Here is a 111,695-nt window from a genome sequence, read left to right as displayed (position 1 = left end):
ATATCAGGATTTGTCAGAAAATAAAATGTTTGTTGAAAGGGTTAGTCAGTCCAATCCATCATTTTCTGAAACATTTAAATATTCATTTTAACTGTATTCTTCACTTTTAATACCTTACTTAAAAGTGTGTTACTTTGTTCAGTTTGTTTCCAGTGTTGTATTTTGTTCAATAATGGTTTTCCAAGTGCCCCAATACATACACTAAATGATCTGTATCCATGAATGAAGCACTTGTTTTCCAGCGGACCCCCACCCATGTAGACCAAATCAGTAACTTGACATTGAACCCTCTTCCCTCAGCAGACGGGTTAACAAGTCAGCCGAAGTTCAGCCATAACGTTCATGTTGCAGGTGGTAAATGTGGGGCTGATTTTAATGTATTTATGTGCTGCAGAATAATTTGTGATCAGTAAAACCATATCTTAACCTATGATAATGCATCATAATTTAAATAATAATTTGTTGATTAAATTTGTATTATTAATCTGAATCTACAAACTAGTAAAAGAAATTTAGTGGATTAGAATTACGACGTAGTGAAGTACAAGTACCTCAAACTTGTATTTAAGTAGTTTAACTAGTCCAGTTGGTTGGCTCTCCACCACTGCACTACATGTACTAAAGTTTGCAGCTCCATAAGTCTGATGGGCTTAATTCTCAGTCATTACGGCAAATATGAAATCAAACATTTACAATGGGACCGTAGGGGCACTGTGAAGGACCATTAAAGGTCCACGGACCATAGTTTGGGAAGTTTGGCTGGTGCTCAGACTTCACTGGGAGAGAGAGGGAGAGTTTTCAAAGCGGAGAAACTCTAGCCTTCCTCCTCTGTTTCGACATTAAACCAGCTCACAGCACGGTGTCCACATCGACTCTCATAACAAACCAGCTGAATGGAAACGCTGCTATTGATCACACTGTGAACACTGAGCTCAGTCAGCGCTGCGTGATTGGCTCTTTTGTGGGACCCGAGACTTTGATGTCGCGCAGGGGCTGATCACAGATCAGATACACGCGCTTCAGATCCATAAAGCCGCCCGCCCCCTCCTCCTCCTCCTCTCTCTCTCTCTCTCTCTCTCTCTCTCTCTCTCTCTCTCTCTCTCTCTCTCTCTCTCTCTCCGCCTTTGATCTGGGCGCTGAGTTTGTCCTCGAGCTGCCGCCGCTCTCTGTTGAGCTCGAGCTGTGTGGGACAGCAGCGCTGACATGGTGAGCAGACCGGTGCGGGAAACACACCACCACACCTCTCACCGGTCTGCTGTCGACTTTTAACAAGCAACACTTTGGTCAACAGGCTCCTCTTTTTTTTTAGCAGGTAAGAAGAGCTTTTTAAAATTAGTTTTGGGGTATTCATAATTAATGCGCATATAAGACACATTTAGGGACTAAAGCTGTGTTGTTATGTCTTGTATTTTGAAATTAACCAACAGCTTGTTCCATTTTGTAAGTATTATTATAGCCACGCAATACAGTCAACTGACATATATTGCGTATTGTACGCATATTGGAGATTTTAAGTTAGTTATGTTGTTTACATGGTGACAATATTATGAGACATTTCTATGTAATGGTCCTCAGTCTTCCTCATGTAAAGCTACGGAAGCTGTCTGACCGTCGCAGCTGCTGATGGGACTGTAATCAAAACAGCATCAATTAACTCTGCCACACTTTGCACGTGTGTGTGGTGTGTTTGTGATTTGTGCCTCTCAGCCTATACCTGCGTCTTTATTATAGATTATTGCCCCTTTATTACCTTCTAACTGGTAGTTTAAGTAGTATTAGTAGCTTTAAGGTTCATGTATATTGTATTTTGTATTGTATATGATTCATCATTGGAGTTTTTTTTGATCTTCTGATTATACATTTAAAAATATATATATATATTTTTACCTCAGAGAATTGAACCCAGCCAAATATGTTTTTCTTCTTGACATATATTTAAATGTGTATTATATAGGGAAACAGTATAATAACAATAATAAGCATCGTCATCATCATAATAATAGCACTATAATTAAGCTCAGTCTATTATTGTTGTCTCTTTTTTCAGCTGCAGGCAACAAGTGGCTCATCAAAATGGTGTGGTTGCTTCAGCACACCTTCTCACTTCTGGCTGTGCATGTCATATATTCAACTCTGGTAAGCGTTAAATTAAATATTTCATTTTGAAAACACAAGCATGCAAAAGAATGCAGTGTTTATGATTTGTTAGCACTCTTTTTCTTAACATAAAATCGGTTGTTATTATTGCGTGTATAGTTTGTGTGCTGAAGTCTTGTAAATATTTACAGGGATAGATAGAAGATACGCGCAGTGAATGAGTACATTTTCTGCTCCATTTCTTTTAATACTATTCCGCTCTGTTTTATTTGAGTTTGAAAGTTTATTCTTGACCTATTAAATAGTCTTAACTTCAGCTTTCGACGACATTTCGCAAGCTCTCTATGGCAACAGAGCAAACCCAAATTTAAGCAAAAGTGAACTGCAGAGGCTACAAACTCTTTAAGTTATTAAACAAACTGCAGACATGAACTTGAACTACACTGCAAGCCAGTGATAAGGCACACTGTGGGATCTGTAAAACCCTTACTGCTACCACTGACAATGCTGAGTATCATTTTACCTTTATACACTGCACCGCCCTGATTGTGTTTGCTATCTGTGTTCTAGTCTGTTTTTTTTGGTAAGCCCTGCATTGTTGCTTTTGATTCTGCTACTGCAACTATGCAGTTTTCCCACAGGGCTCATTAAAGTTTCATCTTATCTCATCCCAGTAACAGTATGAGACTTGTTTCCGAGAAGGGTTCAAGGAAGGGGCTGATCCCCCTCAAACAGTTCTGAGAGATTACGATAGCTGTGGATTCAGTCTGCTTTCTCTGTTATGGATGAAAGTGGTGATGAAATGCAGGTATCTCTAACTTTCACCAAAACCACTGTCCCCCCCTGTCTCAGATTCCTGTGAGGGCAGAGGAGGAGACCAGAGAATGCAGAGAACAGGAGTACAAGGACCGGTTTGGAAACTGTAAACCCTGCAAGCAGTGTGATGCAGGACAGGAGCTATCAAAGGTTGGAACAAACTCATTTTATATATACATATATATATACAGTTTTAATATAGAAGATCTGTCTGAAGTTCTGTGTTAGCTGAGGAGCATTTTCCACAGAGCTGCTCAAAGGAAAAAGTATTGTCACTTGTTTATTTAGGAAAAGGAAAGTGTAGTAACACAGGGGTTTCATAACAGGTCAGCTGAACTTCCTTAAACTGAAAACAAAAACCTGGATTAGACTATTTCTGTGGTGAAAAAAAACCTCTCCAAAAAGTGTTCATGAAAAACATTGACACTGCTATTTAGAAAACCGTGATACAGATCCAAGGAACTAACATTATTTATTACTTCCTCTCTTTCATGCAGAGAACAGCCAAGCCACTATTAGCTTTTGTAGAACACCGACCCTTCTTTAATCAGTCACACCCATACTTTTGACCTTTTGCAGCTGAATGGCTTCCATTGTTTTTCCCCATTGCACCCCGTCCAACTTATTGTCTTCACTGTTTGAAGCAAGCCATGCCTAAGCTTGCTGCTCTCTAAACTGGGAATACAGTTTTTTCCACCACCTTAGCCACAGGTTTTTTTGTGTGCTTTGTACAAACAGGCCTCTATAGTGTCAGCAAAGACTTTCCTCTCTGGCAGCAGCCATGCACCTACGTTTTGCAAGTGTAGGCAGTGATGTAAAGGTGATATAGTTAAACATCAAACTTATTCAGGAATGTTTTTTATTCATTTAAAAGTAGATAGTTGTAAAACCTCTCAGTATTAACAAGTATTTTGGCATCATATGTAGATTTACAAAATAATATTACATAAAATAATGAGACATTTCTACCTGTGCAGTTTCCCTTGCTGTAAAACACAAAACAGCACGAAGCCACGTTTCTGCAGTAGTAACAGACATCTAGGTGTATAAAGTTAAGCTCAGTGAAAACAGTTGACAGATATTTTTCAATTTTGTTTTAATCTGTGAAATAAATAAATAATAATGAACCACACATCATAAATTTAACACACACGCAAAAAAAAACTCCCAAAGTGATGGACAGGACTACCAAACACTATAACAATCCATTTATATCGACTGTGGTCATATTATATCAATATTAGGAACTAGTCTGAGTATAATACAATACAGTGCAACAGGCCCCAGAACAACAGACAAAAACTGAGCGTTATAACCTTCATAGATTTATTGCAGGGTTGTTGTATTAGACAAGCTAGGTGTACCTAATAAACTGCCACCTGAGTACATATGAGAAAGTACCTGTTATTTATATAGCATAGATATTGATGGGCCTAAAAAATAAGATAAGACTCTAAGCTAAATGGTTTCAGGAGGTTTTTTGCCATGCAACTTTTATAATAAATTTTCAGTTTATTGTATGTTTACATCATTAAAATTGATGGCAGTCTTAAGTAAACAGTATTGTGCAATAAAAAAGACTGATAAACTGACTTTAGGTGGGTTTACACTCCACTACATCTGTGAGTGCTGCTGAAAAAACTCTACCACCCTTGACATCTGTTGCACACATGCATTTAAACCCAGTTGCCTTTAATCTCAGTGCACACAGACATGCACTCTGTGGTTGGTAATACGCTTCAGTAGTCCTCGTGTTCCTCTGCCAGCTCAACAGGCATGAATGCTGCTAGCCACCCTGGGGTCCTGGTTAATAATTGGCTGCCTCATTCTTTCTCTGAAGGTAGCGGGACGTCGGCTCACAGTGGAGACCTAGGCCTGCACTCAGAGAAAGTTTCCCAGAGACACAACTTCTGATCTGAGCTCTGTGTAACTCTCAAGACAATCTGTCCATACTCTGCAAGACAGAGAGGCAGGACTGACTGTTGGGTGGGAAGCAGACCTTTGGAGTCACTCTGTGCAGCTGCCATAGAGATCCCAGAGGAATGTGCCCCAGTTTGCTCTGGAAGTTTGCCTCTGGAAGCTGCTCTTAGGCGGGCTGACAAACATCAATTAGCCCCTTCACGCTAACTGTAGCTAAAAGAACCACCCACACAGAGGGAACGTCCATTAAAAGCAGTTATTCTTTTTCAGACATATTTCATTCTAGGTTTCATTCACTGTAAGCTGCTTAGTCTCTCATGTTGTGTCAAGCATGAAGGAGAAGGGGTGAATTGCTTTCCAGTGCATGCTGGAAAACTGCCAGTGGCAAAAAAAAAAAAGAGGCAGGAACACAACTTTGATGTGTCAACATCTTGTAGTATGTAGCAAGAGTGTGACATTTCCTTCAGCCACACTCCCAGGGCAAAGGACTTTTAGATGGCATTGGCTAAAAAGAGAGACAGAGGTTGCAAGGAGTGTATAAACAGCAGAAGGGTCAGACATTAGCTGCATTGTGTCTAAAAAAAACAGTGAAAAAATCTTCAAAGGAGTAAGAGTGTGTTTGACCCGGACAGAACACTGCTTTGCATGTATTATGTTCAGCGTTGTTTCATTACCAGATCATCTGACTGGCTGCCCCCCGTGTGATTCCCTCCTAATCTCAGAAATATCTCTGCGTCTGAACATGCTTCAGGTCCCAGCCAGCTCTCCTCTCTCTTGCCGCTCCTTCCCCTCCACACTGCTGTTATGTTTGGCAGTCTCACCCAAACTAGATCAGGAGATAGGACAGGGAAATGTGATGTTAAGCATCTGCCCCCCCCCCCCCCCCCCCCCCCTTTTTTTGGATGACTTTGACGTCAAATCACCTTGAAGTACAATATGGAAATGAAGAGACTTGCAGCTTTTTTCTTGACTACACCCGTTGTAGTTTTCTCCCCAAATGCTTTGTTTTGCACTTGAATGGGATACACATAATCTAAGTTGTACCTGCAGAGCAACATAAAAATATTGTCCCTCCACTGCTAGCAGATGTCTGTAATAGAGAGTAAACCTGCCTGTGTTTTGTGTTATTGTATCCTCTACACACCCTCAAAATATGGTCTTTTCAGGGGGGTTTAACAGACTGAATATGTATTGTTTTGTTGATATTGGAGGCTGTTTTATAGTAGTTATTAGTTGGGAAAGGCTTATACATTGTGTGCACACCTTTTCATATAATAACAACTTCAACATCACAGATTACCTCTGAATACAGTCTTTCTTTAAGCTGCTAAACTAGTCTCAGTGAGTGCAGGGTGTCAGCTCTGTTGAGCTTTGTTAGCAAGGATAAAAGAAGAAAGAGATCGGTCCTTGATTATCTGTGCTGCCTGGATCAGAGGGGCAGAAGTTGGCTGCATTCTCCCTTTGTTTCAGTGCTCTGACCTGCTCGTGTCTACGTGGCATCAGCCCCCATCATGCCATATGGTGCCCCACAGGCAGAGCTTGTGCCAGTGTTGGGCTTAGGACGGATCGGTGCAGGGCCCCTTCTTTCGTGTGCAAATGGGTCACAGAACCACTGTGAGGTACCCTGCAATGGCCTACAGTGCTTTTTTAAGGACCAGTTTTAGGGTATAGTCCTGTGGTAGTTTTCCAGCCTACCCTGACTTAGTCTGAGCTTCAGTCACCTCAGACAGTCAAAACCATGGCTTGTAACAGCGAGCTGCCTAGTCTTTTTTATTCTGCCTTTCCCCTCTTTATCACTCATCAGCCACCCCCTCTCTGTTTCTCACTCTTTCTCTGTCTCTTCCCTTCCCTCCCTCTGCCCCCCCCCTCCCATCTCCACCGTTCACTGCCCTGCCCTGCTGAAGAGCAAGGCCTTATATGGAGAGTTCATAAGAACAGCTGCAACAGTCCAGCCCTCGCTGGTCCACCTCGGGCCAGGCCTGGCCCAAGGGTTCAATGTCAGGCTCACGTGTTTGGCTGGAAGGACTGAAATCCTCATCTTCTGCTCCGACTCCGTGGTGCCATCACATGTTCATCACATCCTTGCCCCTAACCTTCCTTTTTAAATCTCGCCAGCCTGCTTCCCCAAACCCAGCCCCCATGTCAGACTCTTGTGCCCACATTCCTGCAGGACTGCATGCCCGGGCAGTGAAATGGGACACGGGCGAAGAGAGAAGAGAAGAGAGAAGTCCTGTTTGAAGCTGGCCTTCACTTTAATGATATATGAGCACCCCTCGCCCATCCCCTTGTATATCCCTCTGGCTTTGGATTGCAGTGTAGCAACACTGGACAACAGTAGGGCAGCTGCTATGTAGCTGATAATGAATGATCAATGTATGATGTCATCCCTGCAGGGACTCTTCACTCAGCTTACAGTAATATCAGCTGTCACGTAAATGTCAGTTTGTCATTGAGGTCAGCAGTCTTTCAACATCATTTTAAGGGACGTGACAGAGAACCAATTCAGAAAGAGACAAAACAAGATGAACATTGACAGACGAGCATAATTTGTGCATTTGTTGGTAATTCTGTGTCGAAATGGGGTTTGTCCCACCAGAAATATTAAATATTGCCTCTTAACTATGTCAGACTTCTACATTGCAAACTGCTCTATAGAGTTTATCTGCCTTTGAAATATAACTCATACAACCAAAGACACATATTTGATCTCCTGCCTATACATTTAGTCACACAAAACTGTATATTTCATCATCTTCTTAAAAATCTTCTTAAATATTTAGCTTTTGCTTGGTCCAGGTGAACACACCCTCAAAATGTGGTTCAGCATTAGATCAGTCACACAGTAGTAGGAAGCTGTGCTTTTTAAGTGCACTTTCAATTGTTGAACACAAAAAGAGTATTCATCTTATTTTCTCCATATACCTCTCCATAATCCGTGCCCCCTTCCTCAAGCGTTTCCTTTGCTTGCTAGCCTCTCAATCAACGGGACACTCACTGAGTCTGCTTGGAGAGGGAGTCATACAAAAACGCAGCAATAAACTTGCAATAATACAACAGTGGGTGTCCCCCAGGGCCTTTATTATTCAAATGCCTGGCCTTTCTAGGTCTTGCAGCGGAAGGCCGCTCATTCATACTGAGAGAGTCAGGGAGATTATTGCCAGTGTAAGATGGACTCTCAAAAGAGGCAGGCCATTGTTCTCCTCTGATCCCGCGAGCCAAGATCATTCTTTAATTCCAGACCCCCGGTAGTCCACATTCAAGCCCTCTTTTCACCAGCTGCACATCTCCCCAAACCACCAACCCCACCCCTTACTCGGTGTATTTCTCCGATTAATCCCCCCAGGAATGTGGCTTTGGTTATGGAGAGGATGCCCGGTGCGTGCCCTGCCGGAGCAGTCGCTTCAAAGAAGACCGGAGCCTGCAGAAGTGCAAACCCTGCCTGGACTGTGGACTCATCAACCGCTTCCAGAAGGGCAACTGTTCCACCACCAGCAACGCCGTGTGTGGCGACTGTCTGCCCGGGTGAGAGGACGGACACAGCAGACAGTTGTGTTATTGACAAAAATGATATGTATTTTTCACAATAATAAGCTGACAAAGATGAGAAACATGTTACAACACGTCAGTATCTTTAATGTGTAACAATATAAACTGAGTTTGTGCGTGTTTACTGCTCCTGTGTTCACGAAAGCTTTGAAGTTAAAAGCTGTAATTTTGTGTCTTCAACAGATATTACAGGAAGACAAAATTAAGTGGTTTCCAAGACATGGAGTGTATACCCTGTGGGGACCCTCCGCCTCCTTATGAGCCTCACTGTAAGCACCTTTCCTTTCTTTCACCTCTTCTAACAGTTGGCCAAACATCAGTGGGACATTTTGTTAAATGTTCCCATGAATACAGGCTATTCATCCCAGCCCACACTAGGTGATGTTTTAAGATGAAACAACAGGGATACAATAGTCTATAAGCAAACATCACCGGTTACAGCACACTATTGAACTCCCGGCCAAATCTTAGTAGAACCAAAACTCAGGCTGCAGTGCCACAACAAAGCCTGTACACACACAACATGCCAGCACACGGTCCTTGGAGTAACCAGAACCACTGCCTTTAAAGGGTGGAGCGAGCCATAGTTCATTCACTAAGTCTCACTGAGCCAAGCAGCTATGCTATATGTGCAAATAAATGCTTGGATTTAAAAGGCGAGCAGTTGAAAAGCTGAATTGGATATCACTAACATAATACTGGATTTGCCAACACTGGATTATATTAGCTCAGAACATGTCACTCATTTTTAGTACTCAATTTGGATTAAATGAGCAAACTTCCTTGAACAAAACCTCCATTGATATTTCGAGACAAAACGTGTCTCCATAGCATTACGAAAAACGACGCGCCGGAGTGCGCCGGTTCAAGCAGCACAATTTATTACCTTTTGTAGAGATCCATTATGCAAAAAAGGATACAGGAGGTGTATTACAGTATGTTCACAAAGCAGGGCTCACATTCCAGTGGGCTACAGATCCAATTAACTTCTGTCTTCCGGCCATTATAAGTAGTTAAGTACAACCTTATGATTTCAGGTTTCCACATAAAACCAACAGGCGAGTGAACTTATACCTTTGGTAATTGAGTGTGACTTCCTGATGGCAGTAGAGGCTGCAGCTGTTTCGGAGGAGACTTTTGGCAGCATGAGCATCGGAGCAGTCCCAGCCAGGGTTAGCACCCCCGTGTTAAATAAATGGAGACAGCTCTGGGATAACGGACAACTCCCCAAAAAAACTTGTTTGCTCTCGCAAAGCCCCAGATGTAAAGAATCATGATTTCATCAGACTGCTTGTTTGGTTTTTAATTTAGTGTCTTTCTTTAAATCTAGACATATATATATATATATATATATATATATATATATATTGTTGCAAACAGTGTTACTGTTTATGTAGTGAACACTGGCCTTGGGACAACTGGCCTCCCTCTGTCTGCTCATTTGTCCATCTGCGCAGCTTCCCGTTTTGATACTGGAGGAGGCCTGCGAAACAAAATGGCCATTGTGTTTGAGAACATAGCTGGTAGTTTGCTTCCACAGGGACTCTCAGCGGAGCATTTCCAAATGTTTGAAAGTCTTGCTCCCTCCCTCCAGTGTTATCTTGAGGAGGGTGGTGAAAACTTAAAGGGCAGATCATTCTAATAGGCCACACTGGCCCGGAGCAATGGTGCAGCTGTGCAGGGGAGGCAGTCGCTGTCTGGGGTGGACTGTAAATCTTAAACCACCCCTCCTTTCTTCTCCTCTCTTTCCCCCAGTGGCTTTTTGGAGCCGAGTAAAAACGAGATTGTGTTTTATGGATTCCTTCAGCCTCTTTAATGTATTTCATCTGCTGGAGTTTTTCACTGTCACGGTAGATCTGAGAGCTGAGCAGACTATGCTGATCCTATGTGCATACATAAACTCACACGCGTAGAAAGTAGAAAGAATCTTACCAGTCAGATGGGAATCTTGTATTCCACAGACATCATGTCTTTCTCAAATAAAATATATTCAACAAACATTTCTTACACGCTATTGACCTCATGATGAGAACTAACCAAAAGGAAACATGATCCAACAAATCCCCGTCCATCCTGATAACCTGTACGCTCCATCTTGTAACACCGACTTCAAAGGTTCATGCAGTCAGTTCTCACCCCAGATGGCACAACACATACCAGGCTGGCAAGGTACAGGAAACATTCCTGCTTATTATTGCCTGCCAGCAATTCAAACCAGAGCCCTCCAACAGTCAAAAAGCGGTCCATAAAAGCCACTCAGATGTCAGCAGCTGGAATGATTAGCCTATCCTCACTGCTGTCTTAATCAAGTTATCGTGCAATTATCAAACCACAACTTCACAGCATAGCCGTGTTTGGTGATGCCACATTACAAGATGTGATGATTGTAAAATGTTTTACCACAAACACCTTGGGTGTTACGCTTTTAGATGTCTATATATATATATCTGTTCAATCATTCTAGCAGACATATCCAGTTTCAGTTTCAAAGAAGACGTTTGTGTCTGTTGTACCTCCTTTTATAATACTTCCTGACATACACGAGGTCGTAGGCGCCAAAAATTCAAAAAGAGCTGCTGTAACAGTGTGAAGCCTTTCTAGAGGACACACTTTAGAACTAAAAACTTAGAAAAAAAATTTAAAGTGAATAACATGCTACACATCTTGAATGAAACTCATACATTTCATATTGTTTAAAATGGTATCAAATCAAAATGGCATCAAAGCTGTTACATTTCCAAATCTCTGAAATCCACATTTTACGTTACGTTTAATGTGCCCAGAATTCACGATTTTAGTCAAATTAAAGTTACTGTAGCACTCAGTAGAAACTCTTAAGAGCTACTTTAAGCTGCTCACCATGTATGGACAAAACATATCTTAATATATACTTACTGGTCGTGCTAATCAAACTAAATAGTTTCTCACTGAGTCAGTCAAGGTTCTGGGTATAAATTCATAAATTCAGAGTTGGACCATTATGAATAAGTACATCTAAATCTTTACATGAAATATAAAATACTGTTTCCACAACTACAACAACAACTACACCAAAGAGGACTACAGCGGATTTTTATTTCTCTTTGTTGTTATTCAGTGTTCTCTCAGTCCTCCTAAAGAGCCTCTTTAAAGAGTTTGCACTAACAAAAGCCAAAGATCCTTCAGAGGTGTAAAGAAGTGCGTCTTTTATTTGAAGTATGTGGCTTTCCATAAAGTCAACAGGCAGAGAGTCCATAAAAGGCTGTGGTTTATTGGTCTGGTTTGTGTGGAGATAATATCAGCAGGTGAGGTCTCTTCAATGGACCAGTGTTTATCTGTGTGTGCTGCAGCTGCTGGGCCTCCGATAACAGGCTGCCTTTGTGTTGTGGGCCAGATGATGCTCACCTTGGATGAGTTGAATTCGACCTTGACAATGAAGACTAAGTGTAAACACGATGGATTACCAATACAATACAGTTTTTGTATAGGAAGATTATTTTGGTGATCCCTGCTAAATAAGTTTTCAGACTTAAAAACAAAATAAAACATATGTCATTCTGACAAATATTATACTGTTTAGAGTAATAAATCATTCACATTTTTAAATAGTTTCATGTTCATTTAACGTGTTTTAAGATCTGGCACTGGAATGTGGAAATATTTTTTTAATAATAACATTTTTTACATTATGTACTTTTCAGTGCTTACATCAGGCCACTCCTTTATTGTGCCCTCTGGGTCAAACTAAGTTTTGAAGCGTTGCTTTGAGATTTTCTCTCTCTTTTTTTTTTTTTTTTCTTAGAAGGAATGTTAAAATACCCTTATCCCCTATCTGACTGAATAAAAAAACTGCCCAAAGCTAAAGTAATGTTTACATTGCATAACAAAGAGCTCTTGAATGTGAAAAGGTTGAAACCAGTTCCCTTTATGATGAATGTACTGAAAGGCAAACAGAAAGGCTAGCTGAAAAAGATTTTCTCAAACAAAAAGCCATTCAGTATATTTGCCATATTCATCAACAATCTCTTACAATTTAGTTTTTTCCCTCCACATGTTGTTAACTGGTCTGTGTCACAGTCATACCAGTATACTTTCAGTGTTTGCTCTGTAATAACCCACACCCTCTCTATCATATATACATTGATCAAGGAAATTATATTTAATTAGTGATAATGATCAGAGACAATTATGTTAAGCTACATGTACTTAGCCTCAGAGAAGTGTCAGTCATTTTGAGAATCTAGGCATGCTACTGTTTCTCCTCCAACTCCTGCTTGGAGCTACAAACAAGAGAGCTGAGGTTGTGTTTCACAAAACATCTTTGAGTTATCACACGGGATTTCTGGGAATTCACTGTTTCTTTGTACACAACCTCCGTGTGATGAACAGCTGCAGATGCTCAGCAATGTGCCGCTGCAGATACTGCTGGATGTTCATAACGCAATAGCTCCAAGTAAATCCAAATGATTTGTTAATGTCATGGTTCAGTCTCAACCTCTAGACAGAAAATTATCTGTACAATCCCAGAGAAATGTAGTTGTTTTAATTTGACATTACACATCACCGATCTTCAGTAAAGAGTGAGTGATTCCTCTCTAACAAAGAAATAGTTTTAAATAACATTAATTCACTTCCCGTGAATAAAACAAAACTAAAAGTATTTGATGATTTGGTGACGTCTCCCCGACAGTGAATATGAATATTGTGTGTGATATTTTTCCCCTCAGACTGTGTATCACCAGGTTATTGTGATTTTATTATTGATGTGTTAAAGGCTTATCTTTTTTTTACCGTGTAAATTCACACTCATAAACCTAAGAGAATAAGAAAGAATATTAACCATCCATTAATATTTAACATATGCATCAACACAGGCCTTTTCCCTACTTTGTTTACAAATATTACCAATGAACCTTTAAAGCTGCACTATTTAACGATGCATTGAATGCCTTTGTGTAATGTAAAAGAAAAGACTTACAGTGAACATAGTGGAGCATTTAGTGACCACATACTTCCCTCAGGAGTTGGTGGAGACCAAAAACAGAGGTAGAAGAGAAAATATTGGACTTAGATTTTCTAGCAGATACAAACACAGCTCCAAATGTTACTCCATGTCTGCTAGATGTGTCTGTCTCAGAACGTGGATAACTCATAATGTAATTTAAATTTTGCTACTCTTGCATTTACATTTGGATCACATATTATGCCTTTATCTCTGATGAGTGCTTGAAAGGATAATTACATGTAGCTGAAGCCAATTTTCTCAAACGAGACTGCCAGCACATTACGTTGTGATATCTAGCGCTAAGCCTTATTAAACCCTGATGTTCTGTATTTGTGGGAACTTGTATAATGAGCAGCATTCTTGAGGCCAAAAGTGTTTATATGAGAGTGTGTGAAGGGTCCTACAGGCAGGGCAAACGGTGACATCACCCGTGGGGAGGAGATGAACTGTTTAACTGCAGCTTAATCATGAAATCACAGTGCATGTGCACACAAATCACCAGCGCGCACACAGAAGCGTAAATCGTTTACACCCATATCCGACCTGTTTCAAGAGCCTGACCAGCATGTCTGCTTCTAGATTTCAGGTCTCTGTGACTAACGTGACGGTGCCTGGGGGCAGGAGGGGGGAGAACTGTCTGTAAATCATCTTCTGTGGGGAACGAGACAGAGGCAGATAAAGAGAGAATCCACCACAGGCATTTTTTTCTTTGAACTCCTCTGCTTATTTCATTAGCAACGAGATGACTGGCTCAAGGCGAAAAGGGATAATTTGTCTCACATTACCCGATTCGGATTGGCTGAGGAGTGTCCGATAATATGAAGTAACTACATGTGTTATCCCCAGCCTTTTTCACAACTTATGTTGTGTAACAAAAGTTGTTGTGTCTTAAACGCTCACTCTCTACATTCATGCAACTCATCACCTTGAAAATTCGCTGAAATCAAAGAATCAGTCAATGTTTCACGCCCTGCTGTTCAGCTCTACTCACATTCACCTCCCTCTGTCTTCTTCACAGGCAGTGGCCGTGTCAACCTGGTGCCGCTGCCCCCGGTGGTAACCAGCCCGCGGGACATGGCCCTGGCCGCAGTTATCTGCAGCGCTCTGGCCACCGTCCTGCTGGCCCTGCTGGTCCTCTGTGTCATCTACTGCAAGAGACAGCTGCTGGAGAAGAAGCCCAGTGGTGAGTCACAACATCTGCACACACTTCTGTTCATGTGTATCTCTAAAACTCAGGACACTAATGAGTGTTGTGCAATGTATACAGTCTTCTGAGACATGCAGAAGCCTAAAGTTAGGTCCACATTTTTTCACATTTCCACACACTCCTGGAAGTGTTTTCTATGAAGGAAGTGTATTTTTCACAATCCGTGGTTCTATGCAGCAAGCATTGAACTTCAAACCTCACTCCTCAGGCGCTGCCATTTCACTGCACAGCCAATGAATCTATCTTCACTCGTCAAGATTTCCAGAATGGAGGAAAAACAGATACCTCACCGTGTTTTCAGTTATTAGAAAGGCCAAACAAAGATATATTTGGTGACAAGTTATCCAGAATGTGGTACTTGCTTGCGTGCAGTCTTTATTGTTTCTTTATTTCCTAGTGCACTGCAGAGGCTACAATACTTCAAACTAATGTTGTGCAAGAGCTAAATATAAAGTACGTATGCGAAAATATGAGTGGCACCTAAAGAGCCCTTAATAGGGTAAATAAAGAATATATCCATTTTGATGAGCATGATTTCATCACTCTTTTGTTAACTACACAAACAGAGTCTGTCAGTTGTGATCTCCACTGTTAAGCCTTATTAAACCCCGATGTTGCATATTTGTGGGGACTTGTATAATGAGCACAATATGATTGAGGCCAAAAGTGTTTGAGTATGTGAAATGTCCCGAGGCAAAGAATTAATGACATCACATTTCCCCAGTAAATTTGCCTGAAACAAAGAGTGTGGTACAAGTTACCAAGGCGTTACCAGATCTGTGTTTTTCTCACTGTAATGGTTTAAAGTGAACACTTGAGTCTGAATATTTTGGCAGTAGTTTTACTGAGCACAAACATGCACCCCACCCTTCAATCGAGCTGCTACAAAACACTAACACAGTTGTTTTTTAAATTATACAAAGGAATTTTAATCGTCGTCATGGACCTGAGGGTTGTGAGGCGTTTCCCAACACATAAGAGAGCATGTAGGTTTTAGTCAGTTAAGCACCTCGACTGGAGCTGCAAGGATTTCACCTGACAGCAGCAATTACACAAAAAATGACCAACTGGTCTTTGTTATTATTCTTAATAGGAAAGAAATGACTTTCCATAAGGCGTTATTTTATAAAGGGCTTCATAGATGGTGAATAAATCTTTCATTAATGCTTAATCCAAAGTGGTACCAGTAGAAGACCATTACTGTGCCCGGTTGTTGTGTATCTGTCATTGACCATCTCCGACTTGTGTCCTCAGCGGCCTCTCTGAGGTCCCAGGATTGTCCCTACAGTGGAGCAGAGCTGTCCTGTCTGGACCCACGCTGGCTCCATGACTTTCCCCAAAGACCCTGCTGCCAGTGTCACCTGGGCCCCGGACACACCTGTGGTAGGTTGTGCTTCAGAATAAAGAGATTTCATCACTGTTTTTGGCATCAAACCACTGCTGACTGTAAGGACAGTTTTGTAAAGTTGTACATGTGTATGTGTGTGTGTGATGTTTAGGTCCAGTCCACCTGATCCCATCTCTGTGCTGCGATGAGAGCTGCAGTCTTGGTCGCAGCCAGGACAACAGTCCCTTCCAGTCCCAGATGAGCCTCAGTGACGGGTGAGGAAAGTGTGGATGTGGTGAGGATGAACAGGCACAAAAGTGTGACTGAAACTTTTCAACTTGTCATGGATGACACAGAACATAATTAAGATCTCAGGTTGAACAGCTGCTGTTAATAATCTCCTTTATTACTGAACATAACATGGTGTTTGGTGAACACCTCTCTCTAAACTGTCTGGCAACACCATGATTACAAACACTTCAGCCCAGAGGGGAAATGACTTTAAAACCTTGCAATGTTTGCACCATGCTCTGCTGACTGTGCTGAACCTTTACAGCTGGCTAATAGCTAAACTCAACATCAACCGCTCAACAAGCAAAATAAAAATTATGAATTATGTACACAACAGCACGCCTTTGAAATATAAATAGATCACTGTATATATATGGATCATCATACAGAAGATGATTACTGTAGTTCAACTTGTCCTGGCTGTATTATACTGTTCATAATAAAACAAGTCACAAGGCACATCCCCGTGTTCTTCACATAATAACCTGGGAACAGCTTAACACTAAACAGCTCTGTTGTAGTTTAATGTGCTGTAGACATAATTTCATGTGATTAATAAGACTCTTTGAAGTACGGAGAACAAACAGAGGCACACATGAAAGCGAAGCGCCACAGGGTGTGGCTGCGAGCAGAGATTCACAGTGATAATAAGTTTCTTTATTCCACTCCACAGAAATACAAACCAGGATGAGGAGTGCACCGCGATGCAGGCGGGAGGTCGTCCAGAGTCTGTCTGCGAAGACGCTGGTGGGATGAGAGGGAGTTTAGAGCCTGCAGAGTGTTCAGGGCCGCCTCAGTGCAACACTAAGCCTGCAGGGAGACTGGAGGTGGAGGGAGAAGAGGTGGATGAAGAGGAAAAGGAAGGGTGCAGGTCGAGGGAGAATTCACCTGAAAGGACCAGGCAGAGCTACAGTGACGCTGTGACAGATGCACTTCTTCCCAAACAGCACTCGTCAAGTCAGGAAGGTGAGGTGGAACACCATAAACCGGATCAGTTTTTCCATTTTATCGACATAGAAAAGTGCACAAACGTCTACTGAGCACCATCTGGCTTGCTTATCCCCGGGATATGAATGTTTCTGTAGGTGTGTGAAGACACCCCTTTGGCATTTGTCTCAAAGTAAACTACTAATCAATCATCTGATGTGTGTACGTGAGATATTAACTGCAAAGAACAAAATATAAGCTCTCTCCCAAGCGGCTGAGAAATGAAACAAACTTGGATAGGCTAAAACCTGCAGTTCTTCAAATGGCCACTTGAGGCTGGCTCCAAAAGCGAGTCAGTCATATACTAAAATGCCCAGCTTAACAGCAGAAATAAACATTTACAAACCGGTACAAAATAAAGCTTTGGTCTGTTTGGTGAGAGCCGAACACTAAGCTTCACAACAGCTCATCAGAAACCTACATCCACATTTAATCCCACAGTCTGCGGGCCTCTCCAACACACACATAACAACAGACTCTTTCACTGTATTTTATTAATTCCTTTCGACATTGACAAACTAAACCAGACAACGTTCAAACTGCTGAGTAACTGTCCTGCAGCCATTGTTTTAAAACACTTAGGCTCCTCTTTGAACATAGCTGTGTGTGTGTGTTCATGAAGAACAGCTGGTAAAAGAAACAAGAGATACCACAAGTTCTTTGATGTAGACAAGACTATCCTGTTTTAAGTCGGCCCCTGGCTGGCTCTGGGTAGATACGTTACTAATCACTGCATGTCTGTGTTCCTCTTCCTGCTCTCTTTCCAGGATGACATGGATTTCTTTGGCTCGTGTTCCACCCTTGAACCACCCCGAACTCAACAACAGCCGCGTCCAGATCCCCTATCAGATTACTCACTAGCCCCCCCCCTCACACACACACACACACACAGATGAGCAGCAGCCACTCTCAAGTGTGGTCGCGCCGCCTCTTTCAAATGCCTGCCGCTGACCTCAGAGCCCCTTGTCAAAGGGTCCAAACAGAATATGTACATACATGCAAGCAAAAGCACTGCTGAGGAAAAGCAAAGCACGAGGGCAAAGGCATAGACACACCTACACTCACACACACACACACACATCCACAAACTAATGTGAACTCGCTGGCCCAGCAGTTGAAATCGAATGAAGTTCAAACGTCGAGGAGTATTGACTTGATACCGTGGAGTAAAGTGAATCCAAGTGAGCCTCTGCTCTGCCTTGAGAATGTCTTGCATCTTCACATGTAGAAGAACATAAACTGTACCTAGCAGCTGGTGTTATGAAGCTTTTGTGTGTAAAAAGGTAACAGTTGTAAAATTTGAGGCGTGAAGAAAAGTGTCGAAAGTGATTATGTTGCACATTGAAGACAATCTTGATGATATGGAACAAGTTAAGACGAGGAATGTTTAAGTGATAAATGTCTTGTAGATACTGTAAAATATTAAATAGGTCAATATTTTTGTAACATAGACATGACTGACAACATGTTTGCTTTTCTTCCCCAACTTATAGTGTTGATGGTTGTGAATGATCACATCCACGTGTTGTTTTTGTAAATAAACCACTTGAACAAGTTTTCATACTTACTGCATGTTACATATTCTTTCAGTTCATTAAATCAAGCTGATTCCACCAAGTTGTGAGGACTCATGTGAGACAACAGCACTACAAAAACGCCAAATCCTACACTTCCCATAATGCAATGATTGGTTGAGCAACAGAAAATTAAATGAATACATTTTGATAACTTTTTAATCTCTCAGTTTTGGACTGCAGGTCAGACAGAACAAACATTTTGTAGACGGCAGACCTACCTGATGAACAGAGATGTTTCTGTTCTTTAGCCTACTCTATTAGATATAAATAGGGTGGACAGAATAATGGAAATACCTGTCAGCATGTGTTGTTTGTCAGACTGAGTCATTCTCATGACAAATAACCTTATTTTGAAATTGATGGAGTGCCTCTTTAAGTATAATAAATACTTTTACGAACATCGTTTCCAAATTTAACTGAAGTGCAGCCACAGCGTCTCTGCTGAAATAATTTGCCTCAGGTTCAACTGGAATAAGATCACAGAAGTAAAAAAAAATAAACATGAAATTACATTATAGTCATGTTGGAGACTTTTCATGTTCACACAATCAGTCAAACTGCTGTGTTGCAGCCTCCATGCGGTTAGAGCCACCCAGCTCGCTCTGATGTCGTGTTCACACCTTCGATAACCATGAAAAGCTGCTCCTATCTGAGCAATGCAAGCAAGAACATTATTAAAAAGGGAACAGCTTCTTGCATCTGCTGAAACATACAGTCTGTGGAGACGTTATATGCTCTGGAGCGTCTGAGTAAATGTGAAAAAATGTACAAGAAGCTCTGCTTTAAGATGATGTGTGAACAGCTTGTATTGGAAAAAAATAAACATAACAAAATAAATAATAACTCTCCATAATAACACAGCTGACTGAAACAGCTAAGACAACCCAGATCAGACAACTTTCCATTTTTTTCCTAAATTTCTCTCTCTGGCTTCTGCCGCACCCAACACTCCTCCTCCTCCATCTCCTCCTCCTCCTTCCCCCCTCAAAGCTCCTGACAGACAAAACAGATGGAGCGGTATTAATTTAAAGCCTAAACAATGACCACATGACAGGAAGAGCAGATTAAGTATTCTTCCTCATGCTGATTTGATCAGGAAAAAACAAAGTTTCTGCTAGTATGTGAGCTGAAAATGGATATTTGATGGCGGGGTACTAGTTGTGGCATGAATGAAATGCAGATTAAATGATGAAAAACAAACAAAATTTAAGTATTTAAGTATTTTTTTCTGTTTGTTCAGTGCTGACAAAAGGTGAAAAAATGTATAAAATATACAAACTCAAAACTGTTTTATTATATTAAACAGACAGCATGAGGGTCTGGCACAAGCTACTGTTGAAATACCATTAGTGAAGATGTAAGGGATGTAAGGGAGTCCAGAGCATTACGAGAAAAGTTACCATAATGTGCAACAATCAATATTTAGACTTAAACTTTAGTTAAATTATCAACATATAACCTTATATTGAGAGCAGAATTATATCAAATAAGTCAATGTGACTTTAATACAGACCAGCAATATATAAAATTCTAACAATTCATTTACAGACATGTACGTGAACATGCTTTGTAGCCATGTCTTTCGTCTCTTGGCTCAGCATCATTAGTGCTCTCGTTTGTTGCCTTGTAAAGGTTCGTCGGTTTCCGTGCCCCCAGTGGCACCTTTCAGCTTTCGGAGTCCATGATGAAAGTCTCAAAGTTCGGGTTGAGCTCAGACACCAGCGCGTCCACAAAGTCCTCAGTGGTAGGTCGTCTCTGCAGCATCCCTGGCACAGGAAAACACAAAGCAGCGGGTTTTTAGGGTGTGTGTCCAATGCACATCTGTCTCTGGGAAAGGAAAAAGCTCTGGCAGGACACTGGGATGAACTGGTTTTCTATTTTTCCATCATTTCATCTTGCCTCATTCTGACGGGAAAAGTGCAGCTTTTTGGACAATTTTAGATGAAGTCACAGCAGTGGTTTTAAAAAGCGGCACTTGGTGGAAACAAAGGGACATTTTTAACAAATCCTTTGAAGAGAGTGCTTTTTTTAAATCCCAAATTAAGCAAAAATCCAATTAAGTTCATGGACACAGACTGCTGCTCCTGAGACTTTTGCTCTAATTCATCACGAGTATAATATATTTTAAGGGTGGTTTTAGTTTTAACCTTTAGTTCTCGCAATTTTAAAGTTAAAAGTATAAGCACATTTCCAAATTTTGGATAACAAAACTTTATTATATCCGATCATTAAAGAAAGCAGCACTTTCCAGTACACTCCACCCTTGCACATTCTCTCTCTATATAAAAAGGTGTCACAGAAAGTCAGACACAAGTTTGTGGATATCTTTAACAGGCCTCAGATGGTGATATGATCCAACAGACATGCATGTAGTAAAACACAGCTATGAAGTTCTCAACATCTTCTATTTCTACCTTTAACAAAAGGTACACTGTACATTTTATAGTGCTTTATAGGACTCGTATGGAGCTTCCACACTCATACACACACTTGTTAAACCAGAATGTGAGTAGTGCCATAGAGCAAATATGACTGTGCAGCCGGGCGAGCAAGCCCTGGGAATGTTTGTCTGTGTTTTGAGAGCCTGTCTGCCAGCTCATGCGTGGAGGACTCCCTTGCTCTCTTTACAATTCAGCTGCACGCCCGCTTTGAAGTCAGTTCATTTCCCCTTGTGTAGCTGCCAATGTAAATAGCCGCCCTCCCCCTCCCCCTCTTTCCTGCATGGGTCACCTCCACACACACACACACACACACACACACACACACACACACTCAAACACACACACACACACACACGCTCAAACACAAGCATGTCTGCACAGGCATGCATGAACGGAGACGCAAAGAGTTTCACACATCGATCCCGAACACACGGACACACAGCGAGATATGGACAGTCAAACACACACACACGCACACGGAGTTGCTGCCATCCTGAAACTGGCTCAGCAGGTAGAAACTGAGTGCAGGTTTGCATGAGAGCACCAGAGAGGGGATTATCATCTCCTCTTACCCACCGGTTGCACCCTGCCCCTCGGCTACAAGATGATACCAACATACAGGGGGTCCACAACACGCAACCACAAGGCCCCCCCTTTATCCCTGGGAATAAAGCAGCCACATGAAAGTGATGATTTCCAATCATAAATGATAGCCCTAATTAAAAGAGCTGCAGGATGTGACCGCCGTTGACGTCTGTGGCAGCTGATGGCCCCTTTAAAGTGGAGACCAAGATGCCATGAACAGCTCAAGCTGCATTAATAGGCGTTAATAGAGAGGATATTGAGGCCAGCTTATCAAGTTGCACTTAAATCCATCTTCAAGGAGCTGGCATTGTAATGAAATACAATTTACAGAACTGTAATAGAAAAGTGCTGTAATTTCAGTCCAAGGTAACGTCATGGTGTCGAAGGTGAAAGGTGATACGTTCAGCCCAATATTCCTGCACATGACAGCTTAGTGTATTCATTTTTTATTCATTATTATTGATTTAATGATGGAAAAAAATCTACAGCCACGCTAAGATGCTGATAACTAGCCAATGTGGTGATAAAATGTCACTGAAAAGTTACGATAAAATGTAATAATGAATTAACTAGAATGCAACAAAACATGACGCCATGACTAGCTTCGAAACACGCATGCTTAGTTATGGTGTTCTTAAAACTTGGAACAGATCTTGGGTATCACAAGTGCTTCGTTTCACAACTTCAAAAATACACGGCCTCAACCTCCGGGTCCACAACTTAGCGAGTAGTGAACTGGTGAACTTAGTAAGTACATGAGTATTTAAAAAAGGTCCAGTGTTTAGGATTTAGTGGCACCCGACCAAATGCATTGCAACCAAATGAATACTCTCCCACACGTCACCCTCTACTTCTATGCATGTAGGAAAAACTCAGGCTGTGAAATTCACATAAAAAAACAACAGGCCATATCTGAATCAGTGTTTGGTTTGTCTGCTTTGGGCTACTGTAGAAAAATGAAAGACACTAAAATGCTTTTAGTGAGAGCTGAGTCTGGTGATAATTCTCTGTGATTTTGTCATTAACAGTGACCCCGTTCACATTTATACAGTCATTTGACACTTTGCTTACATATAAATATTGATCTGTGCAGCTTTAATTAAAGAAAGGTTTCATGATCAAGTAACTCTTGCTTAGAAATAAAAAAAAGTATGGTTGGTCATGGTTGAAAGAACAGCTACATGTTGATATTTTGATCTTTTCAGTTGCCAGAGGTCAAAGGTCAGTCACAGAACAAGGCAAGAGTTGAAAGGCAGTCACGTCTTTAGTTTGAGTGTAAGAAACAAGCTCAGAGGTACACACATGTACTGACATGACACTTGTTTACTTGGTTGATTTTTACAGTGTGTGAGCAAGACAGAGCTGTGAGCTGAACTCCGTACACCGTTTGCGGCGTCACAAGCACTTTCTCTAATAGATATAATTTCCCGACTGTGTATCCACGGGGGGAACTGATGCCGGTGGCCTCGCCTGCCGCAGGTTAATGTGTTAAACAAGCAAAGTTAACATGACAAGAGTGATGAGAGAGGCAGAGTGGATGAGGAGGAGGAGGAGGAGAGAAAGAGTAAGAGAGATGGGTAAGGGTGAAGTCGGGTAAACAATGGCGCCCTCGCCGGCTTCTCATCACCAACAGCTCAGGGTGTCAGCACCTGGGACTCACACGCCGACTATAACGGTAGATGAAGGGAGCTACAACAATAAGCAGCGAGGAGTGAGTCTTTTCTCAACCCGGATCCCTGGGAGAGTTTGTGAGGAATGCACAGATAACCTCAAAGTCATAACAACACTGCAGAGGAGTATCTGATCGGAGACGCTGCTTTTATAGATGCACACAAGGAGGTGGAGCCGAGTCAGACAAAACAGGCCGGCTGGGTACAATCAGCAAAATGTTAGATGGTAAGCACTGAAGCTAAATAAAATGGATGCTTTTAGTAAATTATGGAGCAGTCCGCAGTACTACAACCATAAATAGATAGTGATTTTTTTTAATTTATGGAGCATATTACACATGTTTCATTTAAGGGCTTGGCTCACCCAAATTCTTTGATACCGCTGGCGGTATTCATCCATGGAAATATTTAGATTTTTATTTGTTCAGGTTTAGAGATTCATGCCTCCACAAAAACACATGGAGGTGATTAGGATTTTATTTGTGGGGCTCACACACACACACAGAAAAATCCATAGATACTGTACGAGTTCCTTTGCATGCTTGACAGCGTTACAGTGGGCAGCAGTATACACTCACTCTTGGCAACGCACCGAGGAAAACCAGAGCCAAACTAAACATAGGCTGTGCTTTGTGTCCATTGTTAGGAAAGCCTTAGGACAGAGGCTTTGCCATGTGAGTCATCTCGGATTTAAGAGTTTCCATTTCCATTCATAATGCCACTGACACAGCCAGTGAGGAACAAGGCTTCTACCTATTACAGTCAACTCGGAGCCTGGAGCGTTAGCAAACTTGGTCAACAAAGTTTTGGTAAAACGGCAGGTGTTCAAAGACACATGACGAACAAAGTATTTTAAAATTCTTCTTAACAACGGCATCTAAAATGCACCTTTAAACCATGCAGCACAGAACAGCCCGAATTAAGCTATAGCAGGCAAGTACTGTTGCTCAAGGGTACTTCAAGAGTACTTGTTGGTAAGGAGAGTGCACTACCCATTCTCTATGCCTGCCCAGTTTTTCTAAGCTGGTGTGGGAATGTTCAAAATGATCAGGAGGAGTTCTTTCTATTGAAGGATGGGAACTCATTTAATACTGATAGTACGTAAACAGCTCTTGGCTTTTCAACTAACGCCACCTATTCTGTTACCGTCTCCACCATCTCATCGCCAAAAAGATGCTGCAACATCCCGATATTTTTCTACTTTGCACTCAAAGTAAAGTTAAACTCTTCAAGTAAACAGAGCTTTATCTCTAACGGGAGAACATACTTGTACAGAATAATTTATTTAGTTAAAGGGTGGTGAGAGATGAGTATCGGTCAAATGAAGACCTATGTGGCTGGCTAACAGCTCTGAGCTTTGCTAATGACAGCTCTGGGGACGAGAACTCTGTAGAAATGTTTCGAAACTGCTGCCCAGCCTGCAGCTACTTTTGACTAAATTTATCAAACATCTGAGTGGCCGCCTAGAAAGAGTTTCAGACAGAGATAAAGTAAACTTTTACATTCTTCTAAGAACAGTTAAATAAAATTGGATTCCCTTTTTTTTGTTGATAATTTGGAACATGGGTCCTTTTCTAGTTTCCTGAAAGTGTAGCAAGGACCTTTATTTGTACTTGTTTTCTGCTATTACAGCACTAAGCAGCACTGCTCCAACCGCTCTGAGAGCTTAGATGAAACTGGTTGTTTTAGCAGAGCTATTGATCCCAGTCCCATGGGCTTGGCTGTGTTCTGTTCTTGCATGATTTAATTGGTTTTTATAGGACAATTACACCCACTTGCAACTTGGAAGGAGCAGCGGTATGCCACATTTGTGCATTTTAAAAATGCAAACAAACTGCAGCGTGCAGCAACTTGAGCCTTTGACGTCACGTTGCCTCTCTAGTGTCATATTCCCTACGTGTACGTGTTTTGGAACAATATTCATACACCTTTGTCACTTAAGAGTTTATGATCAAAACACATTTCTGGCTGCCTCAGTAGTCATTCAGCTGCTGCTCATAACCGTTTGAAACATGTCAAGGTGTGAAAAGCTGTTACCTCTGTCAAACCTGGAGGCAAACCTTCAGCTCGCTGCCTCTGTAATTACACCTTTGAAGTTCAGGAAGCTTTTTCTACAAACATCACTTAAGACAGGCCCAGAAAGCAAGCAAGACAAGGGCGATGACAAACATTGCACTGGGAAGCGCTTTGTTGAGTAAGTGCCTTCAGAAAAATCTTTGAAAAAACTCAGTAAACCAACCTGCAGAAAATGTATTTGTATTAAAATGCTAAAACGAATGAACATACTCCGGCTCAAACAGTATTTTAGAAATGTGTATGCATGTGTCTAGCCATGCAAGATGTATCACTTTAGTCCAGAGTGAAATATTTCAACAACAGCTGTATAGCTTCCCATGAAATGCTCATTTGTGGTCCCCAGAGGATAAACCACATTGACTTTGATCCGCTGACTTTCCTCTAGCACCACCATGAAGGTCACAAGTAGTAGTTGGTAGTGAAATATTTTGACCTCTGGATAGGTTGTCATCTCCATCTATCGCCATCATCAGGTCAAAAGTTTAGTTTAGCACGTGTTTAGTCATAAACCAAAGACACTACTTACTAGGCTCTACTAATATGATAAACTAACTGAACATAGAAAACATTATTTCTGCTAAACATCAGCATGTTATTATGCACGTGTTAGCATTTACGATAATGCAGCGGTTCCCAACCACCGGGCTGTGGACTGGTACTGGTCTGTAGATCATTTGCTATTGGGTCGCACAAAAAGAATGAATAAAATATGTTTTGAAAAATGACTGGATACATCCATCTGTGGGTGCCTCTTGACACATGTCAAGACATGTCAAGACGCTGGAGTCTGTCATGTGATACATTACCCCAAAAAATGAAGCAAAAATGAGTAAAAACATCTTTGGAAAAACCAATACGAAATTGGACGTATGCACAATTTCACACCTGTAGTGTGTTCCTTATGTGCATTGCACATAAAGAACACACTACAGGTGTCATTGTCTCCCACTTAGAGATGGGACCGGCTCGTTGCAGAGAAACTAGCTAAGGGGTCCCATTAATTCCGCATAATGGGGAGTTGGATTTTTTAAATTCACATTATATTTGGTTTTATGCCGGTTGTATCATTTTATTTCGTGATATTTATCCCACACACCTCAAAGGCAGATCCGTAAAAATATTCTCTTACATGAAATCGGTCCATGGCTCGAAAACAGTTGGGGCCCGCTGGCTTAAAGGGCTCAAAGAGCTGCTAGCTTTTCTGTAGACTTCGGTTTTGATGTATTTCCTTATTAAAACTGAAGAGACACACCTGAAACTGTCAGCGTTTTTGAGCGTTAACTGTCACATTCATTTAAAATTCATCCATCCATCCAAGTATTTCTTCAAATGTATCAGGACGTTTACTACTTTTTCTCCACAGCACATCAAAAGGCAAATTACTACCAGTAAATCAAATCACTTCCCTCTGTACCTGCGCTCTATAGAGCACTAAAAAAAAAAAAAATCATTTTCATCACAAATCATGTCTGTTTTTAAGTAAGAGCTATAAATCATGGATTTTTGCAGCTTTACATCTTAGCTGTGAAGTCTATCCAAACCTCTCCCCCTGTTCAGACAGAACTATACATCATTGTCACAAAAGTGCTGTGGGACTGTACAGACCACCATGCTCTTGGGGTTTATTAGCGACTATGCTAGCAGTCATAAGAACTATGCAGTCAAGCTGCCTCAAGACAAAGAACTAACAGGGTCCTGGGACCCGGCTACCGAGCCCAAGTAGATCCATTTTCTGTGCTCGGCAGTCGGGGCTATGGGAACAGTCTGGGCCATGAAAGCCCTCTCTGTGGCAGCAGTCGAGGTTCAGTTCAGTCAGTCGATCACCTTTCACTCTGCTTCCCTTTCTCTTCAATCTCCTACTCTCACTTTTTCTCTGACTCTGGCTTGCTCAGTCTTGATGCTGCTGCCCTGGATTTAATGCCCGGGTTTACATTTCACACCGTCTTTCCTGGGAAACATCCAGTAGCAGGCATGGAGCCATGCAGATAAAGACTGGCCTCTGATCAGCCTTGCTGGGCCTGCTCCGGTTCCCTGTGTGCCCTTGCGCCCCCTCTACCACCTCGCCAAAGGAGGTAGAAGGGAAATGTTACACACCTTCATTTACAAGGGTCTTTGTTTGAAAGGATTATGTGCAATGGGCTGGATCTGGATTCCTGGTGTCCTTCCTCCTGTCTTCTGCTCTCGTCTGGCCTAAACACTGCTTTAGACATAAAAGGGCCCTTCTTATTCGCTTCAAAATCCTTTTCCATTCCCCAATAGGAATTCAAGATGGTTGCTATGAACCTCTCAACCCCATAGTGGTGAAAAGCTAAATGTTTCAGCACATGCACTGATGCAGTTTTATAACTCTTGACTATGGCTTTCATGAGGCAAAGGCAAATTATGAGGACACGTGTAGCCATCAAAATGGCGAGGCAGCTGGATGAGTCTGCTTTTAAAAATATGGGGAGGCTCTGCCTTGGTTTGAGCATTTCTCCAGACACTGAATAGATTTTATTATGACAAAAAAACTGAAAGAAACAGTTTTCAAACAATCATCATAAATACAGAGTGAAACTGGACTGAAAACTGAATTACAGAAAACTGCCAAAAATGTGAGACTTGGAACGAACATCTAGCAATTTCAAGGCCCTTTTAATTTGATCTGTATTTTCTCTTAGAAAATAAAAATATTTTGGCTATATATTATCCCCAAAGCAGACATTTTTACAATCTTGACGCTTAAACAATGACTTACGGCTGCGAAAGACAGCCAGAGGGATCAATATGACCCTGATAACTACCCTTGCACACAGGGGCCTTGGCCTATAATTAGAGTAGCATTCACTTCAAAGCGAGCCATAAAAGCAAATATTGTCAGTTCAACAACAGTTAATTGGTCAGTAGATTTAATAAGAACAGATCTGATCTGGTGGTGGCTGTAATTTCAGAGGCTGGGCGGAGCACTGGTTGGAGCTGTCAGAAGGACAATCCGATGGAGGAGGGAGGAGGTGACCCTGAGGGAGAGATTTACAGTACACTCCCAAATGTCACCTGATATTACTACTCTCTCTTCCAGTCTCTCTCCCTCCTCTCACCTTCTCCTCTGTTGTCCTGTCTAGACATGCCACAGCCACTGCTCGACGAGGAGAGGAGGAAGTGATGGGAGGATGAAGGGAAGAGGGCAACAGGAGGAAGTAGTTTTTTTTTCTGCCTGTCAAGCCTATATTAAGGCAAACTACAGCCTGCTAAAAATGACATTATCTGATTAACTACAGTTTGATGGTTACAGCTACGCTTAGAGACTCTGAGGCTGGATTTAGTACGGCATAGCTTTGAGTACAGCTGAGGATGATGGGAATGTCTTTAGTTTGGCAGTCATAACAGTGTTGGACAAATAGACCCGATGATGCTGCTTAAGGAAAAGTCAGAGGATCACCAAAATGAATACAATGTACCCTGAGGGGTACATGAATATCTGTAACAGATGTCATCCACAGGTTTCTGAAGAGCCGTTTTGAAGCTCATAATCTCTGGCCAGATACCATCTTGGTAGTCCTGCCTCTTCCACCTACCAGCTAATCTATAAATTGGCAAAGACGTGGATCATTGGCTGACCTGGGGCAGGCTGAATGACGCCTGGGTGATCAAACATGCTGTTAATTATGCAAAACTTTTAGCCTTCATGTATAATTTAAATGAAATTTAAATTCAGAAATTCACCCTCAGTAGAGTTGTCATGAGCTGAAATTAGCTATAATGATCGAAACTGTTTTTTGTACCAGGCTGTAAACATGTTTATTTGTGCTGTGAAGTTGGACATTTTAACATGGGGGCTTATAGAGATTGACTTGTTCTGTAACCAGCCTCAAGTGGACGTTTCAGGAACTGCAGTTTTTGGCACTTCTGCATCAGCTTTACTTCATAGCCACGGATGTTGTCACTAGCAGAAAATTCAGTGGCTCACGAAAATCAGTAGGATCCATCCTCTGGGGACCATCAATGTCACAATCTTAATCCATCCAATAGACATTGAGAGAGCATGGATGGAAAAAGCAGCTGATCTGAAGTGGTTAAACCCACACTGGAATGTACCACTTTGTGTTTTCAGTCCTGCAGACTCAGCAGTTTCAAAACTCAAACCCATAATCATCTACGTCTGTCTTTGCCTCCTCCTGCATTTTGTCTGTACTCAAAAAAAGCAGGATAATGCATAATGTAATTTAGTTGAGTTTTTTTTTAAGCAGCTCAAATAACTGACCTCAGAAAAGGGTTGGACCAGCATGAATAGTGTACAGCTGCCAGAGGGAGCTGACTCGACAATTTATACTTCAGCAGCCTAGCACAGCGGGACAGACTATGACTCTGGGTTCACAAAGCTCTTGTAAACAAAGATAAGAAACCTTGGGAGGTGTGTTAAACTGATAAATATGTGCCGTTGTGGGACGTGAAGCACAGAGCGGGCCAAACCACAACAGCAGCTGTGAACACTCAAAAAAATGACTGACTAATGGACTCACAGCTGCTTCTGTCTGATGACAAACCTGCAGGTTAAAGCTCAATTTCCCGTGGGGGTTGTTTAGCTCAGTTAGTAGAGCAGCCGCCCCATGCGCAAAGGCTCGGTCCTTGACGCCGCGGCCCAGGATTCGAATCCGACCTGTGGCTTTTTCCCTGCATGTCATTCCCTGTCTCTCTCTCCCAACATTCCTGTCACTCTTCAGCTGCCTCTGTCAAATAAAGCATGAAAAGGCCCAAAAAAAAATTGCCCTCAGGTGACCTTAAATACATCCTTGACTGGTGAGGTGAAAGGACTGTAACACCGTGACATCAAGAAACCTTGTCAAGCTTACTTCATAGATAAATACCCAGTTGCCCCAAATTATGGCTGTTGAGTGATGGATCCTATAATAAACTTACTTTCTTGTTTGACTGTTGTATAATGGAAAATCCCATCAGTCTATTAACCATGCCCAATAAGCAGAATACATGTGACTTCATAATAAGAAATTTATACGATCAACGTGTGAATTTATGTAGTCAGTAAGGTGAAATCTCTTCTGCAAAATACTTTTTTTCTATCAATATTATCAATCTATCAGTCTATCGTCACAAATAAGAAACCCCGTCATAAAAACATGTGGTATGTGTGGACACTTCAAGGATGTTTTTCTGTCTCCTGAGAGCTGACTGCGGGGAGACAGTTGACCCTCCAGGCTGTCCCGCGTGTTGAAACAAACTCAACAGCACTACATTTTGGACAAACAAATCTATTTGCAGGAAACCTGCAGATGAACTCTGAGGAATCATAAAGCTGTTAAACTGCAGTAGTAAACACCTAAATCTGCTGAGGGTTGCTGCTCTGTACGAGGTGGGACGGCTGCTGTCCAGAGGAGGCCTAAAAAGCCAAACATGTTGAGATAAACTGCTAATAAAATAAAGTGCTTTACTGACTTTTATATATCTGTATATATCTTTATTATATCTGTATGCACTAAGAAAGCAAGTGTAACCGGAGTCAGATTCCTCATGTGTGTACACATACCTGGCCAATTAAAGTGATTCTGATTCTGGGAAAATATAAAAATCGTCATTTTGGGGGAAAAAAGTTACCTTCCACCATCAGCATGGGCTCCTTGGCTCCTCCATGTCCCAGCATCTCCCGCCGGTAACGCTCACCCATGTCCCTGACAATGAGAAAGAGAGCAAAGCAAAAGACAAACACAGAAAGAGAAAGAGATAAGGTTACAGACACCTGTGTTCTCCCCTGTCAGCTCCTCATACTCGGTCAACCCCTCCACCACTGCCGCTCGGAGCCCAGGGCCAAGTCTCCTAAGCTGCTTGTTCACAACAGACAGGTGAGGGGAAACAGAGATCTGACGGCTGCAGGTGGAACTAAAACAATCTCAAAGGGAAAGGGAAGACACGAGGACAGGGGCAGAGGGAAAAGGCTGCGGGGGTCGACTAGATGGAGATACGGTAGGGACTTTGTTTTTCAAAACAAAGCCTTTGTGCTCTGTCCAGGGGCAAACGCTTGTGATAAGAGGGTCGGGTCATTTGGACACTGGTGGGTGTCTGTGAATTACAGCAGACACCTGCCAAGTGAGCACAAGTTTTATATTCATGTCATGTTCAATGTCAGGCAGCAGAGACCGGGGCGGTGGGCTGTCAGGAGGCATCTGTCTCAGCGCTCTAAACGCAAAACAGGTTTACACCACGCCTCTACATCAGTTTACACTCTGACCATCAACACAAGGTTACAACTGATTAAAGAGAGTCAGGACTGTGGGGTAATCAAAATATATCTGAAACAGAAATACATGAGCTGAATCAAGTACGTCCATCTGAAAATATGCAGCATCAAGACCTCCTTGAACTCTGACTAAAAACATGAACTCATGCCTTCAGACTTTACACAAAGGTGCAGTACACATATGATGATTGTGTGAACTCTTACAGGTTAAGTTCCAGAATAGGTTCCTCTTATCCTTTTTTGATTTTAATGTAAGTAGTAAGTAGAAATATGGATCTTAACCCTCCCTGCAGTGTCCTTGTTTCCTGTTGCTTAATTCCTGTTTTGTTTTGTGTTCATAAAACAGAAGTGATCACATATTTAAACTTTAAAATGTATTGCAGATCTCACCTGTTTAAAGGATCCTGAACGAAGCACTGCTTCCACACCATGGAGGCCACGGCACGGGACATGAGGTAGGAGTAGTACTTGGCCCCATAGCCAATCAGGTGGCTGAATCTCAGCTGCCATGCCTATGGAGGAAATTAAAAATGGGGGGAAAAAAATAATAATAATTAGACATAATTACCACCTGAGTGAAAAGATGGGACATCTTTAAAATATCAAGATCTAGCACAGAAAAGATACAGAAAGTTTACGCAAAGACTGTGCAATTATTGGCGATATTCCTCGGTTACTATTGCAGTGGTTAACACTGTCACCTCATGGTAGACCCGACAGGTCCCAGTCTAGTTTATGACTGGGGCCTTTCTGTGTGGAGTTTGCATCGGTTCTCTCTGGATACTCTGACTTCCTCCCACAGTCCAAAGACATGCAGGTTAATTGGTGACTCTAAAATCATCCGTAGGTGTAAATGTGAGCGTGAATGGTTGTTTGTCTCTATGTGTCCTGTGATGAACTGGCAACCTGTCCAGGTCCTGATAAGGACAAGCAATTATGAAAATGAATGAATGAGCTTGTGATTATCCCCGGACACTATGTATTAGTTGAAAATAAAAATGTTTGTTGGAATGTTGCTGCTAAGAAGCTCTTCTATGCTATGGAGGTTAACTACAACTAAAACTTAAACAAGTCATAGAAACAAAACTTTAACAAAGTGTCACCAGTCTGACAGTTTTAGTTTGTGCAACTAAACTGAAGTGGATATTAATAAGAAAACAAAACAAAAACATAAAACTATTTCCCCCCCCCCACCTTTACAGCTGCTTCTATTGATGTCATTATATTGGTGGAATAAATAAACCATTCCTCCACCAAACATCTATAACAAAACATTAAATCACAACCTGCCAGCTCCTTCTTTAAAGGACAACACATGGAAATTCCTAAATGGTAGAAAGCCCCTTTCTCCTCTCTTCTGTTCTCCCTGCAGTTGCCTGAGGGGGCCCCTCTCCATATCTATAAAGACGCTCTTTTATGATGTCTGCAAACGGGGACTCTCGGGGAATTCAGCTGGCAAACATTCAAACATTCAGCCATTTAGAAAAGACAGCAGCTGCCATAGTTAACAAAACCATAACAGCCTGCAGACGCCCCCCTCCACCTACGCAAAAAAATATAATTTTGATGTTAATGATTTATACCCAAACTGCAAATTAAAGAATTGTCTGACTCAAAAGGTGGTCTAATCTTAGCAGCCCAAAACTGCAGAATGATAATGCCTCACACAGCAGTACACTGTATTTAAGTTCAGGCAGCAGTAGAAACAAGATGTAAATTTAATACAGACAGATAATCACCTTTAAAAGTTGATATGGCAAACAGTTGCTTGCTTGCAAATCCAGTAGAAATGAAGTAATATTAACATTAAATCCAAGTATTGTTTGTGGCCACTCGATAAATTCAAGTCCAGTATTCACTCTGCATTTATAACCTCTCTGGTTGAACTGCTACATGATGCACTGTGTCTAATGTCGTCTGTTTACCGTCTGCACATGAAGAGAAACAACACCGATGGGAGTGTTGGGAGTGAATCAAAACAGTAAATTTAAGGGCCACACAACAGAAATGTTAAAACGTTCTACAGACTTGAGGAAAACAGCAGACTTGGGTGATAAAGGTCATGTGATCTATTGTTTAAATAAAAATACTGACTATAGCAGCTTTAATCTAGTCTAAGTGCGATGGATGGTTGGTTTAATTAGAATAAAAATGTATTGTTAGGTTATAAAATCACTAAATTACAATACAGAAAAGTGGACGATGAATCCAAAATCATATCACATACACTTACATGATGAACAAATACTCAAAAAATGATGTCACTGGGCGTAATAAACAGCTGTTTGAGAGCTTAAAATGAGGGCTGCTCATCTTCAGTGTGGTGGGAGAGAGGTCTGTGGTCTGATCCGGTCCAGGTGATTAAACATTATTAAAAAATGTTAAACTCTAAAGTGTCGACTTGACAAGACTCTTCTGGGCTGCAGTGACTTTAATATGAGTAAATAGCACTCCTGAGAGGAATTCTGGCTCAGAAAAGCACGACCGAGCTGAAGTTGACCGAGTTTGCTCGGTCAGCTGAAAGCAGCAGTGATACAGTGTCTTCGGTCATGTTCGGTCAGGTTAGAAGTCTGTTTGGAGTTCATTGACATTCAAATAAAAAGAGAAAAGATCAGGACAAAAGATTATTCTGATGCTTAAAAACTTTGAAATATAGAATATTAGAAAAAAGAAAGAAAGAAAACAGGTGTTTGTGCTTTTTTTTTTGCTGTTTAATTCAAGTTTTTAAGCCACGGGAAAGCTGGCCTTTCATTTGAGAGCTCTTTGATTTCAGTGTATTTATTATGTGGTCGCTAATATTCTGGAAACAAACAGGCAGCCATTGAAGAGCTGTCTGGTGTACTGTCTCGTCATAACGTGCCACGAAAATGATTTTCAGACTTCCAAGCTTCCTCTTTGTCTCCAATCTCTCTGCCACGCATCAAATGATTAATGTCGACTTTTGTGAGAGAGAGCACGTGGGTGACGTGTCAGCGAGATATGCTTTTGAACCTTACATACAAAAGGAGACAAAGTCAGCACAGGCTTTTTACTCTGTTCCTCTTGTAAGTGAGATAAAAGACTTTTTTGTTCTTTCTAAACTAAACTAATGGGTGTTTTGTACATGGTGCTAATGTGGATTGCAAATGCATTAAAAACACCACTCAGTAACAAGAGGCGCAACCACTCGGCCCCGAAATATTGAGGCCCGGATTAAATACATGTCAACAGAGCGAGCAGAGCGTCTTGCTTTCTGCCATTTATTTCCAAATATTATCTTCGGCTCAAGGGTGAGCATGTGGTTTGTGTTACTCACAGCTGATCCTCTCTCTCAGCACACAGTGGGAAGTGATAGCCCTGCTCTATAAACTATACACATGTCAGTATCACCCTAATGTTTATAATCTGCGGCTCTCCGTAACCTATTAGCCACTCAAATGTTCACTTTACTGTGGAAACTTTTCCTGGGCCGTGTTTCCATGAGGACGAGTGAAGAGAGAGGGGGAGAGACCGAGAGAGAATTTAAAAAAGAAAACAAGTTTAAGTTTGTCATTGAAGGACCTAAACAAATCTGTTTTCACTTGCTCTGATCCAATGATGATCCAATTCAAGAAACCTAAGCGCTGCAATCATCCTCCGTTTCTGCGGAGTTCAAACGAGGAAAACGATCCCGCTGTGGTTAGCCATGCACGCGGAGGCGAAAGTGTCTGTTAGAGCTTTCAGTGTGGTTTGAAATGTTGAAGGGGAACGAGTGCGACAGTGGGAAACTATATCACATAAACCACAATCTCTGGAGAGAGAGCTACAAAGCAGGGCAGAAGAGTGGGAGGACTGCAGTGAGCAGAAACGCTGGCCTGGACACTGACGTTTCGGGAGGATATACAGCAGTTCTGTAATCTCTATTCCTGATGGTACCCCTACATAATTATAGCCCAGAGTAAATGCTCTATGAAGGCCATTCCTGGCTAAATTATGACTGTGTTTTTGATTCCCTTCTCCCTCTTGGCCTCATCCCCTCGCCCACAGCTGCAAAAGTTGAGGAAATAGAGAGCTTTTTTCATTAAAGGACCAGGAGGAAGAGTTTCAAATATTTCCCCCAGGGAGAGCTAATTCAAAGTATACCTCTGCTTTGTTATTTTAGCAGGGCTTCAAAAAAAAAGCTTTAATCCTTTAAATGCGGCTGTGCCTGGGTAAGAGATATAAAACGGAGGAAGGAAAAAGAAGGTGAAAGCTAAAGGACGCCTCGGTCAAGTTTGTGATCAACTGAGGAGTGACAACAGAACTTTCCCCCAAATTATCATTAACCTCAAAAACAATAATAATCAATATAAAACATAATTTTAAGGAGATGAGCTAAAAGACAGTGGATTAAATAGCACAATGACATTCAGGGATGTACCGTATTGGGCGTATAAGGCAAGCCGTAGAATTTCTGCTGCATCTCCTTCAGGATGTCTGTGGTGGAGCGGTTCTGAGGTTTGCCATGGTAGATCTGGTCCAAGACAGCATAGAAGATCTGCCCAGGAAAAACAAAAAAACACACTGAACAAGTCCTGCAAGTACAAACTTAATACTGCAAGAAAATAAATACAGTCTAGGCATATCTACAGGAAAATGGCAAGAAAATGTCTATATTTACCATCAATAACCCAAAGAGGTTTAGATTTGGATCTATAGATTGTGAATTTGTTTAATAATTTGATGATACCAATGTTTTTTAACCGCCAGATATTGTAAAATGTTTGTACATTTGTTAACCCTCATCCTGGCTGAAGAATTCAAGTTTTCTGCAGTTGTGAGTTCTTGTAAAAAAAAAAAAAGAAACTTCTAGATATAGATTTAAGAGAGATTATGTGTGAGGTTGGTGATTGTACCTGCAGCTGGGTGTCTGCAGCTCCGCACACCTTCTTCGATTCACACAGGCGAGCCACCATACTCTCAGGCAGAGGCTAAGTAGAAAAATGAAACCGTGCTCAACTTTTGAATTATGTCTGTTCACTCACATCAAACTGATGTGACACATTCTTACAACAAAGTATTAATATCTCTCTAATGTTTCTTCATATTGCTCTTTATCCTCAAGGTTTGGGTCTACCTGTCCAGTTTCATAATGCCGTGCAAACTGGCTGAGGACTCTGTAGTCGGTGGCAAAGTACTCCATGAGGATGGACGGGACTTCAGCAAAGTCGGTCGCACATCTGGTTCCTAGAGAAGAGATGTTACAGCTTAGATGTAAGAACAAAAAATGTGAACACACGATGGCGTGGCTTTGTTCTTTCTTCCTGTGTGGGTCGACGCACATGAACCGCAGACGTATTGTAGCTTAGCATTCGCGCTAATGGTGTGAGAACAGAGCAACGATTAAAAACTCAAGCGATGTGTGCCCCAGAAAAAAAGAAAGTAACCAGATCAGAACTGGCCACTGATCTGGAACACAACTCCTATGTGCTCATTCCTTTAGGCTACAAATACTCTTTGTCATTTTAACCATCCACATATGTTTAAATATAATAAAAGTACAACATCTGATGTGAAAAGTGAAAAATATAGCATTACATTTCTGGTAATGGAACTGTTGTGAGCTTTAGCGCTTCTAAACAGGTGTAAACATGGTGTCCACTAAAGAAACAGCCTCAAGTTGAGTTAATGGATACTGCCATTAGTGTAAAATAAATACTTTGGTGATCTTAAATTACTAGATAAGATATCCATCAACCCTATCTGACAAGTGAAACAGTATCAAATGGCAGCTCTTGTAGCCAAGAATAATCTAAAGCTCTCCTCGGGGCTTACACTTAATCGGATTTACTCTCCATTTTCAATTCGTCACACTGTAATGAATAACCTACAGCTCTGTATATAACGACATAATTCTAGCCTGTGACATTTGGGGGCTGCACAGCCATCATTTTAAGATACAGAGCGCATAAAATGTCAAACATCGATCTCTCCACACCACGTTTGTGGATTATTACTTTGCTGGTGCGACATCTATCATTATACACAAGTACAATCGGCTTCGCTATGCCCTGCTTTTTTAGGGTATATGTAACACCTCACCTGTTACGTGCTGGTAGCGTGTGCGTCCCAGCATGGAGTGCATGGCGTGCCCCATCTCGTGGAAGAGGTTCTCCATCATGCCCGGAGTGAGCAGGGTGGGGGCGCTCTTGGTAGGGTGGGGCAGACTCAGCATGAGCACCACGACTGGAAGCTGGTACTGACCGGTTTCCCTGCACCAGCGGCCGCCACGGATGGTAAAGTGGCAATCCTGGGAGAACAAGTTGTAAAAAATTATACTCTACTTTAATTTAAACAACTTACTGATGTATTCAATTGGTACTTTTTAACTGAACTTTTGAATGAATGTGCAGAGCCTTATTTACAGAGGAGGGACCAACATGGACATGTAAAAATGTATGCACACCTGATGAGGTTTATCTGGCCGGTGGAAAAAGTCACAGTAGATGTATCCCAATAATCCCTCTGTTTCATGTACCACAGCCTGGGAACACACACAGAGGTAATGAAGCCTTGTTAGCACAAAGGACGTACACAATCCCAGACATTTTGCTCTGTTCGTATGTATTTACCACTTTGCGGACATCCTCACTCCAAACCTCTCCAGCACTGGTGTGTTCGGACATGAGGGACACTCCGTACAGCTGAGTGAAAAGGTTGTTCAAACCCTCCATACAGGCGCCCAGAGATAAGTACGGACTGTACAGACTGGGCTCGATGTTGTATCTGCCATAACCAAAACATAAACGAGAACAAAGGACTGAAATACTGCTACAGATCATCCCTCAGAGGAAGTTCTACAATCTCCACGCTAAATGAAATTATTACTAAAAACCTTATAGGAGCCAAGATTTACCCCTTATCTGAGGAGAGTGTCAACCTTTTTAAACACAACTTAATAGAGACTAAAGGTCCCAAAAGGCCACTCATACTGCAGACTTAAATTTGGTTGTTTTGAGGCATGATGATGACCCCGGTTAGCACTTTAATTCTGTAAATGTTATGTTGCACGCTAGTGAGTCTGGTGGGTCTGGCTAAAAATCCCCTGACCATTGCACATACGTGACATGACCTGGTAGAACAAAGACCACAAGACCGCCACGGCTGTTCCTGTCCCGGGCCCACCCATGCTTAAAATGGATGCATTCATGCTGCTATAAGGCACTTTAGATAAAGACCACCAAACCAAAATGCTTGTTTAGCTCGAACACCACATCTAGTGTATTATCAGTGATGAATAACAGACTGCTGCTGAGAGCTATGTTTACCACACACACACAGAAACACACACACACACACAGTCTGTACCTCATTTCAATATGGTTTGAACACTTTCCAGTTCAAACAGTTACTGATGGAGAGGCAGAGATAAAGAGAAAATGATTGAGTGAGTGATTGAGAGGAAAAGCATGACATAGTGACACAGTGTGTTTGTGAGAGAGATTACCGGTAACAGCTTTGGGGTCTATACGTGTGTGTGTGTGTGTGTATGTGTGTGTGTGTGTGTGTGTGTGTGTGTGTGTGTGTGTGTGCATATATAAACTTGTGGAGTAGAAAACAGAAGCAGCTCTGGGAAAACCGCTTTTTAATGCAATCAGACTAAATCCTGAATTTCTTCAGCGCTCTCCTGCCAACTAGCAGAGCCTAAAACCACAAACAGGAGAAGACTAGAAATTTGTGGCAGCACGAGAAATACAAGGAAAAGCCAACAGATCCACTCCTCTTCTAAAGCTTCAGGAACATTCACCAGCACATTGTAATGCTCACACACGCACATAATATAGTGGCTGCTTAAATCTCAAGGACACATGAGGGATCTATAATGTCTGCAATAAAGATTATCTGAAAAGATCTCAAGAACGTTTGGCCTGTCACGTTATTAGTCTCTGGCGAGTGCCGGGAAGGAAAAAGCACAGTTCATTAAGAACAGACATCTGTAAAAAAAAAAAAAAAGTTGGAGACACGCATCGAGACTAATACCAGCTAAAGAAAGAGCTGATTATGTTTAAATTAGTTTAAATTGAGAAACGAGTGGGGCGGCGTTTAGCTCCATGCGCGAAGGCTTTCATTCCCCATCTCTCTCTCCCCCCACATTTCCTGTCACTCTTCAGCTGTCTAATAATCTTCATTTACAAAGTGATATAACAGAGAAGAGCAGCAACTACTCTAACTTGAGAAGCTGTAGACAGCGAGTGTTTGACATTTCTGATGACATTAACAACTTTAATTGTTAATCAAAGTCTTTCAGCCCACCACAGTTGTGAATATTCATGATGAGCAAACTTATAAACTCCCCCAGCTCAACATTTTCGTTTGTGTTGATGAAGAACATCATGTGCTCCGAGCAAACCTAATAACAATCATAGGGAGCATTGGCCAAATCAAATCAAATTAGACAGAGCCAGCGACATAGTGTGTGACATATCAGGATGTTGGATAAAGAGCGTGATTATTGCACATTATTGCACATATATAATTGCTCAACTCACTCTCACAATTTAAGTCTGCACTTAAAACCCACCTGTTTAAAATAGCCTTTTCCATCTGATTCAATTGCACTGTCCTATTTTAACCTATTTTTAATGTTGTATTCTTGTAATTTGGTATACTTTTATGGTTCTTTTTATTTGTTTCTGTTATTTGCTGTCTACTCTCATTTATTGTAAGGTGTCCTTGGGTGACAGAAAGGCACCTATGAAATAAAATGTATTATTATTATTATTATTATTATTATTATTATTATATTACAGAATATGTTGATGATTTCCCAGAGGGGCAAAGTCCTGACAGGGTTTCTGTGATATTCCAAGAAAGGTAACAAGAGCTAGACAATCAGAGACAGTAGGGTAGGATGGGTCATGACTTCTAAAAAACAAATAGCTGTGTGGGACTATGTGATATAACTACAGTCTTTTTTCAAGATTTTAGACTGGCCAAGCCCAAGATCTGTGTCATGCCAAAATTTGTCTTTTGTATTCAGAGCCAAACATAAAAAGCCACAGTTACAAAGGCTTAAAAAAACAAAAAAACAAAACAAAAAAAAACAACCCGCTGAATCAGGACAGGTTGATTATACCAGATCAGATCGTCCTGAATTAGAAAGGACAACTCCCAGGCTTCTCCCTTAACACCTTTTGTGACACCTGACACCTGAGGATGAGCTGAGACCCAACAACAACTTACGCCTTGGTGGAATATGACATTACACGCATCTAAACCACCATGAAGATACTGATCAAGATGACTTTATCAAATAACAACAGGCTGAAAAATCTGTTTCATAGGATACCAACTACTCACCTTTCAGCACGCAAGACGCCGCTGAGGTACGGATGATCCCATGGCATGAGCTCCTGTGAAATCACACCGGGAGTATTTCATTTACAAGTGATATGAAACAAAGCACACTCAAACAAACACAACTTTTAAGCAATTCATATTGATTGTATGCAAGCAAATATCCTTGTACATGAAGAAAATGTTGTGAACTCACAGAGTTACGAGGGTTGAGTTTTTTCTTCATGTCTCCCATCATTTTGAAATCTTTGGCTGTTCTGAGATAAAACACACACACAAACATGTTAGGAACTAATTATCTTGAGGCATTCATTACTGTCTTTACACACCTATTGCTACTCAGTATTAAGGGGGGTGGCAGAGCCTCTCCGAGCATGCATCTGGTTGAAAGTGGGGGAAACACCCTGGACAGGCTGCCAGGCTGCCCGGCTCACATTCATACCTGCGGGGAATTCAGTCTGGAGTCTGGAGTCCTCCTGACATATATTTTTGTACCGACAGAGGAACCCCGAGCACACACAAAAAAACAAGAAGAAAATGCAAACAGCACAAAAAGCCTGTGATCATATTGGTTTGAATCAACAGTGGAAACATTACAAGAAATCAAATAATCAGCTGTAAGTCAATAAGTCTGTGTGCTACACACATTTCAGATTTAAGGAAATATGGACTCTTGGGCATTGTAACTGTAACAGATGTTTATTTTATACGTTTTGCTAATAAATTATTTGAATTCATACAGCCATTAAAATGATTTAAATTGTAATAAATAAGATATTGAACGAGTAACATGCATACAAATTTACATAATATGGCAGAATATAGTACATAATATACATGTCTTCAACAACTATGATTTTCTTAATGTATTATCACCTGAAAATAAGAATCATTATGTTTTTGCTCCCTTAGGATGAGCCTTTTTAATCTACAGACATTTTTGTGGCCACTGTAGTTTCTCTTTAATGCTAGGATGGAGAGTGAGGCGACAGGGATGCAATCAGCACTCCCATGCCACTAAATCCTACACACCGGACCTGAATAATAATGTTTGGTTAAAAATCATTTAGAGCTTTTCTTTTTTTTTTTATGTAGGGTAGTTTTTAAAATGTCAATTGTAATCGGTCACATGATAAATTGTCTTACATTTGTTTTATTTTGTTGTCATATAATGATATGTTTTCGGTTATTTTATGACTTTCTGTGCTGACATGTTGGAGCTGTTAGCTTGAGAGGTTAGATTTGAAACTTTTATGAGAGAGAGATAAAATAAATCTTCGAAAGACATCTGTATCACGCACAGCCATTATTTTATTGGACCACTGTAGCTACAGGCATTACGCTGTGTTAAAGGAAAAACGATAATTTGACAAGACAAGACAAAACAAAAATTTGCTCATGACAACAAACAGAATATTGGATCTGTAAATTTCTGCACATATCTGACAAAAAACGTTTAAGAGTTAACTGTACCTGTCTGACAGCTTGTCTGTTAACAACTGAAGAAAGCTCATCACCGTCTCTGCAAAGGATAATAAAAAATTAGGTTGGAGCATGTGAAACTATCTAGTTTCCAAGGACACTGGAAAAAAACTGCTTAGAAAATCATTTCTGTAGCTTATAGTAAGATAAAGCACCAAGTGCGTGCACATCTAGGCAAAAATATTCAGGTGCAAGATAAAAAAAATATCAACGCAGGCCACAAAGGAGAAAGGTCTGCACATTGCCAAGCTCCAGATAACTCTTATAGTTCAAAATATTGCATTGAAAAGAGATTTATTTTGTGTGCAGATCTTTTTCCTTTCTCTCCTTAGCTTTTGTTAAAGTAATAAAATGACCATGATCTGGTGTGTTTTAAAATGACTTCATCAAACAAAAACACAGTTACAGTGCTGACTTATAATAACCACGTTGATCCTGAAGCAAAGTGACATATTAACCTGGTGTTTTGGCCATCGTTCCCTTTAAAGCTCTGTGTCCGTAGGACTCATAGCCCACCAGTTTGGCCAGTTTGTATCTGCATTTCAGCAGCTCTTCCAGACACCCCATCAGATCTGCGTTTGGATAGAGGTAAATCCTGTAGGCAACTTCTCGCACCTACAAGTAGAAGAGGGGACATAATTATCATGACATTAAGATTACAAAAAGTCTGATAACTGTAACGTTAAAAAACGTTTTTTAAAGTGAGAGAAATATTAAAATCAGCAAATGGTGAGAGGATTTTCTTTTAGCATAGAATCTGATCACTACGAAGGACAGACCAGGCTTCTACCCTTACAACCTCTCTTAAGCCCAGCTCTACAATATCTTACATTGCAAAGGCGCCACCTGGTGAACAAAAGGAAGAAATGTTGCAGTGACTCAGATCAAATAAAGTACATACCAAGTCATCTGGGGAATCTGCGTGTAATCCCCCAACTTGGATGAAGCTTCCTTCACTTGCAAACTGCCGGTGTAGATGCTCAGGAATCGCAGACCTCGCGATTCTGTTGGGCATGTGAGAGCCGACCAGGAACTCATTGTTTAGATCCAACAGCTTCACATGAAGTGCAACTGCCTTTTTCCTCTGCAAAGAGACATTACACCAGACAGCAGGGAAGTATATTACAACAAATGTTCCTGATGTGTGTGTTCAAGTTTACGGTTCACAGGTTATTGTAAAGCTGGAGTGACCACATATCATGACTGTCTCACCAGTTCGTCATCCAGATGAATTCCACTGATTTCAAAATCGAACATGAAAAGCTCTGCCACTCGTCTGGAAATGCAGAAACACGATAACTTATCCATAATGTCTATATCCACAGTGGCCTCAACTTCTTCTTCAGATGCACAGAGCCATAGGTCATATACTAAGTAACATGACAGTAAAATTACCTCGTATCAGGGTCCAGCTGAGCCATAATGTCTGGGTTGTCCAGGAGTTTTTTTAGACTTTGACACAATTCAACATTAGTGTTCAGCCTGAAAGATACAACCAACAAACCTGAACATTTATCAAGTGCTACTAAAGGGCTGTCTCAACTTAAGAATGTAGAAACAAGACTTTTATTGACCAGCAACATATTAATCTATACACATTGATACAGATCAATATATATTTCCTCTTACTTCTCCACAACTGTGCCAATCTCTATGCAGGTCTTCTCTGCAGCCTCACGAAACTCTGGATCTGGATGTGCCACTTTTACAAAGTCTGCCTGCGATGGGAAGAAACATTACAGTTTACCTACAACTCTACAGACAACACAAGAAACATCAGAGGGAGGAGAGGAGCGCGGTTTCAGAGAGTTAAATGTTAAGGTCAGAACTACACAGAAACTGTAATGTGACATGACCGATTTGATCATGCTCGCAGCCAAACAAACATGCCATTTGGATCGTACCACACTTTATTTACAAAAGATACAGCCAGGATCAGTTTGTCCTGCAGACACCGTACCTAACAAACACTGAAAACAAACTAAAGAGAGTGTGTGTGTGTGTTTTACATCTCAGTCTGCTATGGTAGTTTTACAGAAAAACTGTCTTGTTATTGCCATCATCCCTTCCACACATATCTGGTGAACATGTGCTGATGTGTATTCAATATATTGGACAAGGAACACTAAAGTATCCCCATGCCAGGAGATTTCATTCACTTTTTCATATAGGAAAATGATTATTTGTTTGAAATTTGTAGATTTATCGGTAAAACAAAGGCAACTTTCATGAACCGGTGGGACAATGAAGTTCTGTTCTACTCTGTTTTATTCCAGTCCCTCCAAACCTGATAATTAATGCTGTATAATTACTTTAAATATCACCTGAGTAGCTTGTATGGTATCCATGAAAGCATTATGATAATGTTAATAACAGAATAGATACTTTATGCATTACTTATAACTATATTACTTGATTTACTCTGAAGTTTTTAAACAAAAAATTTAACCACACACACAAAGGATTCACAGACATGCAAATGTGGAGAGATGGTGGAGTGAACGACGGCCACACATCGCGGCGCCTTGGCAGCAGTTAGAGGTTTGGTACCTTGCTCAAGGGCACCTCGGCAGCTACCAGTCCACCTTTGGTCCATGCTGGTCTTGGACTGGCTTGCACTCTGGTTCCCAAGCCAAATCCCTACAAATCCCTAGTACCGCCCTGTAATACTGCCCGCCCCAGGCATAATTAAAGGATTTAGCTCCATTTGGGTGTTGGACTCACCAGATCAGCCACTTTGCATAAATCATCTGAGAGCTGGTCAAAAGACTCGACTGTCTCAACCCCTGGAGAACAAGAGCAAGCCTTGTCCAGCAGGCGCTCTGTGTTCTTCAGAGCTGCTTTTGTGGCTACCTGGAAACCTGAAGGATTGCTCAGCTCTGGCACTCCAAACAAACCCTGCAACCAGAGGACACACACACACACAGACACAGTGAATACATATGACATTGTAACCACAAACTTCTATTTACATGATTTAATGAAGGCAGTGTTGTAGCTGCACAGACACACTGAGGACAAATACAAACCCCCTTTTTCTCGAATATCTTCAACCTCCTCTGAGCTTTGGCATTGAAAGCGGCTCCGACAGGAGACCACGTCGTGACATTTCTCCGAACATGCGTCCATAAACTCCTGTGCTTGACAAAGTGAAGCAGCCTTTTGCTCGCAGACATGTCGTGAGGCTGCTGTGTGTCCTGAAGCTGTCTCTACTGAAGCTCGCAGTGTTGACAGCGGCTGACAGAGGGCATGCTAAACGTTAGCTTCGATGTTAGCCTTTTTTTTTTGTTTTTTGCAAAAGCCAGGGATGTAAATAACTAACGTGAACCACGGTAATATGATAAAAACTTTGTTTTCAGGGAGATTCAGAACTAACTGTTTTGTACTTGTCAATCCAACGACACACGTGAACTCACCATCGAAGCTAATCTAACTGACTGCAGCCGTTGGTACTTTCAAATATATTTAAATGTAACGTGTGCAGGAAAGTCATCTTCATATCAAATAAAACGCCATGACAACATATTAATTATATGAACAGTTTCAACATATTCTAATGTTGACATATGACAATAATTTAAAAACGGCAAATCAAATCTGTCGAAAGTGCGATGAGCTACCGAAAACCGTTACGTGATGACGTCACATAAACCGACCTTTTTTTTCCCCCCTTCCCTGCCCTTCACAATAAAAGCAGACAAAAATACAATGCACCAAAATAAAATACATTATTAAATCATCATCCCTGACTGAATATTTACATGCTGTATATTTATTGAATTTAAGTATAAAAAAAAACGAGCGAATAACAGAGAAACCTTAAATAAATACAATACAACAAAGAAGGCTAAAGTGTAATTATTTCAACGATGTATTTACAAATCGCTTTTTGATATATAAAAGCGTGTTTGGCATACTCAAATCTACATGCAGCATTATTTTCTCAATAGTCAATTCAGTTTGACATTTACCATCTTAGTAAATATAAGCATTTTCCATCCATGCACATTGCACACCTGCTGCCACTTAATTATTTTATTCAATATCTACCATATCTAGCAATGTATCTATCAATGCAATACTGCATATATATGTACAGTATATAGCCCTTCTTGTGTAATGTGTGTGCACTTTATTGTAGTCCTGGCTGCACTATGTTCTTTGTAGCACCATAGTCCACCATAAAACTTTTTAATACATTATTATACCCCTCCAGGGTATAATAATGTGTTAAAACATTTCATTGATTAATACACATTATATATATGACAAAATCTTGTTCTTATATAAGTCACTTATAAGTTAATTGTGAATTGAAATTATGGCATTAAACCAACTATTCAGTTTTTGAGAGTGATGGGAACCCAGATGTTTGCAGAAGCTCATTATAGTGAGACAAATAAAAATAACAGGCCTACTGCAACATAACAACAATTAGCCTTGTTACAGATTTATGAATGGACAAATCATGCTCATAAGGCCAACAGATAAGACTGAGTCAAAAGCCTTGAAATGATGTCTTTATTAATAGGAGGAATAACTCATTCATTGCACTCCACAACCACATTGCGTTAATAGTTCTCCTGTGAAATCTGTTATTAAAGGTGTAGTACGAAAAACATTAAGCAAATGTCAAAGCGACTGTATTTAGAAACCTCCCCCATAAACAAAACTAAACCATGTGACTGGCAAAATGTTGTAAGTCAACTCTGAAAAAGAATTTAATACTGAAAATAGGTAACACAGGACAACAATAAAAGGTCTTCCCAATATGAGAAATCACAGTATTTTGCAATAAGTACTTTTGGTTACTTGTACTTGGCAAAAAGTACCAATTTGTGACATATGGCAAGACAATGCAGTAAAAAAAAAAACAAGAAAAAAACCCCAAAGGAAAATAAAAAAAGCTCAAATTTAAATAAACGTTTTGCTACTGACTGAACGCCAAACCTTTCAAACATTGTCATTCTCAATCACATATTTACATCTATTCACTAGAATACAACACAAAGCTAACTTTAGAAAATGAAATGGTGTGGGGAAAAGAATTCAGATTCGTCCATTTGGCTCATATCAACTCGTTATACAGTCAAGCATTAAGTATGTGGATTTACAAAGGAGTGCTGTAGTCAAAAATCTGAACATGGATTTGTTTTGTCCCAGTGAGTGTGCTTGGACATCTGCCGACCTGAAATTGTTTCTTGTTCTTAAACCTCAGCTCAAAAAACAACTGCATGTCTGAGACTACAGTAAACTTAGTTGACCCCTGAGTTTCTAATGCAAAACTAGTGTATGAAATACCTCATTACAGTGTATCTTAGTGCAAGCCAGCAATATGCTTGATTAAACAGAGGTATATTAGATAGCACCCAAGCTGACAAGGTTCCCCAGAATGGTTACTCTGCTGGCCAAATCACAACAAGCAGTATGGGAGGTGGTGTTTTGCTCTGTATTCTTGTGAAATCCAGCAATTCAAATGCTTGAATTTGTCTTACATCTATAAACATGTTTTTCATAGAAAATATAAATATCCCTGAATGAAACAGATTCACAGCATTTTCTCTCGAGGACTCCAGTGCTACTACCATAACATGGCCATCAAGTGTCTTTAAGGTCTCCAGTTAATGTCTGTCTCCATCTGTAGTTCCAGCCGCTACGTCCTTTATTCACTGTCGTGATAGTTCACAGTCCGCTTCCCCCGATTACGGGTGTTGACACGTGTCTTTCGCTGCGGTCTGCTGTATGACTCGTCACTGACCTCCTCTTCCTCCTCCTCCTCTGAGGCAGACCGCCGGCGGCGCTGCCTTAGCTGGCGGCTGGCAGTCCTTTCACCAATCCCAGACCGTCTGTGACTTCTCCTCTTTGGACTGCTGTGGGACCCTGAGCTGGCAAACGAGTTTTCGGAGGCCGAGGACAACTGCTCGCTTTCAGAGTCAGAACTGTGATTGCTGCTGCTGTAGCTCTCCTTCCGTTTGTGTTTTGGCCGCCTCGCGTTCTGCTTCTCCTCTTTCTTCTTCTTCTTTTTCCCACTCTTTGAACGACCACCATCTTGTTTCTCCTCCTTGCTGGAATCTGATTGGGGAGAGCTGTCTTCCTCGTTGCTGTTACCATCGTCTTGTTTGGATTCCCTTTTGGGGCGCTTTGAGGAGTCTGATCGGCTGTTTTTATTGTTCTTGGACACTGGCTCCTTCTCACCACCCTGCTCTGCCTCTTCAGAGTCTGAGGTGTAAATACGTTTTCTCTTGGAAGACGGCGGATTCCTGGCTTCATTGGGAGAGGTTCTGTTAGACTCTCTTTTGTTATTCCTGTCTTCCCTAGACACTATGGCTGATTTGTTACCATTTCTCTGTTTACCCTGGCTCACAGAAGCTGAGTCTTCATCAGAGAGAGAGTTGTCACTGATGTATTTCTTTTTCGGTAGGGCTCGAAGGCCCAGTCGCCTTTTTGACGTGTTGTCAGAATTATCTGACTCTTCGTCTGATGAGCCAGTAGAGCGTTTCCTCCTCGACTTCCTCTTGGGTTTGTATTCCTGCTCAGAACTTTCAGAAGCTGAGGTGTCACCATGAGGCCATTTCGATTTACCCTTATTTCTCGTTGGCCTCTTTGACTTGGTTTCAACCTCAGATTCCTCACTGGAGTGATTGCTTTCTACATCGTCTTTTTTCAGTCTTTTCTTGCGTGGGCTGGATCTCTTTGGAGAATCACTGAGTTCCTCTGATTCTGCACCATCCAGTTTATTAGTTGAGGCAGACTTTTGTTTATCTTGGCTTTTTGACGGTGAGACTTTACTCTTTTTCTTAGAGTCCTTGTGGATGGCTTCTTCCACATTTCTTCCATTTTGGTGTGGGTGTTTCTGAGACCTATGGTCTTTGTCCTCTTCATCTGAGCTTACAGGAAGTTTGTGTCGTGTGGGCCTGCGTTCAGTGTCCTCTACCTCTTCTTCTTCCTCCTCCTCCTCCTCCTCCTCTTCCTCCTCCTCTTCTTCTTCCTCTTCCTCACTTGTGATCCTCTTTTTTCTGGCTGGAGTGGTTGCTGTGCTTCTGGAGGGTTTCTGAGACACAGCCTCCTGTTCCTCCTGTTCTTCCTCCTCCTCCTCCTCCTCTTCTGCTTCTCCAGAGCTCTCTTCTGCAGCTTCCTCTTGCTCAGAGTTGCTGTCAGACTTGTGATGTTTTGTACTGTGTCCATTGACTTGGGACAAAGTATCTGCAGGGGAAGAAATTTTAATTAGATTAGATTAATTAGATTATTAATCATTTTAATTAGAAAAACTTTTCCAAATAAGTGGCAACTAAAAGTTATTGATGAGACGACATTACTCACCATTTTCCTTGGTCTTAGCAGCTTGTCGTGTAGTCTTCTGTTTGTTGGACCTTGTGTCTCCATTCTGATGATTCTGGGAGGAGGAAGCATCACTGTCATTGCGATCCTCCTCATCCTTGGATTCATCACCTGATTCCTTCGTTTTCCGAGAAGCTGGAAAGAGATACAAGGCCCAGTTGAGTTAAACAATCTATCCTGTAAACTGTCTAAAGATAAAAATGCAAGTGTGTTTTCCATGTATTCAAAGGAAAGTAAAAAGATACATGGGTGTAAAATTTAAGACTGTATGATCAAAGTACAAAGAAAAGCATTTTCCTACCCCGTCTTGAAGGCTCTTCATCAGAATCAGAGCTGCTCTGAATCACTGCGGTGCGTTTGCTGGCCCGGGCTGTGTGGCGGAGGCGGCTGCTGCTCCTTGTTGACTTCTCCTCTTCCTCCTCCTCCTCCTCCTCCTCATAGTCTTCATCTGATGCTTCAAGGAGTTTGATCTTATTCACAGCCGCCCTTGCAGTCTTTCTCTTGAGCGCCGACCGCCGAACTGTGATTTCCTCTTCCCTGTCAGAGCCCTGGGATGTGGCTCTGTCGGAGTCCTGGTGGTGTCGCCTCTCTCTGCGAGATGACCTGCTGCTGTGACCGTTCACCTCTGCTCTGCCCTCTGAGGAGTCAGCCATGAAGACGGATATTTAACATGCTGTCTGGTGCGTTTCATGTAAACCTCTGGGTGGGTGTGAGGCTGTCAGTGGTGTTTACCTGTGCGTTTCCTGTCTGCGCCGGCACTGTTTCTGGTCAGCCGTGTGCTCCTGCTGTTTTTATTCCTGCTGGGATAGCGACGACCTGTAGACTGGGAGGAAATCTCTCCATCCTCTCCATCTTCACCTTCACTGTCGAATTCCTCCTCCTCTTCTTCGTCGTCATCTTCCTCCTCCTCACTATCGCTCTCTGCAGCTGGCAACACATCTCCAATTGTGAATTTTTCAATTTTTTTTCCCAGTACAAATGTATGATAATGTAACACTATAATGTTTTTTTTCCTAATTAGAATGAGACATGACATTTAAAAACAACAAATCCCGAACTTCTCACCTTTTTTCCTCTGCTTGGCCCGGTTGCTTCTCGTAGCTCTTGCTTTCTGTCTGAGTTTATGTTGCCTTGAGGAACCTGGACGTTTATCCTCCTCTGACTCACTCAGCTCGCTCTCACTCTCAGACTCTGAAATCAAAGAAATATTTAAATTGTGTTACATTCAATTGGCACCTTTTGTCTAAAGCAATAAGAAAAAAGTTCATTCATACTTAAAAAAAAAAGGAACCAGAGCTATCAGGGTGATTAAGAAATGGAAATGCAACCCCTCCCGTACAAACAGTTAAAAAAAATATGTTAGAGAACTACACTGAAGTTTTCTTTTAAAAAGTGAGAGTCGAGATGGACCATTGAGGTGCAGTCTGAAAGGCGTTTTAGCCCACAGTGAAAAATGTACAGTCGCTCTGCTGTTCTTGATTCAGTGCGGAGTTCATTCCATCAAATATAACACTTCCCTTGTACTTAAGATACAGTGTCATATTGTGAAAGTTTGAACTATACACCCACACACCTTAGCTTTGAGTTTTCAAACCACTCCCATGATAGTTAAGTGAGTTTTAGTGAGTTAAATTTACATTGTCACCATGATTACACAATGGGACTGCTGTGAGGAAAGCCATGATAAGACTGCTGTTAAAGAGGCAAAGTATCTTTGGTACCGGGAGTTGACGAAGCAGCTTTAGAGTCGTCCTCAGAGGATCTGTGACCTGAGCTGCTGTTTCGAGTCCTCCTGGCTCTCTCAGGAACAGACACTTTGGCTGAGGTAGATTTGGTCACTGACGTCGGCTCAACTTTTTCCTGAGTTTTTACAGCAGCTCTCTTTTGACTTGAGAAAAGAACAATTTCAAATCAGACATTGACAGGTAACGTGCAAACGTGCTATCAAAATACTCCCAAAGCCCCAAAATGTTCTGTCGACTTACAACAGAACAGTGTACAGTGAAATCAGACATTTGTTCTGTATTGGTTTGTGTTCAGATAAGAAAAAAAAAACAAAGCAAATCAAGCAAAAATTAGCAGTATTTTAATGCCATGTTTGAATCTATGCCCACTGCACTAATCTTGTGTCTCCTGTACTTGAGCAGATGAGCTCAGGCAATGCATGACTCGAACAGACCTTGTTGTGGTGGAGGGCTGATCTTGCTGCTGCATTTTCTTGCGGAACCTCTGGCTGCGGCGGAGCCTATCGCTGCTCTTAACGGCAGTTTTATACTCGGATATGACTGTTCTGATATGCTCCTCGAAGAAGGCAGAGAGCCGCAAGGTCATACTGTAAATCTAGAATGTGATAGAAATGGTCAGTCAGATAAGTTTAAAACATAAAACCTGGAGTCAAAATCTATATAAAAAGAACTAAAAAGGTCCAACAATTACATTTATATGGTCATGTTCTGGAGACTAGAGAGCAGTTCATCTTTAATTACCCTACCTTGGAGCGTTTATTGGGTGTGTAGGCTTTAGCGTTGGCAAATATTAGCCGGGTGTCCTTGCACAGCTCTATAGGATTTTCATAGCGGTCTTCGCCCAGAGTCCTTCTCACTGAGCTAAAGTCCATTGGTGTATCAATGATGTCATGGTAGTCCTGTAAGACACACACAACATGATTTAGACTTAAACACTGAAACACACAAGTCAAAACATACCCTGCTGTGTTGTATTAACTTACTGGATAGTTCTGAGGATCCACAGGCTGTCTGAACGGTTCAGAGTCCTCACACTCAAATATGTAATTGAGCAGATTCTTGCACTGTTCCTTCCAGGCGTCTCTGTCAGGCACCACCTCTACAGAGCGCTGCGGATGAAGGAGATCGAGAGGAAATCATCATGACATGTAACACATGCTACTGTTGAATAATTAAAGAGTCAAACCGCTGCCAAATTCTCATCTCTATTTTCTCATCCATTGTATCTCAGAGTGACAGCACGGATGTATCCAACACACAGTTTAAACAACCAGTGTTTTGGTAAGTGTTTTGTGTTGTTTTAATAGAATAAATATTTTTTTAATCATCGTCTATTTACCTGACGCAGTCTGTGTCCAGAGGATGTTCCTGGTGCTTCTGTATCCTCTTCCTGTAGGCAGAAATGACATTTGGATCACTTGAATCCGATCATAAATCGAATGACAATTGCAGAGGTGACAGCAACTAAAAATGGAAAACCTTCCTTAATTTTACGGGCAATTCAGATTTTCTTTACCTACCTTTCTGTTCTTTTAATTATCTATTTGTTGCATATATTTACTATTCAAATTAATATGTAGTCATTTGAAAGAAAGGGCACATGATTCATCAAACAAATGTACTAATGACTAATGCTTACCTCATCATCATCATCCATTTCTTCAACAGCATTGTAAATCTCCATGATATCTGTACAACTTGGGTTACTGGAAAAGTCAGAAAAAAAAAGTTTAAACTTCACGTGTATATAAATCTAGATTTATATATAAATACTAGTGACAAACGATGAGTAAAACGTACTTGACAAATTTCTGGAGGACATTTGTGATGATTTTTGCAGAGTGGGCAATCTTGCTCCTTGGCTCATTGAAAGTGCGGGCGTTGTGTGCAATATACCTGGCATCCCAAATTAATGCTGAGAGGCGCCTGTGGATTAGCAGAGGTGAGTAAATAAACAGCGTCTGTGCAAACATCTGTTATTTAAATTTCGACAGATGAAGACGTTTCAGAGCTGGGTCAACACTACTTCCACAGTTTGACCTGCTCGCATCATCAGACAGGTGGAAGGACTGACCTGTAGAATCTGTTCAGGAGTCGTAGTCTGATGGTGCCCAGGTCGGTGGGATAAGCAATCACAGTGCAGTAGGTGGGATATTGGACTAAGTCCACAGGACCAGAGAAGGGAGCTGCAATCTCTGTAGCAGAAACACAGAGATGTGGGTTAGTATAACCGAGAATAGCTGAAGGAACCTACAGATACCCTGATGAGAGTGAGACACATACCGACGGTGATGAGTTGGTCGATGCCAGAGATGACGCGTTCACACTCCTCGTCCCTGCTCCTTTCCCCCCACTCCCCTGGCAGAGGCTTGTACATAAGCTCGCTCATCTCATCTGCTGTCGCGGGGATGCCACCTCCTTCTGTCTCTGGCTGCTGGGCTGCACAGCAGAAACAGACTTCAATATTGTGTTGAAACCCCACATGGTGAACATACCCCAGCACCTTCTCTGTGTATGGATTTGACAGCAATAGGCTATTAAAAAAACTTTTAATTACCATCATCTGGAATAGGTTCAACATCCCAAGGACTCAGTTTCTCGGTTTCCCCGTTGTCCCATCTGGTGAAAACACAAGGTGTCAACTATCACACTCACTTCTCTTTAAGCAATGACACTGTCGTGCCTCTTAAAAACCACTAGGGGACCGACAGACTGGTCCTGACTGACTAATTGGATACTGTAGAATATAAAAGTACATCTGAATGTGCTGCAAAATAAAGATGCATCAAATACACTTTTGAGAAACAAAGCTTAGATTTAGATTTGGATTTACTCATCGTCTCGAGCGGCAGACAACCCAAAAGTGTCAGTCACTTCACTCATACTGTCATACTGTGTCAAAGCTTTGCTTCAAATAGTGACAGTATAACAAGCACCGTGTCCTAGAAACACACTAATATTTGATATTATCTTGGTGACCACGACCCCTACCTGACTTTGAAGCACTGGAAGAGACTGTCAGGATATTCTGGCTGGTAAGGCTCCTGACAGACGATGGTCCCAAACCACCAGGCATCGTCGATCACTGAACGGAACCTGTCGTCTGCACAAGAGAAGATGTTAACGAATTTTAGAGGAGGCACAAAGACACTGCACTAATGATTCAAAACAAGATGTCCGTAAACAACAATTAGTCATTTATCAAAGCCTTGACCGAGAAGAAGCAGTGCAGTAATTAAGTCTCACAGTGGAAAAGTGCTCCCCATAAGAGGACTTGGTGTGCTTCTGTTACTTGGCCTCAAAACAAAGAATATCTCTTATAAAAAGGCGCACAGACTTACTTGGTTGCCAGTTTCTACGGAGTGCCTCGTCATAACTTTGCCTCAACACGAGGAAATCAATCACATCTGGCATGTCGTGATACCTGTAGAAGAAGCCAGTGCCACTTTAATGAGGAAGCATAATAACAATTAAAGACTGTCCATGTGGAAACGATCACATCCATTTCATAAAAAAGCACAAATTACAGTATCAGAAATTCAGCCAGCATGTCAAAGCCAAAAACAGAATTTGTTTTTCCCCTCAATTTTGTAAGCAGGGTCCTTATTATCATAACCATAACCATATCTGTACAGTCAGAGTTTCATATTGACTTGCTAATGGTACTCTCATTAGAAATGCAACAATATCTAATTTCTTTCTTGATAGAGAGCCAGTTAATGAAACGGAGCTGCTTACTTGACAGAAAATGACTTGTCTGTGATTTTGCCAGTGCCGTGATCAATAAGAGTCAGCTTCAGACAGCAAAGTGTTGGAGGGCAGACTTCATATTTAATCCCAGTTATCTTCACAAACTCTTGGTCCTAGAAAATATACAGCAGAATTTTCATTATGTTTGCATTTTTATTAACAAATCTGGAAACCATTTACAATAAAAAAACAGGTTCAGGGTTTACTTGTTTGCATTTAAATTACAAAAGAAGAACAGGAACCCTGTATTACCATAAAAGAAATGTATTGGTCTTACCCGCAGCTCCATTTTCTTCCAGGGCTGTTTGTCTAAGTTGATGGGGTACAGGTCACTCCGGCTCACGGCCTCAACGTAGGCCTCGTGTCCCTGCCGAAAGTAGATCACCTGACAGACAAAGAGAGTCAGCGCTTAGAGAGTAACTTCTCTATGTGATGAGAAACGGGATGATGATCATGATGCCCCGCTGAACCGCCAAGAGATTTGCCAAAAGTATTTAGTCTCACAATCTGCTAAAATAATAAATACAAAAGATATTTGAACAAACCAACTAACTTGTGTAAATTGCCTTTCCTAATGTCTAATGTGCACACCTCATCGCCCATTTGGGGAACAAAAGGAGACTTCCTGGGAATGACATCAGTGATCCATGGTGAGGGTCTGAACTCATTAGAGACTTCTCTGTTGATGGATGGTCTGGCCTTCGGACGCTGATCGGAACATCAAGATGTAAAACATTAAGTAAGTAAATGTAATCGTCAACCAGTTTTAAAATAAATCATAATTATATATTTCCTCAATGACTCAAGTGGAGTCTGGACAATGTTTAACCAGTAAATATTCATATTAGGATTAATATGTCATCAGGGCAGTAGGATATACTGTATACACTGTATTTAACTGACCCTGGGTGACTTATTCTTTAGTTTTTTGGTCTTCTCTTTGCTTTTCTTCCCAGGTTTTTCCTCCTCATCACTCTGCTGCTGCTGCTTCTCCTCCTCTTCCTCATTCTCTTCCTCCTCCTCTTCAGAGGTGCTGAGTCTGCGCTGCACTCGTTTGCGTGACGACAAGGGGGTGGAGGGCTGCAGGTTGATGCCAGCGTCCGCCGTCCAGTCGGAGTACTCGCTTGACGTGTGGCTGTCCAATGAAGGGCAGTTATGATTACAACGTTAAGCTCTATACGGTACCGGTCAAAAGTTTGGACAGAGCTTCTCATTCAACACAAGCGGCTTTGTTTACAACATTATAGTTTTGATGTCTTCGGTTATCTGTTAATTTTACTGTTAATGTAGAAAGTAAAACACTGAATGAATTCTTAATGAAAACAGGCAGAGCAAAAACTTAAATAACTTGTTTTAACCTGCTTGGGGCACAGGGGTAAAATGAAAGTCAATACTATTCTGTATAAATTATAAATTTATCTGGTACTCGAAACAAGTTCAAACTAATTCTAAGAATGACTCCCCAAACTGTGTGACCTTATAAAACATTATACCTTGAGCTGTCACTATTCCACTCTTCCTCGTCATTGGAGGAATCCAGCTCACTGCCGTCCAACTCATTGTCCTGAACACATTAAACACAAAAACTTAAAATCCTGAAGAAAAAAAAAGACACTTGTAAATCAAACTTTTATCAAAGTCGAGAGAGTTTAAAATATTATACCTCACTATGTACCTCGGAGCTTGCTGTCTCCTCTCCCTCTTCACATGACAAGTCCATGAATTCCAGCCCGTCACCGTGGCCGTGTGCCCGCTTCGCAGTGGAAGGTTCGTCATCTGAATCATCCTGAAGGGACAGATGGGACTGACTCAACACCAGTGCAAAGATTTGTACAGACGTTGTGGTAAAAAGAAAAGAAAAGGCAGAAAAATGCTGACAAATATTTCAGTTTTTGTCTAAAATAAAAATGCACACAATCCTACAGAGGGCATGGTGACGATACATTGATACCAGTGCAGTTGTATACAGTACATACTGACCAATAATCAACCACAAAATAGAGGATTCAAGGCTTCCTAAATTGGCAAGAGAAAAAGAAACCTACTCGACAGCTGCTGTAGATAATGCGTCTCTTCTTTGTACTGTACAGAGCCACCTCGTCATCTCCTTTAGCTGCTCGAACGTCCTCCTGGTCCCTGAAATACGATGAACAGTGACAGAATTTAGAGCAAATTAAGTAAAAATCTCATTCAGTATGCAAGCCACACACTCTGTTGTTTGATGGATATGTTTGTCACTTTCCTGTCAATCAATCTTTTGTGCCTACAATCGAGAAATAATGATATTGGAACTTGAACTAAAGCAAGTCATGTTATAAAATTAAAAAAAAATCTAAACCTAAAAAGCTGTTTTTGGACGTGAATATGTAAAATGTTGAATTTGGTTACATATTATCTTAATATTGATCTGATCTAAAATGGGAGAAGGATCCATTTCAGTCATATTAAAAGACGTCTATACCGGTAGCTGCTGGTTGGGAGTTCAGGCACCACCACCCTGCGTCTCCAGGCCTGCAGGTCTCTCTCGGTAGCCATCTGGCTGCGAGGAGCATTTTGATGCATCTGACGAACACCCTCCACCTGTCCGCTGCGGCGCAGCCCCACATTAGGTGGTGACTGCACATCTGCTCTATCATTCACAGACACTGTAATGAAATAAAAAGAACAAAAGATTAACCTTCAGTAAATGATTCAGCAGAATTTTCAGGACACTGTGTGAGGCTTTAGAAAGTGCACAGCTAGCCTCCAACAGCTCACTGGATCAATGTATTTGATTGCTAAAGCAATCCAACACAACGCTGGTGGGTCTATTGATACCTCTGCGTGGTGTGCTTGGTGCTGGTGCCAAGGCTGGGCCCTGTGCCTCAGCTTGCCCTTCTGGTCCGGCTCCAGCCTCAGGAGCTGCCGCCGTTCCAGGTTGGTTCTGCCGGTCCTGTTGCTGCTGCAGATGTCGGATGGCCTCGTCTAGAAGGCTGCTGCGTCTTATTGCAACCTCTTCGTGCTCTGCAGTTTGCTGACTGATCACCTGCTCCACCACCTCACCATCACCTGAAGATGTCATCAAACAGGAGAACCAAGAGCATGAGTGGGACAGTAGCTTGTCAAGACTCTGTAACAGTGCTAATAATATTCAGATGTTCTTAAATCTAGTTCCTCTGTAAACTTTATAAAGGGCTGATTGTGGTCTAATTAATGCCTGTGTGCAGTTTGGTCTATCTATCTCTTACTGGTGGCTACATATCCCAGCTGAGGAACCAGGTGTTCAGCAGCAATGTTCTCCCGGCCTGGGACAAGACGCTGGTACCTGAACAACAAATAAAGAAATTTTAGCACATCGCACAAGATATATTTTAGCTAAAAAAACCAACAAAAAACAGCTTCCAAGTCAATCCAACACTGACCTTGCTGTATTACACATATAAAAACAGAAAATCATTGTTTTTCATGGTGACCTAGGGCATCAAGAATTGCATGTACTAAACAATCAGACATCTGCAGTTAATGGCTTGAAGTATAACTTAAATATCATCTCTACCTTGGTGGGTGGGGGTTTCCATCCACATCCACCAAGAAGGGCGGGGGCATGAGATGAGGTGCCTGCTGCGTCTGTTCATCCAGCACAAAGCCATTGGTGTCCCGGATCAGCGGTCGGTAGTCTGTGTGGAAGAACACCTGGTCTGGAAGCTGCGTGGAGATCAGGAGTAAAGAAACAGTTTAAGTTTAAGATATAGCTTTACACTGTTGCTTTTGTTACATTCATATGATGTGGGATTATTCACACACACTTATTTTTGGATGCATTTTCACACTACAGTGTTAAAATTCAAGGACTTTGAAACATACAGTGTATTTATCAAGTGAAACAATTGTCCAGAAAATAGCATTAATATGGGTTTCACCTGGCAACAATGATGGATGGTTTGTGTGAATATGCATGTGAGATACACTTGCCTTCTCGTACGGCTTGGAACTGCCGAAGCCAAAGATGAGCAGATGGCCATGGGAGTCTGTGCAGGCGAAGCGTTGGCCATCCGGGGTGAATTTGCAGTCGAAAACTGCTCCGTGACCCTGGCCCTCAATCTGGATGAGAAACACGAAATCACCCCAGGTACAGAAATTAATTAGTGAGGGAGACAAAGGCAGAGTTTTTAAGCAATATTTCTAAAAGTTGTTCAGGATGTGTGTCCTTGAATTTTTTTTTTTTTTCTTTTCTGCAGGACGTCAAAGTAGATTAAAAATAAAACCCAGGAACAAAAAAATATCACATTCTGTTTCTTCCCTGAACCCACTGTGTGGAACAATAGCCAAAGTAATTGGTATTCATTGATGGAAGGTGAAAAAGAAAAAAGATGGTAGATTCAGGAGAAATGAGAGTTACAAGCATACTATGTGACGCCTGATAAAACTGATGTTTGAGGCACACACAGAGACATATGTAGGTAAACTAAATCTGTCACCATTTTGATTAGTGCTGTGTTTGTCATGTTGTGCATCTAAATAGAGTTTTGATCTGTTTTTACCAGTGTGTAAAAACCATGTTCTGATAGTGCTGAGCGTCAGTGTACCATGTTGAAGTAGTGCTGTGTATTTGTCCCTCGCAGCAGATCCCATATAAAGACATTCCCATCATGGCCGGCAGACAGGATGATCCTGGGATCAAACGGGTGCGGCTCCAGGACAAACACCTCAGCCTCGTGGCCCTGCAAACAATGTTGTGTTAGTCTCAAATAAATTGGAAGGTTGTGATATCCACATTCATATTTTACTAAGAGAAACAAAACAATTTGTCACAATTACTTTAAGGATATGTAGCAGCTGTCCTGTGTAGGAGTTCCACACTTTGAGGAGATGGTTGTTAACAGCCGTGATGACTGTATTATCATGGCGATCCCACGCTACCATGGTGACTTTGGGTTTGAAGTAGCTTTCTTCTTCACTCATTGTTTCAGCACTACGAGGGGGAAAACATCCAGTTAGAAATAACACGTACTTCATGTTGCAACTGAAAATATGCTGTCTAATAATGATACAGTTGATTAATTTCTCAACACAAACGGCAAAAAATTTGGTAACTTGTCTGATGCTATAATTTTTAGACATTAAGCCAATTAAGCCCTATCCCAAAGTTTATCCTCTTTTCTGTTGCAATATGCATGTTGTTCCACGACATTGTTCTTCCTCTTTCACTTCACTGAACAAGATAAAGAAGTTGGTAACCTAATTTCTGCTAAAAAAAAACAAAAAAAAAAACACTTCTCTAATATTGAGCAGACTGGGTGAATATAGAGTTATCGTCCAACTGCCACAGCTATATGAAAAAAATAATTAAACCCACATGGTGCTTACTTAACATGCATTAGCAAATGTAACACTAATGTATGTGCAATGTACTGAAAATGATGACATGACTTAACTAATTACTTTAGTCACAAACATTGCTTGTGAAAGGCAGTGACAATGTGAAAATGCCTTTGGCAGACGAGGCGATTATAGAAACTGACAGTTACTCTCAGGGCCGACAGACAAGCTATGGGGATAAACAATAATCTGTTATGAAATTAAGCCTGAATTTGTGTAGGTCTGACACTGAATAAACTGTCCAAGAGAACGTTTTCAATATTCTATATATTCTACAAATTTAGCAGATCAATGCAGCCAAAGTAAAACTTTTGCTACTCTCCAGTAATGTCACACTCCACACAGTAGCTAGTCTGGTGTTATTAAATGTGGAAGTAACGGAAAGGTCTTTACAACCTGTTAGCACAGCCCTCTCACCGGGTTGTAAAATAAAACATTTGTGTAAATGGATTCCTCAGCTGACATCAGGTTGTACATGTACATGCTCTTTGGTGACGCCAAGAGAACAAAATGATTGAACTTCGTTAAGTCCCAGATATTTTTAACAGCAAATGGGAATCGTGTTTTTGCATATTCTGTTGCACACACAGCGTACGTCTTTGTTTTGCTATTTGCATCAAAGTACTCCAAGACTGCAATTATCACCACATGCACACTGGTGGAACATCAGCAAAGTGCCCCTTACCCGGGAAGAGTGGCAGACATGTTGAGCAAGATGCACCTCCACTGCTGTCGCTGATGAAGCTTCCAGATCCGTGCTGTTCCATCTCGACTTCCACTCACGAATCTGAAACAGGACGGCAGCAAACACTTTACACCATCACCGTACGCACAATTTATTTTAATTCAGTGTTGCTACCATTAGAAACTGATGGTGAGTAAATACAATGATTCTACCATACCTTTCACCTGAGTGGCAAAACTGGATGCTGTCGACTTTGTCCTGGAGAGAGAAGTTTAGTTTATGTCAACATGTTCTCCTGTATGCAACATGATGCACATCAACGTTTAGCTTTTAAGAAGGCGCTCACCGTGTGCTCATGGAGCTCTGATATCTTTTCTGGACTCCCGCTTCCCAAGTAATATATTCTGATGACATCATCAGTACTTCCTGTTGCTAAGAATATCCCACCTGAAAAAAAAAATTCAGAGGTTATTATAATCATGTGTATCATAATTACACTGGCTAGTAGCATCGAGCAGCATCCATACAGGTTCATTCAACACAATCTGTAACACTATTCAATAGACCAGTCTAGCTAAAATGATTATTACCTGGACTGAATGAGGAGCACACCGTCTGAACTCCAGGCCTCGGCCGCTCTGTAAATTTGTGGGGCCGATCACTTCAAAGACAATAGAAAAAGAAAAAAAAAAGTCACAGATTTTATATAAAATAAGACAGTTTGTTTAATTTTTCTGACACACAAACATAATAAAACAGGAGCAGGATCATGTGCCAATATTCTTTGTTTTTTTTCCACCAGGGCTGTTAAATACACAGTCGTTATAAAAGTCACAACTGTTATATCTAATGTTTACTTGTGGGCCCCTCCTTTAACACGGCTGTTAATTTTCAGTCAACTTTCAGCTAAACTAACCGGCCTTTCAACTTCAGCATGACAAACGCTACAGTACAGTCAGATCTGATGCCAACACATTCCTTCCTATCAGATAAGGCTCATCCACACACTGTGAGTTAACCGGAGATCACTTTATGCCTATTTAGTTCAAGTCTCTCCTCATATCTTATTAGTTTAGTTTGTTTTATACTTTAATCTAACACACAGCTAGATGCTTATGAATGCAGTTTATCAGAGAAAAGCAGGCTCGTTGAATGCAACTATTACTCTTAAGTGTGAACAGGAACTGTCATCTCAGTTTGGTTGGTCTTCTACAGTTTGCTGTAGCCCTGCTGCAGATTTCCATGTAACGAGCGCTGCCATTTCCAGCTTCTATTTACCATTAACAGCCTACAGCTTAACTTATTTAACTGTCTGCTAATAGCCACGTCAGTTTAACTGATATACAAATAATTTTGTTCAAATATCAGCAGTGTGCTTCTCCTTAGAAGTGACCACATGAAACATAGAATTTATTGTTTCATACTCAACACGGTAATGTAAAGTGGCACTCACCTAAAGTTGATGTTGTTGACGTCCCACTGCCAAAAGCAGACGGTTGCATCAGTTCCAGTGGACAGCATGTAACGTTTTGAGCCCTTGGCAAAAGGTGAGAACTGAAAACACAAGACGTTCACAAATGAAACTCCAAATTAATTATATCATGCATTCATGCAGCACTTTTAATTGTATTTGTTTGTTATGTATCTGTTATGTATTGTTTTATGGCTTTGTTGTAAAGCACTTTGGGTACTGTTCGGCTATTTTAAAAGGGCTATACAAACTTGATTTGAAACTTGATTTTATTCTATGCGGAGGGTTAAATATTAACCTTCCCCCTGCCCCCTTACTGTCCCTGTCAGGCAAGAATCCTGATATTGAGCCAACAAGCAAGAGAAGCTTAAATGTATTTTCTGGTGCGCACTAAAAGTCTTAACAATGATGAAATACGATTAAGAGAAGATGCAATGACAGCTCATGGAAACGAATGGAAAAGATTTTTAGAGTTTGCCAGAGCTGCTACCACCTCTTCTTTTTGTTTTATTTCGGGCGATGTCAATGCAGCAAAAATATAGACTGCCAACAAATTCCATCATCAAGTGGAAAGCAGAGAGAAATGCTCAATCTCCCAAAGATGCTTGTAGACATATAAAAACAAAAACAGAACTGAGAAGATTCTCAAAATAGTTAAAGTCTGCATAATGAGCTGATGTACAATGAAGGATACCCACTGTGGAATAATGAGAGATGCATGGCAGAAAATACTACACCATTCTGTCTTTTTAAAAACACAGGACAGGTTCATTTCTAAAATGCCATCAGATTGTCATGACAGAGATCCTTTTACCTGTAGGGAGGTAATGGATCCACTGTGCCCCTGCAGCACAGCCACGGGGGCACAGGTACGAAGGCACCATACACGGATGGTCTTGTCACAGCTTCCTGCGGCAATTAGTGTGTTTTCATAATTAACCGCCAAGTCTGTGATCTCTGCAGAGTGTCCTCGCAACGTCGAATGAAGCCTTCCATCAAAGGAAGACCAAATCTTCACCAAACAGTCATCTGAGCCCTGGCGAAGAAAAATAATAAAATAAACATTAACTCAAGTATTCATGAGAAGACAAGTCTAGGCCACAACGTAAGATAGTTGTCTACCACTTGAAACTTCTCTTATGACATAAATAATATATAATAATATATTTGATAATAACATTATTCAGCATGTACAGTCACAGTCAGCTGAGTGTTGCCAAAGTAAAATTAAAATCACTGTGATCACAGCAAATTAAATTTTGAGTAGGGGAATACGTTGACAAGTTTCAGCTTACTGTGAAGATCCTGAGACCGGTGCGATCGAATGCGATACAGTACACTGCAGACAGATGCCCCAGGATCCGCCTGTGCAGCCGCATGCGCTCATAGTTGCTGACAGGATTGATGGAGCTGTAGCGTTGCACTCCTGTCAGCTCTCTCCCTCGGTGAACCTTCACTGTTGGTGATAAGATGCCAATCATCAGAATATGGTCATATAATTACAGGGTTGCAACACAAATACAGTGGGCGGGAGATATATTTACACCAATATGGGAGGGAGTGGAGGGGCATTATCATGGGATGAACATAAATATATGAAAAACACCAGAGGCTGTTTTTCTTGTGCTTAACCAAGCATGTAAGTGCATTGTCTTCCCATAAACCTTATGCCCCTGAACAGAGCAGCAAGTGAAGTTTTAGCTTAGCTTGTCTCTCTCTAACTTGCCTCTTTTTATACCAATCGTTTCATATAAAGTCAGCAGCATTAAACGAAAAATGCCATCTTCAATTCAAATGTGTTCTGTAAACAATAACAATTACGCTGCTGCTCTGAAGTCTGGTGCATCTGGTTTGTATCTGTTGCTACGGGAAACTACAAAATATCAGGGAAACAAGGACACCATCCATACGGTTTTTATCTGCTTCAAATTCTCACAGCCCCAAGATGAGGTAGTTTGAAGCATTTAATGATTTGTTGTGCACGTCTTTGAAACAGTTGAATAACTTCAATAGCCACTCTTTAAATAAATAAGAAATCCCACAGACCTACATGTGTATTTTTTGTGCAATTTTTAAATAGGAAACACTGCTGCAAACAGGCATAACAAGTCTTTGCAGCAGTGTGCAGGAGAAAAGTGACTCAACTGCAGGGGCAAACAGGAAGATACTGATTAATATATTTGTCATATTAATAACAAATTACACTGCATCAAGTCATGACTGAGTCATGGCTGCACACCAAACTGATGGATCCATAGCCTAAAAAAATACTTGGGACAGTCTATGAAATACAAAGTGTGCTCAATCATTTGGGGAGGAGGATCTGAATTCAATACACACATAACATGCATGGTAAGTGGAGAGAGGCAGTTGAAAACACTGTCAAGCAATACCATGCCAAGTACATGCAGAACAATTCGAGGCACATCCATATCATTTTGTAAAACACATATTGAGTGAAGCCAGTTCTACCTAGGTGTGGAGGTTTCTTGCAGTTCAAAGGCCTCTCTGGTGGTCTGCCCCGGTGTAGGGCTGCATATGATGAAGCTTGAGACCGCACACTGTCACAGTCTGAAAATCAAAACAAGAAGTTCACAGAATGATTCAGCTTATTACCATCTGTGCAACTATAATATTTAATGAATGTAAAAAGCCTGAATAATTTTCACAACATAGTATGGAGAAGGAAAAAGAAGCAGCTCATTCTGAAATGCTTCTGGATCGTGTACCTTTTGCGGTCCTAAGCATCGACTGTTTTCCAGACCCCAGGAGAGAGTGTACGCCTGGGACACATGATGGCACCTCTTTGTCAAGAATTGGTCCAATCTGCTTACATATCCGTAGCAAATGGTCTGGTGCAATATGTCTGTTGGCTGCAACCTGTCAAGGCAAACAAAGGAAGTGATATGACACTGGAACCAGATCTGGTAGAGATCTGGTATGAGATTAAAACACTACAATAAAAAAAAAGCTTAAAAGTGACAACTTGCTGCTGTTCTATGTTCAATATTATTGTAAATTGAATATGGTTGGGCTTCAGCCCCCTGCCCCCCTTACAAGGCTAAGCGGTCACAGAAAATGGATGAATATATTTGGGTTTTAGGGCGTTGCTCAAACAAGATAAGCAATGTGACACGGTCAGCTTAGGCTGTCAAAACTTGTTATGGTCATATTTACCGTTTTCTGATGTTTTTATAGACTGATCAATGAATCAGCAGACTAATCAATAGTTGGTAATTGCTGTGAAGCAGATAACATATACAATATCTGACCTTTGTATTTTATACAACAGGATTCTGTCCGTAAAATTCAAGCTGAAGCTTTCTCTCAGTGTAAAAACAGATTAGAGACTTGTGTATTTATGTATGTATTTGTACGTATTTAATGTGATATTACACGTTTAAAAAAGACTTTTTTTGTAGGAGCTGCCTAAAACTGTTTTGTCAGAATAAATGTCTGCCATGGTTTTGGTGGCTTCATGTGCTTCTCAACCAACTCCTGTTCCTATGGGCGTGGCTTCCTATGCAAAAACTTTCCTTCTTTGACGGACCAATCACAGCTGAGGTCACATGCGAAATAACGCAGAGACAGCGTGTCTCGGTCTCTGATTGGCCAGCGGAGCCGTCTCGACGTCGAAAGAAGCCGTACAACCCACCCTATCTGCAGTACAACAGTCGGGGCTAAATAATATTAAACCCTCTGTGCAAATACCATTTTCTGAGCCATCGTACCTCAATTGGCTTTGAAAAATTGAGTCGGTGGGAGCAAGTTGTGACCTTGTCAATCATGCCAACTCACAGAAAACCGACAGTAGTCCAACAGGAAAAAGAACAAAGAGCGTAAACAAGAACAGAGCATGGACACGCAGTCCGCCGTCACAAGACAATAACAAGCGCCGACATTGAACTTAACAACAGATATTAAAGTTAAACCTCACCACATCTTCATATGTTCTCGGGTGCTCGTTTCCAAGCCAGTCCAGTCTCCCCGGTAAGAGCTGTCGAAAACAGAGTTTGGGTAAAGCGGAGTCACCACAGAAAACAGCAGCAGGCACACTTTAGGCTGAAAAACCGGGTGATGTCAAACGAGTGAGACGTACAGAGGTATTAAAAAGTCGACCGAGTGGGACAAGTTTTATGCCCAGACTCAGTCAACACCGACGGATAGCAGCTAGCACTAACTCGCAAGCGGCGGAGGCAGTGAGGATACACACCTGATATTCCTGTAGTTCACTCGCCAGGACCTGCGGTGGATTAAAAGAGGCGATTCAGATTACACAGCCTCTTATTAACTCCATTATCTAACTAGCTGGTTAACTATTTTGGAGATACAACAACACACTGTGTCAAGGCAAAAGACACGCCAGCTCACCTCAGCCGCTCTCCGACATGGACCCGTTGTTAGAAAACGAGAAATCAAGTAATAGAGCTCTGAAATTGAACAGTGAAGGACATAAACCGTGAGAAAAAGCAGTCCGGGATATCAATTAGCGCCAGCGTTATCGTTGTAAATGAAGCTATCAATTGGGGTTTTTACTTCTGCAGCTTACCCGACTCAAGGAGCGAAATGTTCCGATTTTTGGCCATTGAATCGGCCGTGATTTGGAGAGGTGAGACAAATTTTAGGCTAACTTTATGACTACGGAGAATAGGATATATTTATTTAATTTCGGCTACACAGCTCTGACCCCCTCCACGGTTGCTCCCGCTTTCTATTCAGCCTGTTTGCAGTCGCCATTGGAAGGATGAGGCCTCAGCGATACGACTTACTTCCGCCACAGCGGAGTAACACAGGAAAAAGGGGGTGGGGAGGAGCACTTTCAACAAAAGACAAAAGTGAGCGTCAGCCTGGAGGATAGAGACACTTTCTTTATTTCACTGGGACGCCTGGCGTTCACGCGACACCTGCCCCACGCGTGAAAACAAACATATAAGCATATATTATAAACGCAGCGCGCGGTAATAGCCGGCCGCCCCCCCCTTTCTACTGACCAAGGTCGTGAGTCCTGCGCATGACGTCATAAGCAATGGATGCCAATTTCCTTTACCAATTTCTTGATTGATTTTGAAGTTTGCCTGTTGAGTTTTTTATACAGCCTTTCAAACCAGTCATCCATAGTGGTTGAGAACACACTGTAATATCATCAGTGAGTTCCTTTCTTTGCTCTAACTCTATTGTGAGTTTTGTTATGCACAAAACCTTAGATTTTGGTTGGGTTGTCATCTTGGCTCACTCACATATTACTCACTGAATATTTTATTGATTAGCTGCAGTGGTGGAAGAAGCACTCAGATCATTTACTTTGGTAAAAAAAAATACTATAAATAATATATAATAATACAATATAAAGAAATATCATAGTCTAAAAATATGAAGTGGTTCACATATCAAAAGTAAAAGTACTCAATTTGCAGAATGGCTCATACTTTGCATACTACTAGTTAGATTTGTAATATAGTACTGCGTTATATCATGTAAGCATATATGTTTTCATGTAAAAGGTAACCCTGTAGGTATGGAATAAATATAGTGGAGTAAGAAATGCAACATTTCCCTATAAAATGTAATAGAGTATTAGTTTAAGTAGCATACAGTTAAGATATTCTGCTGGGTAAAAATTGTACAGTACTTTAGTAATTCCACCACTGCCAAGTTGGGAGGTCAACAAGGAAAAGTGGGAATCTTCCCCAGTGCCCAAAGGCCTGGGGTCCACTGTGTGTCATTCGCTTTTTTTCATATTTTAATTACGTGCACTGTGCATTGTTTTTGGGAATTTGCACCACTTAAAGACAATATCCACTGGTTCCTGCATTATAACACAATCTTATAGCCCCGTCTTGTAGAGGGTCCCTGTGTCAAAATCTTGTTCAGATTATCATCTCAGTTTATACTGTGCTCACACATGGTGCTATTTCGTTCATGAACGTATATGTGTCATGAAATTACCACAAACTGAAAACGTAAGGCCAGGTGGCTTCCAGGAGTACTAGTTTCTGGGTCTCTGCAAAGTATAATGAAAGTGTCACATGCAGTATAGTGTGCTGTGTGCACAACGGCATATTTGTTGCTTGCATGGGGCCTCCAAATGCGTTAATTTGGTCATGGCGTCCAAAGATACATTTGCAGAACCACAAGATGATTATAGGAATAAGATTTAGACAGAAATATGTTCGAACATATCTGTGATTCTAAACTCAGAGTTCAAGCACTGACAAAGACTGAGATACAGTTGAAAGGTCCAGAAAAAGCTTTCATAACTCAACAACAGCTCACATACATAAATGCCATAATCTGTAATAAGGGATTAAAAAATTAAAGCTACCAGTTGAATATATTAGTGCAAAGGGTTGCAGTGAAAGGATGTGACTTTGTGGAAATAATATTTTCACACAGATCACATTTTCTTTTGATTCTTCTATATTTTCAAATGATAAATTATAGGCAGTATACATGATATGAAACTAAATGATTTAGCCAAAATTTGTATATTCTTGCTAGACTGGAACCTGGATTACAAACTGGGCAAAGCAGGCATCTGCCCCCAGTACACCAGATCCCCAGACACTACAAATGCTGTGGAGTGTTTGTGGAAATTATTTGGTTATATATGAAAATATTCTAAAACACACCGATGACTTTAGAGCTTCAAGGCCGGCCTTGCTTTATTAACTGATGTAGAGGCCCTCTGTCAGTGTCAATGTGTTGTCTCAACACGTTTAATATTTCAGCAGATACAATACTGAGATGATGCGTTTTCCTAAAGTAATTATTTAAATGTATTTAACCAAATTACTACTCAGAAAACCTGGAACCGGGTGGTAATTAAGCATAGAAACACTGTACACCATATACAGTATGGGTACACCATATGAGTATAGGGCCCCAAGCACAAGTCCAAACATGTTACTGATGATGTACAGGGTTTTACATGTAAATATAAACTTGTGGATATGATGATGCAATCATTTTTAAAAAAACATTTGAACTATTTTGAATAGTCTGGTAGAACTACACTACATGCATTATGTATTTTAAGCATTAAATTAGTTAAGCTTTGTGCTTTTCTTTTATTATACTAAAAAATGGGAGTTAAACCAGCCATTATTTTGAATTATACTTAAGAACATGCACCTTCTAACTGTATTTCAATTTTAGGTTTTGTCCCCATGATTTTTTCTTTACATCAGCCTAATATGCAACAGTCAACATCACTGATATGTTTAACATATGGATTTCCTGCCCATTACCATCTAGTTTTCACAGCAATATACAGCCTGACTACCTCCACTATATGCTGTGACTTTTCATCTGTTTACAGCCTAATTTAATTGCATAGTCCTTTATCCCTATTTGTAGTTCTATCTCATATGTACAAAATATTTTTTATTTCTAGTCACTTTTTATATAGTTTTCTATTTGTATATATGTTAGCATGGGTTAACTTCTTAACAATTATATATTTATTTTCTATGCAAATGTTTAATTCCTCTGTACATTTTTTTACTTTTAGAGTTTAACTCCAGATTAATTTTAATGTATGATTGCATAATGCTACTGGATGCTTGAATTTCCTTTGGGCTCAATTATCTATCTATCAAATAATTGATAACAATGGATCATTTCAGAGAAATTCCCACTTTAATTTTATACCATTCATAACAAAGAAAACATTTCTCTTTTCTTCTTTTTTTTTTTTCTTAAAAAAAGAAGGAAACTGTACATTGGTAGAGAAATCCCAAACCCACAATGAATATCCAGAAATGTGTGGCGTTTCTACTTTGTTGACTCAGGTGAAAATAGCATGACAAGATTAACTGCAATGCATTTTGTTTTGAGCACAACTGAGAATACAAAATCAATTTAATCATCCTCAATTGTACCATCACTGATTGCATTGACAAAAAAAAAATAAACAAATCAAACTATCAAACTAATGAGCACGATTAAAGTGAACGTTGCCAATGAGACTTATTTAGCAGACCACAACTCTCAAACTTTCAATCATCCTATTCCCTATCAAACACACAGTATGACAATGTATTAAATTCCAATACAGCACAGGTTACAAAATGCCTCAAAATGTCACGGGAATGTCTCAGGTAAACTCTCCCGGAGTTAAACGTCAAATTCCTGATATAGGCACAACAGCATGTCATGCATAAAACTACAACCTAAAAAGGCAAAAAAAGAAGCCAGAGAGATAGAGAAAAAACAAGTACAATGTTAAGAACAAAAACCCCGATACAATGTCTGAAACTTTCCCTTCACAGAAGCCATGAAAAAAAAAAAAAATGGAATTTGTAGTATTTATTTTTTTAAAATGCATTTCTGCAATCACATCCCTAAAAACATTGCTGTCTTATGAAAATAGTAGATAAAAAATAATCTCTGCATTGTACAAGAAAGGAGGTACAGGGAACATTGGCAAACGAGTTTTGCGGTGTCACTACTACTCTGCTTTTTCCTCTTCGGCCTCGTCCTCCTTTTCGTCTGCCTCATCTGCTGCTGCAGCAGGCTGGAAGATGAAGAAAACATGCTTTATTGTTTAGGTTCTCCTTGAACACTGCTACAATACATAACAACAAGAAGCAAATTTCATGATGGTGAGACAAACATGCAATACCTCCTCAGCTTTGGCCTCCCCGTTTTCTGCAGGAGCCTCTTCTTTCTCAGCCTGAGGTTCTTCTTTCTTCTCCTCCTCCGGTTTGGCCTTTACCTCTTTCGCCTTTTTGCTCTTGGGAGGCGCCTAACCATGACAAAAAACAAATCAAGCGCAGCATGAAATGCACCGTAAAACACATAAATATAGAATATAACGATGTGTTTTAAATTGATAGTCTTCATATTTACCTTTTTCTTTTCTGGCTGTGGTTCTGGCTCTGTCTGGCTCAGCCTCTGTAACAAACACACCATCATACAATTATGTGCCACATTACGCCAGCAAAATATGTGAATAGTTACAACAGAATTTAATAAAATGTCACGGTCTTTGTAGAACTTACTTTCAACCGCGCAGAATGTCTCCTTGGCTGTATGAGAACATATAATAAGATGTTAGTTCAGTCATTTGGAAGTACAATAAGGGATGAAACAAATCAGACACCAACACCTGTCTAATTGTTACATTAACTAACACACACACGCGATATTCCTCAATTCCTAAAGCATCTAATGTGTTTGTTTTGTCATGCACATCGTATTTTGTGATGCAGTAGTAAGTATTTATCGGTTCAGTCCTTAAAATACTGAATCAGATTGAGGGGTCAAGTCAAAAACTCGCTCCTTGTGAGAGTGACAATTTAAAACACTGGTACATCTGAGGTTCATTATTTGCAGCCAAACACACAAAATGCAGTCACAGAGGTGAAAACATAACATCCTTGGGAGATAAAATCATGTTGTTTGCAAACTATCTTGATGAAACTGAAACGTCTTCAGTCATTCACGTTTCCCTGTGTAATAGGCCCTCAATAGTGAACAGTACGTTGAGATTTCATATGCTGCGCTTCATAACTGAGAAGTGATGATGTGCTGGTCCTTGATGTGTAATGTATAACGCTGGGTCAGAGGTGAAACACTGCATTGTGAGATTTGTAACATAGTATAATGTTTATGCTGTTGAATGGATTGTCTGACGGTGCCACATACTGTAGAAAGCTTGGTTTAAAATTGAGGCACTCAGGGGACCAATTTGGGCTGTATATTAACCAGCACCCCCTACAGGCCATGCAGGTCTACATACCCATTAAACTGAGCATGTTTGGGTCCCAGACATAAAGACTAACTGATTAACACAATGGTCCTGAGAGCCTCAGATTTAAATTTGAGGGATTAAAAACAAGGCTGCACTACATTATGTAAAATAAATAAATGAATAAAATCAGCCTCTCTCGACAAAGACCCTCTCTTTTGTTCTAACACAAAATAGAACAAAATGTTCATTTGGATGTCAGTCGTGATGTGATCCATCCGGGGCAAGCTGGGTGTCAACACTTGAATACTAACCACTGGACTTGCATCTGTATCACCAGACTGTAAGAGACAGAGAGAGGGGAAAGGAAATTAATAAAAGCAGGAACAGCCATTCATGAATGAGCTAAAGTGGGTGTGTAATGCAAAGGGGGGGATGGGCACCTCTCCCTCCCCTTAAGTCACAAAGAAATTATGCAACCTTAAAGTGGGGAGGGGAGTCCGACACGTTTTTATATTGACTCCAAGAGAGAGAGAGAGAGAGAGAGAAAAAAACACAGGCAGTTCTTGTGTATTCCCGCCAAACACTGTAGCCCAGTGCGTCGTCCATAAGGAAGACATGTTTTTGTGAAGTAAGCATGGTGCTGTAGCTGCTTAAAGAAGAGGGAAGTGTCGCTCCACCTCCACATGCGCCTCCACGCATCAACACAATCAATCTGCGTCGTTTCCCCCAACGTGGATAAAACTCTTTAGTTATTCATTAAAACTTCCCGGGTACGTGATTATACTGGCATTTCGGGGTTAAGACGACCAGATGTGTCGCTGTCTTTTCGAGGATGTTTCAGCTGCCATGACGCTCCTACACAAAACGACTGTACACCTCCAGGGTGACGCTCAGCAGCTTTAAAGTACGCAGCACAGAGGCAGGCTGCAAATATGCAGAAAACACGTCGACATATCCTGAACGGAAATCAAATGCCTCAGTAGCAACGTGTACATTAAAAACAAAAAAAAACACCCATGGACAATTCTAAGATAATTTCCTTGAAATGGCAACCTGTTCATCGACGGTGGTTACACCTCTTTGTTTGATCTCAGCACACAGTGGAGGCAAATTATCATTAAACCACCGCCACACACACACACACACACACACTGTTCGAGCAAATAAAAACACCCATGTAGTGAGTAGAGGAGACCGTGCAATTTGCAAACTTGTTGGGTGAAAATGCATGTTGCACGTCAAGTAAAAAAAAAAAAAAAAAAGGCGCCACTTCCCTGTATCAACAGGGTGGACACGGCAGACCTGAGCACAGTAAAGGTGGAAGTCCTCACATGCATGCACATGGACGCGCTGTAGCGATTATTTATAGCGTTATAATAAAGCGTGAAAAAGATACACTGTACGTGAAATAGAAACACAGCCTGTGCATTTTTTAAACTAACGTTAATAAATATACCGTGCATTATATTTCCAATATTGTACAATTTGAACTTACTTTTTTCCTTCCCATTGTCGCTCAGGTTGTAGGGCAGAGATGAAAGAATAACACGACCTCTTTACAGTTTAGCAAACTAAGTGAATCACCTCAGCCTTACACCTCCAGAACAGTCTGTAACTTAACATAAACGTCCGACCAGTACTAGAACTAGCTGGAACCGGATTGGACCCCATTCTCGGTGTATTTCATCCCTCATCCTACCAACCTACCAGGAGGAGTTATCCCCCGCCCATTGCGTCCAGTGATTGGCTTCGAGGTCGAGGCAACACATTTTTGAACCATAACATCTTACCTGTGTGGGCAGGATCGTGTGCCAATCAGTGAACCCAGCAGCCAACTCTCACTTTTTTAATCACGGGCTTGTTCCCAGGGTACGTGCGGGAAGTGTGGGAAATACATGGCAACCATGCAAATGTTGTGGAGGTGTCGAGAAATAATGTATGCACAGGAACTATATATATATATATTAAAACAAACATTAAACATGTCTGTGTGCACTGATATTATCAAACACGCTTTGTGTGTATTAAAATCACTATTTTTTTAACCTAATTACATTGACTATAATTAGCTGTGTTTATAAAACAAAGCGCTGTCGTGCAGGTATAACATGAATGGGCTGGTTATCGTGCAGCAGCTGCACAGCTGCCTGCAACAAGGAGAAGAGGAACAAACATGGCGACCGGCTGTGCGTGGTTTCTGGTGCTGGGCTCGGTTTTTCTGTGCAACCTTATGAAAACACTCCTGCCGACCATATCATCGCTCGTAAGTGGTGACTTTCATTATAATATAATATATTTATATTTATATTATAGTGTTGGTGCTGCTGCTGTAGCCTCCTCTCACAGGCAGCTAACTAGCTTAGCTTAGCGTAGCTTTCACTAACAGCGTTAGTAAAGAGGGTGGGGTTTTTCTTCAGATCCTGGTGTTACACCAAAAATCCCGGAAGATTGTTTGACCTGCCCTGAAGTTGAACAAATTAACCGTCATGCCTAAACCCAGCCATAAGCAGCTAAAGATGGGCCACGAAACACGGTGTGTCACCACACACTGGGGAGGAAACATTTAGGTGCGACACCATTGTGTTGCTGATAACAACTTTAGAGTTGTTGCTAAATATAGCACACCAAAACAAGAATTACCGGTCCAAAACCCCCTTTTAAGTGATTCCACCTTTTGTTGTCGAGCAGGAGCATTAAATACCTCTGCACCCATGAACAATAGCCTTCATCACAGTTTACCTCCTATCCTAACAACAGTATTTATTTCTGCTTTCAAGCTCTCAAAGATGGTGCAGAAAGATGCTGAGCAGGAGAGCGAGATGAGGGCCGAGATCCAGGAGATGAAGAAGGAGCAGTCCTCCATTAGCATGATGGATGAGTTTGCCAGATATGCCAGACTGGAGCGCAAGATCAACAAGATGACAGACAAGCTGAAAACACACGGTGGGGAAACAAAAGTAGATACTGTGACCGGCATACATAGGATAAAGCATCTCTTAGAGGGCTGTTGTTTTGTTTTGGTTATTTATTCACAGATTGTTCTCAGCGACTTTTACTGGAAATGCAGCATATTATGTCTTCCACACCTGTGTGTGGCTGCTACAGCAGATTCACACATATAAACCACCAACCACAGGAAGTGACAGGAGGTTTTGGATAACACAGGCCTACTTAATGAATGTTGGGTGGGAACAGCTGCTGCCTGTTGCTGTCCCTCACTGTCAGCCTCGGGTTATCTTGTGATTTTTTTTTTTACTGCACACCAACAGTTTAAATCTCCCGTGACCAAGCTGTACAGCCCACGTGGTACTCTGTATGGCTGCAATAAATGCCAATCAATCACCATTTTCTCTTAGTTAGTGTGCATAGTCTATTATGCACTCCTAGTCTTTTCCTTTGTATTAATTATAGGGACATCTCCACTGCTTGAAGAAAAGCACTTTTACAAAATGTCCCAAATGACCAAAATATTTATTTAATCAAATATATTTATGTCTTGTATAATGTAATTATTTGAGACTACATCTCTTGCCCAAAATTTTCCAAGAACACACTGTTGTGATACTTGCCATGTTACCCTGTGACTGGTTGAAGCATGTTTAAAAAAAAAAAAAAACTTAAGAGGTCTGTATCACTTTTTTGCCCCAGTGATTTCAAATTAACTGTCTGTTCAGTCTGACCATCAGGCTAAAAGGCACTGGGGTAGTATTAAAGAAGGCTACATCACCACACACACAAACACACAAAACATCTTCCATAGTTTGACTTTTTTTTCTATATATTTCTAGTAATTTCTTCTAAACATTGTGTATACAAGCTGCTGTGACAAATTAGTTTCCCCAGTGTGGAATACTTATAGTCTATCTTATCTTAAAAATAGTGTATTGAGTCTAACACTTGTTTGTTTGTGTTTTTTCTTTTACTTTTGTAGTGAAATCAAGAACAGCACAACAAGCCAAAATGAAATGGGTTGTGAACATTGTCTTTTACATACTTCAGGTAGGTGGAAAACAAATATATTGAATGTAACTATGATAATACAACATACATTATGTATTATATGCCCACATTTCATTTCTTTTGGTCGTCAGGCTGCTGTGATGATCTCTTTGATATGGAAGTATTACTCTGATCCAGTGACAGTAGTCCCCAGTAAATGGATTGCCCCTGTGGAGCGCCTTGTTGCCTTCCCAACAGGAGTTGCAGGTAATCAAGCTGTTTTTCATATTTATATATACATATATAATCGACAACAATACATTAAAACAGCTCATTTACAATGCGCAACTCAACAAAGCTCCTTTTGTTTAGATGTTGTTGTTTTTAAACCAATGCCAATGTGTGTATAAATTACAGTATGTTGTACTTTTCCCCCTCTTAAACCTACCATCAGGCTCAGAATGATTCTTCATTCACTGAGAGAGCTGTTTTTTTCCTTTCAGGTGGAGTGGGAATCACATGCTGGCTGGTGGTTTGCAACAAAGTAGTCACACTGGGTCTTCATGCCATCAGCTAGAGACTACAGCTGCACCAGTTCTTTAACTTATTGCTAAACATTTTGTTGATGAAAGCACCAAGGTTGTGTGTGTACAGGTCAACATGTACAAATGCAGAGCATTTCGGTGTTGGCCGCTTCATGTTACAATATAGTATTTTGGTAATTTTCTTGTTTGTTTGTTAATTATTTAAGTTAATTGTGACAATGTTTTGACTTTATAATTTCAAAACGCAACAGTGTGGAAATGTTGACATTCCTTTTTAAGAAAAGATAATAAAATAAATGCTTTAATTTCTTGTCATGTTATTTAATGGTATTCTCTGGCAAAATCAAGTCAGGTATTTGAAGTAAAATTGTAATGTCAGTGACTTGCTCCCGCCTGCTCCTTCTCTTGAACTGTCCTTTACTCACACTGCGGGCTGCCTCTCCTTCATTTCTCAGCTCACAGACGAAGTTCACGATTCCAACTGCTTAAGGTCTCCACCTTTATTTGGTTTTCAGGGTTTCAGGTCCACACTGCTTTAGGCAGGTACTTAATAGATTGTTTAAAGGTGTAGTTGCATCTGATTTGGGGGGGGCTGTATCATTTTCTTTTAGATTCAGTTGTATTCAGAGAATGTAGGACACCTCACTTACATGTTCGTATGCTTCCTGCTCTTCCTCTAAACCCCACAAAGCCTCTAATGCCTCCTTTTCCTCGGCATAGTCTTCCTCAGTTGGATCTTCTTCTGAACAACTTTTCTGCTCAGTGGTGTCTAAAAACAAACATTTTTGTACATTTATAAAAAATTCTGAATCAACCAAGAATAACACTGGCTCTAGTGTGAAGACACCGTTCGAAGATCGCTCCTAATATTTGTGGTATTTGTTGCTATGCTTGTACATCCTGGAGTTGTACCACTATGGTATTTTTTTAATTTCATGTGTGCATTGCCAGTAAAGTTAGTTTAACATTATGTTTATATATACTAAGTCCTCACCAGCAAATGTCTCGATGTCCTCTTGGTGATTCTCTTCAATCACAACATTTTCCAAAACCTTCATTTATTGTGTTTGTATACCTATCTATTGTATGCATAGTCTGATGTCAGATATCTCTCTTACATGAGCAACAAAGGCAACTACGTGACACTAAGTTAATTCCAAATGTAATATATTTTAAAAACTAGACTTTTAAGCGAAACTTCAGTTTATATCGGTTTGTTTTCTCAGCGTCACTGGTGACAATCATGCAGGATGTACACTATGAACTACAGGCAGTAAGCCCTCAGTTATGTTACGTTTTTGGGTTTAGTGAGGATGTGGGTGCATTAATTAGAGAAACATAAAGAAAAGAAATATAAAAACAATTTCTGCTTGGAGAGATGAACCAGCTTTTGAAATCTGAATAAAAAAACAGTAGTAGATGTAAGGACGACAATCCATGAAAAGCCATGTTTTTGTGGCACTGATTGAAATCTGAGCACAAGAGACACCAAATGGACAAAATGAACCAACCTCTAACAGGCTGCCTTCAGAGTCTTGGAAGTGCTGCAGTGCCACCGTTTGGCGATGCTGCACCTTTTTCAACAGCTTGATCTCAGTCCTGGTTTTGGTCAGCTGCTGCAGGTTTCCACACCTGGCTCTTCCACTTTCTGATGTAGTTCAACTTGGCAGACTGGATCTTGTGGCTTGAAACCTGTAGGGACTTGATAGGAGGCAACTTCAGGACTTGGAAGCTTGCGTTGTATTTTGTTTTCGCCTCATTGTGGTTTTTATACATGAAAAAGAGAAGAAAAAAAAGTATTTACTTATGATGGCGTGAATTGCATCCAATAGGTTTACATATAAACAAACATAAGTCATACTATAGAGGTATTAAACCGTGCTAAATAAACTAAATAAATTGGCTTTGTTGGGGAACCCTGTTCAAGGACCCCAAACAGGCCCGGGTACCTGCACTTGGAAACCAAATCACATACAGCCTACAGTGCTGGTCAGTGCTATTTCTGTCCATATATGCACTCAGCAAAGAGCTGGAGACTAACTTCACTGTCCCCTGCGCCGACAGACAGCTGAAGTTGCCAATCAGTCTGTGTGCTGCTGCGCCTCTAGGGGCCAACCCGCCAATCCCGCACTGATGGAGCCCGCAGACAAAAATAGCCTCAGTGGTGTCTCAGTGTGTTTGTGTGTGTGTGATCCCTGTCTCCGTCCTGAGCGTGCTCTAATAATAGAGGAGGCTGTCTGCTCCTTTAAGAGCCAACTTGTTGCAAAATCTACAAATATAATCAAAGAAAAATGGTTATCAAAGTATTTCTCGCCTCTTCATCGGGATCCACCGCGGTAAGCTTTCAGCCCGTCACACTGATTTCTCATTAGGGTGAACTTTCCTGGTTGTTCTCCTTAAACCGAGCGGGACTTTCATCCACACTCACCCAACAGCGTTAAACATCGGAATTAATATCACTTGTCTTTATTATTATTGCTTACCTAAAGGCTAATGGCATGAGTGTGGCTTTATTCATGCTTTGTGCTTCAGCACTTTCTTTATTAATGTCGCAAGTCGATGTGATTCACATGAAGAGCTTTCTAGAACAGGGGCTCCCAAAGCTGGTCATGCCACGGACCCCCATATGTAGACGCTTTTAGACCACATAGCCCGGTACTAGTGTGAGATTTTACCCCGATGAAACATCCTTTTAATAATCTTTGTGATCAGATATCATGTTAAAGTAATTGTCTGTGTACTAGGTGGGGTGATAATCAGAGCAGGGAGGGGTGGATTCAACCTCCAGATCTACTTTTGGCAAAGCTAAATAAGCAGTTTGAACCAGTCCATGGGGTGACATGGTGGCCCAGTTGGTCAGCAGTGTTTTACCCTCTGAGGGGACTTGTTTGGACGTTTGTCTGTCTTCCACCAAGTGTATCCTGGCATTGGGACAAGGTCCCAGTGCTGTGAAATCTTATAAATCCAACTCCCACCAGCGTTTATCCTCTTCGTCTTGCTTTTCTACATAGTTTTCAGGGTGTTTATATTGGCCCTGTAACTAACAGTTATTTTCATCCCTCACCAATTAACTCGATAATTTGACTTTTTTTGATTAATAGATTAATTGCTTTAACTGTAATGTGTCAAAAATTAGTGAAATATAGACCATAGCAAGTTCCCAGAGACCAAAATGACATCTTAATATTTTACATTTTCTGCCAGACTAACTGTCCAAAACACAAAGATGTCCACTCTACAATGATTTAACACAGAGAAAGCAGTATGTTCTCTACATACAGTCTTGATTTTCATAATCCTTATTATATTATTTATTCTTTACTGCTTCCCAGATCAAGAAGAAGCAACAAGATGTGGTCGGCTTCCTGGAGGCTCTTAAAGTGGACTACACTGAGCTGGACATCGCCTGCAACGAGGAGAACCGCATGTGGATGAGGCAGAATGTCCCTTCGGAGAAGAAGCCCACCAATGGCATACCCTTGCCCCCTCAGATCTTCAACGAAGGGAACTACTGCGGGGTAAGAAAGCAAAGACTCCAAAATATAAGCTTTAACTTACTGTACATGCGCATGATGAGTAAGTAGGAATAAAATATGTTGTAAAGTTTTCAAGAATATCTTATTCTCATCCAGGACTACGACACGTTCTTTGATGCCAAGGAGGACAATACAGTGTATGCCTTCCTCGGGCTGCCCCCTCCCCCTGGGTCTAAGGTTGGAACTCTTTTCTGTTTCTACTGTGGACAAACAAACACATTTCTTTTACCCCTAAACTAGACTGTGTTTGCTGTACCAAAAAGCAGATAAATAGTCCTGCAGAATATTTAAACATATAAATCCTAACCTTAACCCATATCAGTAATGAAATTCCTTCATGATTACTTAACACCTACCTGTCTATAAGACATTTGGCGAAACATCTCTGTAGACTCATTAAATCTGTGCAATGAACTGAATTAATTGAATCAAGAAATCATCAGGGTGTTAAAATACTTTAAAGACCTGCACAGGGTTTAACACCTGCCATGTAACTGCTTATATGATGATGACATTTTTATTACTGTGTCATGCATACAGCCCACATGGGCTCACAAGACAGCAAAACTAATTCAAACTAGATCCAGAATGCTGCACAAGCCGTTTCATACAATACTACACAGTAGTTTCATACAATACTACACAGTACTGTGAGGAATGCTGAATTCTGTAACACACATAATCTTGTTGTCAGACCTTAATGTCTTCAACACAATTCACAGATAACTGCTAAAACAATTTCATTTTAACCTACTAGACAAATCAAGGTAAAGACTTAGTAAATAGTCCAAGTTACCTTTATCAAACGCAGCAGAAGTAAACAACCACAACAATGTTTGACCTTCTGCACACAGAATACTTCAGGGTTCATTCATATTAGAACATTTCACGAATAATGTATACTCTGCTCATTGTACTGTAAAATACAGAAGAAAATAGGACTAACTTTTCCCTCTAAATAGATGTAAGGATATATCATCTGACACCTGACCTGGTGGGTAGATAACACTAATAATTAAAAAAAAAAACAAGTTACAAAGTGCATTACAAAGACCTAACAATAGGAAAGTGAAATTAAAAATTGTTGTTATTAAGATATATTTAAAAGAGGAAACACAACTATACTGCACAATTTCCTCTGGCAAGGCCCCTGAATGGTCATGGTCACCTTGTTTTTAGCTTTGACATAGGAATTAATAACAGCGCTCTCCCAGAGGATCTCAGGCGGCATTCAGGCTAGTAAGGGGTTAATAATTTGGTGTCGTAATTGGTGATTAATCCCAAACATGCTTTAAAAGTAATCATAAAAAAGATGCTGAGATAAGTGTTATGTGGACTGTTTTATTGCATTTTGTGAGTTACCAGATTCTTATCAGATAAGAAAATCTTATTTACAAGATATCAATATTACTAAGATGCACAAAAGAAAACAAAAATCGAGATAACATCCAGATTTGAGGAAGCAGGAGAGAGAATCTAAGAGAAAGTGTGGGTCTGGACTCTGGACCTATGATAATGGCTTCTGATTTATCGATCTGACTTTAAATGAACAAAGTTTTGAGATCGTTTTTTAACATCTATAAAACTGAATTTGTGTTTTGAGGAAGTTGTGTTGTGTTGTTGGAATCAAACGAGACATAGATCTGGGTTTTGGCTGCACAAAAATGGAAACTGATAACCCTATAAAAGATTTGAACATATAAATGGACAATAATAAAGGGCCAAGGACTGAGCCTTGAGGTACTCCATAGGAAAATCAAAGATGGAGGATTTAAATTCACTTTGACCATACAGACTTCCTCATTAGAAACATGGAGTAAAACCAATCTGAAACTGTATCCAATTAGCCTACCCAATGTTTAAGACGTTAAAATGAAATCACATGGTCAGCTGTAGAAGCTGCAGTAGCATCTAAAAGCAATAAAACAGACGTTTGACCATTATAAGTTGCTAAAAGAAAATCATATACATATACACACACTCACAATACACTCTCTTTAAACCTGATCATTTTATTGACACAGGAAGCAGAACAAGCCGACAAGGCACACATTGTGGAGAACGGGACCCACGCTGAAGAAACTAATGCAGAGGGAAACCTTGATGACTCAATAGTAATGCCGTCGTCATTTTAGTTCCCCCCTCCTCATGCTTTGTTTCTTTTCATTACTTCTAACCTTTTCCTTTCTATCTCAGCATAACAGAACAATTTCCCTCCTGTCCACACCTCGACTTGAATACACTCTTAATTTCCTCTTGTCTGCTCTGACCCAGTCATCACTAATCTTTTTGTGGTTTGCATGAGTAAGACATTTTAGTTCACAATAACACAATATACTAGATTGTCATTATAACACTGTGACATTGCATCACTACTTTCAGACTGCCACAGAGTCGTGAGGCATCATGTTCCTACAATCCTTTCTATAATTAGTACTTTATAAAGTGAAGTGTGTTTGATTTGCACTGTGAAATTTGATTTTGTTTCATTATTATATGCTCGATTCCAGTGACTTTCTAACAAATTTCCTCCCCCCTCACTTTCACCACTGTGCAGACTAGACACAGCCCAAGTCTGAAGATACCTAAGAACATACATTATTAACTTTCTACATTTAAATCATGAAAATTATGCATCTTTGAAATGTAATTTTACTGGCAGGATTCATAACATTCCTTATAAGCGTTTCACTTCACACATGCTTTACTCATTGCATTACAAGATATTGACATAGCTACAAAATGCTGAAGCACTTTTCCGTTTGCTATTTCACCTCAGTGATTTTACCCTAAAATTTAATGTAGCTGAGGATCATTTAATAGATGTGATTGTTTTTAGGCTAGATGTTTGCTAAAAACACTTAGCTGAGTCTGTTTTGTTATCCCTGAGATTAGGGCTAACAAGTGTGGCATAACTGAGTTCATTTAAGCTGCATTTTGTTTTTAGCCGGAGTTCCCTTTTGCTTTTTCTGCTTATTTATAATTACTTTTGACTTGACCAAGTAGAGGAATAGTTTTACATTTTGGGAAATATACTCACACTATACTCTGTTGGGTGGAGAGTTACATAAAAAATTCTGTACCATTCTCATGTCTGTATGCTAAATATGAAGCTACATGCAGCAACCTGTTTGCTCAATTTAGCACAAAGCTAGAAACAGCTATTACATGTCTAAAGCCCACTAATTAACATTTTATATATTATTTGCTTAATCCTTAATCATCTGTCATATAACCTCCTGAAAAATGGCAAATTACTATTAATACACCTCAGTTATTGTACAGATTAAAGAAAGATATAATGTTTTGTAATGACTTTACTCTGTTCCCCTGTGTGTCTTTGTGCTAATGTTATTTTACTGTCAGCTGTGCTTTTGTATTCACCGTACAAATGTGAGACTAGTATTGATCTTCTCATCTAACTCTCAGTGAGAAAACGAATGTATTTGCCAAAATGTCAAACTATCGTTTTAAGGCCGGGATTGTTTTTTACCTCTCACAAAAACACTGTCTTCATTTCTTGATCCGTCTTTTCAAACTTTAGAATTGTATTGAATTGAACGTACTGACTCTCTACTGTCTTCACATCTTAACTGTCAATACATCTTTCCCTCCTCCACTTTATTCCCAGGGTTGACTAACGCCTACCTTTTCATTTTTTCAACCCCTCCAACTGATGAGCTGAGCGTCTTAGTGCTGCTGGTAGTGCCTGAATGCCAGTAATGTTTTTTTGTATCACATCATTTGTTTTCATTGACCGCAAGTTGTTGTTTTCGCCTGACAATAAGGAGGTTCCAGTGGAGGAGCGTAACGGGGATGCACATGGAGAGGAGGAGGAAGGTGAGGGTGGCGAGGAGGAGGAGGAGGAGGTAGCAGAGGGAGAGACAGCAGATGATGAGGCCACGGAAGGAGACGAGGCCCCTGCAGAGGAGGATGAGGCAGTGGAAGAAGCAGATGAGATCACAGAAGACACAGTAATTGCGACTTAACTAGAATCCACCCTCCTGCAGTTTTTGCCTCTCCCTCCAACCTTTGAATGTTCTGAACTAAATGTCTTTTCCTTCATCTTCTCGTCATTCCTGGAATGCTCTGTTTTTCCTCCCCTTAATATCTCCACATTCCCTTTAATGCTATCCTTTTCTTTCAAATGAAGGGTTTGTCTCCTTCCTGTCATCTTCATACTGCACCTCTTCATCAAGTCTCTCTCTGGATTCAGTCACTTATTAACCAAAGATGTGTAACATTCCTGCTCATTGTTTATTCAGCACCACTGGATGTCTTTTCTGTTTTGTTTCTGCAACAACTATGAATTTCTGTCTTTGTATTTTGCTGATGACATCGTTACCACTTGTCTCGATCCACCTGCATATTCACTGCATATCCATTCACTAACTATCCTTGTCAAAGTGTGTCAGTAGGGTCCCACAAACACCCTTCTTTGTCTGGTTCAGTAAGTCTGATCTGTAGATGTTGCTATCTGATATATCTGATACTATCTCATCTTCTTTGTTAGGAGGCACGAGCAGAAGAGGAAGAAGAAGAAGAACAGGTAGGTTTCTCAAATATTTATGAACACACTGAACTCCAGTTAACACTTAAAAGAACTGTGTGTTTGACTGATTTCTTTCTTTCTTTTCTTAAACAGGAAGAAGCTGATGATGACAGGGTAAGAAGAGACACAGGGTGTTCTTGATGCCAAATCTGAAGGGTGTTATTAATAAACACAAACCTGCTGCACTTAATACACCTCATACATGTTTTCTTTTCATTAATTCCAGCTAATCTAAGATACATTATTAATTATATATCATGAAATGCACGTGGAATAAAGCAAGTGGAAGTTCATTAACTCTTTTCATTCCTGTCAGTCATGTCTGGTTTAGAGTCAGTGCTCTGACAAGTCCTCTCCAGTGCCACGCTTGTCAGTGATCTGTCTGAAATATCGACTACTAAGATGAGCTGAACCTGTACAGTTTCTATTCTATTGTATTTTAACTGTGAAATGAATCAATTTCACATCAATTTGTTTTTGTTTGTTTCAGTGAAACAAACAGTGAGGGTTTCTCTTCCCTGTATATATAATTAATGATTTACTTAAATGTTCTTTTTATTAATATCCACCTAAAATGTGTTAAATGTGTTATAATTCTATTCCCTAATAATGCAGTGAATCAGTCATAGTGTATTCAGTGATAATGAACTCTGATGTGCAGTATATTAGAAAGAAGATGGATGAAGACAAACCCACTGTTGTTCTATTTTGTATCCTCTAAAAACTAGAATCTTCTGTTTAGTCCGTTTGTGGTGGAAATGCATGTCACAATCATCAAATTAAGTGAACAGCTTCACACCAATGAGCAAAAGAAATATAAATATAAATATATATATATATGTGTGTTTTTTTTTATAAGACATTGTGCCAATGAGTGTTGATTTACCTCACTCACATTTCCCTACTATTGTGTATCAGATATGATACACAAAGTTTAAACAACTAAGAGTTTAACAGCTAACTTTTACTATACTGTCTTTATACCTCTTTTATAAAATTCTAAATGTCATTTATGAATTTTGATCGAGATAGGTAGCACAGTAATTAGATGCTGCATTTAAGAACTGGCATGTTTCCTCAGTTTCCTCAGCTGCATCAGTTTCAGACGTCCTTCTGCTGCTGTTCACACCAACCATATTCCTCATGCACGCACTGTATGGCATTTGACGCCTTTTTTGCCCTTCTTTTGTCCATCTCTTCGTTTGCTCCCTCCAGGAGGAAGAGGATTTGCAGTCAGAGGTAACTGTGCGTCGGTGATCATCTCTTTCTGCGGTTCCTCCATGTAGTCATCAGCAGTGTGGCTTTGATGGTGCAGAGATCAGGGAGGCCGCTCTGCTCTGGTTGGGTTGGGACGGGGTCTTTGTCTGCTGTTCCCACTCATCTGTATACTCTTTTAATATGCTCACTTCAAGACTTTGCATTTCTCTCCCTCTCTATCTCTCATTATCACTCTACTCCATTTTAATTACCATTTTGTTTTCCTCTCTTTCTGCTAACATCCTCATCCTCATTTCTTCCTAGTCCTGTAGCTGCTTCCTGACAACCTCAACTATCCTCATAGTTTCCTTTTGAAATGAGAAGACTTTTCTGTGGTGCATGCCTGTGGTGCTCTTTTGCTCCCCACACAGCCTGCTGACCTGCTATCTGTTATTCCCTTTAGGAGGAAGAAGAGCTACAACAGCTTGAGGTAGATCCATCTGACATTTTCTTTTTATCCGTCTCTAGCCTTCCTCAATTCTTACTTTCTTTCCTACCTCTTGTTGTATGAATCATTCTTTAAGTTTTCTTTTTCCCTAGTACTTAGTAAACTTCCACTTTCACAATTTGTATAGTTTGCCATGCTGTTAGGTCAAAGAGACCATTACATATCTAGATGAATAGTGTGGCGTACTCACAAATGCAATGTAAGAATCATTTTTTAGAGAAGAAATAATGTAAAGTCTCTTTACTTACGTCAGTTTTATATTGCATTGAATTTACAAGGTTTACCTTATTCTGCATCCTTGTTTGCATTCACACAAGCTCAAACACACACATACATCTAAACATGCACTCACGCACAGAGATGTAATGCCCCTCTCTTTTTAGATCCACTGTCATAATTCAGAGAAAATTCAGGGCACATACAAGAAGACCCTGGACTTCACTGTGCCTTGCCCACTTCCAAAAAATCAAACCTATGCACTTGCTCACACTCACTGTTTGTCTGGTGACACTGCTCATTAAGCCATGAGGACATGGTGGTTGCAAGCTTCTTGTTAAAAACTCAATCTGTGATCAATTAAGCGACCTTTCTCACAGCGCTGCTTAACTCAGGGGTTAACTTTCCTACCTTGTTTAGACAAATCTCCAATCAGGATTTGGCCTACTTTAGAGTGCACCACTGTCAGGCCTAAAGTTAGTCTAAGTAAAAAAAAGTTCATCTTAAACAAATGTCCCTGCTCTAAACTGCTGCTGTGTGAAAAGCGTTCTGCTTCTCTGAAACATTCCAACCTCTGCCAGTGCCTCCTCTATCTTGTATCCTTCACGGCTTTGCTTTGCTTTGCCTTCTTTCCTCTCTGCCTTTTCCATCTATATTGTCGTTGTCTCACTTCTATTGCAGGAGCAAGATGAGCACGGCAGTCAGGTAGTTTCTGTGGTTTGTGGCGTCTTGTATTTTTCAGGTTTTCGAGGTTATTTCTCTTTCTTATTCTCTCTCTTTCTTTCTCTATCTGCTGCATGGATTTTTTTTTGTGCAGCATGATAATATGATATTTTATTTAAAATGTAGGTGGATTTAGTGTGGTAACAAATATTCGGTACCAAAATATGTCAGCCTGTTTAATCAGCTTTGTGACATTCACATACTTAACACCACATGATTTCATCTTCCATAGGAAGAGGAAGAGGCTGAAGTACAAGAGGTATATTTGGATTGGGGAGTCTTTGTCCATGTTTTGCATGGTGTGAATTTATGCACGATCAGACAGCATATAAAGACTTTATGCAAATGTTTCTTCTGTCTCTCCCGGTTGGCAGTTGTGTGTCATGTACAATGTGCAAATGTGACTCAGCACTGATTTTTACTGCTAAGGTTTACTTCAAAACTTTATATGTGTTGTTAGTTCAGTGTTGCAATGAGCATTAACAAACATTCATTCAGACATTTTCTCTGAGTCTGCCAGGTCATTTTAATTTTTGTTTTGTTTTGATGCCTTTAGAACCTTGAGAACAGGTGGAAAGCTTTGTTGTGTTGTTTGGCGCTGTCCGTGTGCACATGACCGTAACTTAGATGTGTTTTCAGTTCGGTTATGTTTTTTGCACAGAGAGGGGACACTGTGACTTGACAGGAGGACGTGTTTTTTTTATTTTTTGAAGAAGAAGAACTCATGGATTTTGTTTGTTTTTGCCAAGAGCACTCAAGAAACAAAGTGGATGTGACAAGTTCCGAAGAAGACGGATGAGGTGGAGCGCTACTTGTTATTGCGTAACACAAAAAAACAGATAAAAATATCCACGTTACATCAGATTAACCACTGAACTTCTGTGTTGTTTAGGTCTGTTGTGGTACTTCGTAGCTTAGATTGTACGACAGGATGGAATCAAGTGATTCTGGCATCTAATTATAGATAATGATGTTAACTCTCTTTGTCCCTTGGTGAGCGTGTTGTTTACTCCAAGAAGCCAGTCATCAAACTAACAAGCAGCAGCTTGAGAATTTAAAACATCCTATATGGTGCACGGTCTTAAGCACCACGCGTGTCTCACTTAGGTCATATCAGGAAAATAAATCTGCAGGTCGTTAGATTCCTTAGTTTCTCTTGTCCCCGCTGTCATTACCCACGGCACTTCTCTCGTGTTACTTCTTGCTCCATTTTTAACCCGCCCTCACGACAACCACTAACGTGAAGTCCTCTCACTTTCCCGGCATTTGGAGCATGGCCTCACGCAACCCTCTTTTTTTTTCTCTTTCTTTTTTCACGCATCAAAGGAAGAAGAAGATGCAGAAGAAACACAGGTAGTGTTACAGCAATGAGTGAAATCCATTTAGTCACGTCTGAGCTGCTGTCTGTGTTTGACATGCCTGCTTGTCTCTGGAGCTGTGCAAGGACACAAATACACACTAACAGAACATCTTGATCATTTTTGGAGGGACAAGACAAAGAGACAAAACAATTGTTTTTGAAAAGACAGGAAACCTCTTGGCTTTTATTTTATTTTATATAATCTATCACGATTTTTATTCAACAAACCTTAACTGTTGAATGGATCTGACCCAGGTTACTGACATGAAGGGGCTGAAACAAAAAGCAACACAGACTGCTCCAATTTCCAATTTTTACTGAGTTATTAAACTTTTCTACAAACAAAATGACATCAGAAATATTTCAAATATCCTATAATCACATAACAATTCTACAGAAAGTATCTCAACACGCATTTTCTACCTTTGTCATCTTTTATTGTTTCATTTTCTTGTATTTGTTATGAATTCATGATTATTTCTGTCAACAGGAAGAAGAGGATGAGTAGTTGAAGCCAGGTGACGTCAGTGACTTAACTGCTATCCAGGTAAAACTCTTCTCCACTGCTTTGTCTGTCAGTTCTTTTGCTTCACCACTGGAGGGCAGTAACACATTGTGTGAATTGGTAGCAAACATTACCACAACATGAATATCTCTTGCCTTTATGTTTGGCTTTTATGTAACCGGATTGTTTAATAAGATAAACCTGTATTGAGAACAGTGTTTCTGCTTCAGTGTGCCTCTTTGACCTTGCTATCAAATCAAAGGCTACCAAATAATAACAGCCAATTAGTCAACCTCTCTGCATTATCATTATGGTGTTCACTGCTATTTAATGTCCTTGTCTTTACATAGGAGATGCATGAATCTCACTAATGTGGATACTCTCCTTGCTTCACCTTGGTGTTTGTATGGAGGTTTCTTTTCTGTTGACATGCACACTGAGGTGTTCAGTCAGAGGAAACAAAATAATGCAGCAGCCTATTTACAAGGGAGTGCCACTGCTGCAAATGGCTTCAGTGAGCACACCGAGTGCCTGGGGATCATCTGGAGCCACAACAAACACATCCCACAATTCCCTTTTTTGTTGTTCCTCCAAGGCAGTGGCAGTGATGTTGGTGGTGATGATGATGTTTAATAATCCTCAATCTTCAAAAATCCATCTATTATAGTATGTCAGGTATTGATGTACCACTACAGGAAGAGCCATGAAGCAGGCTTTGAAGGAATGGCAATGCCTGTCTCCCTCCTCTCTTAGCTGTTTTCCAAGCCCTGCGAGCCCCTGTCACGCCTTGTTAGGGGAAGCTGCTAAGTGAGCTTCGGATGTGCCTCCGGAGAAGCGGGGCATGCTGGGTGGCACAGGCGTAGCGTTGGTGGTGGTGGTGGCTGCCTCAGCCACCACAGACAACTGGAAAATGTGTGACCTTGTTTGTTTTTTTTTGTTTTTTTTCTCATCTGTTTGCCTTGTGTTTCAGCCTGAAGGAGCCTCCTGCTCAGTCTCTCCTTGATCCCTGATGCTTGACCTCCTCAGCCCCTTTCTGACAGCCCCTTCATCCCTCCCCAAGGCCCCACTGGACCCCACTGGAAACTGTTGTTCATGTGCTAAAAGGCACTATGCAAACTGAAAAGTCCTAACCCACATCTGACCCCACCCCTTTCCCTTTTGACTGCAATGTTGACTTAATTTTTATATTTTGCTCGTAGAGACATACTATAATGAAAATGTGCAGAGTAGTCTAGTGGTGTCAGTTTGTTGAGTGATGAGTAGCTTCTGTAAAATGCAAAACAGTTATTTTGTTAAACTCAAACACATTTCTCATATTTTACTTTTTGAAAGTCTAGCTTCCTAACACAAAGAGGCAGTGACCTTTTCAGAAGAGCATTACCTTGGCATACCTCTTGTGGCCTCTACATCAGATTTAAAGGTTGAACTTACTCTTTAGTAAGTGTTCTGTTGTTTTATCGCAGTTGTTTTACCAATGTTGTGCCTTGATGACTTTCTATCAACTGAATGTATAAATGCAAACTAAGACTTCTAATAACCAGACAGCATTAATGGAAGACATTAATATTCACATGCCACAAGACTGTAAACTACAACACCACCACTACAATTACTTCTGCTAATACTGCTGTCTAATCAATGCACTTTGTTGAATGTAGAGTGAAACGTGACTACGACTTGGATGTAATGGAAAATCCAATAAAGTAGACTGGTAAAAACAAAACAAAAAAAAACCCTCAGTGCTTCTATTTTGTTTTATTTTAAACTCTTTTGTTGCCATATTTATAGATCAATGGACCATTGTTCAGTCTGAGCAGCGCAGGGGCAAACAGGAAAATAAAGCAAATACTTTGTCCCAAGAGATCCTGGGAAAAGGTGGAGGGGGGCACACACAATAATCATTACACACAGCATTTATTTAAATACTTCACAATACAATGTGCGTGTTGGTAACATGCTAAATATATAATAGGCTGTTATCTAGATGATACAAATGAGAACTCCTTAACTTTCTTGTTGAAATCAAGTCAAGTCCTTGAACAGAAATAAGAGACATACAACTTACTGTGCTTCCTTATTATTAAGTTATTAGCTAATATGTGCAACAGGTTTAATGTTTGCTATGTTAGCATGCTAACGTTCTAATTAACACTATAAAAAGTATTTACAAGATTTACTTTCAATGCTTAATTTTCATTTCAACATACTTGATATGAATCTGATTTGGTGAGCTAACATCAGGACAGAAACTACACTCAGACAAATAGTGGATAAATATAAAATCAAGACAGTTTAAATTGTGAATAACAAACAGATGCAACGCTATCAACACCACAAACCAAAATATAATGTACAACATACTATTGTATATTTTTTGTGGCTGATGTCATTAAAGGAAATTATACATTTAAATTTTACATTTTTAATTTTGACGTGACATGGGGCTAGATGAAAAGTCAGGAGATCATGTCATCGGCAGCATAAATGTCTGTACTTGATTTCATGATAATCCATGGCTGCAGAGAGATTGCAGTCAAAAATACAAATGTCAACTTCATGGTGGAGCTGGAAGAAAAGTCACCAAAGTCATAGAATAGTTTGTCTGGGAACCATGATGTGTGGGCCAAATTTCTTGTCAATCTATCTAAAGGTAGGTCTAAAGGCGCTTCACTTAAAGCCAAAAGTCTCAAATCATGGTGGTGCTACAGTGACAGCGAATTTGAATGTCTGTGAATTTTATGGCAATCCATCTAAAAGTTGTTGAGATATTTAACTCTGAAATAAAGTGGTGGACCAACTGGCAGACAGACTTACACTGGCATCTAGCTTAACTTATCAAAGCCCGCCATTTTTCTGATATATATCATACTGTACATCTGCCATGTTTATAATAAGAATACATCACCAGTGTGTCCCATCACTTGAAGAGGGCGGTGGTCTACTTGTAAAACCCCTGGGAACTGGGGGAATTACGAGGGGCATTGTTTGCAGTCTGAGTCACTCTGTATATTTACATGTGAGTACAGCACAGGGCAAAGTTCCCACTGAGTTTGGTAATATTTAACGGGACAGTTTTGGGTGATATGGTTGGGCAACAAACACAAGGAAGGACTGCTCACTGTTGACATGTATCCAGTGTGTGTGACACTTGCTGCTCATCCACAGAGACACCAGACTGAGGTGAGTCAGACAAACAGTGTTGCAGGATTTATGGTTAGTTACTGTTCAGTAAACTTGGAGTTCAGTTTTATTCAGAAGATGCTGCTGTGTGACAGAAACAGGTGCACTGCTGCGAGTTACTCATACACCAGACCTCAGTGAATTTACTGGGTAACTTAGTATCTGTAAGCAAGTAACCAGACTGAATTAAATTTAACTGAAGCTGTTATTGCGTGTATAGCATTGATTAAATATATGCATTTAATTTACTGTCCAAATCCAGTTTAATGTTGTTTGAAATGGCAAAAATACACAAAGTCGAGACAAGCTCAGAAGGGTTAGGTTTATGGGTAGATAAAATCAGAATTTGTTTGAATCTTGAAAAATACGGTTTCTTAATTTTACTGACAAGTTTTTCTTTATTTTGGAAAAACTTTACAATTTGCAATTTTTGCAACAAAAAGGTCCTTTTGTCTTATTCACAATGTAGGATATGGACATATATTTAATATGTGTTGTGGCGTGTGGTATGGTATACTATGTTATAAGACTGCAGCCATGCTTAGTAGCTCTGTGAGGCTGTGACATAGTGGTGCCTTGAGCTAAATGCTGAACTTCGGCATACTAACTCGTTCACGGTGACAATGCTAACAAGCTGATGTTTATCATTATGCCATGTTCATCATCTTAGTATAGCATGTTAGCATCCTAACATTAGTGAATTTGCATTAAACACAAAGTACAGCTGAGGCTGATGACAAGTATAGATTTTGTAGAGTAAAAGTCAGGTAATCCTAAAGTTTGGCGTTCATATTCCCGGATATGTGTACCAAAGTTCATCACAACCCATCCAGCAGTTGAGATATTTCAGTCTGGACCAATGTGGGGGGTAACACTGGCCTCCCTACCATGTCTAAAAAATGTGATTATGCCCAAGTGTAGTGACTAATTAACTTCTTCTTGTTTCAGGTCCATTCAGCAGTGAACAATGAATTGACTGTATCCACTGATTAAACATGGACGTCTTTTCTCTGCTGGTGCTCCTGCTGTCATGCAGGATTCAAGGTGACAGTTCAGCCTTAAAACAAACAGCAGCTTGTTTGATTGGAAATGTGTCACAGAGGCCATTAATGTGCTGGTATTAATGGCCACATTCAGTGCTGTGGTGTGCATAGCAGCACCCTTCAGATTAAATCCAAAGACAATCTAATTAGATAGCCTAAATGGTCTTGACTGCACTTTATAATTAATTTTCTTGGAAATGGCTGTCTATCTAGTTAACAGTAAGATGTAGCCAGTGGTCAGGGGACTTCAGAGTCACTGGTTCATGGTCCCAATAGGAGCATGTACAAATTATGCTCATTAGTCTGCCATTCTCTGATTGCAATGAAAAGAAATAGCTGTATAGGCTGGCCTAGATATTTCTCAGACCTAATTTCCTCAACGGATGCATAATTTATGATTCTGCATGCTGGCTGTAGAAGGTAACGTAGTTAACTCACCACAAACAAGTTATACATCACCCTGAGTACTGTGGCGTAAACCTCTTATTTCATATTTCATGGTTTGCCATAAATATTAAATCCTTTTCTCCTTCATTTGTCAGCGATACAAAGCCACAGAGATACTGCTGGAATTCAACAGTGGACATGTGCATTGATGTGTCTGTGTGTACGTTACTGAACAGTTAGTGCACAGTAGTTTTCCTCATAGCATCTGTTCTTCTATTTCAGTCCTCATGTAGTCCTTGTAGCTTTATGAAATTCTCCAGGTTACTGTTAAAATGTTTACCCTGCAGAATGCCGTCGTGGCCTGTTGCTTACAGCTACAGATTCGTTTACACACTCCTTTTTCTGTCAGTAGTTCTTCCCTAAATCCTCTTTGCCCTCATTATGCATCCAGCTAAATCACCAATCTCCATCTGGACAGCCACAGTAAGAAACAGATTTAGGGAGTTGTTGCTGTCATTCTCGTTCTTTGTCTCTGTATCCCTCTAAGGCTGACTTAATTTCTTTCTTTCTTTTATGCTCTCTTTACTTTCTTTTCATCTCTTACTCACTCTCTGCATGGCTTGAATGTTCCGGCACACTCTGGGTCCTCTGTCATAGCAATATTTAGATTTTTTACCTTGCTAGGCAGCTGGACTCACAGGGTCACCAATTATTATTTTATTTCATTATGTTATTGCCTAGACAAACCGAGTTATTGTTTTTTTTATAAGGTCAAGCTAAGCTAACTGGCTGCTGGCTCCATATTTAAAGGTACAGACATTAGAATGGTATCAATGTTCAACACGAAACTGTATTTCCCAAAATGTCCAACTTGTTCCTTTCTGTAGCAGCAGTGATCATTTGTTTCATTCGTTTTGACTTATTTCAAAAACAGTTTCAGACTCAGTATAAAAAAATCGATGGACTTGAGTCCTGAGTTAATGTGTGTAATGTCTGTCTCTCTTTGGACCTTTACCAGTTGGAGCTAAGATGAGTGTGTCGCCCAAAACACTAACCGTCCTGCGAGGAGAGGAGGCTCGGTTTACCTGCAGCACGTCCTGCGACCATTGGACAGTGATAGTGTGGTTGCTGAACGGTGATGCGGTTCTCACCATCTCCAAAGCTGAAGGCGTCCTAGCCTCTGTCTTCCCTAATGTGACGGCTGAGGAAAGCCCTAACTCAGAGCGTAGAAGCTGGGTGTTTATCCTGAATAACACAGAGAGGCACAACCAGGGATCAGTGACCTGTGACATCCAGGGCATTGATAGGCGAACAGCAAGCCTGTTTGTACAAGGTCTGTATGTGCGTATGCAATTCTATATTGGTGTATGAGAGTGACTCAGAGGAGATACTTTGTTCATATGTGTGTGTTACCTTGATTCACTCTATCTGGAAGGCAGCCAGGAAGTGTTTATTTCTGCTGCAGAGAATTTCAAAGGCTTTTTCTGTAGCCAGCTCATCTTAGGGATACTTATTTTCTTCCAAACAAGAGTCTGGACACATGCACAAAGCAGCAAAGGAAACCAAGCAGATGGCAAGCCTCAGTTGCAACGATTGCAGTGTGAGAGAGTGCAGAAACACACTGAATTTAACCTTGACGAGGCAAAAAGCAGTGTGTACAAAAAGGTAAATGAAATGAGACTAAGCAAAACTGATGTAGCTGCTTTCATCTTGCCCACCCACACAGTGCTGTCTATACACACAAGAAAATAAAGAACACAGAGTCAAAAAGACAAAAAATACTAATTAAATTCCTTTGATTTAATTTGTTTGAACTCAGGATTCAAGAATGAATGTTTTCTCTTCCGATAACATCAGCTCAACTGACACCCGAGTGATCAGTCATGGTGTGTATCAAGGGTGGGAAACCATTTGGGACTAAGATGGAATACAGTTGCCCAGGCATGTTTGATGGTCTCTGTGACATTGTTGATGACAGTGTGGGTGGTGTCAAAGATAGGAATTGATTGGCCCTCAGATATAAATACCAGGTGGAAAGCGCTGAACTCCACGCCAGTTAGACCAGGCAGCTGAGCACAATTTACAGCCAATCTCCTCTCCTCTCCTCATTTAGTGTATATTTTTATGCCTGTGCTTATGTAAAAGGGGAATATGATGTGTGAGACCCAAGCGGCACATTTGCTAGGATAGTTAAGAGTCTGGATTTGATAAGAATCAGTAGTTCTCAGCACTTCTGATGATGTTTGATTATCTCAAGCTGGAGTACTGCAGTATGAAACAGCATTTTAACAAGTGGGACTTCGACGATCGTAAGAACAAAACATTACAAGTGTAAACCAGAAAGTTAGAACAATTTCTGTACTTACATTGTCCATCTTATTTACAGACAGTTTCCACAGATAACTAATCATTTACACATTCATCTCAGGAAAGATATTCCCTACTCGATGCTCTTCCTACCTGAGGCTCAGCTCACATGGAAGTGGCGTGCCTCAAACTAGGTGACAGCTTATTATGTAAATGTGTCAAGGTTTTCTTGGACCTGTGCTTCTCTTGACCTTATCGTTCAGCTCATTTACATCTGTACAAACTGAACTGACGGCTCAGCTAAAAAAAAAGAAATCTGCATGGAAACATCCCCTCTGCGAAAAGCGAGAGGAAACAAAACCAATGACCCATCACCTCCAATATATTACGGAGAGAGCCTCCATTGCTGCCAGTGCTGCAAATCTTCAGTGACATATGCAGTCATTAACAGTAGTGTATGGTGAATCAGGCCCTCCAGTCTCGATGCAGAGGATCACTATGGCCTGACACAGCCTCTGAATTAATTGTGCATCCTGGCACGCCCAGTTAACAGTCAGCAACTCTGCCTGTGATTTGTTTACTGCAGCTCCAAATATACTGTTGGAATGCGGCCACAAATCTACAGCGAGCTGGTTAACTATGTATGCTATCATCCACACTCCCTGCTTTAATTGCCCAATATAAAGACATGTGTACATATGACCACACACTCCTGCCTGGTCTCACAGCTTCCTCCCAGCTTATTTATTTCACTCACTCACACACAAATGTACGCACAAACCTTACACTCGAGCGAGTCAATATGGTTTCATGCCCTGTTGAGTAGGAACAGGATCTGCAGTTAAGGCGTGAGTTGCAAAAAAGGAAAAGTCTGTGATCAGAGAGAGAGAGTGAACATGCCTGCGATGATTGGCCGATAGAGGCACAGGGCCCTCCTCACTTCTTGAAATAAATTCACACTCATGCATACAGTCCATGTGTTACTGTTCATGAAATACCAATCCTGCACACAGACAAGTCTTTAAATGCTGCCCTGAAAGCAGCAATTTCCCCTCTGAGGACCCCTGCTGAAAAATCACTGGAATTAGAGTTACCCGAGGGCTCTTCACCCCACACAACCTTCCACAGCAGCCCAAAGTCTTCAGAGTTTCCCTGCAGTGACTAACAAACCATATGAAACCTTATTTCAGGGATCACTTAGATCAGAGTGTTGAGAGGTAGTGCTGATGTCGTTCCTTTTTTCCATTCAGATGTATCAGAGCCATGATCGCCCAGAGCCCCCTCATCAGTCAGTGCAAATGAGGCTGCTGGTTCCTCGCCAACCTTTATTCACTGGTGCTGAGATTCTCTAAAAGCAGCTGGAGTCCCCTATCAGAACCAGTCGCTTTTCGAATTGGTTGGTGCGACGTTTATGACACAGAATCAGGCATCAAATAAAAGCCCCAGGAGAAAAAGGGACAGCCAATAATGTGTACAAAACATCTGAGGATTTGAACCTAAATCAACACAGACATGTCATTCGCTTAGACAAAGAGCCAAAGCTTCTGTAATTATCTTTCTGTCTATAGCAATTGTCTGTTGCATCCACCTCCTTTCATTCTATGAGACAATAGACTTCACATTTGAGATACTGTATCTCCCAGGGCCTTAAGTGGCTTATTTGGCTGGCAGGAAAGGCGATGAAGGGGAAAAGCGTTCGCCAGGCAATTGAGACTTTTAGACACGCAATCAATCACCCGGGACAAATGAAATTCGTCTTTTGTAAAAGTGAGCAGGCCAACTGAAGAGGTGATCCTCATCTGCTACATGAATTTCAAAGGAGGCCGTTGATGAAATTCATAGATTTCTACCCAGTTTAGTCTGTATTCATAAACTCCCTCATGCATATGCAGAATTATACAGAAGTACATGTGCATGTGCATGCAGGCACATAAATAAGAAAAATGTACTTTCTTCTGATTGCAGAAAAGGGCAGCGTAAAGGTCTCTGGGAACGACATGTTGGTGTTTCAGTGGCAGTCGGTCCAGTTTGAATGCCTAGCAGAAGGATGGTACCCTCAGCCCACTTTGCAATGGCAGGTGAATGACAAAAAGGTAAGTACATACATCTTCATCACTATTATCTTTACATTTAATATAAGAAAACATTCAACAAGATCAAAACTCAGTTGCAAAATAAAACTTATTGCAACATAAACTTTTAGACATAGAACTTTTAGCAATAGATTGCACGAAAACAAATCTATGAAGCATAACAATTATTACCTGTGTAGTACAGCAAAGCTCTAAAGTGCATTTGGTTTATGGCATTACAAGAGGTCAATTTATTAATACAATAATTCTTACAGAATTCACTGACCTCTTTGTGAACCTTTTAACTACCCCTGCAACAGTACAGTACAGGCTCTGATTTTTTGCCTCCAAAGAACTAAACTTTCTGTTTGAAGAAAGTGGCCCTAAAGATTCTTTCAGACCCTTAGGGAAACTGTCACGATGAGGAGTGCACTGCTTTTACAGGGGGTGAGAGTAGCTGACTTGATTCACTGTTAGTGAAGTTAACTCTTTACAATGCATTCATCCTGCTCCAGCTCTTTTGTTCCGACTTTCATGGAAACATAGCCCCACTTTCTATAGACAGAGAGAATCAACTGGTCAGAAAGAAGCTGTTTTTTCAAGTGTAATTGTTTGGCGCTAAGCACCATAAACCAAGTACCAGTGAGCTTCATTGAACTGGTGTGAACTACAGCAAAAATATCAGTACAGTACAGGTGCAGTCACATTTATCTGCCACTGAATAGAGCGATATATAATCTGGACAAACATTTGTTTTTACGTTAGCTGTAGTATTTGCAGAAAAACTGCAAAATCCCATCAAGTGAGATCTTTCTCTATCCCAATTATTAAGCAGAATATAAACAATACTAATTCTCTCTCTCTGTGGAGGTGAGCAAGAGTGAATACAACATCAGTAGTGAAGAGACTGGGAAAAGCCTCTTCACTGTGACCAGCAACCTCAGCGTGAAGGCAGTGAAGAGCTCTCGTGTGGATTGTCTGGCCTCTGTGTCTGCTCTCCCCACACCGCTGAAGAGCAGCGTCCGTCTGACAGTGGGTGAGAGAACACAGCCATTATATTAAGTAACATATGCGCACATGCACATACATGCACAGAGAAAGTCTTCTGTTAATCCTCTCTTTGTTCTGCCCTACTTTAGTTATCTGTCTCTACATTTCAGTGTCTTTCTCTCTTTTTAAAATCTGTCTCTCTTCATGTGTTCCATTATGTTCTTTAAACTTTTTCTGTCCTGTCCTCTTTTGGGAAGCATGTGAATCATCACTGAGCATTATTGTTGGCGAGGAGAGCAAGGACCTACCAGACGAACACTCCAGTTTACATCACAGCCACTAAATTGGAGCTGAGGTTGCAAATCTTTCTACAGCCCACAGCTTCAAACTACAAATACTGCTTTATTATCTTAGTAATGTTCCATTTGTAGTTTTTTCTTGAAATACACTTTGGACAACTTCCCTCGGTAAACACCCTCATGCCTACTACTGCAAATTAAAACAGGAAATCAAACACAGCTTTCTTTACACTATGTCTGCAGATCTGTAATTGAATTGCAAAGTAACAAGACTGCTTCAGCATTTCTTTACCAAAACACTGATGTGACCTTCTCTCCTCAGTTGCAGAGGTGGTGGAAGAAGTTAACTGCACAGTCCCGCTGGCGGTAACTGCTTCCCTCGCTGCTATTCTGCTGCTCCTCTTGCTCTGCATCTGCACTGTCCTCTGCTACAGACAAAGGAGACAAGCAAGTAGGCAGTTTTCTCTTCCTTAAATTGCTCTAGGTGAAAAAAACATCACCTTCCTCTTCCACTTTTCCAGCACAGAAAGTGTGATTAAAGTATAATGAAGAAGATACTGCTGTGACTCTGCACTGCCCCATGCTGGCCTTCGCCAAGGGCACGCAGTATTTTTTCTGACAAAGTTAGAACATTAGTTGTCAGCAGAAAGCTTTTTTTTTTCTCAGGAAACATCAGCAGCACAGAGGTTAGAGTACAGTTACGTGTGTGATTGCAGGTTTGGAGGTTCAAGTGCCCTTAAGCAAGACATTTCACCAATTAAATAGTGTGAATGTGTGAAGATATTTCTGTCACTGCAGTTACTAGTCAGGGTGCCATTGGTTGTCTGTCTATGTAGATGGAGAATTGTTTATTTGAAATGTCCGATCTTCGGTCTGTGTCCAACCATCTCTGTGACTTTCTGAAGCTGACATTCTCGCCCATGTGACCCCATGATTTGGTCAGCTGTATGAAGGTGAGAAAGTAAGCCAAGGTCAATTGGATTTGTTTTTCCGTTAGTGTTCATGAAAGAGCATTGTTGTGAAGAGCAGAAACGTATTATATCTTCAATTGTTCACTTTATTTTGTCATTTCTATTTGTATTTGTTAAAATCATCTAGCTTAATCTTTTATTAAATACTAGATAGGAAACAGTAACACCACTTTAATATTGGTGGTCTTTCTCCCGGTATGTGTAATTTAATAAAGGTGTTCATAAAAGCAAGTTAAAAACAGGCCATTATAGTGATAATGTCCCGGTCCTGGGTTGATTTCTAAACCCTGTAAGTCACATCAGTGGGGTGGTCTGATAAAGACCATTGAGATGTGCAGATGAGTTGACATCTGTTTGGTGGGAAAGTGGCGACCTTGGACAGGCCTGTTTGCTAAAAGCATTACAACATTTGATAGAGAAAATGTACCTTAGGGAAGATGAGGCTCTGACTCATACCTGGTTTCTGCCAGATGAGTCAGTATGTTTGACTGAACATAACCACTCTTACACAATGTCACATTAAGCTGGACACAGTCTAGGACACAGTCTAGGACACAGTCTAGGACACAGTCTAGGACACACTGATTTGCTTTTATTTTTTAATATCGAGATCAGATCAGATTTCAAAGAAAAGAGTCGTACCTCTCTCTTGTCTGTATGCTATGTAACATCGAACTCCTGCCCAAAAAAAAAAAAAAAGCTACTGAGCACCATTCCCAAAATACTGAACTTTTCCTTTAAGAGTGTGAAGGTGACTAAAGCAGTATCAACTTGCCTGGCTCAGGAAATTCTACAAAACCCATTAATAACAATTTAAAACCATTACGCAGTGAGACAGTTTTACAGCAACTCTTTTAGAGCTCACAACCCGACCCAGAATGCATGGCTGGACTACTTGTCACCTCTCCAAATAGAGACGTAGATACCTTGGGAAGTTGCAGAAGTAAAGTGGTGGGATGTTGTAAAAAGTCTGGCCAGGAAAACGGGATGCTGCAGAGATGTTTCTGGAGTGCCATCTCCGAGGGGACTGTTGTTCTATAGCACAAGGAGGCAGAAGAGGCCTGTTTGCGCACGATAACAAAAAGTAGCCCTGAGTCATACATTTAGAAGTCAGTCTAATCCCTGTGACTGATTCGGGACCATTGCAAATCAGAGTTATGGTTTAGAGCTAAGGGATTACCATAAAGCAGGTGTGACCTTTCTCCTCCGGCTGCTGATTCTGTACCTGAAACGTCTGATACCTCCTTCACCATTGTCCTTGCTTCAGTCTTATGGCTTAAATGTAACATTCCTTAGCAAGTTAAATTAACTTCATAAGGATGTTTTACATGTGGCATGCTTCTAAGTCACTAAGCTCTTCTTTGAGTAATCCACCTCAATGGGGAGTAATGTATGCTTTGTAATTATTGGGAAAAAAGTAGGGCTCCAATATAGTCACCCTAAAAGACTTTTGGCCAGCATGACAGCGGGGATTTAAAATATAATGACAAAGGCAAATTCTCTCCCTGTAAAAGGAACAGTTTATATCTCTCCTGAGGCAAGCACCATCTGCACCATTGTTATATTGTTGTGTTTTCGCCGTGGCCAGGAGGACCTTTGGCAAAGACAACCATGAAGCCGTGATACAAAACTCATTAACACTCAGCTCCAGCTTTCACTGTTGAATTGCAAACTGACTGGAGGCTATGATATTAGTGCAGAACCCAAAACTAATAAATGGTGGGACATTTACAGCTTTCATATTACTGTATGCAGTGTGAGCGCAATGGTTCTGTGGTCAATGCAGTGAGAATAATAAAGTTAGAGGCAGAATAGTGTAATAGTTCCTAAACTTAATGCTTCGTTTTTTTTTGCCTTTCAGAACCAAGCCCACAAGAGGCAATAAGGTAAGATTTAAGAGCAATTTTTCTGGACAGTAAGCGGCTATTTTTAAACAATGAAAACCTTGAATTTTCTTCAAGGATGAACTGTGGAGTCTTGAATTAAAGTGACTGACTTAAGGAGAAAGTCGCTGCCAATAATTTGTGAAGCAGAAGCAGAGATGTACATACTTTACATAAGCTAATGTGAAGCATTAATCTCTGTTAATACATACAACTAATTTCTGAAGATCAATGAATGGGCTTTTATTGTTCCTCATTATAGAAGAAAATTGAAGACGTGAATTTGAAATTACATGCCATTACATTTTGTAGCAACTTAATTAAGATTCAAATTGAGAAGCAAGAGGAAGCAGATATATCACATGTTATATTTGTTGGCATTTTCCATGCAGCTGAAATGCATTTTATAGCTTTTCCATTGAGCATGCTGGAGTGGGAGTTGAGCACTTTGGTTGGGTCTAATAAAATGCATTGAAAAATGATGATGATGTTCATTCTTTATCTGTCAAGGCACTTTATGAGGAAAACAATTCAGACGCCCCTGATATACTGCAGCTTTGTGAGAAAAGAAAATTGTCTGTTCACAACAGCATAGTCTCTGTCAAAGTGGCTGTGTGTATTACAGCTAAAGGTTATCTTTTCCATTGGACTGTTCATTTGGCCATTTGCAGGTTCGACCAATCACTGAGCAGGAGAGACTCAGTTGCTGGGGCGACAGGGGGAATGGACAACCCGGGGTACTATAATGAGGGCTCCACAGGTGAGAGAGTAACATAGCTCAGCAAGATAACTCTTAACCTTTAGACTACTACTACACTATTGATAAAAGAAAATCTGCAGGCTCCAATAATTTTCTTTTAATAATAATGTTTTTTTTTTTGTTTTTTTTACTTGACAAGGTTATTGCCTTTAAAAACATTTCAGCCTAACACGAGAGTATCAAGTTTAAAGTTTCTTTAAAAACTAAAACTTTTCCTTGTGCATCACTGCTCTAACTTCTGATTGGTCAGTAACTAAGGTCAATATGTATAATACATTAATTAACATAGCTGCAGTCACCTTAAAGAACCTTTCCTGCGTGCTTACATTAATTTTAGCTTCTTAACTACAAATTACACAAATATACTTTTGCCAACCATCTTTGAATGCATGCTACACATTTTTACATTTCTGGATGTGTTTTTTCAACTGTTTCAAGAACATATTGTTTCAATTGATGAAAATCAATCAGTAGACTGCTTGGCAATGGATTTTTATTGCAGATTGATTTACACCACAATGTGGTTACTTTGACAAAAATAAATGCAGACTGTGATGGATTACACAACATGACAGAGATTGAAAGGTTTGCTAATCAATTTTCATAGTATATAGAAATGAAGGAAGGAAGTCAATGGATGTAAAAATGGTATATGGTATATAAAAAAGTGCTGTATCACTTAGAGTATATTTCCACAGACATAATTAACATAATGCTTCAATGAACAAAGAGCAAGTAACCTCTTCAGCTGGGTGAGTTTTTAATTAAATGGTTAATATGATTTTAACGTCATGGCCAGTTGAGCTACCACAAACCACAAATAAGGCAAAACATTTTTTTTCTGTTTTTTTTTTTTTTTAGACAGAAAAAATGTATTTAAACTCAGTATGCTGTCTACTTGGTACACATTTGAGACCTTCGAGCCACTAAATCACCTAATTCCTTCCATTTTGCTGAGGTCAGCTTTAAGTCCAAAGTGGGCTGTAGCTGGTCAGAGGGGTTACGATGATAGATTAGGCTAAATGACTGTTTTTCACCCCTGCAGATGCAACTTACAATGTGTTAATCACGGAAGCTGGTAGCAAGATGGACTTTGTCAGCTTTTGCAAGGTAAGATAGAGAAAGAAAAGGTGGGAGAGCCAGGAGACAGAGAGAGAGAGAGATCAACTGGAGCTGAATAATGGAGGCCATTCATTCTGTAGTTTCTACCGCCTCCTCCCATTTTGATGAGAACAAGAAGGATCTGCACTGCTATACTTTTGCTCATCCACTGGCCTCCCATCAGACAGGTTCATGTCAGACAGCTCAACACATCCATTATGACATGAAACAGGGACGTGGAATAACATGCTTTTTGGTCAAATTGAGTAAATCCACATTTGTAGAGCCATCAGCATTACATTTAGCTTACTGAGGACTTTTAAGCAGCTCCATCATCATCATTGTGGTGTATCATTTAAATCGTGTGATCCACAGGTTGCATGCAAGCATGGACTAAATTGAGAACTGATTGAGACACAAATTGAAAAGAATATATATTTTCTGTCTGTACCATGTAAATATTGTCATTGCCCTGAGATGATTCTAGCCTGTCGATGTCATTGAAGTAACTGTGCATCAGGGGGGTTTCTTGGCCTCGCTTGTAATTGACTAATTGATTGCTATATTGATTCTGGATAACACACTGTATCGATACCTCATGTTATATCCTGGTGTCTAGTAATGAATGAAGGGGAGGGGGGGGGGGGGGGGGGGGGGGGGTGGTTTATGTTGCCTTTTTTCCCAATTATGTCTAATGTGGAGCACCTCTGACATGAGGCTTTGAGTTTGTCAATAGGATTATCTCAGTGGATGAACCAAAGGTGGAAGACAGTCATTTGAGGCCTTTAAGACTGGAAGACCAGCTGTCTGGAAGACTAGCTGTCTTCCAGTCAGATATGAATGATTGTACACTGGACATGTTGTTTTCGAGGAAAGCTTTCAGGAATCTCAGTGCTGCAGAAAACTACCTGCTGTATTGTCACTAAAACCTAAATTTGATGGTCCCAGGTCCCTGATATTGTGTCCTCCGGCAGCCTGTCTGTGCACCGTGAGAACCAAGCCCAGGTGTATCAATCAGAGGAAAACTCCAAGAATATCAGGAGAATTACCACAGTGTGAATATTGTTTGTAATTTTGTTTATTATGACGTTGATATAACAAATAAAATGTCAGTAGTGGTGTACATGATCGTACTGTGTAGTAGTTATAGTCAGGCCACTCACAAATGTTTAATGTAATCTTGAGCTGAATGTGTCTAACATTTAACATCAACATTTAATGTATTCTTTAAATATGTTGTTTTATCATGAAACATGTTGTTTTTTCATTTTTAATAAATTACTTTTTTCAGTAATTTATTTTTAAAGAATTCAATAATTTATTGTTTCTGTTGAGTTTCTTTTATGTTCTTCACTCATATTGAAATTGTTTGTGCACACTTGTAATTTGAACCTAGAGTCACTTACTTTTATACTTTATAGACAGAAATGAGCATTTATAAAGAAATATCAGCTTGTAACTTACGTCACATTTTTGTAGCCTTCGCCATCATTTTTGTCAAGTTAATTGGCAAGATCTGTGATTGCAGCAAGATCTCTAACAAGTCAGATGAGGCAATGATTAGACTCCTTTTTAGAAACGTTCTCAGCAGCAGTTGCTAAGTCACTAACTAATTTAATGTGATTTTAAATAGAAACAAATGGCTAAAAACTAGCAAGTTGATCCTAGTTTTTACAAACAAGAATGATTCTTTGACACAGGGGTTCTCAAAGTCTGAGACAATAGGCCTCACCTCAGACAAAGCTTGGAAAAAAGGGCCCTCTTAGTTTGCATCTTTAGTTTTGCTTAATTCCTAGATACCTATGGGATCATACAGGTTAGACACTTAAACACTCTAAAAATAAACCAAGATATTGCTACAGTCGCCGTTGACATTACTTCAGACTAAACCAAATGCATAAACCAATTCAGGCATTTTTAGTTAATGGGCGACAGTAAATTATCCCAAACTATCTCTGAACAATCTCTTTAACCATATCTCACACATTAAGGCTGTTCTGTGCAATCTCCTTCTGATAACTAATGCTGTATTTTTTCACTGAGCCTCCCCTGAAACAGTTTGGAGCGCCCCCGGGGAGGTCCGCCTCCCACTTTTAAATCCTCTGCTTTAACAGATTATTTAGGCACTCTGTGAGCTGTTAGCTGTTCTAACCCTCCAGTTATCGACTACACCCTTGGCTCATCTTCTCAGTAATTATCTGCTGATCTTATCAGTTTAATGTCATTCCTTCATTATTCGCTGACAACTTGTGTGCTGAAGTAGATGACAGTAAATGATTTTCCTGTTACCTATAGCTCTGCTGCCTTCCCACTTCTAAAGAAAATCATAATTAATTGATCCAGAAAAGAGTTTTTCCTCCAACAATAACCTCATAATACAGTACATCACTGTTTCATTGCAACCCAGAGTAGCCTGTTCCATTATTTACGTCTAATCCTATTTTCAGGAAACCTATACTCAAATATATGCCTCTTTTTTTCTATTTCATATGTGGTAGCATCTCAAATTCAATTCATTTCCCAGTCATGGAAAGGAAATGGTTATAAAATACAGTATCAGATGTAAAGGCTGGGGTATAAATTAACACTGTGTGACTGGTGCTGCAATGGGAACGACGTGGTGGTGAGGCTGTCTGCAGTAATGCATGGAATAACAGATTTATCTCTCTGTGAAGTGGGTGACATAACATTTGCATTTTATAATAGTAGAGGATGGAGGGGAGTAGAGTGGTGGAGATGAAGCTATATGAATCCTCCAGCATTGCTGGTATCAATGGAGTTGGCATTAATGACATGCCTCTTACTGGTGTTCAGGAAAAAATATGTCCTGAAAAAAAAGAAAACAAAAAGACACTAAAATACTTAAAATAATAAATAATAATAGTCAAGTTTGTTATTGATATACATTCATTAAAAAAATTAAAAAATAAAAATAAAAATCTATGCCAAAGGGGTAACAAGCTTTTTCTGGATGATGCTGTGACTCTTTTAGTTTTTATGCATCATTCAGCAACTCCCACAGTTGAATAGGCCTTGAAAGAAATGGCAAAGTATGCATTTGGCAGCTTGTGTTTTGTTAAATGGGAAATAGTCTTTCAAATCACTGGAGGCTAATGCACATTCTGATTGGACCTTTTAGCTTTAGATTTGATTTATCGCTGCTGGCTGGCGACCTTTATTAGCTGAATATGACTCCAAGTCCATAAGAGAATGGCATGGTGGCTGAACCTCTGCAAATGCAAACCCTACTGAGAACAAATGCAGTCATTTGCAGTGGACTCAGTTGTCAGTTTCTATAGTTTCATTTATTAAAGAATCAAGTATGAAGGAGAGATTGTTTTGCACTCCTCCAGGGGCACACAAACATGAATCTGTTTTATGTCTTCTTTAATTTATCCAATAGGAGTTGAGCTACTGGAAAATGGTGGAATGCTCCCCCGGGTTGGGAGCGAGTTGCTGCCCCAAATGAAGGAGTTCAAGTATCTTGGGTGCTACGGATTGGTCGGTTGGTGTGGTGTCTGGAGTACTGTTGACGCTGTACTGCAACATTGTGGGTAGGAGGGAGCTGAGCCAGAAGGCAAAGCTCTTGATTTTCTGTCTCTGTTCCAACCCTCACCTATGGCCATGAGGTTTGGGTAGTGACCAGAATAGTATGATTGTGAATACAAGCAGCCAAAATGATCTTCCTCTGCCAGGTGGCCGGGCCCAGTCTTGGAGATAGGGTTAGGAGACTGGAGATCTGGAGGTATCTTGAAGTAGAGCTGCTGCGCCTTTGCATCAAAGGCGGCCAGCTGAGGTGGTTCGGACGTCTGATCAGGATCCTCTTGGTAGCCTTCCTTTGGAGGTGTTCTGGGCAAATCCAGCTGGGGCAGACCCAGAACCTTCTGGAGGGACTATATAGCACATTTAGCCTGGGAACACCTTTGGATTGATCAGGAGGAGTTGGAATGGGTTGCTGGGAAGAAGGATGTCTGGAACACCCTGCTAAACCTGCTGCAATGGCCACCAGACCTTGGATAAGCAAGAGAAAATGGATGGATGGATGGATGGATGGATGGATGGATGGATGGATGGATGGATGGATGGATGGATGGATGGATGGATGAGTTGAGCCATTTTACTCAAAACAACAAATATGAACCTTGTGGTGACACTAGAAGAAAGGTCTGGAGATCATCAAAGTCAGTAGGCTTTATCTTCTGGGAACCATGAATGTCTGTGCAGTTTTATGTCAATCCATCCAATAGTTGTTGAGATATTTTAGTCTGGACCAAAGTGATGGACTGAATGACACCATGGAACCATGCCGCAAATGAAGCTGAAACCTGATGTGCCAAAAGACGCATTTGTACCTCCATACTGGTGCCACTGTTCACAGGGATTTAACACTGAATACTTACCACACCAAATGTGAAGTCTCTGTTTTGTTCTGACATTGTGTTGAAGGCAGTTCTGTCTTGACTTACCAGCATTTTCCAGACACAGTAGAAGAAAGAGGAAATAGATTTATAGGAGCTGTGTAGAAGGCATATAGAGTATGTACAAGAAGTTGACATTTCACAGAAATCTCCCCTTGAATTGTCAATTATGTCGTGACAGCATGCATGCTTGCATTATTGAAAATAACATGCTGACATAGTTTCCTGCTATTCTCTATTGCCAGATGGCTGACACAGATCTTCACTTTGGAAATCACATCTCACCAGTGAGTGTGAGGAAAGTGTTTGTCCTCTCTCTCTCTCTGTCCCTCTCCCGCTACGCTTTTGTCGTCGCTGCCTTCTGTTTTCTCGCACCAAACGCTTGGCATTGAAGCGGCAGGCTATTAAATAAATTAGGTTTCCTCCAGTGGGCCTGACAAAGACAGGCGCAAAATGAGAGGCCTATTACATGACTTGCTTTAGTGTTTTGTTTTCCAGCTTAACCTTACCCTTCCCTGGGGCTTACTTAGGGCACCTAATGGGTGTCAGTTACGCTCCACAAAATGGTGTTATCGTATCGTTTGGAGGCATCTAAAGCTCAGAGAGCCAGCTTGAGCTGGCCAGTGTCTGCCTTTCCAACAGTGAGGCTGTAACAAGGTCCCTCACTTTCACCCTTCATAACTGTAGCCATCTTCAGGAGTCTCTCTCATTTAGTCGCTGTCTGCTCTGCTCCTCCTGTTTGTCACAAGCCGATCTCCTGGTCACATCATTGCGTGAAGCTACAATCACACTGCACATGCTCAGTCTGCAGTGCGACTTCCAGTCTCTTACGTCAACTTACAAAGTTGTTCAGTCTAAGAGACCAGCTGTCAGTACAGCAGGTATTTCTTTCTTTCTTCTTCTTCTCCATGCATCACAGAAAATTACTGAGTGGAACACTACCATCAGGGACAACGAGGAGTCTGCTGTTAGGGTGCAGCTCCCCAGCTACCTCAACAGTTTCTGCTGGCAATTAGCAAGAAGCCAGTGCACTCTTCTTTTGGTATATGGATAAATAAATGGAAACTATGGCTAATGGCTCTCTGGAGTACAGCATGATGTCTCCAGTGGCTTGTTATATTCTGCTTTCCACTTCCTGTACGTCAGGGTCCATTAGCAGCCAAGTCACTGAACTGGTATAGGAAGAGAAGATGCTGAACAGAGCAAGGATATTAAAACCATACACTTAGAAATATCTTAGTGCTAGAGTAGCATAGCTCTCTCTATGTGTTGCAGTCTCCGTCAGGCCTTTTTTAAGAATGAGGCTGTATTCTGTAGTTGTATTATTGTTAACAGAAGAAAAGACTGAATCCAAGTGTGTTTCTCTATCTCTGAATACTTTCACAATGTTGTGAAAGCAACAATGACTCACAAATATGTAATTTCAAATGGTTTCATTGTACATGTATTACATATATTATCATTTATACACATTTAGGGCTCTTGTGAATATTTACAGCAGCAGGACGGTATATGACAATAAAAATAACCATGGTGCCTATGTTTACTGTAATGACGGAACATGTTCAGTACAGTACAACAAGTGTTCATTGATTTCAATGGTTCACTGATGTATACTTAATTGTTTTTGGACACTGATGATGGTCTCGGACACAGATTTAAACAATACTTGCTAGTAGAATGCAAACAATTTAATTAGTATTAAATAGATTCATATCACAAACTTGGGATTGAGTTTAGACTCACTCAGGTGTTTAATATATGTATTTAAATTGTCTAAACAGACTATTTAGACTAGTGTTTGGGTAGACTACTTCAGAATGGACAATGAATCACCACTGTAGTGTTGTAGTGTGTTGCTGGAATTATTAACAAAAAGAAAAACTCCTTTAAACAACTGCACGCCAAATATAAGCTGAAATCTATGATGGGTGAAGGCAAAAAAAGGCCTACTTGCTAGTTTATACTAGTAATAGACTTGAGCCACTGTATTCGATGACACTGTTATTTCTTATCATCATATTGACCACTAGGACTGCTGTTCCTCCTCCAAACATGAATATGATAATGGCACATAAACCCTCAGACCACTTCACCATCAGCTTTATAAATATGTATTCAAGCACAACAGACTGCAGAAGCATGTAAAAGCTCTGCTGCTTTAGGATGCCACTGTATTGATTGACTTGAAATAAATGGACCCTCTTGGCTCTGGTCAGGGCAAATTAAGTGGTTCATGCTTTGTTTATGCTCTCGAGGGCCGGCCCTGGTAGAGAACCACTGATGAATAACTTAACACGTCCTCTCATTATTGAAAGCTAACGCTTTCAAGAGCATTGTGCCACTGGGCTCCTACTAAATTAAAGGCCTTCAAAAGTAACTGTGCCACTGTATTATGTGTCTAGGGCCATTACCAGCAATTGAGGTTAAAATCCTTTACATGACCTTGTTAGCGTAGGGTAATCTTTATTAGTTGTTTAATGCAACTGAGCAAGTGATTCACAGGCTAATTACCATGGCGCAGAGTTAAGAGCTACTCAGTGGTCAGTATTTAAAAGACAGAAAAACAAATAATACAGTTACTTGTCTTTTGTTTTTGGGTCCCTGTGGCTGATTGACTGGCCTTTGTGCCC

General features: G+C 40.6%; 7 protein-coding genes across 15 annotated transcripts; 4 read left to right on the top strand and 3 right to left on the bottom strand.

Moving 5' to 3' along the window:
- The first annotated feature begins 832 nt into the window (after nucleotides 1-832).
- Nucleotides 833-18,788, top strand: LOC104921132 (tumor necrosis factor receptor superfamily member 19). Its single transcript, XM_010733584.3, has 10 exons — nucleotides 833-1,312; nucleotides 2,048-2,136; nucleotides 2,950-3,063; nucleotides 8,177-8,355; nucleotides 8,563-8,648; nucleotides 14,382-14,546; nucleotides 15,825-15,953; nucleotides 16,070-16,172; nucleotides 16,862-17,154; nucleotides 17,943-18,788. Exons 2-10 carry the CDS (start codon nucleotides 2,074-2,076, stop codon nucleotides 17,945-17,947), a joined length of 1,137 nt encoding a protein of 378 aa, XP_010731886.3. The 5' UTR covers nucleotides 833-1,312; nucleotides 2,048-2,073; the 3' UTR covers nucleotides 17,948-18,788.
- A 975-nt stretch (nucleotides 18,789-19,763) lies between these two features.
- LOC104921133 (mitochondrial intermediate peptidase) lies at nucleotides 19,764-46,166 on the bottom strand. The gene is made up of 19 exons (XM_010733585.3): nucleotides 45,559-46,166; nucleotides 45,254-45,427; nucleotides 44,159-44,247; nucleotides 43,925-44,011; nucleotides 43,742-43,805; nucleotides 43,431-43,613; nucleotides 42,988-43,144; nucleotides 42,521-42,569; nucleotides 41,244-41,304; nucleotides 41,051-41,103; nucleotides 38,323-38,476; nucleotides 38,157-38,234; nucleotides 37,793-38,000; nucleotides 36,828-36,937; nucleotides 36,607-36,681; nucleotides 36,132-36,248; nucleotides 32,144-32,265; nucleotides 31,114-31,187; nucleotides 19,764-20,518 (listed from the first exon to the last, which is right to left on the bottom strand). Exons 1-19 carry the CDS (start codon nucleotides 45,703-45,705, stop codon nucleotides 20,418-20,420), a joined length of 2,103 nt encoding a protein of 700 aa, XP_010731887.1. The 5' UTR covers nucleotides 45,706-46,166; the 3' UTR covers nucleotides 19,764-20,417.
- Nucleotides 46,167-47,033: 867 nt separating this feature from the next.
- On the bottom strand, nucleotides 47,034-67,749 carry brwd1 (bromodomain and WD repeat domain containing 1). Of its 2 annotated transcripts, none has more exons than XM_019270697.2 (44): nucleotides 67,426-67,749; nucleotides 67,248-67,306; nucleotides 67,090-67,119; nucleotides 66,814-66,873; nucleotides 65,606-65,756; nucleotides 65,349-65,447; nucleotides 64,172-64,332; nucleotides 63,691-63,912; nucleotides 62,859-62,959; nucleotides 61,996-62,066; nucleotides 61,752-61,852; nucleotides 61,623-61,663; nucleotides 61,406-61,507; nucleotides 60,160-60,313; nucleotides 59,928-60,062; nucleotides 59,314-59,442; nucleotides 58,898-59,046; nucleotides 58,590-58,666; nucleotides 58,180-58,410; nucleotides 57,824-58,007; nucleotides 57,408-57,498; nucleotides 57,038-57,148; nucleotides 56,856-56,926; nucleotides 56,266-56,497; nucleotides 55,954-56,070; nucleotides 55,640-55,747; nucleotides 55,351-55,475; nucleotides 54,954-55,036; nucleotides 54,604-54,715; nucleotides 54,170-54,231; nucleotides 53,896-54,051; nucleotides 53,687-53,807; nucleotides 53,413-53,538; nucleotides 53,252-53,318; nucleotides 52,952-53,002; nucleotides 52,596-52,721; nucleotides 52,359-52,511; nucleotides 52,047-52,207; nucleotides 51,589-51,755; nucleotides 50,933-51,058; nucleotides 50,600-50,794; nucleotides 50,169-50,504; nucleotides 49,850-50,002; nucleotides 47,034-49,732 (listed from the first exon to the last, which is right to left on the bottom strand). In XM_019270697.2, exons 1-44 carry the CDS (start codon nucleotides 67,460-67,462, stop codon nucleotides 48,192-48,194), a joined length of 6,885 nt encoding a protein of 2,294 aa, XP_019126242.2. In that variant the 5' UTR covers nucleotides 67,463-67,749; the 3' UTR covers nucleotides 47,034-48,191. The 2 variants fall into 2 exon arrangements, with proteins under 2 accessions (XP_019126242.2, XP_010731888.3); XM_010733586.3 differs by having other exon boundaries at nucleotides 57,026-57,148; nucleotides 67,426-67,748.
- A 2,746-nt stretch (nucleotides 67,750-70,495) lies between these two features.
- hmgn1a (high mobility group nucleosome binding domain 1a) lies at nucleotides 70,496-74,244 on the bottom strand. The gene is made up of 6 exons (XM_010733588.3): nucleotides 74,066-74,244; nucleotides 72,882-72,908; nucleotides 71,879-71,905; nucleotides 71,727-71,771; nucleotides 71,500-71,622; nucleotides 70,496-71,391 (listed from the first exon to the last, which is right to left on the bottom strand). Exons 1-6 carry the CDS (start codon nucleotides 74,078-74,080, stop codon nucleotides 71,326-71,328), a joined length of 303 nt encoding a protein of 100 aa, XP_010731890.1. The 5' UTR covers nucleotides 74,081-74,244; the 3' UTR covers nucleotides 70,496-71,325.
- Nucleotides 74,245-74,672: 428 nt separating this feature from the next.
- On the top strand, nucleotides 74,673-77,359 carry get1 (guided entry of tail-anchored proteins factor 1). Its single transcript, XM_019270708.2, has 5 exons — nucleotides 74,673-74,833; nucleotides 75,348-75,513; nucleotides 76,502-76,569; nucleotides 76,662-76,776; nucleotides 77,013-77,359. The coding sequence occupies exons 1-5, from the start codon at nucleotides 74,744-74,746 to the stop codon at nucleotides 77,084-77,086; spliced, it is 513 nt and encodes a 170-aa protein (XP_019126253.1). The 5' UTR covers nucleotides 74,673-74,743; the 3' UTR covers nucleotides 77,087-77,359.
- A 1,852-nt stretch (nucleotides 77,360-79,211) lies between these two features.
- Nucleotides 79,212-91,384, top strand: sh3bgr (SH3 domain binding glutamate-rich protein). 6 transcript variants are annotated; one of them, XR_003462586.1, is made up of 11 exons: nucleotides 79,212-79,390; nucleotides 80,387-80,572; nucleotides 80,687-80,767; nucleotides 82,615-82,704; nucleotides 84,379-84,564; nucleotides 85,104-85,139; nucleotides 85,236-85,256; nucleotides 86,358-86,381; nucleotides 88,536-89,139; nucleotides 89,637-89,693; nucleotides 90,622-91,384. XR_003462586.1 is itself a non-coding variant. In XM_019270701.2 (11 exons), the coding sequence occupies exons 1-10, from the start codon at nucleotides 79,346-79,348 to the stop codon at nucleotides 89,652-89,654; spliced, it is 714 nt and encodes a 237-aa protein (XP_019126246.2). In that variant the 5' UTR covers nucleotides 79,212-79,345; the 3' UTR covers nucleotides 89,655-89,693; nucleotides 90,622-91,384. The 6 variants fall into 6 exon arrangements, 5 of the variants coding, with proteins under 5 accessions (XP_019126246.2, XP_027136234.1, XP_027136232.1 ...); XM_019270701.2 differs by lacking the exon at nucleotides 88,536-89,139 and adding an exon at nucleotides 86,803-86,829; XM_027280433.1 differs by lacking the exons at nucleotides 82,615-82,704; nucleotides 88,536-89,139 and adding an exon at nucleotides 86,803-86,829 and having other exon boundaries at nucleotides 79,213-79,390.
- A 1,306-nt stretch (nucleotides 91,385-92,690) lies between these two features.
- Nucleotides 92,691-105,842, top strand: igsf5b (immunoglobulin superfamily, member 5b). Of its 3 annotated transcripts, XM_010733593.3 has the most exons (10): nucleotides 92,694-92,831; nucleotides 93,780-93,875; nucleotides 95,280-95,594; nucleotides 98,534-98,661; nucleotides 99,511-99,676; nucleotides 100,252-100,380; nucleotides 102,762-102,786; nucleotides 103,455-103,543; nucleotides 104,589-104,653; nucleotides 105,593-105,842. In XM_010733593.3, exons 2-10 carry the CDS (start codon nucleotides 93,827-93,829, stop codon nucleotides 105,701-105,703), a joined length of 1,077 nt encoding a protein of 358 aa, XP_010731895.3. In that variant the 5' UTR covers nucleotides 92,694-92,831; nucleotides 93,780-93,826; the 3' UTR covers nucleotides 105,704-105,842. The 3 variants fall into 3 exon arrangements, with proteins under 3 accessions (XP_027135744.1, XP_010731896.2, XP_010731895.3); XM_027279943.1 differs by lacking the exon at nucleotides 95,280-95,594 and having other exon boundaries at nucleotides 92,691-92,831; XM_010733594.3 differs by lacking the exon at nucleotides 100,252-100,380 and having other exon boundaries at nucleotides 92,692-92,831.
- Nucleotides 105,843-111,695: the final 5,853 nt, after the last annotated feature.

This window comes from Larimichthys crocea, chromosome VII, assembly GCF_000972845.2.
Source record: "Larimichthys crocea isolate SSNF chromosome VII, L_crocea_2.0, whole genome shotgun sequence".
Lineage (NCBI taxonomy): Eukaryota > Metazoa > Chordata > Actinopteri > Sciaenidae > Larimichthys > Larimichthys crocea.
This window is presented reverse-complemented; position numbering and strand designations above follow the sequence as displayed.

Bases quoted from the DNA above. Each gene is read 5' to 3' on its own strand.
- LOC104921132 (XM_010733584.3), top strand. From the start codon at position 2,074: ATGGTGTGGTTGCTTCAGCACACCTTCTCACTTCTGGCTGTGCATGTC. The intron at 2,137-2,949 runs GTAAGCGTTAAA...CCCCTGTCTCAG, and splicing joins ATGTCATATATTCAACTCTG to ATTCCTGTGAGGGCAGAGGA. The intron at 16,173-16,861 runs GTGAGGAAAGTG...TCCACTCCACAG, and splicing joins CAGATGAGCCTCAGTGACGG to AAATACAAACCAGGATGAGG.
- LOC104921133 (XM_010733585.3), bottom strand. From the start codon at position 45,705: ATGTCTGCGAGCAAAAGGCTGCTTCACTTTGTCAAGCACAGGAGTTTA. The intron at 38,001-38,156 runs GTGTGCATACAT...TTGTTCTCCCAG, and splicing joins GGCCAGATAAACCTCATCAG to GATTGCCACTTTACCATCCG. The intron at 32,266-36,131 runs GTACATCCCTGA...TTTCCTCCATAG, and splicing joins TGCCTTATACGCCCAATACG to GCATGGCAGCTGAGATTCAG.
- brwd1 (XM_010733586.3), bottom strand. From the start codon at position 67,462: ATGGCCAAAAATCGGAACATTTCGCTCCTTGAGTCGG. The intron at 63,913-64,171 runs GTAAGCTGAAAC...TTTCTTCGCCAG, and splicing joins CCGGTCTCAGGATCTTCACA to GGCTCAGATGACTGTTTGGT. The intron at 59,443-59,927 runs GTACACTGACGC...TTTCTCATCCAG, and splicing joins CACAGCACTACTTCAACATG to ATTGAGGGCCAGGGTCACGG.
- hmgn1a (XM_010733588.3), bottom strand. The intron at 71,623-71,726 runs GTAAATATGAAG...TGTCATGGTTAG, and splicing joins CACAGCCAGAAAAGAAAAAG to GCGCCTCCCAAGAGCAAAAA. The intron at 71,392-71,499 runs GTATTGCATGTT...TTCATCTTCCAG, and splicing joins GGGAGGCCAAAGCTGAGGAG to CCTGCTGCAGCAGCAGATGA.
- get1 (XM_019270708.2), top strand. From the start codon at position 74,744: ATGGCGACCGGCTGTGCGTGGTTTCTGGTGCTGGGCTCGGTTTTTCTG. The intron at 75,514-76,501 runs GTGGGGAAACAA...TTACTTTTGTAG, and splicing joins AGACAAGCTGAAAACACACG to TGAAATCAAGAACAGCACAA. The intron at 76,777-77,012 runs GTAATCAAGCTG...TTTTCCTTTCAG, and splicing joins CTTCCCAACAGGAGTTGCAG to GTGGAGTGGGAATCACATGC.
- sh3bgr (XM_019270701.2), top strand. From the start codon at position 79,346: ATGGTTATCAAAGTATTTCTCGCCTCTTCATCGGGATCCACCGCG. The intron at 84,565-85,103 runs GTAATTGCGACT...CTTCTTTGTTAG, and splicing joins ATGAGATCACAGAAGACACA to GAGGCACGAGCAGAAGAGGA. The intron at 86,382-86,802 runs GTAACTGTGCGT...TATTCCCTTTAG, and splicing joins AAGAGGATTTGCAGTCAGAG to GAGGAAGAAGAGCTACAACA.
- igsf5b (XM_010733593.3), top strand. From the start codon at position 93,827: ATGGACGTCTTTTCTCTGCTGGTGCTCCTGCTGTCATGCAGGATTCAA. The intron at 95,595-98,533 runs GTCTGTATGTGC...TTCTGATTGCAG, and splicing joins AGCAAGCCTGTTTGTACAAG to AAAAGGGCAGCGTAAAGGTC. The intron at 102,787-103,454 runs GTAAGATTTAAG...GGCCATTTGCAG, and splicing joins AGCCCACAAGAGGCAATAAG to GTTCGACCAATCACTGAGCA.